This window comes from Budorcas taxicolor, chromosome 8 (genome assembly GCF_023091745.1).
Source record: "Budorcas taxicolor isolate Tak-1 chromosome 8, Takin1.1, whole genome shotgun sequence".
In the NCBI taxonomy this organism is placed as follows: domain Eukaryota; kingdom Metazoa; phylum Chordata; class Mammalia; order Artiodactyla; family Bovidae; genus Budorcas; species Budorcas taxicolor.
In genome coordinates, this window is record NC_068917.1 from 65,890,503 (window position 1) to 66,033,229 (window position 142,727).

Below are 142,727 nucleotides of genomic sequence, written 5' to 3' on the forward strand. Positions count from 1 at the left end.
CCCTGTCCTGCCACTGACCCACTGTTATTCATATCAGCTACTCTCCACAGGGTTTCTAGTTGAACATTAACCTCTCCCATTTTTGCTCTTTCTTCATCCCTTGGAGTTTTAGCTACTCTGGCATAGAATATGTACTAGTACCTAACACGACGCTTTCATCTTTTAAAAAATATTTTTTCATAATTTAAAAATATTAATTAACTTGGCTGTGCTGGGTCTTCATTGAGGCGGGCAGGGGCTATTCTCTAGTTGCAGTGCGTGGGCTTCTCATTGCAATGGCTTCTCTTGTTGTGGAGTACAAGTTCTAGGTGCACAGCTTCAGTAGTTGCAGCATGCAGTCTCAGTAGCTATGGTACATGATCTTGGTTGTCCCGCCTGAGGCATGTGGGATCTTCCTGTATCAGGGATCAAACCCATGTCCCCTGCATTAGCAGGCAGATTCCTAACCACTAGACCACCAGGGAAGCCCCACATTAGTCTTCTTTATTTGGAAACTTCACCTCCCTGCTTCCAGCAGATTACATCCCCTGGGCTTGATGTTTAGACTTAGAATAACCTAGACGAGTCCTTGAACTTGGCTGATGAATTGCAACCTTCCAAATGGTTCAGACCCAGTGCCTGCTGAGGGCCCAGCCCAAGGTATACATTCAAGTAAACGGTCATCACCTGAACCAGTTGAGGTAGAGGGGACTCTAGCTAGAACTGCTGCCACTAGATGGACATAAAAGGCAATTGCACCATTCTCACCTGTCAACTAGGCTCTGGCATTTCCCCTTAGAGGCAGCCGACCTTGCTCCCTTATTCTCTTGACACTTTCTGTTCCCCCTCCCTACAAGTCCTCTTCTGAATGAATTAGCAGCAAGGATGTTTGCATACTGAACACTAAGCTAACTGATATTCTGCCACAATCTGTCCAACAAATGTTAGGCTTTTTTGTATTTGTGTGTGTGTGTGTGTGTGTGTGTGTGTTAGTGACACTTTGGTTGTATTTTTAGCCAGGTTGGAGAGGGAAGAGAGGGAATTACTTGGGCAGGCAGAAAACATATTTCCAGGTCTTTCCTCGTTGGTATTCTCCTAAGCGGCTCTGAACACTCTCAACAGATGGAGCTCAAGATGTAATCAGATCTGATTTTATCAGCATGTATCCTGGGCAAGTTCAACGTGAGGATGAAGACTTCCTTTGTACTTCTTTATGTTCTGTATTGTCACCCTCTATTGTTAATACTCTCATCTCATTTTAGGAGAGCCAGCCTTTCTCAGCTGTGATAGACACCAGTGTGGGAGTCATGTAGCAAAGTCTGATATTCCACTGGAAGAGAAAAGCAAGCAGTTCTGGCCCAGCGCTTTGTAAAGATTTTTTTACTATTATTAATTTTAAATTTTCTCATATTTATTTTTTTATATATGGTTGCACTGGGTCTTTGTTACTGTGAGCAGGCTTTCTCTAGTGTGGTGAGAGGGGGCTACTGTTTGCTGTGGTGCAAGGGCCTTTCACTGAGGTGGCTTCTCTTGCTATGGAGCATGGACTCTAGGTGCCCGGGCTTCAGTGGCTGCACCACGAGAGCTCAGTAGTTGTGGCGCATGGGCTTAGTTGCTCCAAGACATGTGGAATCTTTCCGAATCGAACCCATATCCCCTACATTGGCAGGCAGATTCTTATCCATTGCGCCACCAGGGAAGTCCTGGCCCCGTGCTTTGTGACGAGCCCTCCCCTCCCCATCAGCAACAAGAACATCTTATTTTTAGGTGTCAGAATGTCCTTGGTAGTCAAGAGAGAAATTAAAACAAACCCCCACAGGATAGCCATCTTCAGAGATATCCAGCAATATACCCAAAATTACCCATAGTTCTTCTATCTGATGGACTTGGTTTTCTTGATGAAAATAAAATAAGCTGTTACATGTTATTATTGCTATAGCCTTCATTACTGAAATTGGATACCATACTTCACTCCTCAGGAAACACTAACTAATGGGAGTAATTATCACCCTGAAGAGTATGTGGTGCAGCAGATAGAGCCTGGACTCTTGGATTAGAAGATAAGCAGGGTATCTATTTCCACAGAGCTGCTATTAACTTCTGTTTTTATCCAGTTCAGATGGGTGTACAATACTTTGTTCTCAAGCAAGGAGACTGGACAGAATTATCAGGCAGAATTTAAATAACTTGGTTCATCCAACCAAGACAGACTTCCCTTTCTAGAAAAATCCTACTCCTACCCTGATCTATGTAAAACCCCATTCCTGTATCCCTCTACCAAATATGGCACCCACAAGGATTCAGACATCTCTCTGAGGAGGAATGAGTACCACAGAAAGTGAAAGAAAGTGCAGTTGCTCAGTCGCGTCTGACTCTTTGCGACCCCATGGACTATAGCCTACCAGGCTCCTCTGTCCATGGGATTTTCCAGGCAAGGGTACTGGAGTAGGTTGCCATTTCCCCCTTCAGGGGATCTTCCCAACCCAGGGGTCGAACCTGGGTCTCCTGCATTGCAGGCAGATGCTTTACCGTCTGAGCCACCGGTGAAGCCAATGAGTACCATGAACCTTCACTAATCTAGTCACTTCAATTCCCCTTTAGTGGAAATTAAATTAAGATCTCAATAATACATGGTGACAGTTCTGCTTTCTAGTCTTACATAGAAATTATACCTTTAGCTCTATATTCCAGTTATCTCTGACAGAGGAAGTGAACAACTGGCCAAGTAATAGAGTTGCCACAGAGTAGGGAGTTACAGTGGAAAGAATAGATTGATGACTAGGTGATACACTAAGTAAGAAATGGGCTTGAGACTTTTTGGTAAGTCAGACAGGGATGCTTAAATGGGCAGGAGAGCTATTTGTTTTGGAAATTACTTGCAAACTTATAATTGTACTATATGTAGTTATATGAACCTGGGACAGAGTAAAAAACAGTTCATAGAATTTCAGAGCTGGAAGAAATCTTTCATGTCATCTAGCCAAATTTCCCAAGAGATGTCTGAAAACCCTGTACAGACTCAATTTACTAGAAAATGTTTCTCATTTCAAAAATTTTCTCAAAGAAAACTCCACAGAGACTTTTACAAATAACCCCATGAATTATAGTTCTGATTATTACTTCACAATCAACCTTGGGAAAGTCGCTTCATTTTTGTGGGTCTTTGCTCAAAACATGCCCTTGGGCAAGTCACTTCACCTCTCTGGATATTAGTTTCCTTATCTATAAACAACAACCCAGTTCTGTCTTGCCTGCCCCTCAGGGTGGATAATGGGCTCAAGAAGATGATAGAAGTGCAAAGTCTTGGTAACCACTGGATAAGCTGTATTTTCTAAAACATAAGAAGCCTTGCTCCCAGCACCTTCACTCCCCTGCCAGTGACCTCCCCTTGCTAAGCAAGAGTAGCAATGTGTCATCCCTCTCCATTCTATTAAGATGTTTCTCCCCCTTGCCCATAATTCTTCCCCATAGAGTTTACCCACAGATATGTCCCTTCAAGAACATTCTCTAAGGGGCCCTGTGTCTTTTTCGTGAAAGACAATGATTGGACTTGTGCAGGTCACGGAGTCTGCGAGGGAACAAGTCGCATGCATACAGGGAGGCTTTCAGTGGGAGCAACTGCAGGCCTCCTGCTTTTCCATCCATCCTCAACTACCAGTGCCTCCTGGCCCTCAGCCTCTATGAGTGTGGGTGAACCCTGAGGAGCGAGGCAGCAAACCACACAGAGGATCCTCATAGCAGAACCTCATAATGGCACAGATGGTTGTTCTTTCTAGCAGGCATTTAGTGTTTGTTATGAGTCAGGTCCTGTGCTTGCCGCCAGGGGTAAAAGATGAGTCAGACATGCTGCCCGCCCTTGAGACCTCACAGTTTAGCAGGAGAAACAGACTCAGGAGGGTTATGTACAGGCTATGTTATGACCAATGCCCCCACAGTGTTTGGGAACAACTGATGGGTCCCTTGAGTCTGTCTGAGGGCAGGGTGGGCTTCTCAGAGGCGGTAAGATTAAAATCTAAATAAGGGTGTAGACATTCTCCAGGGGGATTAAAGGTGGTAGTGGTGAGGGCAGCATTTCAGACAGGAAGAGCTGCAAGGGTACAAAGGCAAAGGGGTGTGAGAGGGCAACTTGGTTCTGGGTGCAGTAACAGAGGAGCCGGCATGTGTGCTACACATCAGAGATTGAAAGGACCTGAAACCCAAGGGCTAGCTGGGGGCCCAAGGAGGAGCTTTATGACATTGTGGGGTTTCAGGAAGGAGAATGTCATGGTCAGCTAAAGTTCTTAGAGCATTATGGGGGCTGGGTGAGAAAAGACAGAGAAGATAAATTTACTGAGGGTATTAGAGGAAGGGAGGATTCTAGACAGATTTAGAGGGTAGAATCGATAGATCTTATGAGAAATTCCAAGAGCAACAGCACAGGAAATTAAAAGAGAAAGAAGGCAGACTGAAAATTTTGTGAGGGCCCACAGGTAAGATGACAAGATATCTTGGATCAAGCAAATAACACTCCCTGATTTCCATTTCTTGACTGCCTGGCTGAGATGGCCTATGTAATGTTTATGGACAGGAGGTCAAAAGCTTTCATCACAAATTATTTTTAAAGCTACAGTGGTGGAGTCAGCAGTTCTGGCTGGCTACGTCAGAGTTCCTCATCCTTCCCTTCCTGTCCCATGAGTCTTAGCCCCAAAGCTAATTGTTTTGTCCAGGAGAATGCCTTCCGCAGATAGAGAAAGGCCACGTTTTGGTTGCGCTGTGCTGTGCTTAGTCGGTCAGTCATGCCCGACTCTTTGCGACCCCATGGACTGTAGCCCACCAGGCTCCTTTGTCCATGGGGATTTTGCAGGCAAGAACACTGGAGTGGGTTGCCATGCCCTCCTCCAGGGGATCTTCCCAACCCAGGGATTGAATCCAGGTCTCCTGCATTGCAGGCGGATTCTTTACCATCTGAGCCACCAGAGAAGCCCATGAATACTGGAGTGGGTAGCCTATCCCTTCTCCAGGGAATCTTCCCAACCCAGGAATCAAATCAAGGTCTCCTGCATGGCTGGATTCTTTGCCAGCTGAGCTACCAGGGAAGACACACGTTTTGGTTAAGGATTGACAAAAAACTGTGCCAGGATCACCATACTAAGTACTGCCTAGACCTATGCATGACCTCTAACTGTGTAACTCAGAATGCTTGGCAGTCTATAGCATACACTCACAGATCATACATGTGGTGAATTCCCAGAAGAAGTGATGTTTGAGCTGGGTTATGAAGGGGAAAGCAAAGAGAATATAAGTACATTACAATGATATCCTACCTGTCTTGGCCCTTATTTATTTATTTATTGGCCACATCATGAAGCATGTAGATTCTTTGTTCTCCAGTCAGGGATCAAACCAGCACCGTCTGCATTAGAAGCACAGAGTCTTAACCTCTGAACCACCAGGGAAGTCCCTAGCCCTTTTTAAGAAGTATATCTAGAATGTTCTACACCGGAACTGTCCAATAGGAATTTCTACAATGTTGGGAATCTTCTTCTGTATGATCCAATATGGTAGCCATGAGTCACATGTGGCTTTTGAACACTCGAAATATGGCTAACGTGACTAGAGAACTGATATTTTAAATTTAATTTTTATGAATGGTAATTTAAATAGCCACCTGTAGCTAGTGGCTATTAAGTTGGACGGCACAGCTCTGGAGCCCACTTAGCAAGCTGAGATTCTGTTTCATGTGGTCTTTCTTTGCTTCACTCCTTATGCTCGTCTCTGTTCTCTTCTGCCTAGTCCCTCCAGTTTGATGTACTAATTGACTAACTCCTAACTTCTAACTTTGGTCCTGTTTCCTGGTTATTGATTTCCTCTCATCACAGCAGAGCCCTGGACTATCTTCCATGTGACTCATACCTTAATACCCACCCCAGCCTGTGTTGGTGTGTTGGCCCAGAGAAAATAGCTTCAGAGAACCTATTTTCCCATGCTGGGCCCTTCACCAGGCCTTATCCACTCCCTCCTGTCTTTTTCTGTTTCTTTTCTAGGTCGCTTTAATCGGCCAGCTAGTAACCTGGAATATCCTTCAGTGTTTTCCCTCCCTGCCAGCTTGAGTTAGAGTTGAATTGAGGTGTGCATATTTGGATGGGAAGGGAGAGAGACATAACTGGTTGAATGAATACTATGATTTCAGGTCTCTGAAAATAGGTGAAGAGCTCCATCCTGAGACCACTCCTGTCAGGCATTTTAAGCTTTCATTTATAAACAGATAGCAATATTGATAGGTTGATTGCACATGTTGATGGAAAGGATTGATTCAGGACACAAAAAAGGTTCTTGATAAACCAAAGCACTGGGCCAAATTTAACAAGATGTAACGTAATGGTGATAAATCGCAGATCCTGTTCTGGGGTCTAAATGGATAATTGCCTAAGTACCAATATATGGCTTAAAAGATTTGGTAGTTTTAACTAATCAGGAATCAGTGATGGATAATGAGAGAGATAATATACTCTGGGAAGCACTAATGGAATCATATCCAACAAGAGCATTCACATCCAACAGAGACCTACTGATTTCTACCCTGACCAGACCACGCCGGGATCGTTGCTTCAGGTTCTGAGCGCCTCACCGTTTTTATTTCAAGAGGGGACACTGACAAGTTGAATCACCACAGTGGTAAAGGGGCTGGTAACCTGTCCCATAAGGACCTGGGGCAATTGAGCCTTACAAGAGCAGAGCGTGGGGACAGTGTCACCGTCCTAAGTCTCTACAGGATAGTCACAGGACAGAAAGCAGACATGTTTTACATTGCTCCAGAGGGCAGAGCAAAAACAGATGCGTGAAAACTCGAGCAGGTTTCAGCTCAGAATGAGGAAAATGTTTCCAATTGACAAAACTGTGATTCGGGTGGTTTAACCTCTGCAGACGCGAAGTTTGCTACAGACCCTGGAGAAACGATGTTAAACAGGCCCCAAAGCCAGTCTGCTCAAATATTGATCATCTCCACAGTGATGGATAACTAATTCAAAATGTGTAGGCCCTGTATGTGCTAACCCATTTAGCTTTCAGGTTCTATATTAAGTGTCACTTCTCTCATTCTAGCTCAGCATTCTCAGTAAATAACCTTGGCTCCTTGTATGTGGGAAACAGGTTTCAAGCACGGAGTCTCTAGCACCAAGCAAAATGGCAACATAATTTTAGCTCCTGAGCAAAATGGGTCTCACAATAGCATCAGTTTGGTGTGCACATTAACATTTGAATATGCTGTATAATAAGCGTGCTAATTACTCTGAGAAGAACACTTGAAGAATAAAATAAGCTTTGATCATTAGGGGAGAAAGGGGCTAGCAATTTACGGCATGGCTGCTGCTTGATATTCAAAAGTACATGACAGCTCTCATCGCAGGTAACAGGTAATTACTGTGATTATAAAATGTAATGACAGTGGCAGGAAGTGATCAGAAGTTTATTGGAAATCAGTTTGTGGTATAGTTTTTAAAAATCACATTTAGATTTATTACTCATAAAAATGTGTCCTCATTTGATGGTTTGGTTCCTTCAAGCAGTTTGAACATGAATCCACTGCTGTTACTAATCTCAGCTTTGCAGGAAGTAGCCAAGTTTTCATTGTGAAGCTGAGGTGGGGAGGCCTCAGGTTGGATATGGAGACATGACCATCACTTTGTGCTGGGACAGAAGCTGTCATGGGGAGCTGGCTGACACCCCACACCCTGGATGACCTAGACCAGCAGTTCTCAGAGTCTGCTCTGCAGACCTCTGGGGAATCCCGATACTCTTTCAGGGGGTCCATAAGGTCAAAATTATTTTCATAATAATCTTAAGATGTTAGTTGGCTTTTTCACCATATTGAAAGACTTCAAATTATATGACTCAACTTATATAAAATCTGTGTGTGTGTGTGTGTGTGTGTGTGTGTGTGTTAGTCGCTCAGTCGTGTCCGACTCTTTGCGACCCCATGGACTGTAGCCCGCCAGGCTCTCATGGGACAAGCCCATGGGACTGTCCATGGGATTCTCCAGGCAAGAATACTGGAGTGGGTTGCCATTTCCTGAGAGGCATCTATAGAGACTGCTCTGTTACTAGTCTCAGCTTTGTAGGAAGTGGCCGAGTTTTCATTGGAAATGAGAAGCTGAGGTGGGAGGCCTCAAGTTGGATATGGAGACATGACCATCACTTTGTCCTGGTAAGGAGTTTCCAGGGGTTAGGGGAGGCCAGAAGGGGGAGTGACTGCTTAATGGGTATGGGGTTTCCTTCAGGGGGGAATGAAAATGTTCTGGAACTGAGTAGTGGTGGCGGTTGCACAACTAAATGCTACTAAATTGTCTCTTTTTATACGGTTAAAATGGTGAATTTTGTTATATTTTACAACAATTAAAAAAGAAAAAAAAAGGAAAGGTTGCACATTAAAGGAAACATGAGGGGAGTTCCCTGGCAGTCCAGTGGTTAAGGCCTCTGGAGCTTCCACTGCAGGAGGAATGGGTTTGATCCCTGGTCAGGGAACTAAAATCCCACATGCCACATGGCACAGCCCCCCAAAATAAAATTTAAAAAAATAAAAGAATCATGAGAGCTTCTTTCCATCCAGAATATTAAAGCTGCTGGAGGGTTTTCTAACCCTGGAAATTCTCTTTGCTAGGTCTTTCAATAGCTGTAACTCTGAAAGTATGAAACATTTGTCCTTATTTCCCTAACATGCTAAGCCCTTCAAAACTACTTCTTTGAACTTTGCCTAATGCTAGTCTATACTTGAAATATCCTTTCTCTCAACCTAGAAGGCTACTACCTGTTGTTTGAAGTCCATTTAAAATGACATTCCCTTCAACTGCTGAAGCCTGCATGCCCTAAAGCCCATGTTCCACAACAAGAGAATCCACTGCAGTGAGAAGCCTTCACAGTGCAGCAGAGTAACTACCCCCAAACCCCACGCAGCAGCAAAGACCAAGCAAAGCCATAAATACATAAAATTATTATTTTTTAAATGCCATTCCCTTGATGAAATCTTCCTGGGCCTCCACCCCTAACCCCAATCACCCCAGAAAATTTGGTCCCTTCCCCCTGTCTAGGTTCTTACAGAGCTTTGGTCTGTAAGTGTTCCTTATGTGGTACTCCTGACATAAGATCTTTTCACCTTGTATCACAGTTATAATACATAACATCACTTTTTGTCTCTCTTAAAAGGTATTTCTTAACAGTATCTTCTTCTTATCTCTGAAGCCCAGTACACACACACACACACACACACACACACACACACACACACACAGAGCGCTCTCCAAATGTACTAATTAATAACTTTATGTTAAGTACTTTTCAAAAGGCTTTATAAACATTGACTAATTTAATTCTTATAACTTTATATACATTTTATAGATGGTTAAACTGAGGAAAGAAATACTTTTGGACATGAAGAGATGTTAAAACAGCAAAACAGTGTGATAGCAAAACCACATGCTGGCATTTGGTGTCACACGTGGCTCTTGGTTGGTGCTCAGTAAATGGCTGTTTCATTTGACTGTGAGTAAAAAAGTGTTGCCTGCCACATCAGTAAACAAAGGATGTTGCAGCCATCAAGTTAGCACCTTACAGCACCCCAGTGGTGAGCCCTGAGGGAGCTCAGGATACAAACCAGATGCCAGCTATCAAGCCAGCAGCCTCTGCAGCCGCTCACAACCGTCTGCCCTGAGGAGACTCAGGATAGGAAACCCCAGGGCACTGGTCGCAGGAAAGCTGGGGTGCCTATCAAAGGAATTATTTCACTGAGCCCAGACTTCTGCATCTTCCCACACACAGAGAAGTATTAAATTCATTAACTTGAGTTGTCTGGTTTTCTTTAATTAACAATAATATTTTGGACTTCCCTGGAGGTCCCGTGGTTAAGACTCTGTGATTCCACTGCAGAGGGCATGGGTTCCATCCCTGAATATGAGTTTGAGCAAATTCTGGGAGATAGTGAAGGACAGGGAATCCTGGCATGCTGCAGCTCATGGGGTTGCAAAGAGTTGGTCACGACTTAGTGACTGCACAACAAATCTTTTGAAGTTCCGACTACCTGCCCTTTGTTGCAAATACTCCTATATATCCTAGCTCCTCCTCCCTTACCTCCTCAGAGCAATCTCAGTGATATCTGAGAGGCTGTGTCTTGGGCTTAAAGCTCTGTTTTGAAATAAAGCATAATTCTTTTCTTTTTTTTTTTTAGTTGCTCAGTTGTATCCAACTCTTTTACGACCCCCATGGACTGTAGCCCGCCAGGCTCCTCTGTTCATGGGATTTCCCAGGCAAGAATACTGGAGTGAGTTGCCATTTCCTTCTCCATAAAACATAATTCTTGACTTTTAAGTTGTGTATATTTTTCAGTTGACATGACAAAAGAAAAAATGGCTAATAATATTAAGTAAATGAAAGAGATTCATTCTTGTGACTTGTTAAATATTTCCATATATATTTTAGACCTCATAGCATGTGAGACCTGGGAGAGAACTTGGTTGTCTCCTCATGCAAGTTGGAGATGGGGCAGGGGGAACTCCAAGGTGATCCGGTGGAAGAAATATAGATCTGTAATATAGATCTGGAGCCTAAGAGGAATAATTAATAAGTGGGGAAAAGGGAGTCAGAGGGGTACCTATATTTGGGATGTGGATCCATTTTATCTTGTCTCTATTTCTTGAATTCTGATTAGTCAGATATTGGACCTTCTAGACTGATCCTTTGGTTTTATTTGTCCTTTAGTATATTTCATTATCTTTTCGTTCAGTTTCTGGGAAAATTTTCCCAACTTTATCTTTAAAGCCTTTTGAGAATTTGGGAGAGTGTGGTGATAAGCGTATGAGTTAAATTCAATACTGTTTTTGTTCACTAAGTTGTGTCTCTTTGCAACCCCAGGGACTGTAGCACTCCAGGAATCCACCATGACTAACCAGAAATCCTTCTGATACCATTTTACATCTTGTCTGATTATCCAGTTGACTCTTGAACAACACAGGGGTTAGGGTTGCCTATCCTTCCTAAAGTTGAAAATCCGTGTAAAACTTTAGAGTCAGCCCGCCATATCCAATTTGTATCCATGGATTCAGTGAAGCTTATATTGTATACAAATGTAATTCATATTTATTGAAAAAAATTCACATATAAGTGGTCCCACACAGTACAAACCTGCACTGTTCAAGGGTCAAGTGTGTATTCTTTGGGGGACGAATGATAAGAAATAGGAAGGGAGAAATATGATGGGAGCATAGGACTAGTGGTGTCACTGTGCGTTCTGAAAGGTGTGTTCTTCATCTTTTACATGGTTAGTGGAGATGCACTCTCACCTGGGCCTGATGTCCCCAAGTCCAGGGCCACTCCAAGCCCACGTCTCCAGAGAATAAATTTCTGGTCTTCTGCCATTTGTCCACTGGCTTCCCATTTGCTAAACTGTCCCAGAGGGTATAGACAGAAAAATAAGTGAATAGAGAAGGAGGTCCAGAAATAGACTTAAGAATATGAAGAATTTAGTATGTGGTACAGGTTACATTTCATATTCATTGAGGGAAAGATGGTTATTTAACACATAGCTAATCATTAAAAATAAAGAAAATTAGACCTTTACTTCAAGCCATACATTAAAATATTAATCAATATAGATTTCACATAAAAATGAAACCAGAAGTATCAGATGAAAATATATGTGAATACTGATATAATCTTGGGATGGGAAAAGCTCTTATGACATGAGAGCAATAAATACATAAATTAATTTTATCTTAAATAAAAATTAAAAATTTTTCATCACCCTTACTAGTGTGTGTATGTGTATGTTTATTAATACATACATACATAAAATTTTAAAAGCAAACAACAAGTGGGGGAAAATAGCTTGAAGATGAATATCAGGCTAAGTGTTAATATTCTTAACATATATGGAGCACTTGTTAATAATTTTAAAATACCAACAGGACATAAACATGTAACTTACAAAAGAAAGCAAACAGCCTTAAATACTTGAAAAAAAATTCAGCCCCATTAGTTATACACATAAGTACAAATTAAAGTAAAAATGATATATCATTGTCAACTTGCCTAATTGATTAAAATTTTTTACAGTTTTATTGAGATATAATTCAGATACCATAAAGTTCACTTCTAAAGATGACAATTTAGTAGTTTTTAGTGTATGTTCAGAGTAGTCCAACCATCAGTATCAAATTTCAGAGCATTCCTGGGGACTTATCTGGTGGTCCAGTGGCTAAGACTCTGCACTCCCAATGAGGGAGCCTAAGTTGGATCCCTGTGGGAACTAGATCTCACATGCATGCAGCAACTAAGACCCAGCACAGCCAAATAAATAAATACATTTTTTTCCCTAAATTCCAGAGCATTCCTGTTACACCAAAAGAAATCCCACACTCAGTTCTGTCTGACTTTGCGCGAAGCTATGGACTGTAGCCCACCAGACTCCTGTCTCTAGGCAAGAATACTGGAGTAAGTTGCCATGTCTTCCTCCAGGGGATATTCCTGACCCAGGAATCGAACCTGCATCTCTTCCATCTCCTGCATTGGCAGGCAGGGTCTTTACTGGGAAGCCCTCTTTGTACATGGGTGCCAAATCAAATCTTGCAGACAGTTTTGGGTGAAGTAGCAAAGGATAGCTTTAGTGCTTTGCCAGACAAAGGTAGACACACCAGTTTTCTCCCTCAAAAACTGTGTCCCACTCATTCTTGCTTTTTTGTAACCGTGGGTCAAAGGTGGGGTCTCTGACAAGATTAGGGTGTAAGCTGGTCTTGCACTCCCTGTCTCAGTCTCCTCTCAGGTGGTGGATCTCCTAGTCCTAAAGAGCTTCTCCGGTCCCTTTAATCTTGCCTCAGGTGATTCCTTGGCTACTCCTCCCTTGATTAGCAACTGTTCAAATCTGCCCTTTGGAACTCATGGAAGGTCACTCAGACTCATGCCTGGAGTCTTGACTATAAGAAATGGGAGACAGAAAGGCCTTTGTGCTTGGGAGCCCCACAAGGCCCCACTCAGATTCATTAGCAATCACTCCCGATTACTCCCAGCCCTTGCTGACCACTAATCTATTTTCTGCCTCTATGAAAAAGTGAAAGTGTTATTTGCTCAGTCGTGTAGGATTCTTTGGGATTCTGTGGACTGTAACCCACCAGGCTTGTTTGTCCTCACGTAACCCATGCATGCTCCTCTTGCATGGAATTCTCCAGGCAAGAATACTGGAGTGGGTAGCCATTCCCTTCTCCAGGGGATCTTCTTGACCCAGGGATCGAACATGGGTCTCCGGTATCGTAGGTAGATTCTTTACCGTCTGAGCCACCAGGGAAGTCTGTATGGATTTTCCTATTTTAGATACTCCATATAAGTGGAATCACACAGTCATCTTGTCAAAGTTCTTTCAGTTAGGATAATATTTTTACAGTTCATCCATGTTGTAGCACATATCAGTACTTCATTCCTTCTAATAACTGAAAAAATAATCCCATTGTATGTATATACTGCATTTTGTTTATCCATTCATCAGCTTATGGACATTCGCGTTGTTTCCAGTTTATGACAATTATGAATAATGCTGTTATGATGAACATTCATGCACAAATTCTGTAAGGACATATATTTTTATTCTGTTGGGTATATACCTAGAGGTGATATTGCTGCCTCTATGTTTAACTTTATGAGGCACCTCCAAGCTATTTTCCATAGCAGCTGCATCATTTTACATTCTCCCCAGCAATGCACAAGGGTTCCAATTTTTCTACATCCTCACCAACACTTTGTCCATCATTTTAATTACAGCCATCTTAGTGGGTGTGAAGTGGTATCTCATTGTAGTTTTGACTTTCATTTCCCAAATGCCTAATGATGTTAAGCTTCTTTTTGTGCTTATTGGCCATTTGTATATTTTCTTTGGAGAAATGTCTATTCAAACTTTTCTGTCCATTTTTAATTGGGTTTTCATTTTGTCATTGAGTTCTAATAGTTCTTTATTCTGGATACAAATCCCTTATTAGATGTATGATTTACAAATATTTTCCCTCATTCTATGCATAGTCTTTTCATTTTCTTGATGGTGTCATTTGAAGCACAAAAGTTTCAAATTTTGATTAAGTCAAAATTATTTCTTGTTTCCTTTGGTTTGTTGTGCTTTTACTGTCCTATCTAAGAAAGCTTTGCCTAATCCAAGGTCATGAAGATTTACTTGGTTTCCTCTGAGTCTTATAGTTTATATCTGTGTGTGTGCTCAGTTGCTCAGTTATGTCTGACTCTTTTCAACCCCTTGGACTGTAGCCCACAAGGCTCCTCTGTCCATGGAATTTTCCAGGCAAGAATTCTGGAGCATGTTGCCATTTCCTACTCCAGGGGATTTTTCTGACCCACGGAGTAAACCCTCACTTCTTGCGTCTCCTGCATTGGCAGGCGGATTCTTTACCACTACACCACCTGAGAAGCCTCTTATAGTTTTACCTTTCGTATTTAAATCTATGGTCCATTTTGAGTTAATTTTTGTATTTGCTCAACTTCATTCTTTTGCATGTGGATATAAGAGAATTGATGCTTTTGAACTGTGGTGTTGGAGAAGACTCTTCAGAGTCTCTTGGACTGCAAGGAGATCCAACCAGTCCATACTAAAGGAAATCAGTCCTGAATATTCAATGGGAAGATTGATGCTGAAGCTGAAACTTCAATACTTTGGGCACCTGATGCGAAGAACTGACTCATTGGAAAAGACTCTGATGCTGGGAAAGATTGAAGGCAGGAGGAGAAGGGGACGACAGAGGATGAGATGGTTGGAGGGTGTCACTGACTCGGTGGACATGAGTTTAAGCAAGCTCCAGGAGTTGGTGATGGACAGGGAAGCCTGTCGTGCTGCAGCCCATGGGATTGCAGAGTAGGGCACGACTGAGCGGCTGAACTGATATCAGTCCAGGCACATTTTGTTAAAAGACTATTCTTTCATGTTGAATTGTCTTGGTACCCTTAGGTCTTCCACCTTGTCATTAGGTGAAAAATGATAAAGATTTTTAAAGATAATATCCAATTTAGGCAAGAATGAGGGGAAGCATTACACACTGTTGAGGAACAGCTTCTGAAGGGTGATTTGCCATGTATATCTGATTTGAAAAATATATACTGATTCAGGAGTTGTACTTCTAGGAATTTATTTCGAGGAGATAACTGTAAAAGGATGTATGAATCAACTGTTGCTCAGTTGTGTCTGACTTTGTGACCTCATGGACTGTAGCCTGCCAGGCTCCTCTGTTCATGGGATTCTTCAAGCAAGAATACTGTTTTGGGTAGCCATTCCCTTCTCCAGGGTATCCAATGGTGAACAACTGAAGTAACATAAATGTCTATCAGCAGATGAGGTGAATAAATTGTGTTACAGCTGTACAATGAAATATGATGCAGACTTTAAAATGAAAAAATGATTTATTGACTTGGAGCAATAACTGTGAGTTACTGCTAAGTGAAAAATAAAAGCATGTTACAAAGCACCCTTTCTAGTAGTATTCCACTTATCTATTTTACATATGCATCTACATTCATAGAAACAGCTCACTGTTAACAAGAAATGTTAACAGTGGTTGCTGCTAGGTAATGGGATTTTAGCTAGCTTGTATTTTCTTCTTTATACTTTTGGTGCTTTTTATGCATTTGCACCATGAATATGTATTGTCTTTATATTCAGAAAGAGAAAAGCTATTTTCATTTTGCAGAAGAATGTCCTCAAGGAATATATATTGTAGAAGATTATTCAGTGGCATGGAAATATGTCCATAATATGTTAACTGAAAAAAGCAGGTTATAGTATCATCCCACTTAAATTTTTAAAATGTAATATACACAGTATTTCCTAGGTACTATGATATCTTTTTTCACCACTATTTCTGAAATAAAAATGTCTCTTGCAATCAATATGAATATTTAATGTAGTGGTTTCCCCCCTCCCTGCCTGTCTGCAAAGCTGTTATTAATGAGATGATCCTTCTGGCAATCTGAGACCTGAGAAAGTGCCATATGTGTGTAGAGAAAAGACTGGAGGAATAGACACCAAAACGTGAGCAACGCTTAGCCCTGAACTGAGATTTTAATTTTTTGTTCAGCATACTTTCCAAGTTTTCTGTAGTATGTGCATAAACAAACATAAAAGAAATCAGGAAACTGGCTGCTCCACTTTTCAAAGAAGCAGAGTGTGAGGGTATTTGGGACTTTGGGCCTTTATGAAATAAGAGACTAGCAAATTAGGGTCACACGCACCACCTCAGTAGTGTCAGAGTCTGAAGTAAGGGAGGACTACCTTGCGCCCATCAAGGGGCCCGGGCTGGGCAGGAGCTGGTAAAGCAAGCTTTAGAACAGATGTTAGAGCTCAGTGAGCAAGAGCAGGGCTCTTGGGTCAATCTTAGTTCTGTGTGGACAAGGAAATCCCTCAGAGGTAGGAGAGAGTCCAGATGGTGGGGACGCTGGCTAATTATGGATGAGGATGCCCAGCACTATGAAGCCACACAGATATTTTCCAAGAGTATGTTCCCAGTCACTCAAGAGAGACCAAGGCTGCATGAAAGAGAACATGAGTCCATCCATCTTAAAAGTCAAAACTTACACTGGTTAGGGAATTCCCTTGGTGGCCCAGTGGTTAGGACTCGTCATTTTAACTATGGTGGCTCAGGTTCAATTCCTGATGGAGGAACTAAGATTCCACAAGCTCTGCAGCACAGCCCCCTAAAAACAAAACAAAACAAAAAATACCTTATATTGTTTTGAGGTGAGCCCTTCCCTCAGCCAAAGGGGCAGAGTAAATACAGGAGATGAAGGGCATGGAGCAGAAGTGGAAGATTAATGGCCAGAGTAGAACTTCAATAGCCCCTCAGGAGGCCAGCAAACTCTGGGCCTCTGCTAAGGAGAAGGGAGGGGTGAGTATTAACTCATTGCTGCTGCTGCTGCTAAGTCGCTTCAGTCGTGTCCGACTCTGTGCGACCCCATAGATGGCAGCCCACCAGCCTCCTCCGTCCCTGGGATTCTCCAGGCAAGAACACTGGAGTGGGTTGCCATTTCCTTCCCCAATGGCTCAGCTGGTAAAGAATCCTCTTTCAATGCAGGAGACACAGAAGACATGGGTTCGATCCCTGGGTTAGAAAGATCCCCTGGAGAAAGAAATGGCAACTCATTCCAGAATTTGTGCCTGGGAAATCCCATAGACAAAGGACCCTGGTGGGCTACAATCCATGCAGTTGCAAAGAGTCAGACACGACTGGGCACATAAAGTCATCACTTATCACAGTAGGTGAAAAAACAAGTATCTAATGTCAATATTGTTTTAAAAATATGTATAATAATAGAAAAAAGTTACAAGGATATACATCTTAATGGTGGATATGTCTCAATAGCAGGAATCTAATTTTAAAATTTTTTCTTTAGTTTTTTTTTAACTTCCTCTCCACCTCCTCCTTGAGCATGTAAATCTTCTTAAAATAGAGAAAACAAAAAGGATTTTCTAAAGCAGTTGTAAAGACTAGTGGATCAAAGTAGTGAGAATGAATACAGTGAGATTTTAATTACATAGAAATCCAGGTTCTTACTAGCTATGTGAGCTCTACTTGGCTTTGCTAAGCCTGTTTCCTAAACAATGAAATGGGATTATAAAGTCTTGTCCCAGCGAGCCGTTGCCAGGATGAACTGAGATGCAATGTACACGAAAAGTCCCAAGCACAGTACTTGGCATAAAGATAGTGCTTAATAAATATTAAACTCGACTCTTGGTGGTCAAAGCTCTCCCTTGCTGCCCCCGGAAGGCCAAGCACCTACAGCTGTTTCAGAGAGCAAAACGGAATCTGGCTCTCTTGGCAGGGCCCCTTACTGGACCTGCAGCTGCCTGCACACCTGACACTCTCCCATCTTCTTTTTCTTGCCATCTGGAGATGAACAGGATCTCATTCCTTAACCCATTTTCACCCATTTGCCTTCCTTCTCTGTCTCAGTGTCTCAGCTGTCTTTCGATAGTATTTTTGAGTACACATGACATTATTTCAACGTAACACACAATTGCAGGGCACCTATGTTCTAAAGATGGCCCCAGGCTCCTGCTCTCCATTCATATCGTCCAGAAATATTTGTATGAGCTCATAGTCTCGCTGAGAATTTGGATCCTTCAACAGCTCCCACGTGTTGCCTAACTGCTATAAAAGGCACACACACCATGCTGTAGAGACTCAGAGGGTAGACTTACCAGTACATGCACATGTGTATGGGAGAGGAGGGAAAGATTGGAAGTATTTAGGATTTAAGGAGTAATGATCTCTTCACCCACATCTGTTTCATATACTGTCTTTCCTAAAGAGAAAAGGTGTCCCTTCTGCTAAACTAGTTTCAAGGCCAGTTAGGCCAATGCCTATGTGGGGCTCTTTCCTCTCATCTTCAGATTTGTTGAAGTCTGTACATATACTTAAAGTTTGTGGAAGGCTCTGGTCATGTGATGACGTTGCTGGAATGGAGAGCAGGTCCAAGTAGTTACAAACTAGCTCAGAGTGTTCTCAGACATTTTGGAGATAGTTGGAATACATACATTCTGATTAACAAGCAGTTTTAAGACTCAACGGAGTGCCAAAACAAGGTGTTGTTTGATATCTGTATTACTTATTGGACAAACATTAACATCAATAGAAATAAAAAGAGATTTACCCATAGTTCAGATTCCCTCACAAACTAAGATTTTTTTCTCTTTTCCTTATTCCCTTCTAGTCGTTCCAAATCACAAATTCATGGTCATGATAATTGGGCCTTAGATGCAGTTTAACATTCTACTTCTTTCTCACAGCCAGATGCATACGCAGAATGATGTTAAGTACAGCAATATCCAAAACCAGGGCAGTGTGACAACAGCCCCTTCAGGCCCGTGGACGGACAGTCCAGTGGAAGATGTTGGCAGGGCAGTGAGACACACCCTGTTCTGCCTGTGTTATTTATGCCTCTGGCAGTGAAGCCCCTGACAAAGAAGCATGTCACTGGAACACATGCTCTTTGTTCACAGAGGTGCATGCCAGCACCGGCTGTGTTGGAAGGGACAGTACTGGGTCTGTAGTCTCTCCTTTGGCTCATTTGCTTTCTTTTTATTTGCTGCACATTGTGGCTATGTTTATTAATTACTTTGTAGCTTAATCTCATAAAACACACATTTATCTTTTGAGTCCTCATACCCTTCAGTTGGGCTTCCCTTGTGGCTCAGCTGGTAAAGAATCTGCCTTCAATGCAGGAGACCTAGGTTCAATTCCTGGGTTGGGAAGATCCCCTGGAGTAGGGAATGGCTACCCAATCCAGTACTCTGGCCTGGAGAATTCTATGGGCTGTGTAGTCCATGAGGTTGCAAAGAGTCAGACGTGACTGAGTGACTTTCACTCACTTCACTTCACCCTTGAGCTGCCCATAAGGAGAGGATAAGGACCCCAAGATTTTGCCCTCTTTCTGTAAGGATTGATATCACCTCCCCCATGAGCTACCCAGGTTCTACTCTAGCACAGAGCTGCCACTTCTCCTTCAGCATCTCCCCTTTACCTACAAGATGGCACCTGCGGCCTCTGTTTGATATTAAAGGCTCTCTACAGATTGTACCCAACCTACTATTCCAAAGCAGACTCCCACGCTATATGACTTCACTCCAGACTGATGGTGTACCAGAAGAGATGAGGCCTTGGAGTCAGGCCCATCCAAGTTCAAACCCTGGCTCCGCCTCTTGTTGGCCACTTCTGCATCTGTAAAAATGAATAAAATACAATCTACTCGACAGGGTAATCTGAGGATTAAATTAGAAAGAACAGTATTAAGCCCTAAAAGTGGATGCTCAACCATTGCTTGTCAACACATGTAACTAATTTGCCAGCTTCATCTCACCAGCCCTGTGGTTCTCATAAGCTTACAGTTACAGACTTCCTGTGACATCCTGAAGAGCACTTCCCTCATTTCCCTCACTCATAGAGATGTCTCTAAGGCTAACATTTTAAAGACTTAGGAAACAACATACTGGAATTTTTTTTTTTTTTTTGCTTTTTTCCATAATCCTTCTAAAATTTTTTTGCTTTGGCACTTTAATGCATCTGATGTTTTTAAAATTGATACAGTTTTGTTTGCCACTAAATGAATTTAGGTTAAATGGAAGAGCGCAGTCTTTCCTAACATTAAGAAAAACTGAGGTTAACGCACACAATTATACTTTTCTCTATTCATAAGTTGTTCTCAATCTTGGAGGCCCTCGTCTATACTAGAATTAAGACGGTATCTGATCTGACATGTGACGTATTTACTTATTTTAAGCGGAATGTAACCTTACATTACTTCCTGGAGGTCTGCAAAGCCGGCCTAGGGCTCTAACCCTGTCTCTCAGGGAGCTCTCAGAGGCAGCCCATTACAAAGGCTACCTGCCAAGCTTCCCCGAAATGGAGCCCATCAAGAATTCACACATCACAGGGGTGCCCTTAAAGATAAAAGTATTCGGGGAAACTCTGTAACTCCGAGGCCCCATTAGAAATGCTAATTGCTGCCTTCGTTAGCCTATATTTATTTTTTTTTACAAATAATACAAATATTTATTAGAGAATTATCTAGCTTACTTTCAATATACTAACATTAAAAGAAAAGAGAAATAGAAAGCAGAGAAAACATCACCAAATTGGGTTTTGACCAACATCCTGACTTAAATAGTACTGAGAAGTCTCATGTCGCAGTACATCTGGAATCCCAACTGGGAAAAGGTCCCAGGCAGCAAGTCTGCTCTATGGGTAAAACTTTAAAGATTGCAGTTCAGGGTTCCCATTTATAATCCCAGGAGGGCTGCAAACTGATATTATCATCAATCTGTGACCAAATCTGGTTTCATGTTAATACTGTTGGTTTTGTCATGTAAAACTTGGAATGTTGCTAAGCCTGGGGCTTGGCTGGCCAGGCCCCCTCCAGGGGCTCAACAATCTCAAGATCCCTCCCCCATCTTATCTATGGTGCTGCAAGTCTTGCTTTCATAGCAGGCAGTCACTCATAGTCACTCACTGTCAGGACAGTGTCCAGGAAGGTTGGAAGCAATGTCAGAGGCCTGCTTTGTCTCTGAAGCCTAAACAAGACTATTTATTTAATTTCCCAGCAGATGCAAAGATTGCTCAGACTCATCAACTGATCCTATTCATCTCAAACTTGAAATATGATTATAATGATGATGATGACTTTCACCATTTCCATTATATTCACAAACATCTGCTCTGTTGATTTCTTTCAGATTGAATGATGAAATTGTCACGCGAGTGTATGTTCCTCGGTTCTTTGTCTCGTCACAACAAAGATTTGGAGCGACGGACGTTAAAGCCCTCGGCGCGTCACAACTCTCGGGTCTTGGACAAACTGTGTTATAGCTCTTAGGCAAATCAGTGTTACAGCTCTATTTTATTTAGAAGATAGCAGGAGAGGCCATCCTCGAAGCGTGAGGGCATGCGAACCCAAAGACTTGAAGAGAAGACAGGGGAGGAGTGTGTGGGGGAAGAGAGGGAGAGGAAGGGAGGGAGGGAGGGAGAGAAAGTTGGCTTCTCCTTTTATGTTTTTGCCTCCACCTGGGCCTGCGCTATGCAAATTGCGCTTAGCCAGGAGAGCTGTTCTACCTGAAGTCTTCACTCTGGTCCTCAGACCTTCCTTGTTTTTTTAGCCACTGCCATTTTGGACTCCTTTTCCCTATTCTACCTACCTAACAGTCCCCCCTCAAGAGATGGGAGGCCCAATTCTTTGGGAATAGGGGCATCGAGGTCTTTCTGGCTACTTCCTGCTGAAATGGGATGGCGAGGGGTATTGGGCCTCCCCCTCTTGCTAGTCTCAAGCCTCAGAGTCCTTATAGCAGTGTCCATCTAAGGGTGTGTGATATTTTCCGTGGTCGGCTGTAGTTTTATATCTTTGTTGAACTGGCACTGCATGTTGTAGCTTGTTGACCTTAACTGGAGGTCTTCTGGGATCTGAGACTGGGCCACGTGAGCTTTCTGCTGAGTTTGTTTTTCACTGTCCCGGTTTCCAGTACGATGGGCCTTCCCCTGCACTGGATTTTCTTCACCTTCCGCCTCTACCATGGAAGCTTCGCTGAATTGGGCTCCTGCTGTGCCTGGCCTCTTCCGCGTGGAGGTTGTTTCAGCCAGGTTATATCCGAGTCACAGCACCATAGATGTCTCGCGAGTGTATGTTCCCTGGTTCTTCGTCTCATCACAACGAAGATTTGGAGCGACAGACATTAAAGCCCTCGGCGCATCACAACTCATGGGTCTTGGACAAACAGTGTTAGAGCTTTTAGGCAAATCAGTGTTACAGCTCTATTTTATTTAGAAGATAGCAGGAGAGTCCATACTCCAAGCGTGAGGGCATGCGAACCCAAAGACTTGAAGAGAAGACAGTGGAGGAGCGTGTGGGGGAGGGGGGGGGGTAGAGAGAAAGACCGCACGCACGCGGGAGAGAAAGAGAGAAGCCTATATTTAAATGTTAGAAAACCCAGGGAGATCCTCCAGGACTGGGGGACTCTCGGCTCCTCTGTGGTTTGGGCAAGCGACCCGGGCTACCCAGTCCCGCCAGCTGCGAAGGTCGACTCCGCCCGGTGCCACGCGGTGCAGCACCAGACCGCAGCGCTCCAGCCGCCGACTGGGGTCTTCGCAGCACTTTCAGACCCATCCGCCCAAACAGACGCGGGGCTCGGGAGGCTGGCCGCACACGGTGCGGAGGCGCGGAAGGTGAACCCGAAAGCCCTTGTCCCACGCTCTCTACACCTTTCTCGCCTTCGCGGGTGTCGGGCTGGCCTGGTCGAGTCTTCGAGGAAGAACTTGGTCTTAGGGACCCCCAAAGCCGGGCAGTAATTTACTGCCCCCAACCCTCCCAGCAAACGTCCAAGCGAGGGGGTGGAGACCCGCCTCCGGACGCGTGGAGGAGGGACCCCCACGGTCTCAACTCGGCGGCAGGCGGGGAAGCCCCCAGGCGGGTCTTACATCAGCCACCCCACGTACGATCGGAGGGCGGGAGTAAGTCGCTCCAGTCCCCGGGGCTGCGCCTTTCTCCCTCTCCCACCCCCAGCCTCCGCCCCTCCCGCCGCGCCTCTTCCCCGCCCCGTCCTTGGTGCACAGCGGCTGCCGAGCCGAGCGGCGCCGCGCGGGGCCGAGTCGAGCCGAGCAGCCACCCGCGCCGCGTCGCCGGTTTAAGCGCAGTGCGGGGCCGCGGCCGGGGGCGGCGGTAGTGAGACCAGAGCTGCGCTCCAGCCCCCTTTTCCCTCCATGGTTTCTCTCCGCTCCCGCGAGTAACTTGGCTCCGGGGGCTCCGCTCGCCTGCCCGCACGCCGCCCGCCACCCAGGACCGCGCCGTCGGCCTGTGCCTCGAGCAGACCCCTTCCGACGGCCCTCGCTGCGCAGGCTGGGACGCCTCTCCCCCCTCCGCCCCCGCCGCGGAAAGTTAAGTTTGAAGAGGGGGGAAGAGAGAGAAACATGGACATGAAGAGGAGGATCCACCTGGAGCTGAGGAACCGGACCCCGGCAGCTGTAAGCAGACCCCTTCGGGCGCCCTCTTCCCCCGATGACTTGCATGTAATGGTGGCCACCTGCGGGGCCCGGACCGCGGGTCTGCCGGCCCCGGCGCGGGGAAGAGCGCAGCTCGCGGGCTCGGACGGGGAAGGCGGGCGGGCGATGAGGGGGGAGCCAGCGCGCGGGGATTAACTCTTTGGCGCCCGCGGGTGCCCGCGGCCGTCCGGGGAAGGCAGTGGGGTAGGGGAAAGCAAACTTTGAGCTCCTCGCCCGCCGGGGTCCTTTCCCTGAGGAGCGCGTGTGCGTGTGGCCGGCAGCGAGGGAGGGAGGAGGGGATTGTGTAACGCTGGGAGCCATGTTTGCAGCCTCCCGGGATGCGCGGCCGGGCGGAGGTCGGGCCTGCCGAGGAGCCGCGCGGCCAGCCGGAGCCGGGCCCGCTGCGGGCCAGGTTGGGCTCCGCGGGCCCCAGGCCGGCGGGGGAAGGGGCTCGGGGTGGGGTGGGGAGGGAGGGTCTCCTCAGGCCAGGCCTCGCGGTTGGCGCCGGCCGGACTCGGGCAGGGGCCGAAGAGCAAGTAGGGGGCTCCTCGCCTCTACGGGGGACGGGAAGCCCCCTCGGGCGCCAGGGGGCTTGAGCGGGTGCGGCTGGGCGCGCGCGGAGCGGGGGAGGGGCGAGTCCGGGCGGCGTAGGTGGCGCAACCGCCGCCCCTCCCCGGGCTAAGTTTGAAAAAAGGACGCGGTTCCCGCCATTTTTCAAGCCTAAAAATAAAACTTTCTCCCCCATTTCTCTCGCTCCCTTTTCGCCCCCCGGCCTTCCGCGGTCCCAGCCTCCCAAGGCGGGCGTCGCTCGGCCGAGCCGGCTGTTGTGGCGTAGACGGCTTCTCCCTCCCCCCCGCGCCGCGGCGGCGGAGTCCGGGGGCCCCTGCCCGGGAGGCTGGCCCCTCGGTGTGGGCGGGCGGCGGCTCCTCGCGTCAGCCCGGGCGCGCCACGAGCCGACACAGCGCCATGTTGGCTAGCACTCGTCTCCCTCCGCCGCGTGAGCCAACATGCTGGCTCGGCCTGCCAGGCCCCGCTCGTCTGTCCCGGCGGTGGCTGTGGGCCGCCGCTCGCCGGGCCGAGCTTGCGGCTTGTTTGGCGCCCGCCTCGCCAGGGCTCTGCTCGTTCTGGCGGCAGCTGCGCGCTCCGGCCGCCGCCGACTCATCTCTTGGGCGCACTGCCGTCCCCTCCCCCCTTCTTAAAAGGGCAACGCCAGGCGGCCGCCTCCGCCCGAGTCGGGCGTCTAGGGGGTACTGACGGGTTTCGGCTGGGCTCGCGGGCCGGGAGGCCTCTGCCCCCGCACGTGCTACAGGCCGTCGACCGAGGCCAGCACTCGCCTGCCGCGGCGGGTGGGCCTTTTAAGAACCGTCTTTCTTCTCTTCCCCGGGCCCTCCTCGCGAACTAGAGCAGCTTCCTGCGGCGCTCGCCGGGGGGCCGCGCCTCTGCCAAACCCCCTTTTCGGGTGAGTGGCGTCCTCTGTTCCTAGGGCAGCCCAAGGGAAGTCCTTCCATCTCCGCTCGGGCTGACGATGGGCTCGCTTCGTGCAACCGGAGAGTTGTGGGTAACAAGTTGCCCACTTGTGGAGATTTGTCAACCCGACCTTCCCTTGTGCGCACGAGGTTTTGAATCCGAGGTCCCCACAAATGAAGTGTGGGGTTGTGGCACCTCGTGGCCTCCCCACTCGACCCTGGAGGACCTCGAGGGGTGAGCGTCTCGACTCGGTCCTCCGAGTTTCAAGGTTGAGGTTTGACCACGGTCGTCCCCTCCGTCCATCAGTCAGACATTTTGTTTCGGCCACGTGCTAGTATCCTGAACTGTTAAGCTTCTTCACATCGTAAAACTTGCAGAATTGTGATCTCATTTTGAGGCGTTGTTAATTTAAGATGTTTGAATTATTACTGCGTAGTTCCAAGTCAGTAGAATATGGAGGTATTTGATTTAGCCAAATTTCCAAAAGAAAATACACAAGAACCTTCACAGTGCCTTAAAACGTGAAAAAAAAAAAAAAGAAAACCATTTGAATTCTTCAAGTGTGCATAAAGCACTGTTAAAATACTCAGCTAAGAGCACCGTTGTTCCTTCTGGGAAACACAATTGGGCTGGTCGTATATGGATTTTTTTGAATTTGAAATAACTAATTACTGCTTTTGAAAATACATATACATGTGCATGTGTTAATTTCTCAAGAAATCAACTTAAGCCTTGCCCTTTTGCCAAAAACAGCTTAAAGTGGTGTGGCTATTTAACTTTAAAGGTTAATTTGTCAGTTGCACTGCTCACATATCAGGTACTCAAGCCACAAGTGACTGTTGGCTACCTTATTGGACTTCACTCTCCTACTGTAATCCACTGGTTTTATTAAATAAATACTTGTGTACCAACAGTGTGGCAGGGCCTGGAAAAGCAGTGTGAACAAGGCAGAGAGCAGCCTCTTCCCTCCTGAAGCCTCAGAACCCGTTGGGGCCCGTTGCATTGTGCAAGTTAGGGGCCTTGGGAGAGTGTCATGGGAGCCAATCAGGATTGTGGGGTAAGAATGGCTCCCCTAGGGACTTAAGGGAGACTGAGTAAGCCTTAGATTTTTTAAAACATCAATTTAAAAATGTTTTTTGCACAAAAGCATCACCCTTAAGGTAAGTGAGAAGTTACAAAATGATTCTGTCAGCTAGTCACGTGGCTCCATGTCTTGTGGAGCCAGCTGTTAGAGTAGGCTTGACCTCTGGGATCCTGTAGACTCTTTTCATCTGGAAAAAGAGGAAGAATTCTGTCTCTTGTAAACCTATTGGCTTAGGACAAGAGGCTCTTAAATGCACATCAGTATATTCCTTGGTTGACCTTGATGTCATCGAGTGAGATAAAAGACTGTGGAGGGTAAGTGGAGTTTGATCTGCAGTGTTTTTGTTTGAAGATCAGATGAGCTTTTTTTTCCTATGAGTACGGCTTCTTTGTTTTAATTTTTTTATTTGGAAGTTTGAAGATGACCCTGGTAACACTTTACTGTCTTGTGTTCTTTAACTAAAATACATAAGACAGACCAAGAGAATAGGTTCCATTTCACCTGTTACTAACAGGTGTGCTGTTTACCTAAGGGAGTGACTCATAAAGAAGTACATAATTGAGTTTTATCTGAGTCCAAAACACCTCTTTATATCAGAAGTTTGTTCTCATAGTGCAAAAATGGCTTAAAATGGCATTATAAAGTAATCTTCAAAAAGAATAGTGATCAGTATTTTAAAATACAGGCAAAGGGTAAGAATTATTTTATATAAAATATTGGTGTCGTCAGTTGTTTCATTGAGAGCAAATTGTATAGCACTAGAACATACCAGGTACACCACAGAAATTGATTGGTACTGTCAGAAGTGGAAGGAGACACATGCAGTAATGAGATATTGATACAGTCTGTATCTAGATCTGGAATTTAGATATATTCCAGAATTGGAGGAAAAATGTCTTTATGTGAGGCTATCATTTTCCTATTATGCCAGACATGCACCTCATTAACAATGAATCTAGGGACATCTGTCCTTGATCTTCCAGTCTGTTCAGAGTTAGAAAGTCATGCAGTTACTGTGGTTTACAGTCTGTGCGCCTGGTGGGAACACTGGTAGCCTGTATGCTAAACTGAGACATTTCATATTCCACAAATAAGCATACTTTTTCCTTAGTCCCAAGATACTGACAAAAATATTTTTTTAATACATAATGTGAGGGAACTTCCCTGATGGTCCAGTGGTTAATACTCCATGCTTCCAATGCAGGGAGCATGGGTTTGAACCCTGGTCAGGGAACTAGATCCTGCATGCCACATGGCAGTGGCCTTTTAAAGAAAAAAAAATCTATAACATGGGAAAAACCTTTCCCCCAACTTTTGGCATTTATTGTGTCTGTCGTGATTTTAAACTCAAGGGCTTATTCAGATTTGCTGCATAGCAGCCAATTGGATTCTTTTTCTTGTATTATATAGAATATATATTTCTTGTATTCTTTAGTTTACAGCTTCATTGAATGAAAAATTAGATACAGATAAGCTAAAAAAAATAGATATAGGTTAAAAACCTAAAAAAAAAAAAAAAAAAACCAACAGGAATCTCACACACACGCATTCTACCAACAAGATATTCTGGTACAGTCCACAGGAAAAGTTTTTTCCGAACTTGGATCTTGCTATTAGTGAATATAATATCTTGTTAAAGTATAGTAAACATTTATCTTGCATTGTTAATGTCTACACAGATCATAATTTAACCATCCTCATTAGGTGGTTAGAAAGTTTTTTGCTGTTTTAATTAGTATTGTAATAAACATTTTGTAATGTGAATCTCTGCCAAATTGCTTTTTAGAATGATTCTCTTTTTTACCTACCCAGTAGTAGGATGAGTGTTTCCTTCCTTCATATAGGCAGTTTTGCCACTCAAACATATTTCAGTACTACTAATGTTCTATTGTCATTTTGCAGACATTCTTTTTAAAATAGTAGCAGGGTGGAAGGTCTGAAGGTTGTTTAACTCAGAAGGATGGGAATTGTCCAGGGTGGCAAGAGTTACTTTCCATGTGTTTGGATTATTTCACTCACTAAATAATTGATAACTTAATGATCTTTAATTCTCCAGATTGTCTTTCCCCCTCTTAATAACTGTTGTAACTGATAATTGGGGAAGGTCACTCCAAGAGTAGCTAGGTAGCTCGTTCAGTAAAGAACCTGCCTGCAGTGCCGGAGACGCGGGTTTGATCCCTTGGTCAGGAAGATCCCCTGGAGAAGGAATCGGCAACCCACTCCAGTATTCTTGCTTGGGAAATCCCATGGACAGAGGAGCCTGGTGGGTTACAATCCATGGGCTCCCAAGAGTCAGACACAACTTATCGACTAAACCACCACCAGCCAAGGAAATAGGAAATGAGACTAAGTGGGGAGGATGAAAGGAAAATTCCTTGATCTCCTCTGTGGCTCCTAGCCCCAATCTCTGTAATTTGGCTACCATGTATTTCAAATTTTTCATGGGAAAACTAGAGTATTAGCTTTGCTGATAGCTATAGAAAACTTAACAAGTTGCATAGGAAATAGTGTGGATTTTTGTTTTTAATTCTTAAGTGTTTACCTTAAATTCGTGTTTGAGGAAAAAGAACTAATTTAGTTGGAAAATAAGGGATGAGGAAGAGTGAATTTGGCCCCCAAAGTTGTCATGTATCTTCGAGCAGAAGACCAAATAACTGTGCCTTGGATCAGATAGTGGTAAGTGGTACACACAGATGTACAAGTGCCTGCCAACATTCCCTCCTGGGAGGGTTTGGGACATAAGGAAAACTAGGGCTGTTTATCCTTGATTCGAACCTCTCTTATTCTCAGTCTGTATCAGGAGGCAGTGACGACATATGTCCCCCATCCTCTACAGCCTCCCTTGAAAGGTATTCTCGATCCTGTCACACTCAGGAAGGACTTCAGGGAGAGGGAAGGCCTAATCTCATATGCTGGTGACATAATGCCTGAGAACAGACACCTTTTCCCCAAAGTCCTGTTTAGAACTTCAGGCTGGCTAGAAGGGTGCTTATGGCAGGCTTTCCAGGCCTGTCATCCTTGGGCACAGCCCTAAGTGAACCCTCCTTTGGTCTCTGCTTTCTGCAGTAATTTCCACTCTGCTGTGTGCTTTTTTGTGGCTCATCTTCTTGCTGTGACTCTGGACTTTGTTCTGGGGTTAACACATTTTTTTTTACTACATCCTTAGCCTTGCTGGAAAAGTTCAGAGACATGACTTAACTGCTGAGCCATACAGCCCTTCCCTGTAACTCACCCCAATAAATTGTTTCCTCCTACTCATGGAGGAAATTAAAGGTCTCAGGTATGTATTCCCTGACTTCTTTTCACTCCCCACTTGTAAACTTACCAGCTCCTTTTCTTAATCCTATCTCTTCTCCATCCTCAAGAGAGTGGAATGACATCTCATTTTTAATCTGTCTCTTTTATGATTTGTTGTAAACAAATGAGTTTGTTTACTGATTACCTTTTTATGACTTGTCTGCTTTTTTGTCAGTATTTCTTTTGGGGTATTTGTTTTTTTTCCTCAGGGTAAAACCAATATGCTCAAGAGAAAGGTAACTATATGCATATACCTAGAATTTCCATATATCAAGAAAGGTAGCAGAAAAATCTTGAGAGAGGTTGATTGTCATTTTAAGGTAAAGAACTTGTAACTCAAAAGATTCTGATATTTGTTTTTTCACCTAGCAATAGATTGTGAGGAGATAATTCTTATTACAAAAGAAATTTCATATAAAAAGATAGCATTGCACTATTTATAATAGGGGAAGTTGGGAAACATGTTCAGTAGGGAGTATGGTAATGTATTTTACATCATACCTTTTAATTTCTTTAGCCATTAAAAAGTATAGTTGTTAATTAAGTAATATTGTTCATGTTACTGTATTTAAAATATACAAAGATTGAAAAAAAACCCACAATATTAAGTGACAAATAGCAACATGCTTTGCGTGTGATCATGCCTATCATCAGAAAGTAGTTTCTATATCCAGGTTTCCTGTTTCATCATTTCCTCAGTCCCCTACAATCCTGACACAAGCTCCTATGCCAGTTTTTCTGTGTTTGACTGTTGTAAATACTCTTTCATATTGGAATATCCAGTTCAGTTGCTCAGTTGTGTCCAACTCTGCGATTCCATGAACCGCAGCACGCCAGGCCTCCCTGACCATCACCAACTCCCAGAATATTATGGTAACTAAAATAGGCATGACCCTGCCATCGTGATGCTTGATGAAATTTAAAATCTAGCACTGACTCTTTTTAACCTTAATTTTTTTTAATAGATCAATAATCTCATTGTAAAAGCGTTAGATAAGATTATGGAAAAGTTCTCAGGACAGTCACTTTTACTCCCTGAGAAGAATATAAGAAAGTGAATGTGTGACAGGTTACATAAATGAAAACATTTTATGTATTCATCCCCCAGTGTCTCCTGGAGATGTCTCTCCTTGATGGACAAATTACCTAATTTTTTAAATCTCCCCCTTGCCCCAGTAACTTCTTATGCCTAATTTCATAAGCCTTTCTACGTGTTTGAAACTAATGCTTCACCTTTGGGTACTACCACTACTAATTCTTCTCAAGTTTCCTTTGCAGGATCCCCAGGATTCCATCCTTGGTTCTCTTTGTAGGAATTCCATCCTTCCGCTACTCTCTGCTCTGATTACTTCCAAATACAGAACTTAAACCTTGAACTCCAAATTCTCTTGTCCAACTCCTTGGGGTGATACTTTGACCTGGACTTTTCATGAGAACCTTAAACTTGATATCCTTTGTAGTATTCATTACATACCTGCTCCCCTCTCTGTGCCCGAAGCTGTTCCTTCTTATTTCCATCCAGTTGCATAGTTCCCATTTCTTTAAACCAGAACCTTAATTCCTCTCCATCTTCTTTCAGACCCAACAATTCAGTTTGCAGATTTGGACCACTTTAACATCTTTTTTCCCCTACCAGTTTCTCTTTCTTGATTCCTATTCTGCTGTTTGCTTCAGCAGACTTGTTCTCTTTGACTCTAATTAAAGTGGAATTTTACCAGTTGAGAAAAACGTCCAAGAGGTGATTTCACCCATGAGCTGGGAGGCAAAATGGCCATCTAAATTGCTCCTTATTTGGCTTTTGGCATATTGGTGTCATTCTGTATAACATTTTTGGATTCTTTGTCAGATATAGTCATAGAAAACCCCCAAATCAAATGGAAACATTTAGTTATATTGCAATATACCGCTTAGGTTGGTGGGTAGTTACAGTTGGCTTTTTTTTTTTTAATGATTTGTTGGTTTTCCTTTTTTTTAATGCAAAAGAGATACATGTTTGTAGAAGATTTAGCACAGGCAGGAATAAAATAAGTCACAAAGGTCCTTGTCATTCTGCTACACCTTTTCTCAGAGGTTATTTTCTCAGCTTTCACTGTGTCTAAAGCACTACTTTCTACAACAGTTCTACTTCACCTTGAGGAAACTGAGGCACAGATAGGTTAAGTGACTTGCCTAAGGTCACAGAGGTTGTAAATGGCAGGGCTAGAAATTGACCCTAAGCATCTGTCTCTGGTGCCCAGCTCTCCTCAGTTTACCTTAAGTTTTCAGATAGGCTAATTTTTATCAGAAGAGGGGAAGACTGTCCATAAAGAGAAAAGTGGAAGGAAGAGAAGAAAGAAACAAAAAGGTGTAATGGGCCTGTGTGCATCTTGAGAGCAAGGCTTCTGAAGAGGAAGTAGAGTAATAGCGAGTGAGAAGTTGTGGCGTTGTGGGTATCCCTGACTCTCTTAAATCTGTTTCCTTCTCTTTAATTGGGGGCAGGGGGGTATGGTGGTAAAAAGAATAATGAGTTAATTCTCCATAAATGTTAGCAATTACTAGAGTAGTATCTTTGAATTTTGTATGGGAGGATAAAGATACTCCTATTTTCATTTTAGAGCTATCAGCATCTCATACATGTTTGATTGCTCATTAATGCCATTAAATGTGTTAGATTCACTGCAAGAATGCCTTTGGCAGTTAAAACTTATTTGCATCCGTGTAAATTTATCAAAACGTGTTTAAAACTGGGAAGTGTCAGAGTCAACCACAGAGCAAGAATGGCAATAGAGATTAGCATGGTAGATATTTACACAGTAGACTTTATTAAATAATCAGTATTCAGAATTTTCACATGTGATACTCTTGGATGGGTTTGAATTCTGAATTTCAGGACCTCTAAAGGAGGAGATTTTGTGGCCTGAAAAAGGAATCTAATAGCTAACTGTTCTCTTCCCTAGAAATATCTTTTTTACATAAATAAAACAAAATGATCTTGGTTTTGAATTAAAGAGTTCTTGCATCTTGGTCTTTTCTTAGTGTCAAGATAATCTTAGTAAGGATTAATAAGACCAGAGGTAGAAGTGTTAGTCCAGAAACCTGTAACCACAATCTTTTAGTGACCTTGCTGGAAAAGTGAAGTTTTCGTTCTCTTGTGTCAGTCTCCTGGGCCTTGTGGGCTAAAGGAGTTTATGGGTGGGATGGACCAAGAAGGGGGTGGGTATTTTCTCCTGTACTTGTAGTTAAAGCGCCTCTTGGAACAGACTTGGGAAAAGGGCTAAGGGGTGGGGGGGTATTGTTTCTTCACTTAACATCTTAAGAGCTGTAGTTTCTGTCTGGAAAGTAGAGTTAAAATCTTTATTTGTAACCATGGTGTGACATTTCACCCTTGATATCTATTAGATTATTGTTATTAAAGGCTTAATCATTTTTTTCATTTATTTATAACTGATCTGGGTCTAAGTAGAGGCTGCCCCTATATGTGAGTGATTTGTTGGGTATTTATGGTTGGAGGTTTTGCATTGTTCTTTGTTTTCTGTATGTTTTTTAAAGCTTTTCTTCCCTGCTTTGTCACCCACAGGTTCGAGAACTTGTCCTGGACAATTGCAAATCAAATGATGGGAAAATTGAGGGCTTAACAGCTGAATTTGTGAACTTAGAGTTCCTCAGTTTAATAAATGTAGGCTTGATTTCAGTTTCAAATCTTCCCAAACTACCTAAATTGAAAAAGGTAAGTGCTTTTTCTTTTAACAATAGAAGAGAACCATTCTGGGGAAGGGAAAAATAAACAATTCTATCTGTAAGGAAGCATTTAGTGTAGGAGAGACCACATGGCCTTTGTAACTGGGCAGATCTGGAACTCACCATTCCATCCAGCTCTATCATTTCCCTGATGATGAATCTTCTAAGACTCAGTTTCCTCACCCGTAAACTGGTAATACCACCTGATCTTGCAGAATTGCTATGATGTTTGGAAATAATACATGTTGGATGCTCAATAAATAGTTATGATGAATAATTTAGTACTCAATAATTGTTATGGATTTGTTGCTATAATGTAACTACATTTTGTTTTTAGTATGCTCTGGTTTAGGAACCATGGGTTCCTCCTGCTTTTCATGTTTAATGTTGATTAAGGGAAGATTTAAGTAAAGACCTTTCAGATTTGTAGCCTATGATATTTCAGATCCATTATGTAATTCTTAATGACTAGGGAATTTAAAATGTGTTGTGACTGACTGAGAATCCATTTAAACAAAACTGCTATATTTCCCTTGCCTAGTTAATGGTCCATTGTTAGGGCTTTATTGGTCTAATTATAAACCAGTCACTATCCTGTCTAACACTGTCCACCCACCCCCCTGCCCACAAATAGCCACACACACCCATCCCTGCCACGCACCAAGAAAAAAAAATTCTCAAGAAAAATGTTTTTTTGTGTCTTTGCACGTTAACCTGTCACATAGCCTCTGCCAGAACTGAAAGAAACTAAAGATCTTCTAGCCTTGTTTATAGGCACAGACCCAGCAGTAGACCCAGACAGGTACAGTAATTTCCCTAAAGCCACCCACAGAAGCGGTTTAGTACTAGAGCCAAAACTAGAACCATCTCTCTTATTTGCTAACCCACTACCTTTTCCATTACATATGAAAATGTGTGTGGTCTTGGCGGTGTTGCAGAATTCTCCACTGTTTACCTAATCTCTTTATTAGGGAGTTTAAGTTGAAGCTTCATCTAAGAAAGATACACATAGAAAACCGAAATGAAATTTAGGCAACAGATAGGTAGGCTGTTCCTATATGCTTGCTTGAATCTTGAGAGGGACTTGTTTTTTGGTTAAATACATGAATTAAAATCCAGAAGTGCTATGTGTTTTAAATGCTTAGGCAGTCCTCATGAGTTTCAGGGCAAGTCTGCTATTAAAAAGAATTCTGTTAAATTTGTAAATTCCTTTTCTTTTTTCTGATAGGTATCTGCTTTTAGAGGTTCAAGTGTAATCCATTTTTGTTTATGTAGATTGTCATGACATTGGAAACTCTGTTGGCATTTTACCCTGTATCTCCATAAACTTGATACTAGCAGATCCCTACAAGGTGTTCTGTGTTCTCTTCTGCTTTTCTAGCACCCTGGTACATTGTCCTGAATTACCGTGGTCTCTGTACTGTCATACTTAATTCAGAAAGCCACAAGAAGCAGGTTCTGAAAGAAATGTCACGAGTTTCCTAAATTACACATTGATTTCATTTCAAAACAAATATGCCACTAAATGTTTTGGCAGATTGCCTTGTTATCTCTCCTCCCTAAGATACTCATGTTGAAAGGTTGTGAATATTATATATGTCGATATTCCAACCACCCAAGAGAAATTTTAGGTATTTTACTGGACTGCCCATCAGAACGGGAAAAAAAAAGTATTGAAATGTTGTATTTTTCTCTTCTGAAATGCTTAAAAACACCTAAACAGACTTCTTGTCTTTAAAAGTCTTCCTTTCAGTGAATATTTAAGATTTTAAGAGTTCTGCTCTGCATCGTATACTCATTTCATTGCATGCCAGACTAAATTACAGAAGTTTTCATTCTATTCTAGGTACCTAGTATAGGGAGGAGCACACTGAAGCTAGGCTCCCAGCTGCAAAGCATAGGCTCACCACTGTAACAGCTGTGTAATCTTGGGCATGTTGCATGGTCTGTTCTTAGTTCATTTTCCTCATCTGTAAATGGGGGTAATAATTCTACTTACCCATAGGGTGATTGTGAGATCAAATGAGTTCATGGATTTCTAGTTCTTCGAGCAATGCTGTAAGTACTTGGGTACTTAACACTGAAGTACTATGTAAGGATTAGATACAGTTACCATTGTTGTTGGCAGTTAAAGTAGAAATTGAAACCAGCTGTCTGGCCTTAGTTCTCTCATCTGCGAAATAGAGTTTGAAGTAGATGCTCTCAACGGGCTTTACTTTTCCAGGCTCCAATTTCTTTCCCTGTAATATTCGATGGTGAAGGCTCATTCCTTTGTTGGCATACCACTTACCACTCAACTTGACCTGCAGCAAAGAAATTAGAATTCTTGTAAAGGCTAGTGATAGATCTGTAAGAAGTGTCCTCTGGGGAACTGGTTTCCCCAGCCCTGAAGCTATTGCCCCATTCCCTTTCTTGAAGTCACGGAACTTCTTTAAAGGCTTGTACCATTCCTGTAGCCTTCAGGGCAGCATTCCGTGGTGGCTTCCAGATGTAGAACCCCATGGCAAGTCAGCACTGTATAGAAACAGATGAGGTTTCAAGTGGGCATCACGAGTTTTGCTTGACACAGAGAATAGCTGCTTAGAATGCATTTACCTTTCCTGGCACATATAGCCTATGGCAACTTCACAAAGAATTCTAATTTGTTTTGACCCACTTCTTAGGTTACAAAATGTATTCATTGATGTTAGGGGCCAAACTGTTAAAATTGGCAGCTGATTAAGAGAATGCAACTCTCTCATCCTTACGTGTCTCTCCTTCTCTGAAGTGTTCCTAGGATCTGTAATTTGGGCTTAATCAAACAAAATGAACATACGTGCCCTAATAAAAAAGAGGTCATTTGATCTTGGTAAGTGTTTTGAGAACTGTCTTTGTTATTTCTAACACTTTAGTGATACTTGTTTCTCTGTGTGTTTGTGTGCTGTGTGGGTTTTCTCTTAACAGCTTGAGCTCAGTGACAATAGAATCTGTGGAGGTCTGGATATGTTAGCAGAAAAACTTCCAAATCTTACACATCTAAACTTAAGTGGAAATAAACTGAAAGATATCAGCACCCTGGAACCTTTGGTAAGTAATTGAGAATTTGGAAACCAGGACTTATTGGTCATTTTCATTTTCATATTTTTTTATTGTGAGGGAAATAACTGGAAATAATAATTGAGAAGGTGGTGGTTTTTTAATAATACTTTTTATAGAAGGAGTCCAGAGTAAAAGATCAGAACCTTTAGTTACATGTGTTCCTGTGACTTTCTCCCTCCCTGTTAATTGTGGCCGCTAACTTCAAAGGGGAATTCTTTTCTTTTTTGTTCTTTTTAAATGTCATATATTGACTATAGCCTTAAACATTTATCTTAAAAAATTTTCCCCAGACTGGCCGGGCTATTCTATACTTTTATAGAAAAGGCTGTCTATATTGGGTTGGGCATCTGATCTGCTGGAACAGGCCAAAGGCAGCTCCAGTGAGTTTTAGGTCTTCTGATTCACAATTTTGAGCTCCAGCTGGCTCTCTTTGCATGGGAACCCCCAAATTCTCCTCCTCTTACATGCTGGGATAAATTATGGAAAGTTACATTTAAGTGCCAGTTGGGTTATAGACTTTGTTGTGTGACCTTGGGCAAGTTGCTTCTTCTCTCTGGGCCTCAGTTTCCTCCCTTAAGAAGCAGGAAGGATAGTGATCCCTGCCTTACTTACCTCACTTTAGGAGTTCTGAGAATAAGGTAATGTACTTACTTTGTGAAGCTGTGCTGATGGGGGTCTAGTTAAGTGGAAGTTATAGTGACCAGAAAAGAGCTTACGAAGCAATGCTGGGGGCCTGTTGCTCTCCTTTGCTCCAGGAATTTTGCCTCCCCCTTTTTTCCCCCTGTTATAGGTACACTCAGATACTTGGGCTCCTTCCTTTCTCACTAGTTCTGTTTTCTTCCCAGTTAATGGCGGGTGGGGGGATGGCCCCACAGACTCTTTCCTTTTGATGCCACCTGGAAATTCCTATGATTTCAAGATTGTTAACTGACTTTTTCCCCTAAACACAACATTCTATTCACAGACATAGAATTCAATTTTAATGAGGCTGATGAAACTCAGACTTGTTTCATATCACCCAAAGAAGCCTGTGGCAGCTCTCTTTTTTTTCTGTTTTACGTAAAGTCAGTATTTCCATTGGAGTTAACTTGTGGACCTTAATTGGGAGAGGGGCTAGTCAGGAGATAGGAGCTGTCTTTCAGGATCCAGCAGAGCAGAACTCAAGAGGAGACGGCATCCTTCTGCTGTCTCTTATCTTTTCTGACATCACAATATATTAAGATATTTGAACTTCTTATCATTTGCATAGAATATTGATATTTCAAGGGAAGATAAGAGTTAAATTATGACTTCCTTTAATGAAGATTTCCTGATGGAACTAATAGAGTTTTTTTCTCTCCTAATCAGTAATCGAGGCTGTATTCCAGTGTAAATTTAATCACTGTTTACCAAGACCCTTTGTTTTTATGTTTCGTTAAGTGGACCGCATTTAGCTCATTTCTCATAAATGTTGGGAGCTTGTTGCTCACCTTTACTCCATTTTTTGCCCCTTTTTTTCTATTAGGTACACTCAGACACCTGGGCTTCTTCCTTTTTCACTGTTGTTTTCCTCCGAGTCAATTCCCATTTCTTGTGTATAAGCAGACTTTTATTGCAGTTTTCCTTATTCAGAGATGTTAACATTTGCCCTTTGTATCCTCATGTAATGCAGAGCAGAGAGAATGTCATTTTAGAAATGAGGAGACTGCATTTAATTACACAGCAGCTTTAGAATAAATGGTGAGCAGGAATTCAAGTCCAAGGCCATTCTTTCCACTGCCCTTGGAACCTGTTCTCTTTTTAACCTGTAAATTTACTCCATACCCCAAAAGATCTAAACTGGAATTTCCAGTGTTAAATTAAGCCCTGATGGTCTCCCTTCGGTCCCATGGGCTATACTAAACCTTTGTTGTGTGTTTAATGACAGCCCTGTCAATTCACAGTAACTGTAAGCATAGGAACCCCTTTTCCCTAGAACAGAGTACCAGGCCATACCTTTCCATGCTAGATCACTGGCCATGGCCTAATTCTCATGGCAACCTTAGTCTTCTTTGATGTTTCATCAGAAGCTTTTATCAGTGTCCTAGCATTCAGAGGCAGAGCAGAAGCAAACATTGTGTAGGAATCGTTTGCATGAGTGTTCCTGACCTGATAAGTGATTTATATAGTAGGACCCTTTGGCAGTGAAAGTCTTAATCCCCTGAAACAGTGAAATATGAGAAATAATCATTATATAATATTTACCATTTTTGGAGGATCTACTGTGTGCCATACATGATGGTGGATGCTTTATGTACGTTATCCATTAATAATCTTCAACATTTCTACAAAACGGATAGAAATAACATGGCCCTTATTTCACACATGAGGAAGCTGAGGCTTAGGAGAGGCTGAATCCCTTGTCCAGAGTCACATACTTGGCCTGCCAGTGACAGAGCCATGGCACCGCACACCCAGGACTGTCTGGGGAAGGCAGAGCTCCTGCTATTCTCCTGAACGTGCTGTTCCAATTCCTGGGGGTGCTAGGTGGGTCTCCTGAAGTTATAACTTCAGGATAAATAAAACTGTAGGAGGAGGTGAAGGGGGGAAGTGTTGGGTCCATTTTAACTTCTGAAAGTGTTCTTCAGTGGGGAAAACACCATCTCATCCTCATCAACCACATGCATTTTGAACACCGTCTACGTTGAGCCCAGTTCTTACAGTCAATGCAATGATTGTAAATGCCTCTGCTTACTACAGGGACATTAATCGAGAGACAAAGAAGGCATCAATTCAAACTTCCTTGGACACCTTTTTTAAGAGACCTGGGCCATCCAAACCATCCCCCAAAGCCCTTCTAAATTCTAAGAAGGCAAGCAAAATTATTGTTAATAAAATGTTTACTGTTTATTATGGCTAGCCTATTAGTTTTAGGCCAAATTTCTGAAGTGGTAGAGTTGTGATTTTTTTTTTAAAGCAGTATTTACATATTACATTGGGATCCTGAGTAATCTGTGTGTAGTGTATTTGGGGTCTTAAAGCACAATTTTAGAGCTTTAAAGTTCTAGAGTACTCCAGTTATTTGGGGTTTTGTTGTTTATTTGGTTTCACTTCATTTCTAGCATACTGTTCGACACGTCCAGGTTATTCATAATGGTTCTGTTCTGTAGAAGTAGCAAAAAGTGTTATAGATTCAGAGTTTCAGAAACTGGAAAACCTTGGAGGCCCTGTGTGCTAGGCTAGTCAAAGGAGTTAGAAAACGGGCTTGGAACACTGTTGAGCATGATCAGGAGTTGTATGTATTTTTGCACGTCCATTCCTAGGAAATAGTGTTGACCAGTAAATGGCTTGTTCCTTTGAGTGAAGAATTTTATACTGAGCCTCTGTGGGAAAGCTACCAGATTTACTCATGGTTCTATCTTAAGGGGTATAGTGGCAACATATTTGTGAAGAGAAAAGTTTCCCCAGTTACCTGGTGTGCTATTTCAGCATTTTTTTCCTCTTTGGCAAGAAGTCATACCTGGACTTCTGGGGCTCAGGCTGTCCAGTAGGGAGCCTATTCTGAAAGCTACATGTTTCTAAAAGTCATTCTCCCTACAATTAGGACTGGGGACAACTTTCTTAAGACTTCAGGTACTAACTTAATAAGCACATTATTGGATCCACAAACTCTTGGATAACTGCACATTGGTGTTTTGAGGAATACATTTTCCTGCTGCTATAACCCTGTTCTGTGTTCCCTGCCTGGCTCTGTGTTCCCAAGGGCTGTTCAGTGAGAAGAAAGCCAGTGTGGGAACCTTTTTGATAAGGAATATGAAGGTTTGTGAGTGCAGGGGTCAGCAACCCTTGCCACTACAGGACCAGGTAGTAGGTCTTCTAGGCTTTGTAGGCCGTATGGTGTCACAACTTCTCCACTTTGCCGTTTTAAACATAAGAAGCCGTACGTAATACATAAACAAGTGAGCGTGCTGTGTTCCAGTAAGACTTAGTTTACAAACACAAGAGGCAGGCCAGAGTGGGTCAGCCAACTGTCATTTGCCAAGGTCGGCTTTAGAGCAAAGATTTTTAAGTCATTTTGTAACTCCCAGCAATTACACAGATACTTCAAGTCCTGAAGACAGAGTTTTGTTTGATTTCTGTGTCTTCCCAGGTGCTTGTGAACGTTGAAGTAGATTTCCCAATAAAGCATCAGTCTTTCAATAACATTTATTTTTTGCAATTTACTTCATAAAGAGATCCTCTTAGTAATATTTAGAGAATGCCAACCTTTTTGTATTGACTCGGAGCCATTAAAAAATTAAGTTTATGAATCCATATATCTGTGTTCCCCACCCCCACTCCCTATTTTAAAAGGCACCAAGCCATATAGTTGTCCCCATTTTGTGTTTACTGTATCAGTTTGCTCCTTTGTTTCCTCCCTGTGAGGGTCTGTTGTCACTTTCTGTTGCTATCTGCTTACTTGCCTGTGATACTACCTCTGCCCTCCTGATCTCTTAATTCACCCTTAATCAAAACTTAATAGACCTGGTATTGAAATACTATATACTGAGGTAATAACAAATGATCTGAGTAGAATACACAGATATTTTCCTATCAGTCTGGCTGCTCAGAAAACTTCCTGGGCCAAGTTTTTAGATCTTAACTATTTTAGATAATGAAACAGGTTTCAAACAAATGAAGTATTGCAACAAAACTTTAAGGTATGGTAAAATCAGAAGAATTTTGTATCAGGAAGGTCTGGTAATAGTATCAGTCTTTGCCCCCAAAACAAAAAAAAAAGACAAGAGTGTAAAGTTTCTCTACTTTCTAAGTTTCAACTCTGAGTTCCCCTTGTTTTCCCCCAGCTTGCATTAACTCCTGTCTTCCCGGAAAATACTTACATCCCCACACCTTGTGCTTTATTTTGTTCCGTTCTCGAGTGTTTTGCATCTGTGTCCCCAAGTAGAAATGTCAGGGACCTTGATGCTGACTGAATTGGTATGACTGAGAAAAATGTTTCCCCTATTATCCTACCACCCCAAAAGTACTGATTACTTGATAACCCAGCATGGTCTTATTGGTCATTTGATTACTCAAGTCTCTGATTTGCCTCATACTGTATTAATTCATAATGCCAAAAGGAAACAGTTCTCTGAGAGGATAGAGGTAGAAGGGAAGACTAGTTAAAAATCTAGTGACCAGTCATAAAGGTTGCGATGGACTTGAGATGTTTTCCTATGTACAAGGCTGAATAGGTAGTAGCTTATTGAATTCAGAGCCTAGAATTTTACCTCTTTAGGAGATGGTTTTTGTTGCTTATGTTCCTTTGGTTTAGGAGGTATGTTTCTTGATCCTTTTCTTCAGAAAAAGTTGGAATGTCTAAAGAGCCTGGATCTGTTTAACTGTGAGGTTACTAACCTGAATGACTACCGAGAGAGTGTCTTCAAGCTCCTGCCCCAGCTGACCTATCTGGATGGCTATGACCGAGAGGATCGTGAAGCCCCAGATTCAGATGCCGAGGTGGATGGTGTGGATGAAGAAGAGGATGATGAAGGTGAGTCAGGGCACTGAACGCTCTTGCTAGCAAGAAAAATAATCCATGCACATAGGCCTTCTGTTAAATTTGGGGTTCTTAGGACGTTGAATCTGCCTGCAATGCAGGAGATCCAGGTTCAGTCCCTGGGTCGGGAAGATCCACTGGAGAAGGAAATGGCAACCCACTCCAGTATTCTTGCCTGGAGTTTCCTATGGACAGAGGAGCCTGGCAGGCTACAGTCCATGGTATTGCAAGAGTCGGACATGACTTAGTGACTAAACTACCAGGACTTTGAAGTCTTCAAATGATTCAAAATAGACAATGGTTTGTTAGCTAATTAGTTTTGAATTTGGATCCTAGAGATCATAAACTGTGCTCCAACCCATTGAAGTGGTTTATGGTTTACTAGAAGGACCATTGCCTCAAGCCTCTTGCCTTTCTCCTAGCAGTTCCCCTTTCTTGACTACTGCCTATTTATCCTTGCCATCTCACCTTTGTCAGCACTTCCGGGAAGCATTTTGTGACGCTGGAGTTCCTGTGTATGCCCGAGCATTCCCTCGCTTACCTTTCTCATACACTTGTTGCTCTGCTATTCTTGTCTGTTCTGACTTTGCTGTGATTATCTTCTTATCTGTTTATTCACAGGCCCTTGCACTTAGTGGGTACTTCATACATGATTTTTATATTCAAATATAAATATCTTTCCTACTTTGGATATATAGCTAGAGTTTTAAAAGGTAATGATTTGAAAGCACTGTATGTTGAATTCCATTTTCTCTTTGATAAAGGAGATAATCTCTGGCTATAAAATGGAATTAGAATGTACTTTTTACTTTTGACATTTGATCAAGGTTTTTCATCCTGTTACCTTTAAGAATCTTAATATATTTTGTACCCAAACTAATCCTCCTGCTTAGCTTGTGCTTTCCTTACACAGTGACTTATTTAGTAAGAGTCACTCTTAGGATAAAGGTTTTTCACCTGAGAGGCTTAGAGGAAGCAGAACTATTAGTTATGACATCAGTCAGCATGAAGAAAATTTACTTTCCTAGTATTCCTCATGTTGCTGGAATTCTCAGTATTACTATATTTGAAGTATTAGTTTTGATATCTCTTTAAAGATAGAAGTTTATAAGGCAGAAATAATCAAGAAAAATGAAGAACACCATCAGGAACCTTGGTTACAATCAGTGGCATAGTACTCAGGAAACATTTTACAGTTTTGTTTTGCAGCAGATTTGAGACAAGGCAAAAAGACATGGGATGTTAGATGGTAAAGTGAACAGGACACTGAATAGGATGCTTCAGCTTGTTCCAAATGTTCATTTCACTTAGTGCCTTCACTGCTGGTTCTCTGTTTCTCTTACAAATCAGTCTGGTATCTATTTAAGTTCACCATAAATGGGTAGAGCAGCCACTTGTATGCAGAAACCTGAAGGGTGAAAGGCAATTCTTAAGAGCAGGATCAGTCAGGTGAGTATTTGAGAGTTTCCTGCATGCCAGGCTGTAGGAAATAGTTTTAAGAAGAAACAAACATGGTTCCTGTCCCCTTGGAGCTTACTGTTTATGCTGCTGCTGCTGCTAAGTCGCTTCAGTCGTGTCCGACTCTGTGCGACCCCGTAGACGGCAGCCCACCAGGCTCCCCCGTCCCTGGGATTCTCCAGGCAAGATCACTGGAGTGGGTTGCCATTTCCTTCTCCAATGCATGAAAGTGAAGTCGCTTAGTTGTGTCCTGACTCTGTGCGACCCCATGGACTGCAGCCTACCAGGCTCCTCTGTCCATGGGATTTTCCAGGCAAGAGTACTGGAGTGGGGTGCCATTGCCTTCTCCAGAAATGTTAAGCAATCATAATAAATAATCATAAGTGAGCAAAGTGTGTGGTAATGGAGAAGGACCCAGGTACTTGTATGAGAGCATATGAGTTGAGATTGTGGATCTGGCATGAGGAAGTGATGTTTAACTGAGACTTGAAGGCTGAGCCAGTGTTAGTCATACAGGAACGAAAGGGAAGAGGCAGGAGAAAGCACAGTGAGCTCCAGGACCTGGAGAGGTAAGAACTGCTTGACTAGGGGCCTGCACCAAATGCAGTAAAGATACAGGACACGGGTGCCTGGCCACCACCACTATCCCCATCGTGGAGTTGTTATGGGTGTTCTCCAGGTTCCTGATTTGCACAGCTGGTTTGTGGTGGAATGGGTTAACGTCAGAGAAGGAGGTTGGTGAGGGTTTTTTGGTTGTTTGGGGTTTTTGTGACTTTGTACTATGGAGAATTCGAGACACAGACAAAGGTAGAAATAACAGTAAAACTATTATGTTCCCATTACTGAGTTTCAGCTGTGATTGCTTCATGCCTGATCTTATTTTATACACATACACTCCTACCCACTTCTCCCCTCCCTTATTTTGAAGCAAATTCTAGACACTGTATCATTTCATCAGTAAGTATTATAATGTACATAGGACTCCTGGCCTCTGGATTTTATGGATCTCAGGTCAGAAGAACTGAGCCTCAGCAGCTTTTGAGGAAAGAGGTGACTGTGGTTCATGGTTTTTGCTGGTACTGGTGTGGCCCAGCATTTGTCCATGGGCCAACCCACAGCTCTCTGCCACCTCAGTAGGTATACCTTGTGAGACACACAGGGTGTTTGATGTGTTCCTTTTGGACTGTTTTCAGAAGGAGAAGATGAGGATAAGGAGGAGGATGAAGATGGTGAGGAAGAAGAGTTTGATGATGAAGAGGATGATGATGAAGACGAAGATGTAGAAGGGGAAGAGGATGAAGATGAAGTCAGTGGGGAGGTCAGTGCACCTCTTGGCTGCCCTGCTTCTCTCTCGTAATTAAAATGTGGGTTGTTTAAAAAAGAAAAGTCTTCTGAAGAAATTAGTATACTTGTAAATAGACTAATAGTGGTCTGACTAATTTAGCTTTTGTCCCCCTTTTAGTAAATATTAATAATAAATGGAATACTTACTGAGTGCTAAACTAGACAGTGCTTGGCTCTGCAGAGTAAGTTTTGACCCTTTAACTTTGGGAGGCAGTAACAAGTTGAGTATTCATTCATTAGGGTGAGAAAGCTGGGAACATTGAGAACTGATGAGATGTCCTTCCTTTTGTTGTATTGAAATGAAAGGTATCTTTACCAAGTCTAAACTTCTTGTATATCCAGCTTAATGAAATAAATACATTAGGTACCTTCTGTGATAAACAGTTAAGGATGCAAAGTTGAATAAAAATGTGGTCATACTCTGAAGGAGCAGGGAAAGGGGTCTAATTTATGGGATACGTAGTAATAACAGAATCTCTGAGGAGCTGAAGAAGAAGCCATAGCTATCCTTCTAACCATAGCAGGATAGGAGAAAGGAGTGACTTTGATCCTAATGGGGATTTGTAAAAACAGGCCAAGAAAATTAGATGTCATAAAAAAAAAATGTTCTTTTATAGTACAAATATAAGACTGAGCATTTGTGTAGTCTTGCAGGTGGCTAATGAAATTAAGTTTCTGAAAGAGCATTTTATTTAAAAAAGGTGGGGGGTGGATATAGAAATATTTGTCCAGGGACTCCTGGTGGTCCAGTGGTTAAGAATCCACCTGCCAGTGCAGAGAACATGGGTTCAGTTCCTGGTCTGGGAAGATCCCACATGCCTGGGAGCAACTAAGCCTCTGCACCATAACTACTGAAGCCCACAAGCTCTGGAGCTCATGCCCCAACAAGAGAAGCCACTCAGTGAGAAACCCGGTGTGCCGCAACTGGAGAAGAAAAGGAAGCTCTATCCAAACCTGCTTTGAAGTTGAAGGTTTTAAACTTAATTCTAGAGTTATCCATTGTAAGTTGTATACTAATGAAAAACGTCTGGCAAATAAAATGCTTTTGAAAAGCAGTTTAAGAAATTTTTTAAAGAAAAACCAGCAGCTCTCAGTATCTTAAATAGATAAAAGTAACATTACAGTTTTCTCCTTGAATGAACTAAGTTTACTGACAATTCTTATTTTTCTTTGTACTTCTCAGCTGGGCAGAATTAATCTAATGGTATGCTGTTTACCATTCTTTAGGAAGAAGAATTTGGACATGATGGAGAAGTTGATGAAGATGATGAAGATGAGGATGAGGACGAAGATGAAGATGAAGGTGGGTTAAGGCATGCTGTTTGGTCCCCCTCAGTTAAAGATCAAGGGAAGTGTTCATTAATACAGAATTTGAAATCATGGAGAAGAAAATAAAATACCTTTGGCCCTGGTGGTCTTCAGAGGCACGGATAAAAGGCCTGTTTGTGTGTGTGTGGCTCATCCCCTGCTCTACAGCAGTTAGTAATGCCTGTGAGGGAAGGAGGCCCTGGCCTCACTCCCTGCATGTTGTGTTTTTAGACCCCATCATTTGTGTTACTGTTAGGCATGAGATTCCTATGTTCAGAATTTATTCATTAAAGAAAAAAATTTTTTTAATTGAAATGTAATCTTTGTAGGATAGATAAATAGCATCGTTCCAGTTTTCCTTTCCCCGCCACAATTAAAACCAAAGAAACCCTTGTTTATTAAAAAGTAGATTTTAACACTTGTGTAAGTTTCAGAGCGCTGGATTGTTTGTTGCACTTGAGTTTATACTTTCCAGCAGCATCTTTGTTCTGTGCTCATCTCAAAACTAAATTTACTTTGGATACAGCAGTGATCCGGGCCTGGTCTCTGCCTTCAGGGAGATTTTAAAAACACAGTTTAGTGCAGATTTAGTTAACTTCATAAAAATAATCATATGAGTTTACTAGTTAAAAAGAACGATATGAAAGTCTCTGTGTCTCAAATACCTAAAGTCTAAGAAATCTCTTAAGTTAATATGAACTATAGTTTGAGGCTTGCCATATTCTAGGCTAAGTACTTTGCACTGGTTCACTTAATCCTCAGAATAACGCTATGGAGTCAATGCCGTTGTCCCCATTTTACTAGTGAGAAAATAGGCTTAAGGAGCTCATCTCCTAACCATTAAATTCATTGTTGTTGCTTCCATTTGCAACAATTAGGCAAACTATATATGCCTTTCCAATTGTCTCAAAGTGAATTTTTGTTCTCGTACAGAAGAGGAAGAAAGCGGGAAAGGTGAAAAGAGGAAGAGAGAAACAGATGATGAAGGAGAAGATGATTAATAAGACCCCAATAACCTGCAAAAAAAAAAGAACTGTTCAGTATTGGTTGGACTGCTGACATGGATTTGGTAGCTTTTTTTTTTTTTTTTAAGAAAAATAAAAGGGTAGCTGTGATACAAACCCCAGGACACCCACCCACCCAAAGAGCCAAAGAATAGTTCCTGTGACATTCCACCTTCCTCCATTTAGTCCCTCTTGGAAATCCACCACCAAGCTTGGGGACTTCACCCCAACAAAATTGTAAGCGTTGTTAGGTTTTTGTGTAAGACTTGCTGTAGCGTGTATAGCTGTGATTGGTGAGTCAACTGTCCGTGGCTACCAGTTACACCAAGATTGTAACAGCATTTTTACTTTCTGTACAACAAAGAAGCTTTGTAAATAAAATCTTAACATTTTGGGTCTGTTTTTTCATGCTTTTCTTTTCAAAGACTTTTTTTTTTTACATTAGGACATTGTGACAACTGGCAAAAAAATATTTTTAAGAATTTAAGTGAAATAAACACATTCCTCTTTGATAAAGCCTAGTTGTATGCTTACATTTGTAAATTAAGACTTTGTAAGCCTATGTTTAAACACACTAAAGAACTGGTTTCTTTGGTGTTTTTTTTTATTGGTGGTTGTTGAGAAATACACAGGTGTGTAGGATCTGTGAGCATTTAAACCTAATCCTCATTCTTGATGACTCTGGGAGTGAATGAGGTAGACTTCTGCAAATGATGTTTGAACTTCAGTGCTGTGGAACCCCCAAAAGGCAGTGAAAAATCACGTTAGGTTCAGATAATAAATGAGTTAAGGAAAGGAGGGCCGTATAACGGAGGAGGGTCCCAGGCGATCTGAATTGTAGCTCTGGCTCTGCTGCTGGTTTCCTGTGGGACCTTACGTTGCCCTCTGGATTACCTCCCAGTCTATAAAAGCGAGGGGGTGTGACCAAGTGGCTTCTGAAAGTCTTTTGCAGCACTGATGGTCTCTGACCCTCACTGACAGGAAGGTCTGAAGGAAAAAATGAGCTTTGTGCTAAGGCTGAAACACGTAGGGGTTGACTGACAGGTGAACAGAGTACGGTTTGTTATCAAGACAGGCGTGCTAAGGAGGAATGACATGTGAAAAGCTCGGCTGGGAGTGGGTAGGCACTGCCTGAGGTCAGCTCAGCTTTTTTTTTTTTTTTTTCCTTCTTTGCAGAAAGAATTTGCTCTCTCACAGATCTTAAAAGGATTTGGAGGAGGAGTAAAATACTCTGCAGTCTGTGTGCAGTGGTTCAATACACGAGTGACTGTGTTGTCAGTAATTTTTGTAAGTGCAAGATCTGAGGATTGTTTTGGTAACTCTTAGCTGTAAGCTCCTGGATGAGTGGGTTTTTACACATGTAAAAGCAATGTTAAAGATTGGAACCTAATCTGAATTTAGTTCTAGCAGAAGTTACATAGTGTCAGTGGAGCCCCCTGATACTGGGAAAGATTGAAGGCAGGAGGAGAAGGGGGCGACAGAGGACGAGATGGTTGAATGGCATCACTGACTCAATGGACATGAGTTTGAGCAAGCTCCCAGGGATGGTGAAGGACAGGGAAGCCTGGCATGCTGTAGTCCATGGGATCACAAAGAGCTGGACATGACTGAGCGACTGAGCAACAACTAGGCTTTAGAGTGGAAGTTGCTTTTTACAAAGGAATATCAGGAAAATCAATTTCTGGTTTGACATTTTCCCCAAACACAAGGTCTTAATCCGTGCCCTATGGCACACCTTCAATACATTATGAAGTGATTTGTACCACCTAAGAGTCCTTAGGTTTTGCGTATATTGTCAAATAACGAACAGTAACTTCGGATGACTTTGTTTTCCTGCTTTTTCAAGTTTATGGAACTTTTTGATATCTTTCAAGCTCCTGGGATATGCCAGGCTCTCCTTGGCTGGGCAAGAGGGAGGGGATTGGGATAGAGACAAGCCAGCCCTTGGATGCTCACCAGAAATGTAAGGAAGAGAAGACACGTGGGAGTGATGCTTACCAAGACTTAGAACAAGTGGTCCAGTAAGAGGGTCAGTCAGAGATAGGAAGGGTAGCTTTCAACTGGGAGGATTAGGGAAGTTCCCTAGAGAGGGAAGTACTTGAGCCACACATGCGGATATGAGTGACTAGAAATACGAATGGAGAAAGGAGGGAAGAACGTGATGGACAGAGGTCACAGGTAGGGAGTTGTGTACGCTTGGCTTCAAATAGGCAAGTTGGACTAGAGAATGAAGAGAGGAGTGGCGGGTGAGACAGGAGCAGTGATTTGGGACCTTATCCCAGGGGGGCTTGAATGGCAGAGCTTTTCTGTGCGTTCACTTTACAAAATGTCATTTTGACCTATGACCTGTGGCCAGTGAGGATTTCTAGGGAACTATCAGACCTGCTTTTCCTTGTCTTAAAATGAAATTTTCCAGAAGCTTGTAACGTGCAGACCTCTGATAGGGCCTTGAGGCCCAGGTACTCTCAAATAAAGACTTAAACTTCTTGAGAAACAGGCTTTTTGGTGATGAGGTCACAGAGCAAACCCTGTTACTGGAGTTCTCTCCTCTGAAGGAGACGTTCATGGAGTGGACTTGCTCCCAGCTTTTGTAGTGAATGTTTTAAACATCTGAGCTGGGTGGGAGCTGTGATGGGCTGGATAACTGGTCCTTAACCTGTTCCTGCAGGGTAGGGAGAGGGGTCTCTCCCACACACAGCTGCCCTCCAACCAGAGTAACGACCCTGTTCTGTGTGACATGGAATGTCCTGATTGCATTTGTCTTTTAAAAATAAAGGAAGGGTTAGAGACTTCCCTGGTGGTCCAGTGGTTAAGGATCAGCTTTGCAATGCAGGGGGCGCGGATTCAATCTCTGGTCAGGGAACTAAGATCCAACATGCTGCAGAGCAGCTAAGCCCACATGCCACAGCTACTGAGTGAGCCTGTGTGTTCTGGAGGCTGTGTCCCGCCAGTGGGAGATCTCACATGATGCAACTAAGACCTGAAGCCAAATAAGTATTTGGAAAACAAAGTATTGCTCCTTGCACATATGGGGAAACCGGCGTAGGAAAGCATCAAGGCCTGGCCCAAGGTTTCCTGATGAAGTAGTGAAAGAACCTGGCCCAGTTCTCAACTCTGTTCTTCCATTTAGTTTACTCCTGCTGTAGGGATCCAGGCCCTAAAGAGTGAATGACACTTCTGAGGGAAATGCAGAGCAGTGTGTGTAAAATGCTAGCCCACGCTCCTCATCACCACCGCTGGGGCCTCCACCCAGTATTCATGCGAGCAGAGTTAGAGTCATTTTCATTTCTGGCATCCTATTTGGGCTGCATCACCCTCCCATCAGAGAAAGATGAGACAGAATCACGTGGCTCTGTCCCTAGGCTATGACCTTCCCTTTTCTCCAGTCCTGTCGAGTTGTGCTGACATCAATTTTAATGAGACTGGTGATACCACTGTGTTGACAGTTTATAAAGGGAGTCAAGTTACCAACTGACTTAAGCTTCACCTGCCAAACAGTTGCTCTGCAGGAAAACCACCAAGATTGAAGCAAGTGTAGAAGTTCTTTCTAGAGCCAATTAGGTCAGCCTCGTAGTCTCCAAGTATATTACAACTTGTTCCAGAGGTGTCAGAAGGGCATTACAAAGAAAATGACCCTTACTCTGTCTTGTTAAGGGGACTTGACCCAGACCAGCTTGTGTATGTTCGCTAGAACACTGCTTCAGCCCAGCCCTGGAGAAGAGAAGTGGAGATGTGAGGGAAGCCTCAAAGAGAACCCAGAGATCTGTTCTAGCCCCAGCCTGGCCACTAGCTGGTATTTGACTCTCCTGAGTCATTTCCCTTCTGGGAACCTTCAGTTCCTTGACTGGAAATATGGAGCCCAAGCTTAAGTGAGTTTGCAGCCCTGATATAGCTATGTACATCAGAACGAGGTATATATATATATATATATATATATATATATATATATACTCCAAGTTCTAACCAGCAATAGACATGATAGTAGTTACTCAAGCTGTTACTCCCACTTACCCTGCCTTCCTGAGGAGCAGGTAAGGATTTGGGCTGGTGGAAAATAAGAAAGCTGTGCCTTAGGCTGATGGAGTAGAAGGGGATAGACCTGTAGCAAGAGGTCAGTGAGGAGGTGGTTACAGTTATCTGGACAAGTGTGCATGAGGGCTGCACTGCTAAGACTGATGGTGAATGAGGTGTCTTCCAAAAACTGCAATAGGGATACTAGTAAATCCATTTTACTACTGAGGTGTTGGAGAAGACTCTTGAGTCCCTTTGGACTGCAAGGAAATCAATCCAGTCAATCCTGAAGGAAATCAACCCTGAATATTCCTTAAAAGAACTGATGCTGAAGCTCCAATACTTTGGCCACCGGATGCGAAGAGCCAACTCATTAGAAAAACACCCTGATGCTGGAAAAGATTGAAGGCAGGAGAAGGGGATGACAGAGGCCAAAATGGTTGGATGGCATCACTGACTCGATGGACTTGAGTTTGAGCAAGCTCCAGGAGATGGTGAAGGACAGGGAAGCCTGGTGTGGTGCAGTCCATGGGGTCGCAATGAGTCTGACATGACTGAGCGACTGAACAAGTCAGACTAGTCGGTCTGGGGAGTATCTGGCATTATAGACTCACCTTAGCATGTGCAGGATGTGTATCTGCCCCTGGGGGGCACTAATGTTCTGAGTTGGAGGGAGGGAAACTGTTTTCACAGGTGTGGAAACTCCAGGATTTAGAGGTGAAGAGCCTCCAAAGTCAAGTAGCCAGTAAATAGCCAGCCTGGCTGGAGTTCCAACCCAGCTCTGCCCAAATACACAGCTTCTGCTGATGGCTACATGCTCCTCCTTAGGGCTGTCTGGCTCCTGACTCTGTTCTAATGAGAAAGTTAGTGGACCTATTTCTTCTCAATCTGGAGCAAAGTAGATGCAGGCTAACATGAGGTTCAGGGCAGAGTAAGAACAGAGCTAGTTTTCAGAATTGGGACCATGAAATGCTTTAGGGGTGCGGGCAAACTGAACATTCTACAAATACAACTACCACTCTCAATCATAATACTTCCACACTGAGAGAGTCAGCCCTGCCATATACCAACTCAGTGAGCCAGCCAAAGACGCTCTGCTTCTGGGAACTCAGTTTTCCATTCCTAAATTGGGGCTGCCCTGCACACTCTCTGCGTTAAGTTAATGAGTGTGAAAGTGCTGGACACCAGGAGGGGTAATGTGGAGAACTGCTGGGAACAGCCTACACCGTGGGCTTCTCTCAGTGGCAGACTAGGCTGGCCTACACACAGCCTAGGGTTCTGCACAGCAGTGCACCAAGGAGCTGCTGCAGCAGCAGCAAGTGGGTGAGATGTGGGCATCTGAGCAGTGGGTGCTCGGGCACTGGAGGAGTCGGAGTGGGTGACAGGACCCTGGGGAAGCAAGTAGTCCTCAGGATCCCAGCCAGCCCCCAAGGAAGGGAATTCCTTGACTTTGCCCATTCCAGTGCTAGGTCAGGACCCTGCCTTGTCCCTGACCTGTCATTTCGTTCCCTGCCTGCTGGGACACCAATCCACTGTTACCCTGTTTCTGTAGCCACCTGGTGCTCCCTGCCTGTCGACATCCTATTCTACACCCTCTCTGCCAAGCTCAGGCCTGACTTGTCCTAAGCCCCACTTCTGACACAAGGATGATGGTCCCAGGTTTTCCATAGTATGCTGCCGTTTGCTGAGCTCACATCCATTATCTTGTTCCAGAGAGGCAGTGGGAGGATTCCCACCCCATCTTTCAACTGAGGAAACAGTCAGGGTGACTGTTGCAAGGCCCCCAAGTGCAGAGCACTTGTACTTCTTTCCTTGCCTTGGACTAATCGAGAGGAAAAGGCCAAGGGTGAGCCAGTAACTAGACTACAGGACCCAGTCCACTGAGCTTGGGTGAGCTCATCTCAGAGGATCCCTTACGTGGATGGGAACTTCTGAAACTCCGAGCGCTCCACAATACAGGTGCTTCAGCAGGAGGGAGATAGAGGGAGATGGAAGAAATGAGGCTGAGGGAATCCAAGTTCCCACATCACAGGCCACTTGAGGTCTCTCAGTGTCCCACCCAGGACCCATCCTCTCCAGGCTGCTCAAGGGACCTCAGCACAGTTGTGCTCTCCTGACGCCACTTGGGAACTTTCAGTGACTTTCTGGCACCACACCCCAGTTCTCCTTCCCAGCCTTCCTTTCCCTGGTCCCCACACACCCTGCTAGCCAGCTGAACACTCCTGTGTGCTTCGCCTTGCTTGTGCCGCCTCCTCTGTCTGCACTCTTCCTCCATCTGCGTAAGCAAACTGATCCCAGGAGCTTCCCTGGTGGTCCAGCGGTTACAGTCTGCCTACCAGTGCAGGGGACACAGGTTCCATCTCTGGTCCTGTAACTAAGATCCCCCATGCCGTGGGACAACTAAGACCACGCACAGCAACCACTGAGTCCTTGTGCCTCAACTAGAGGGAAGCCCACGTGCCCCAGCAAAGATCCTGCATACTGCAACTAAGACCCCATGCGGCCAAAAATAAATATTAAGCAGACAACACAAGCCAAAAAAGACCCATCCCAGTTTCAAGAGCCAGTGCAAAGGCATTAGCCTCCCCAGTGACCTCCCTGCGTTCGTTGTTCAGTGACTCTGATGGCCTCGTTCTCACTGCCCTGACTCCCTCCTCTGCCAGGAAGTGAGAGCTCTGGGCTGTAGGCCTGAGTCCCTTTGCTGTGCCTCCTACACCGGCACTCAGTGCACATCTCCTCAGTGATTTTTACCCACGTGTATTAGCTTCCTGGGCCCGCCGTAACCACATACCAGAGCCTGGGTGATATAAACAGCGGACATGTGTCATCTCACAGTTCTGGAGGCTGGAAGTCCAAGGTCAAGGTGTCAGCACGGTTGGTTCCTCCTGAGGGCTGTCAGGGAAGGAAGGATCTGTTCTAGGCCTCTCTCCCTGGCTGGTAGATGGCCATCTTCTCCCTGTGTCTCTTCAAGTGGCGTTCTTGTGTATGCGTTTGTGCACAAATTTCCCCTTTCTATAAGGACATTTATCTTGGATTACAGCCCACTCCAATGAACTCAACTTAATTCATCTGCAATGACCCTTTTTCCATGTAAAAGGTCACATTCTGAGGGACTGGGCGTGAGGCCTTCAACATATGCTTTTAGGGAAGGGATCATAATTCAACTCAGAACACCAAACACAAGAACTGTGAAAACCTCTGGGCAGAGAATGGCAGTCACGTGCTGAAAAGCCCCCACTTGGGTATTTGGACTTATAAGCAATGCGATTAAAAGGTGGACCTGGGTGCTCAGGTTTGGAGAGGAGAGTCAAATACAAATTTTTTGTGGACACATTTTTTTTATTTCTCTTGGGAATATATTTAGGAGTAGACTTGCTGGGTCATATGGTAATGAGATGATTAACCTTTTGAAGAACCACCAGACTGTTTCCCAAAGTGGCTGCACCATTGTACATTCCATCAGCAGTGTATGAAAGTTCCAGTCTCTCCACACCTTTATTTGTCTTTCTGATTCTAGACATGCTACTGAGTCTGAGGTGGTATTTCACTGTGCCTTTGATTTGCATTTTCCTAATAGTTAATGACATTGAGCAACTTTTCATGTGCTTGAAATATTGGAATATTATCTTTTAACACATTAGGATCAATCTGGTTGGGCTTGAGTTGACAGTATCACATAGTTGAAACCGGGTTCCTATAGGGTGTTCTGGCGTACTGGGGCTGTTTCTAGAGATGGTTGTGAATTGAGCAGGCAACCACGTAAGCAGTCAGACTGGGGTTGGTGATGAATATCTGGGAGTTACCCATGAGGGTGTACATCCTGAAGCCCTGTAAATGGATGATATTCTCAAGGACAGCATGAGGGAGAAGGAGTGAAAGTTGTTAAAGTTTTGGGGACTCTTGGAAGTTAAGAGTGAGAGGATGAAAGGGAGACAACAGATTCACTGTTTTTTGTGGTTTTTTTGGCTGCTCCGCACAGCTTGCAGGATCTTAGTTCCCCGACCAAGGATTGAAACTGGGCCACCACAGTAAGAGTACCTAGTTTAATCACTGGACTGCCAGGGATTTCCCTAGACCCACTGCCCTTAACTGGGGTGGTAGGGGGGTAGGACCTTCCAGACAGTGGGGTATGGTGGAGGGTGAGGAGGAGAGGAGGCTGGTGAAAGGCACAGACTGTCAAGATGAGATATGAGGACGAGGATGGTCCTCCAGGCCACAGGCAGTGGAAGCAGGCCAGGGGGCAGGAGCTCAGGACGAGACTTCTTTCTCTCAAAGTCTCTGGGGCGAGAACTCTGGGCAAGCAGGTCTCACATGGTTCTCACCACTGCTCTCTGGTGGTGGTGGTTTTCATTCAGCAGGAAGTTGAGAAGGAACAGGGCTGGGAGTAGAACCCTGGCTTCGCTTAATCCAAACACTGTGATTTTTTTTCCAGGACACTATACTGTTTCAACCTCCTGTGGGGGCCAAGCTTGCAAATAGATTATTATCATGTGGGAGGAATTTGGGGTGGGGTCTGAGCTTCAGTGTTGATCCTTGACAGACCCTTCCTGACAACCTGTGTGAAAAGTGTCCCCCTGTTAGTCACATACAGCACTCAACGGCTTTCCTTCATGCCCTCCTTATGACAGTTCATGATTTTATAGCAATGTGTGAATATAGTTTACTTTTATCATAAACTACATTTACTGTAAAATGCAGTTTATAGGAAGAGGCCCCACGCTCTTTGTTCCCCATTCTATTCCTGGTTCTTGGCATGGTGCCTGGCATGCAGCAATCCAAGAATCATTTGTTGGATGGGTGAGTGAGGTAGCATTTGGAAAGTGGAGGCAGGTATGGTGTGTAACCCAGGTCAAAATCCTTCCAACAGAGATAGTGTGAAGTGACTTCCACCTCCCATACTGCCCCAGGTGTGACAGTGGGCTTGTTTGCTCACGGACAGTATAAAAATGATGCTTCTGTTCCAGGTATAAGGACCAAGGTTGAGGAAGCAGGAACTGGGTGTAAGTCAGGGGGTGTCCATCAATGGAGCCTATAAATGGAGCACCTGAGAGAACCTTGGGAGAAGCAGACTCTTTGGCCATTTGACACCAGGGTGGCTGGGGGTTGGGGAGCTTGGGTGGATTAATCCTTCACGTCTTCCTCAGAAGAACTTTCCAGAAAGCTGACTTCAGGGAATGGTCGTGTTCACCTAAGAGGCTGAATGCAGCTTGAAGAGTAAATATGTGAAGTCAATTATGCCTCAGTCTTCACTGTCATATTTCCTTCCCTGTGCTTAGCCATTCAGAAAATGTTTATCAGCACCTATGAATTGTTAAGTTCTGTGTTTGGTGCTACGGATATAAGAGGAAACAGCTGAGGCCCTGCTCTCAAGGAGCTCTTTGTCCTGGAGGACTCAGTTATAATACAAGGCTCCAAGCCACATAAGGGCAGAGGCCTGGTCTGTCTTGTTTGTTCACCGTAGCGTCCGTAGAACTTTGCCCTTTGTTTAGCACTGACTAGGCACTCCAGATAGTTCCAACCCGAAGGAGCTCACACTCTACAGAGAGAAAGACAGACAAGAGGCAGCTCTATAAAGGAGGGAATAAAGAGGGCCTTGCAGGAGCGTAGAGGAGGCTGCTGGGGAGATCAGAGAAGGTCCTGAGGGGAAGTGCCTTCTACCCTGAAGGACCTGCAGAAGGACCTGCAGAAAGCAGGGGCTCAGCATGGTGGGTGCGGGGAAAGAGGGAGTGTGCAGGTTCAGGAAACCACCTGTGTCAAGGGCTGGAGGAGAGAACACGATCCTTTAGAGGAACTCAGAATAGTCCACTGTAACGAGAACATGGAGCGGTGACAAAAAATTAATCAGAGTTCTAGGTTGGAGGAGGCTTTGCAGGAATCAACTTCAGGAGGGGCCAAGCACAGCTGAACTAGCTACTGAGGTCCCAGGCCCCAGCATCTCAGTTCTAGGAACTATAGCCAATCCTTGACCTTGACCCTTATGACCCAGCACTCTGGGTGCCCTAGTTTCTCCAAAGCTAAGTTCTTCCTTGCCCTTTCCTGCAAAAAAAATAAAAAATAAAAAATAAAAAATAAATCCTTCATTGGTTTTGTTTCTAAGACCTTCCTACATGTCCTCATCCATTTCGACAGACTGAACACTGACTCATTACCCAAGCATGGAAACTGGCTTTAAAAACAAGAACAAGAGTAGAATAAAGATTGCATCTTTTCCTCCTTATTTGTGGTAGGTACTAAGTAAGTGTGTATTTTAATGTATTGAAAGTTTTTATTTAACCACAAGTAACATTAGCCCAACTTCCTTTCATGGTATCATATTTCTAAATGTGACATCACCTTTTTTTCTTTAAACTTAACTTCCACTTATATATGAATTATGCAAAACCATAATGGTTTTCCAAGTCAAGTGACTGAGTTACTTTAGTGCTGGGTTTAATTTTCTCTGTAACCAAGGCCTGTTGCTCAACCTCACCCAGCTGTGAAAGGCCATTTAAACTTGAGAGACCTAAAGCACGTGGCCTCTAGTCTAGACATATTGCAGATGAATGAACCCCGCTGCAATCTCCTTGTTCCTTGGTTACTTTCTTGCTGTCCATCCAAGCTCCTCAACCCCAGCCACTGAAGACCTGCTCTGGTGTCAAGTGGCCGAAGAGCCTGCTTCTCTCAAGGTTCTCAGTTACTCCATTTATAGGCACCCTTGATGGTCACACTCTGACCCACACCCACTTCCTGCTTCCAAATGTGCACTTCTTTGGAACCCCTCAACTTTAGGACAGCTGCCCCCACCCCCAGCCCATTTTCCAGCTGTTTTTTAAAAAATATAAAATTGTATTTATTTATGTGTGGCTGTGCTGGGTCTTCACTGCTGTGCAGGCTTTTCTCTAATTGCAACAAGTGGGCTTCTCATTGCAGTGGCTTCTCTTGTTGCAGAACACAGCATCTAGGGTGCATGGACTTCAGTAGCTTTGGATCATGGGCTCAGGAGCTGTGGTTCCTGGGCTGTAGAGCATAGGCTCAGGAGTTGCGGCCTATGGGCTTAGTTGCTCCGAGGAATGTGGGATCTTCCCAGACCAGGGATGGAACCTGTGTCTCCTGCACTGGCAAGCAGATTCTTTACCACTGAGCTCCCAGGGAAGCCCCTTCCATCTCTTTCAACAACTGACCTTTTTCAAGAAAAGATCCATTTTGCCTCCTCTGTTTTTCCATCACCCCTTGGCCACCAAATCTGTTTTCTCCAGCATTCCCCCTGCTCCCATGTTCCCCACCGAGTTCTTGCTGCTCGTTCTCATGCACTGCTCTGGGCCTTCAGCTCTGTGGGCCTCTCCTCCTCAGGACACACCCTGCTTCTCTGTCCTTCCAGGGCAGCTGCACAAGGCTCAGTCCTCCACTGCTCAGTCCTCTGCACACTCTCTCCTTCAGGAGTCTACCTGGTCAGTCTTTCCTCACTCAGACTGGCTGCTGGATTTCTATCTCCAGCCCAGACCCACACTGAGCCTCAGAACTGCCTCTCCTCCTACCCAATGAACAGTTTCACCTGTATATTTATTTTTTAATATTTATTTACTTTGTCTATGCCTCGTGGGACCTTCAATCTTCTGTTGAAGCATGTGGGATCTTCAGTTGCGGTGTGGGGTATCTAGTTCCCTAACCAGGAATTGAACCTGGGGCCCCTGCATTAGAAGCCTGGTCTTAGCCACTGGACCACCAGGGAAGTCCCTCACCTGCATATTTATACCAAGTGTCCCAAACCTACCCTTCTCCCTTCCATCCAGAAGTGCCTCTTCCTCTCCCTTCCGTTGTTGTTACTTTGCTCATTAGTTCTGGAAGTCAAGCGGAGAATCAAGTTTGCTTTTTCCTTCAAACTTATTTCTCAGTTTTGTTTGCAACTCAGTATAGGGTATTGCAATATGTGAACCATGAACTTCCAGATGTTCAAGCTGGTTTTAGAAAAGGCAGAGGAACCGGAGATCAAATTGCCAACATCCGCTGGATCATTGAAAAAGCTAGAGAGTTCCAGAAAAACATCTGTTTCTGCTTTATTGACTATGCCAAAGCCTTTGACTATGTGGATCACAATAAACTGGAAAATTCTGAAAGAGATGGGAATACCAGACCACCTGACCTGCCTCTTGAGAAACCTATATGCAGGTCAGAAAGCAACAGTTAGAACTGGACATGGAACAACAGACTGGTTCCAAATAGGAAAAGGAGTAGGTCAAGGCTGTATATTGTCACCCTGCTTATTTAACTTATATGCAGGGTACATCATGAGAAATGCTGGGCTGGAAGAAAGACAAGCTGGAATCAAGATTGCCGGGAGAAATATCAATAACCTCAGATACGCAGATGACACCACCCTTATGGCAGAAAGTGAAGAGGAACTCAAAAGCCTCTTGATGAAAGTGAAAGAGGAGAGTGAATAAGTTGGCTTAAAGCTCAACATTCGGAAAACTAAGATCATGGCATCTGGTCCCATCACTTCATGGGAAATAGATGGGGAAACAGTGGAAACAGTGTCAGACTTTATTTTGGGGGGGCTCCAAAATCACTGCAGATGGTGACTGTAGCCATGAAATTAAAAGACGCTTACTCCTTGGAAGGAAAGTTATGACCAACCTAGATAGCATATTCAAAGCAGAGACGTTACTTTGCCAACAAAGGTCTGTCTAGTCAAGGCTATGGTTTTTCCAGTGATCATGTATGGATGTGAGAGTCGGACTGTGAAGAAAGCTGGGCGCCAAAGAATTGATGCTTTGGAAGTGTGGTGTTGGAGAAGACTCTTGAGAGTCCCTTGGACTGCAAGGAGATCCAACCAGTCCATTCTAAAGGAGATCAGCCCTGGGTGTTCATTGGAAAGACTGATGCTAAAGCTGAAACTTCAATACTTTGACTCATTGGAAAAGACCCTGATGCTGGGAGGGATTGGGGGCAGGAGGAGAAGGGGACAACAGAGGATGTGATGGCTGGATGGCATCACCGACTCAATGGACATGAGTTTGGGTAGACTCCTGGAGTTGGTGATGGACAGGGAGGCCTGCGATTCATGGGGTTGCAAGGAGTCGGACACGACTGAGCGACTGAACTGATAGAGTATTGCAAGAGCCCTAGTCTGGAAGGCAATCCAGGGTCCTAGTCCCAGCTCCACCGCGGCTTTCTGGATAGCTTGTGGACAAGTCAGTGAACTTTTTGAACTTGTTGCCTCTCATATAATAGGACCAGCAACCACTTATCGAAAGCTTACAGGCCAAGTACTGTGATCACGGTGATCTATACGCTATGTCACGAACCTTAGGATGTAGAGTCTATAATTTTTCCAGTTCAGAGAAAGAGGAAAATAAAGCTCAGAAGGGTAAGGTATTCATGATCAAGAGCAGGGGTGGGCGCCAACCAGCTCTGTAATTATAACTCCAGAATTCATTCTTTCCATCACACCGTAGGGCGCATTCCCTTCACGCCCAAGGAAGCCAGCCTTCAGCCTCCTTAGGGAAATGTTTGCTCACCGATGCACGCACCCTACGACCGTCAGAGGTTACGCTCCCGGCTGTAAGCCATACTCCAAGCTCCAGGCAAGCCTGCTGGACTTCCTCTTTCCGCCGCACCGCTCTCCTAGAGGGTGGCTCCGCCCCCTAATCTGATTGGCTGTCGGGAGCGAGGCCGTGCTTGGGGGTTGGCTGCCCGGTGGCCAAGGACTGACGTGGCGGGGCCGGTGTGTGGGTCCCGCTGGGCTGCGGACCTAACCCACCGAGGAGGTGGCGGGCCCCTGACTGCTGGTGCAGCAGGGAAGCGTGAGCCGCCACCATGCCGCTGGAGCTGGAGCTGTGTCCTGGGCGCTGGGTGGGCGGGCAGCATCCATGTTTTATCATTGCCGAGATCGGCCAGAACCACCAGGGCGATCTGGACGTGGCCAAGCGCATGATCCGCATGGCTAAGGTGAGGGGGACAGTCTAGACAACTCGGGCACTAGCCCGGGGCCGGGGGGCGGGGTAGGGAAGGGCCTGGAGGAAGAGCGGCCTGGGCAGGGGTGGGGCGGGGCTGCTCAGAGCCCGAATCATCCTCGCTCTGCCTCTCGGTGCCCTGCATCCGGCCTGGCGTCCAGCTCTCCAGGTTCACTTCCAAATGTTTCGAATCCTGTTCTTCATCTCTTTGCCACCCTCCTGATTTGTTTGCATTACTACAATTGCCCCCTAACCCGACCTCTCTCCCCCCTTTCTGGTGGCAGAATGATCTTTCTGAAACACAGATTTGATGAGCCTTCAGTGGCTATGCACTGCCACTGTAGAGTCGAAACCCTTTAATAAAGTCTTCAAGACTTTAATGACCTGACCTCTTTCAGCCTATCATTTTTTAAATCTCTGACATTTTCTGCGACAGTGAATTACTTCAAGGAAGTTCCTGAAAGTTGCCCTTGTCCCTCTCATTCCTTGTAATTACTTCATAGAATTTTGAGAATAAAATAAAGATGTAAAGCTCTTAGTACAGTACTTGGCAAATAGGACTCAATGCATGTTACCTACTAGAGATACGATGTTAATGAACGCTCATGCCCCCTCTTCTCTTGGATGCTCTCTCCAACTCCTCCTTTCAGAGTTGGGTTCCCGTAATTTTTCCCATGGGATTGCATTGTCAGTGTCTGTTTAAACTCTCTTTGTTAAACTGTGAGTGCTCTGAAGGGGGGACCTGTCACATTCTTCATTGTAAACCCAGTCCCCAGCATAAGATCTGCACTGATTCCTTGGTTTAGAGGTAGTTCACTAAATCTTTTTTTTCCTTTCACTTCTCTTCAGCCAGAGCTGTTCTGTCATTCGTAATTAGGTTTTCTTTTACTCTTTCAGGACTAACTCTGCTTTTATGGAACCCTACAGAATCATAAAGATACTTTATTTTGGGACTTCACTGGCAGTCCAGTGGTTAAGACTCTGCTTCTATTGTAGGGGATGTGGATTTGATCCCTGGTTGGAAAACTAAGATCCTCGGTGCCACGTGGCCAAAAAAAGAAATACTTTTCTATTTTAAATTTTTATTTATCTTTTCATTGAAGTATAATTGATTTGCAGTAATATTAGTTTCAGGTATAGAACATAGTGATTCAATATTTTTATAGATTATACTCCTCCATTTAAAGTTATTGTAAAACAATAGTTGTATTTCCCTCTGCTGTACAGTATATCCTCATTGCTCATTTATTTTATACATAGTAGATGGTACTTCTCAATCCCACACCCCTTTCTTGCCCATCACTCCTTCCTTCTCCCCACTGGTATCCATTTGTTTGTTCTCTAGATCTGTGAGTCTGTTTGAAACCTAAGTGTCCATCAACAAATGAATGGATAAAGATATAGTATGTATGCACAATGGAATATTATTCAGCCATAAAAAAGAATGATATTTTGTCATTTACAACGATGTGAATGGACCTGGAGGATATTATGCTTAGTGAAACAAGTCAGAGAAAAACAAATACTGTATATTATCACTTATGGGTGAAATCTAAAAAGTAAAATATACTTTTAAAGAGTAACAATTGCTAACATTTTTTAATGCTTACTGGGTCAAGTGCCTTAAATGCATCACCTAACTTTCAAATCTGATGCAAAGGGTGTGTTACACCTTGACTTATTTGGCAGTTTGCTTTTTTGCCAGTAGAGAAGTAATAAAAGCTTGAACAAAGAAACAAAAAGGTCACTTTCAGTCTAATGTTCTTTGAATTTCTTTCTAGCGGTCAAGTTCTGACTGTGCCATTTTGTGGCTTTTCCAGGAGTGAAAGTGACACTCTGAGCACAGACATTTCTGGAGCCCAGGTTTCCAGCAACGTGAAGACCTGGGTGTCTACAGCAGGGTCAGTGAGCTGAGACTTGAGAGAGTTTTCCTTATCTTTCTACTGAGTGGCTTTACAAAAAACAATTTTGAGAGCTTGGAGGCTAACTGGCAATAAAATTATAGCTTTTATAGTCAGACAATCCAGCTTTTATATTACAGCTTCTGTTCAGTAAAGCTGGGGCATTTTAAAATTTTTTTGCTTGCCGTTGCCCCAGAACCTCTTGTTCAAACAAGATGCCATACAGAAACCACATGGGCAAAACAGCTAACGCCACCCCCATCAGGGGCTCCTCAGAAAGTTACAGGCCTTGGAGCTGTTCCACACAGCCATTTGTACAGACAGAGAAACTGAGGCCAGAGATAGGGAGTGACTTATCCAGGAGAGTCAGAGTTAAGGCAGATTCTTTTCCCCCTAAATTCTGGTCCAGTGCTCCTATCCTCTGCTGAGTTATACAACTTAAAATCTTGATTGTTTAATTAATTATTTTAAATATTATAATGTAAAGCAAAGTCCCCCCTGCTTTTTTTTTTTTAATTGCGTTTTAAGAGGAAAAAACAGAGGGGAACCCCTCTCCGCAGCCTTTATTCTTCTTTTGAGACTTCCTTGCTTCTGTTTCTCTTCTTTGGGAGTTCTTAAGAACTCTGTCATTCGATGTTGGCATTTGTTTGTTAAATATTTGTTTATTTACTTATTTGTTTGGCTGCATCAGGTCGTAGTTGCTGAGCCTGAGTGAGAGAGTGAGTGGTCTTAGTTGTGGCATGCAGGATCTTTTAGTTTTGAGGTATGCGGAATCTTTAGTTGCGGTATGTGGGATCTGGTTCCCTGACCGGGGATTGAACCCTGGTTCCCTGCATCTGGAGCATGAAGTCTTAGCCACTGGACCGGCAGGGAAGTCCCCTTGATGTTATTTTTAAAGATAATGGTTCAATAGCAGTTGCCCCAACATTTCTCTTCTCTCTGAGAGCCCGTGACCGAAAATTAAAGGAATCCTAATATGTGTTGCAGGAGTGTGGGGCCGACTGTGCCAAGTTCCAGAAGAGTGAGCTGGAGTATAAGTTTAATCGGAAAGCCTTGGAGAGGCCGTACACCTCGAAGCATTCCTGGGGGAAGACATACGGGGAGCACAAACGCCACCTGGAGTTCAGCCACGCCCAGTACAAGGAGCTGCAGAAATATGCCGAGGAGGTTGGCATCTTCTTCACTGCCTCTGGAATGGATGAGGTGAGCCCTCTGCCATTTTAGCAGACCTAGGGGACAACAGGTGGCCTGGTGTCTTGGTGTCTTTGACTTCAAGCCAGCTGCAGGCCTTGCTCACTTTACACTGTTTTGTGTTTTCTGAGCTAGAGTTCCCCATAACGTTGACCAGGTAAATGTCCAACTAAACAGGAGGCCGGGGGGATTGGAGGCCCAGTGAGATTTGGAGGAAAGAGAACTATGGTTTTCAAAACAGGCTGTCTCTGGGAGTAGGGGGCAACCACCCTGGCAACCCAGAGTCCCTCAAGCCCCTGGGAGATCCTATGGGCCAGTTTGCTCCCCGTGGCCTAGATTCAGAATCAGGAAACTGCAGTCCTAACAGTGTCCTCCTGCTGGGGCGACACTGGATCTTGCAGAAGGGAGGGGCTCCCAGGATGGCCGTGCCCACATCCTGGAAGAGTCCAGCTGGTGCCAGGTCTCAGGTTCCATCTGCTCTGTGACCTGCCTCAAGACTCCTTCATGGGCTCTTTTTTCAAATATAAAAAAATTTAGTTATGATGTCACAGAAAGTTTAGAAAACATGAAAAAAAGATGAAAAACTGACTCATAATCTCTACACGGCAGCTCCTTGTACATATTTCCTCCTGAACTTGTTTTATATACCTGGTTGTTATATTTGTGAATGTTTAGTTCTGTGTTTGCTTCTTCCGGTTAATATTATACCACAGCTTTTACCCATATCCTGGTTTTCTTTCTCAGCTTTATTGAGCTATAATTGACATGTAACTCTCCATATCTTTTGCTGAAAGTTATTAATGGTGGTGTAGTATTTCTTTTGAGGATTTATAATATATGTGACCATTTCTTTATGTTTGAACATGAGGTTACTTTCAGCTTTTTGTGCTTTTAAATGATGCTGAGATGACCATCTTTCCGTGTTTTGAGTTTCCTTAGGATAACTTTGCAGAAACGGATCAGTAGACGAAACTTAACATTTTTAAGGCTTTTGGCTTGTGATTCTTTTAGTCAGCTAGGGTATTTGAAGAGACTCCAGTTCCTTCTGTAGGCCTCTGACCTCTTGTGTTACTGTTCCAACCCTAGGCTGTGTCTGTACATTAAGTCAAAAGAAGCATCACTCTAGTCTAGACCATTAGTAGATTAAAAAAGGAGGGGAAGCAAAGAACCTAGATGTCTGGGAAACTTGACAAGTTCAGGGATCAGTTCCGTAGCCCAGATTCATTCTTTAATTGACAGCATTCATAAGCATGACATTCTTCAGATCTAGTTGTTCATCTAATAATCATAATTTCCTACATCTGAATTCGATGTTATAGTTTATGAAGCATCTTCACTTACAGTAACATATTTTATCCCTGCTATGTCCCATTTTACAGATGAAGAAACGGAGGCTCTAGGGGCTAGAAAGTCTATGTGATGTCGCACAGTTGGGAAATGGGTCTTGAGGGCAGATCTGACACCTTTCTGGGGTTCCCCAGCAGCCAACCAGGTGCCGGTCCAGGCAGGTACAGCTTCCCAGAGCTCAGCAGAGCCTTTGGGCTTCCCCCTGTTCTTCACCGCCCTCCATGTTGGTGGCTGGAGAGTCTTGGACCCAAGTCGCCCCCAGGACAAGGGGACTGATTTTTTCTTTTTTCTTTTTGGCCTCATCATGTGGCTTGCAGGATCTCATTTCCCACCAGGGACTGAACCCAAGCCAAGGCAGTGAAAGCACCAAATTCTAATCACTAGACTACCAGGGAATTCCCAGGGATAGATTTTTTTTTAAATAACAGCTTTATTGACACATCATACAATTCACTCAATTAATTTTAGAGCATTTTTATCACCCCAGAAGGAAGCCCTATGCCCGTTAGCAGTCATTCCTCAATTCCTTCAATTCTCCCAGCCCCAGGCAACTTCTAATCTGCTGTCTGTCTCTATAGATTTGCCTTTTCTGGGCATTGTATATAAAAAGAATCAGACAGTATGTGGTCCTTTGGGTATATATATATTTTTATGGAAACTCAGTGTTTAACTTCTTTGAGGAACTGCCAGACATTTTGAAAGTGGCTGCCCCATTTTACGTTCCACCAGCAATGTATGAGGTTTTTGCCTCTCATTCCTGGTAAGTCCGGGTGGAGGTTATATACCTTCTTTGTGCTTCTGTGTCTTCAGCTGAACTCACCTTGCAGGGTTGTCGTGAGGATTAAATGTGATCACCCGCAGAAGGCGCAGCACACAGCCAGCGCTCAGCGACATTAGTTACAGTTGAGGAAGCAGCCCAGGCTGAGGGTCAGGAAATCCAGGTCCTTGCCCTGCTCTGCTGAGTTCATCTCCATGTGAGCTTTTCAAGTCGCTTCCCCGCTCTGGGGCCTCCATTTCCCTTCGCGTGTGAAGACGCTGCCCTCCAAAGGCTCTCCCTGCTCCTTTGTCCCGAGTCAGCATAGACTCTGGCAGGGTCACTAAGGTGACTTGGACCTGGAATGAGGACTTTCCTGTTCAGACTGTTTCCAGACACCTGAGCTCCCGGATGTGGGCTCTGAAGGGAGTGCCTGGCGTCTGCTTGCAGCTGGGCAGCCGCTGCTCAGGAAGTCACTTCTTTAGGTCTTTCGCTGCCAGGTGGCTTTGAGGTTAAGAGTCAGGAGCACACAGGGGAAGGAGAGGAGTCTGGGTGTTGGTGGCTGGGGCTGCCTGGTTTCCCAGGAAGCAGTTTGGTGTGTAAATTTGAGCTCTGCAGCCACACTCAGGTGCTGACACTGTCACTTGCTCTGTGAGCTTGGACTGGTCACATAACCTTTGAGCCGCAGGTGTCCATCTGTGACAATGAGGTAATCAAGATGCCCACCCCACAGCTACAGTGAGGACCTGGTGAGATGAACCTGGGGGCTTGCAAGATTTGTATCCACTGACTGACAGCTGTTCTGTTGCTTAGAATCCTTTTCTCTGCTTCACACTTAACGGGGCAGGGAGTCTTCTCTGTCTTAGGAATGCCATTTGCTCCCCACTGGTGTCCTGACAGACCAAGGCACAGGCAGCGAGGAGAAATGTATTCTCTTTTTTTTTTTAGATTTATTTATTTTTGCTGTGCTGGGTCTTTGTTGATGTGCACGGGCTTTCTCTAGTTGCGGAAAGCAGGGGCTACTCTTCAAGGGCTTCCCATTGCGGCATTCTTAAGAGCCTTCGCAAGAGTGCCATTTGCTTTGCCTGCCAGGTCCCTTTTTGCTGAACCAGCAAGTCCCGTCTACCCGGCTGTTCGAGGTGGGTTGGTCGCTTGTTCCGTGTTTGTCTAGCAAGCAGCTCTGAGAACTCACCCCCCTGACTTCCTCTGGGCAGTAGGCATGTACTCAGTGCCAGCTTTCTCCTCTGTGTGTGCTCTCCTAGGGCGTTCTTTATGTGCTGAGGAAAGGTTAAGGCATGGTGGAACTTTATGAAGACCAATAAAATACCAGGGCACCTGGTCAGAAGCTGCACAGAGGCCTGTGGAACTCGAGTGAAATGAGCAGAGTGCCTTTGGTTGAAATGGAGTTTTGTTGAGAAAGCAAATGGGAGCCATGACGTAGAGGCGGCCTTTGGAGGACCCATTCCAGCAGAGCCACCCTTCCCTCCTCGTGCCTGCCTCCACAGTGCCTGCCCTCGTTCCTCCAACACCCCTGCTCCAGAGCACCCCTGCCTGTGTTGTGGTATACTCTGACTGGGCTGAGGGCAGGCCAGGCCTTTTTGGCTCCATGCATCCCCGCCCTCCATCCTTTCCTCAGCCTGAGCAAGCCCTCCGACACCTGTTCTCCCAGCTCATTGTCATAGATCCGGAAATCAAGGGGAGTGGAAGCAGCTTTAGAAAAACCCCATCCCCACTGCTGTCTTTTCTGTTACCCCTTAGATTAGCAGGCTCCCAGATTTCTCATGGGATACATTGTGGAAAGGGGGTTCCTCATTAATTCATTAATTTAGAGTCAAAGTCCCTTCCCCAAATAAACAAGGGTTCTGTGCTGAATACGTGTGGGAAACACTAGGAGTAAAACAGCTAGAGGAGTGTATTCACTAGGACCCTCCAAGGTGAGGTCTTACAGTGCAGTGTTTCACCCAAACCAGTTTGCTGGTAGGACCCTTTGCTCTGTGTGTAACCCCTGGATGCCTAGGGAGGGCCATACTCGACTGAGTTCCTTTCAGACAGGCTCAGAAAGCCTTTGTGATGTGGGGCAGAGGAGAGGAGAAGTTATGAGGCTGCCTGGCTACGTTGTATCGATATCCCGTAGATGGAAGGGGGACTGAAAGCAGCATAGAGAGAGGAAGCCAGGAAGTCCACAGAGAGAAAAGCAGCCACTGGCGCTGACCCAGCCTGACGAGGCCTGGGCCCAGTAATACTGCCTCGGCATGGAAGGCGAGCATCTTCCAGATGACTACTGAAACTGGCACCCTTTGCAGAAATTAATCCAAAATGGCAGTTTTCTAAGTGGCCACTAGGTGGGGCTGGCTCCCTAGGAAGGTTGCAAGAAACCAGTTGCACCTTTCTCTACCAACAGGAATTTACCCCTTTGCTCGCTTCAAAATTATAGAGCTCCATGCATATTTTCCTGGAGAAGGAAATGGCAACCCACTCCAGTATTTTTGCCTGGAAAGTCCCATGGACAGAGGAGCCTGGCAGGCTACAGCCTACGGGGTTGGAAAGAGTCGGACACAACTGAGTGACTTCACTTCATGTAGATTTTACAATCAGCATAGGTAAGCTTTTGCAAAGCATTTTCCCTACATTTGGCCCCTCCTTGCCCTTACGTGCCCTGCGCCTCTCCTGATTGGGCTCATTCATCTCTTTATGCCCCTGGGGACTCTGATCATGCTCTCACGAAGTGGAGCATTAGAGATGAAATTTTGCATAGGATTTTCCCTCTTAAAATAGAAAACACTCTCTTCATCTGCCAGATAGAGTGGGGAGGGTGGAGACACTAGACTTTATTCAATAAATATGTTTAAAACAAATGCTTTTCAGTTTCATCTTAGGGCTGGTTAATAGTATGAGAGACACATACACAGGAGAGAATGACATAGAAAACTGTGGAAGGGAAGAGAGAGACAAGGAAGACATAAAGCAGAGGGGAGGAGGAGGCGGCGGCTTAGCACCTTGGAGGTGAGTGGTGCTTTGGCCATCCTGAAAGGTGTCTCCTAGACTGAGGAGAGTGCCATCTGCCTTTGGCCTGTTCACTGGCTGGTTAGTCACTGTATGTCTCTCCAGCAGCTCTGCTGCTGCTAAGTCACTTCAGTCGTGTCCGACTCTGTGCGACCCCATAGATGGCAGCCCACCAGGCTCCCCCGTCCCTGGGATTCTCCAGGCAAGAACGCTGGAGTGGGTTTCCATTTCCTTCTCCAGTGTATGAAAGTGAAAAGTGAAAGTGAAGTCACTCAGTCATGTCCAATTCTTTGTGACCCCATGGACTGCAGCCTACCAGGCTCCTCCGTCCATGGGATTCCCCAGGCAAGAGTACTGGAGTGGGTTGCCATTGCTAGCAGCTCTAACCCCTACTACTTACTAGAGGAAAGTGATTCTCTGAGTGAGGAAAGTGATTCTCTGAGTGAGGCCAGTGATTAGAGTAGCTCATCATCTGCTGGGAAGATGGGAGAAAGCTCAGGCAGTACTGGTTTGATTCAAAGAATCTGCTGGCAAGAACTTCCCTGCTGGTCCAGTGGTTAAGACTCACCACTTCCAATGTAGGGAGCACCAGTTTGATTCAATCCCTTGCTTGGGAACTAAGATCCCACGTGCTGCATGGTAAGGCCAAAAAAAGAAAAGAAGTAAAAAAATAAAGAACCTGCTGGCAGAATGACCTCATACTATTCCTTACCACCCCCGAACCCTTTGGATTTCCATGCCAGTAACCTTGCTCCTTGCTAATCTAAATATGTTTCACAGAGCAGTAACAGTGGTATTACTGAGGAGCTTACAAGAAATGCAGACTCTTAGGCCCCACTCTAGATCAACAGAATCAGAACTTGTATTTCATTCGTCCAAGATCCATGGCGGGTTCGTGTGCCTGTATTAAAGTGTGAGAAGCACCGACCTAGCTAACTTCCAAACTTACCTCTGAGACTTGGCCAGCATTTTAAGATAGATGGAACTTAGATACTGGGAAATATTCCAAGGCATTGACTCTCCCTACTTCTGATTTTCAACTTCAATTAAAAAAAAATTGTAATGAAAAGTAATTTGGGAAGTTTTGGTAATTGTACAGCAAATTGAGATTTTACTCTTAAAATTTGTGGTCCACTAATTCCTTCAGCAGGCATTTGCTGACATTTGCCAGTTTCCTGAGGGTTATTGATGAATCCCAGATAAGGATGGTGAAGGGCCCTAGAGAGGTAGCCTCAAACAGTCAGATTGGTTTTTTCTGTGGGCAGCATAATTTGAGGTCTGAAAGGGCTTGGGTTTGATGAGCCCTGCCAGCTGTGGATCAATGTGTCAGGGCTGGGCCTTGAAACACTTCATTTCTTCTACTTTTGGCAAGGATTGAAATGGCCTCTTTTCCTGGCTGTTTGGTCCTGAGGCAAGGATAAGGCCTTTGAGGGACGCTAACTTTCTCAGTGCCTACTTGTCTGAGTCAAGATTAGGTCATGACCCTTTCTTGTGTGTTCACTGGGCCGCAGGCCACCAGGGAAGGACGGTCTGGCCAGGGGTCTGATTCTTTCCCAGATTCTCATAGACAGTGTGCGCCAGGGCGCAGTCTTTGTTGGATGAGTGGATGGGTGGCTATGAGTGAAGGAATGTCTGAATTTGAATGAAATGACTGCTAACGAATCTGTGTCTGCTTTCAAGTTTCTGGGCAAGAGAAGGGGTGTTTCTGTTTGTAGGTGGCTCCTCGCCTGTCTTAAGGACGGTGATTTTGAACCGTGGTGAATGTCAGCTCCCCCTTTGATTTTTGTAGATGGCAGTTGAGTTTCTGCATGAACTGAATGTTCCCTTTTTCAAAGTTGGATCTGGGGACACCAACAATTTCCCGTATCTGGAAAAGACAGCCAAAAAAGGTGAGTGTTTAATTTTCATCATACAGTCTGAGTCCAGACTTTTTGTGTTTTTACACCATTGGTAATAACCCACTAAAGGAGTCTCCTGAAGACAGATTTTCCAATCAGCATATACTCCCACTTTTTCATGTGCTGAGTTGAAAGAAATTAAAGATATACAGTTTCTATAGGAATTTTTAAAGATTTCTTTTTTTGATATGGACCATTAAAAAAAAATCTTTATTGAATTTGTTGCAGCACTGTTTCTTTTTTATGTTTCAGTTTTTGGGCCTTGAGGCATGTGGGATCTTATCTCCCTGACCAGAGATTGAACCCATACCCCCTGCATAGGAAGGCCAAATCTTAAGTCCTGGACCACTAGGGAAGTCCTCATAAGAATTTTAAAATGAAAATTATTTGTAATTTCTAATAAAATATTTATATAAAATGAAGGATATGACAGTATAAATAAAACTCCTTAGAGGCAGCTCTGACTTTGAGAAGTACTCTCTAGGTATATTAGAACATCCAGCCTCTGCACATCAGAGCTTGTACAGTGGTTCTACAACATGAGTGATCTCATATGGTCCTCATGTCAGTACCGGGACTGAAGCAGGTCATATGATGCTGATGCTTTCTACTTAGCTCATAGCCAAGAATTTGAGACCATACAGGTAGGACTTGGCAGCTCAAGGCCTCACCCTCTTATATCTGGGGGATGCTCACCCTACCACGCTGTGCAACCTCTTAATACAATGAGATGCTCATCTTTCTCTAAAGAGTGTCAGATTCCTCTTAATTTGGTTTACTTTGCCGCACAATAATGTTGTGGGGTTAAGGGAGTCTATGTTTCCTGTGGTTGAGGACAGAAACCCACCAACCTCACCTGTGCTCCCGCACCGTGTAAGAGTTGTTTGAATGATGAGACCAACAGCAGGGGCGTGTTTCAGGGAGAGTTAGAACCCCTGAAAATGAAGTGGTGATGGTACTGGTGTTGGGTCCTTCAGGCCGCCCAATGGTGATCTCCAGTGGGATGCAGTCCATGGATACCATGAAGCAAGTCTATCAGATTGTGAAGCCCCTCAACCCCAACTTCTGCTTCCTCCAGTGCACCAGTGCCTACCCGCTCCAGCCTGAGGACGTCAACCTGCGTGTCATCTCGGTGAGCACAAGGGAGGGCCCTTGTCTGACTGGGTCATTGGCTGTGGGAAAGATGCAGCCAAAATTTTAACCAGCCTTGACATGCTTTGTAATTGGGACATCCTTCCAGTGTCCTGGCCTGGAGAATGCCATGGACTGTATAGTCCATGGGGTCGCAAAGAGTTGGACATGACTGAGCGACTTACCCTTCCACTTGATAGTCTTGCTGTTCCAGAATCAAATTAGAACCAACTATGGAGTTAAGCAGTCAGATACATTCTAAAGATTATAAATTAAATTTTCTTAACACCAATCTTAATTTCTCTCATAAAATTTAAGGTGGAGTCTTTCGGGGTTTTGTTTGTTTTTTTAATTTGTTTTTTGTCATTTTAAGGTGGTCTTTGTAATTGGCCATATACATTTTCTTTACCTGTGTGTTTTGGTCATTAGGGGTCCCTTTTCTGTGAATTGCTGGCTTTTATCTTTTCTTAATGAGTTATGGATTTGTTTTTGTAAAATATACATAAAATTTGCCATCTTAGCCATTTTTTGGTGTCTAGTTCAGTGGCACTAAGTACGTTCACATTGTTATGCTACCATTGCTATGTCCATCTGAAGAACTTTTTCTCATCTCAGAGTCATATCATATTCTATACTCATTAACACTGAGTGCCATCCCCCCCACCCTGCCAGCCCCTGGCAGCTGTCATTTTATTTTCTGTCTCTATGAACATGACTACCCTAGGTTTCTCAAATAAATGGAATCATACAGTATTTGTCCTTCTGTGTCCATCTGCTTTCACTTAGCATAACGTCGTCAAGGCTCATCCATGTTGTAGCATGTATTAGCATCTCATTCCCTTTTAAGGCTGAATATTTCATTGTATGTGTATACCACTTATGGTTTTTCTGTTCATCTGTTGAGGGGCATCTGGGATGGTTCCACCTTTTGGCTAGTGTGAATAATGCTGATATGAATGTTGGTGAGCAAATATTCATTTTTCTTCATATTGAATTGTAGGAGACCTTCTTGAAACTTCTCGTTTTTCCTGTTCTGTTATTTACCAGCTCTCTGATATTTTAAGTACAGTATTTGACATTCTGAGGTTTTCTCCCCCTGATTATATAAGCTCTAATACATTTTTCTAGAAAGTCTTTCCTATTTAACTTTTTAAAAAGTAATCTTCTTTCGAAATGACATGGCTGTCTTTTTAACTAAAGCTTTAGTCCCTCCCAGTTTTGTAGTCTTTTCTCCATTGCTCGCTCATCTCGAAATCATATTATTTTTAAAATTAAAACATGATTTAAGAAAAAAACCTCAGCCTTGACGTATATAACATAGAAAGTGAACATCGTCTATAATCCCATCCCACAGAGATTACCATAATTGACAATTTAGTGTGTATGATGCCAAATATTTTCCTCAGTTTTCTTCCTTTGTAAAGCGTGGTCCTGTTTCCCTTCCACCGTCCCCGCCCCAACCCCTCACCTCCCTGGTATGCTCATGTCCTTTATCCTGAGAGCAGGCCATGATCAGAGTTAAACTGCCAGCCTGCCCCCAACCCCTACCAGCCCAGCCCACCCCATCACGGCAGGGTGAGTACTCTGACCCACAACCTGCACTTCCTTGCCCATCACACACCCTTAAGCCTGGTTTCTGAGGCCTTTGCCACTTAGCCGTCCTAACCTTCTGTTAACTCCCATCTGGGTCTTTCTGCTGTACTTAAGCCTTCTGGTCGCCCTCCCTGACAAGGCTCACTCGACTTAGCATGTCTTTTGTTGCATCCAGTGAATTATAGATAACCAATTAATTAATTATTTAACATTTCCACCGAAGGATTGAGATTGGGCTGTTTGTATTATTGATGGTGATCTTTGTGCATATAGCACGTTTGCTTTCAGTAGCTCAGCCTAATTAAATGCGACAGATGCTTTCTGAGTGAGTTTGGGCATTCGGTTATAATTCTGGTGTTATTCCTGGTGGTTTGCACAGTGTGACACATTCTTCAGACGTGTTCCTGATAAGAGCAGCCATTAGTTTTGAGCCTTCACAGTGTGCTGAGTGCCCTCCACATGCTCACAGCAGCTCCCACCAGCTACCGTCATCCCCAGAAGGAGAGGCTCCAAGAGCCTCAGAGACTTCCTGGAGCATCACAGATAGTGAGCGGCTCAATGGGGCCTCAGATCCATCAGCCTGACTCTGGACTGTATGTGGAAAGCACCACACTATTTAACTTTCTTTTCCTTTTTCTATTTTAAAGGAATACCAGAAGCTCTTTCCTGACATCCCCATAGGGTATTCTGGGCATGAAACTGGCATAGCGATATCTGTGGCTGCAGTGGCTCTGGGGGCCAAGGTCTTGGAGCGTCATATAACTCTGGACAAGACCTGGAAAGGGAGTGACCACTCGGCCTCGCTGGAGCCTGGAGAGCTGGCCGAGCTGGTGCGGTCTGTGCGCCTCGTGGAGAGGGCGCTGGGCTCCCCGACCAAGCAGCTGCTGCCCTGTGAGATGGCCTGCAACGAGAAGGTGGGTTCTCCTGGCCTGCCAGGTGCCAGTGTTGAGAGGAGCCATGTGGGCTTTCCTGAGAGGTAGTGGGAACCAGCCCTACCTGAGCCCAGAACAGTGGGGTGATGCAGGGATGTTGCTGTGAGCCCCTGAGGTTTTTGGAGTTCATGTTAGCAGCGGGAGGAACTTTTTGAAGGAACTTTAGCTGTTCCTCTGGTTCGCTGGCATCATATTATGGTTTTCCGTTAAGCCTGTGGCCCCAGCACTGAAGACCCCGCTGGGGTCTGGGGCCTTATGAGGCATGCGGAGAGGCAGAGTCTGGGGTCCCATGTTGTAGGTAATCCTAGAGGCATGTTCAGGTGGAGGGATTCCATGAGGCGGGGGGAGGAGGGCTGTGAGAAGTCAAGGAATCCCTAAGCACGGGGAGACACTGGAAGCATGGGGCAAGGGTTCTCATGGGCTTGCTGGAGGATGATGCACACATTCCCTTGGGAGCCCTTGGAGCGAGCTGTGCAGCATTAACGTTCAGAGTGGACGGGGGGAGGCCAGCAAACTCTGCCTGGCACAGGGGCCATCAGGCCTTCCTGGAAGCCATGGCCTAGACCTGGCTCAGCCTCTGTGTTGGGGCTGCCAGGGAAGCAGGCACTCACTCCTCTGATGCTGCAGGCTGTTTGGGCCGAAGCCAAGATGCACACCAGGCCTGCTCCAGGAGGGTTGTCTTTTATTCCAGTGGGGCCTACTTGCTGCTCTCAAACATGTATATACACTGGAAAATTAAAATAACAGTGAAAAGAAATTAACTGCATTATAGAAGAGAGGAGAAAGCTGGCTCAGAAACTGGAATAAGAGTTTCAGCAGCTGAGCACTGAATTTGGTTTTGAGCATCCTGGCTCTGTGGGTAGACAGTGAGACACCACAGACGCAACATCTGACAATCATCTGCCAACAAGACCTTGTGTCCTGACATAAATTCCAGAATGGATTCCTTGGCCCTCACCTGGAAGATGCAGAGTTAGATAATTTGTGGAACAGCATTTATAGACCAGACCTTAGAAATGCTGGTTCTGAGCTCCAGGTCTCCTTCATTCCCCTCGTTGCCCAGCCTGTCTGCCCCTTCCATGCTTGTGAGCCCTCCGTATTCCTGTTGTACTGAACGAGGAGGCCATAAGGTTTGTGCCTGTTGAGCCACGGGCCAGGGGTCAGGGATCCCAGGTTCTCCTCCTGGCTCCTTGCGACCTTGGCTAGCTTACCTGCCCTCCATACACCTTCATTTCCATGTGTTTAAAATGTGATACTGAACTGGATGATGACAAAAGTAATCACCATTTTTATTTACCAAGTCTGTGTTCCAGGTAGATTACGGGCATTATCATCACTAATCCTTATAGTCCTCCGACAGGATAGAGGCACTGATACTTCCCATTTTAGAGACTCTCAGCCTCGCCTTGTCCCCAGCTGCCTGGGATTCGGGTCTTGCTCTCTTTGGCTACATAACCTGAGTCCTTTATTGTAAAGGCCACCCCTCTGAGTCTGAGTCCACCCCACACTGGCCAAGACCCTGCTGTGTGTGAGCTATTGTTCTAGGCACCGAAGGGGAAAACAGACTCCCTGCCTTCCCAGTACCTTGTGTGAGAAAACTGATCAGGGACCCAGGGGCTAAAACAACATGTGCTAGTTATTTGTGTGGCTGGCACTGAATCTTAAATTTTATCCACAGCTGGGCAAGTCTGTGGTGGCCAAAGTGAGAATTCCAGAAGGCAGCATTCTGACACTGGACATGCTGACTGTGAAGGTGGGTGAGCCCAAAGGTTACCCTCCTGAAGACATCTTTAGCCTGGTGGGCAAGAAGGTCCTGGTCACTGTGGAAGAAGACGACACCATCATGGAAGAATTGGTAGAGAATCATGGGAAAAAAATCAGATCTTAAAATAAAGTGCCATTCTCTGAATTCTGAATTGCCTTGCTGGTACCATCATGTGCATTTGGGTGAGGTGGGGCAGGATTGCTGGTTTCTGGGGATCCCAAGACACCAGACATTTTGGGGCTAGGCCTGGGGTCAAGCCCGTTGGAGGGATACAAAGAGCAAATATAGGCAGCCTCTGCCTCAGGTTGGAGAAGGCAATGGCACCCCACTCCAGTACTCTTACCTGGAAAAGCCCATACAGGGGAGCCTGGTAGCCTGCAGTCCATGGGGTCGCTAAGAGTCGGACACGACTGAGTGACTTCACTTTCTCTTTTCACTTTCATGCACTGGAGAAGGAAATGCCGACCCACCCCATTGTTCTTGCCTGGAGAATCCCAGGGACAGCGGAGCCTGATGGGCTGCTGTCTATGGGGTCGCACAGAGTCGGACACGACTGAAGCGACTTAGCAGCAGCAGCAGCAGCCTCAGGTTGGCTGGCTCAGAAGGGGCAGTGGGCTCAGAAGCTTCTCATCATTGCCCATTGCAGAGGGGTGAACGCTAGCTGTATGGGCCCTTCCTTTCAGCCTGCCTTCTTCTGGCCTGCAAAGCCAACCCTAATGACCCCAAATGTCCCTTCCTTCCGGCTCTCTCCCCTTATCTCCTGCCTGCCCCGGGGTTGAATCCAATTAGCTGTATAGTGATCACCTGGCATTAGAGAAGAGGGGGTTGGTCAGTGTCTTACAGGCAGAGGAATGAGCAAAGAGAGGGAAACGGCATTTATTCCTTCTTTCAACAAGTGTGGAGGGCTTGCCACGTGCCAGGCCCTGCTCTGTGGCCTGAGGAGGTAGGACTTCCGTTCTGATGGGGATGAATGCCTCATAAACCAGGAGTACGGGAAGTAAACCACAGTGTGTTAGAAGGTGACATGTGCAGTGAGGCATGTGAGGGAGATGGGGAACATGGGGCTTGGCCTGTTTGCAGCTTCTGGTGACTTTTACGTATGCCAGTGATGCTAAAATCAGCCTTCCCATGCTCTGCAGTGAAATTACACCCAGCTAACAAAATAGCCTCACTGCCGGACTTCCTTGAACTACAGCATGAACCTTTCACAGACATTCCGTATCATATTCCTCTTTGTTCTTTTGAACCAATACTGAGATTATTTTCAGATTCTTAATCTTTGTATTTATTTGACCTGGTTACTGTAACTCGTGTTTCAGAGTGTGTCTTGGAGTCTCTCTTCAAATGTGTGAATTTGCCTTCTGAAGATTCTTTACTTGTGAAGATAGGGCCTCCCTCTCCTGTGGGTCCCAAAACAGTTTCTGGAAAGGCACCTACCTGCGTTTGTATGTGTGGGTGGGGCGGGGTGGGACTCTGGGGTCATACGAGAATCCATAAATTGACATGCTAAGAGCTACAGTGTGACAGCATCCATTTCTGGCTGCTGTTTACTCCTTTCACTTCTCCCTATAAACTATCATGAGTAGATAATCAAATTTTCTGATTCCATAACCTTTTCTTCTACAAGAGTAGAGATGACATTAAACTAAATATCTGAGACTTCCTAGTAAGAGACTTGATATGGCAGCAGACGGATGTGTTCCAGGGCCTGGAAACAGGATATGGGTCTGAAAGGAAAGGAGGGAAGAGCCTCGCTGGGGCTCCAGCTGAGAATGTGCAGCAGGCAGTCTCTGGGCAGCTACCTCCAGGTCCTGTCAGACTGGAATGTTAGCTCCCAGGCTGCTCTGCAGACCTCAGAGGCCAGAAGCCAGGGAGCCTCACACTTTGAAGAGCAACTGAGGGCATAGGTCTTTGGGTAACATGCTGGAGAGGAGGAGGGCCATTACCTAGAACATGCTTCCCACTGGCACATAGAGAAAATGACAGCCTGTGTAGGATGTGTGTGGGTAAAGTATGGGGCTGCCTGCATACTCTGCCAGGAGGGCTGGCCGCCTCACGCTGTGCCAGGCCCTGAGGTCAGGAGGATGGGTATCTGGGCACAGCTCTGGTCCATTTGCACGTCCTCAAGTTCCTGCCAGGTGGGAAGATTCAGTGCTGGGCATACAGTGTGGCAGCAGAGTCCCTGTCTGCTGGTACTTCCACAAGCAGGCCCTGCATGTGTGAACTGCTGAATGTTTTCCAAGTCACGGGAGCTGTAAGAGTGGGCCTAGGAGACGAGGCGTTGGCCAGGGAAGCTCTCCTGGAGTTTGTGGCACTCTTAGATCAGTCTTGCAGGTTCACAACTGACTGAGGGAGGAACTGTGGGATCTGAGGCATGGGAGGCGCTGTGGGTGTCCAGGTGATAGTTGGGCAGGGATGGCCACATGGAGAGGAAGGAAAATATTTGGAAGGTGGTCAGGAAGCAAGCAAGGGCTTAAAGCCTGCTGACTTGGAACTGCATTCTATAAGCAATGGGAAGCCACGGAAGGCATCAGAGCAGGACATGGGAACTCAACCTTGGGCCTCTCACTCTTAATGCTCATCCACCCCACCTCGTATGCAGCTTGGCTTCTTGGGCAGGCGGTCTCCTCCTCATGGTTTGGGCTCCTGTCCACCAGGCCTGGCTGTGCCCTCTGCTAGGCTGCCTCCCGCAGGCTATCATCACTGTCCCCTTCTCCCTGAGAAAGAAGAACTGCAGAAACACAAGAGATGAGGGAGGGTCCCTGAAATCTCTAAATATTAGTAAGTGACCACAGATGGCTTCAGTGTCAATCAAAAATTACAAATATTATCTTGGATAGGAACAGCTGGAAGGCAAGATTTATTTCCACATGAGCAAGAACTCAGTGAACTACCTTTAGAAATAGTGACCTCCTCCTGCTATTAGAGATACTCCATCAGGGACCAACTGACTGCAACAAGGAATTTGTGGAGGGGGTAGATGAGAAAGGCCCCGTCCAGGCCTAGGTGCCGGGTACTTGAAGCAACACAAACTGCCAATGAAGAACATGGTTAAAAAGGATGGTATTCGTGTTTTATTAAAACAAACCACATCTGCAAGCCATTTGCTCTTATTAAGAAAAAAAAATTTCTACACATTAAAAGTCTGCAAAGAGAGTAAGTGATGGGTGCCGTTTCAGACCTGGATCCCAAGAAAGCTCAGTCCTGTGTTGAATGCTGCCGGAGGCGCCTGCTCCTGTCAGATGGCAGTTAGAAGTATCGGCTGTCTTAGCACTGCCATGCCCAACAGGAACCCACTGGCATGCCAACAGGTCCTGGCATGGCACAGCACTGTAGTTTTCAGGATAGTTCACATCCTCTGGGCTCATTTGAGCCTCACAGCACTGCTAGGTAGGGTCATTAACCCCACTTTACAGATGATCTCCCATCAAGTACAGCATCTAGCCTGAGGTCACAAATGATTGCGGACAAAAACTGCAGTTTTTGTCCCTTATAGTTCAGCTCTGACTCTTGCTACAATACATGATTCCCAAAACCTCATATCTCCCTCGGGGTGTAAGACTTCCTCTAAGAGCCCACGGAAGGTAATCCAAAAGTAGACTCAATCCCACAGAGTAACCAGGCAAAAACAGGGCATCACAGGCCTCGTAAGAGAGGGGCAAGAGCAAGTAGGCACTGGCTAGACTGGCTGCATTAACCTAAGCACGGTGGAAGAGCACAGACCCCAGCCCCACCACTAGCTGTGAGGTATTGGGCATGTTATTCATTCTCTAAGTTTTGCCGTGTGTACAACTGTCAAACTTATCTTTCTCCTAGGGGTGATGTAAGGATCAAATGAGTTAATAGTTGTAAAGCATTAGAACAGTGCCTGGCAAAATAGCAAGGATTTTTACTTGGACCCTGTGGCTGTGAGTCTGGGAATAAGTCATGCAGAGATGAACAGAGATATGGGGTCAAGCGTACCCATCTCCCTCTGTCAGGAATGCCCTCTGCCTGTCAGAATTCAGCTCTGGGCCATCCCCGGTAGAATTAATTTCCCTTTTCCTGGAGTGTAGTGTTTAAAACATCTAGCCAAGCTAGAGTTTTAAACGAATTGATTAGGACTAAAGAAGTTCCTTCTGCCTTGTATTCTACTTGTATTACACTGCCTCATATGAAATTACTGTTTTTAGGTAAAAAAAAAAAAAAAACTGGATATGGGCAGTTTTATATGGTTCAAACTAATTAATGCACTGAGAGTCTGTTTAAACCACGAGGGAGATTCAGCCTTCCGTTTTCCTCATCCTACCACTGCCCTCCTGCCAAGCACCTAAGAAGATAACTTAAGACAGTATAACTTCAAAACCACATAAGGAATTTGACAAACAGAATGGTGAACGTTCAGAACCGAGGCACAGACCCTAGAAAGAGGCCTATCCCTCCCTCCTGGAGGAGCTGACTTTCCCAGAAGTCCTGCTGATTCAACCTTCTCTATTGACAACATCACTACTTTCTGGAAAGCAGGGGCTCTGCGCATTTCCTTGGCAACATTTTGGACCTGAGAAAAACAGGGATGCCTGAGCTGCCCAAACCCCACTCATGCTAAGTTCCTCTCCTTTTGATTCCAAGACAGTTGGGAAAACTGCCTGTGGTTGCTTAGCAAGTCATCTGCTGATTTCTTCCCAACATCCCCTAAGAAATGAATAAGCAGTAAAATCTTCCAGGCTGAAAGCTAGGCCGGAAGGGCTGGGCCAGAGACACATGGCTGGGTGCTGCCGGGTGGCCCAGTCCTTAATCTCTGTGGGTGACTTGAGGCAACTTTCTTTCACGACCTTATTCTCCCCAAATGTACAATGAGATCAGGCTGGGTGATCTGTGAGGCTCTCCCAACTCAGCTGTTCTGATTCACTAGAAGTCAGCTAGTGGTCATCGACTCACTGCCTTGGAGGGAAGGGACTTTTTGAATTTTTCAGGGTGAGGAGGGCGTAGGACATGGCTGCCCTTAGAAATCTTCCAATCTAATTGGAAAGACAGGTCCCAGACTGTGGATTTCTTGTAGTTTGGGGAGACTTCCTGGGGCAGTTAAGCCTGGGGAAGACAGACAGGCAAAAAGAAGAAAGGGCTTTCCTGTATAAATGTGTGTGTATGGGAAATGGCAAAGGCAAGGGTATACAGGTGGAACTATGTGACCCAGTTCTGATTGAAGGGTCTCTGAAAAGAGCAGTAGGAGCTAGATGAGGGTATGTACTTTGGGGCAGACTAGAAAAGCCTTGAATGCTAGGGTAAAGTGATTCCCCCGCCCCGCTCCCCACTGTAGTCCTTGGGAAGCTTTGATAGTTCTAAGAAATTAAGTGAGGTTACAGGCAGATCACTCTGGCTGTAAGGTAGAAAATGAGCTTGGGAAAGTGTTCAGGCCAGGAGGTGACAGGCCAAGAACCTCTTGCAGCTGCTCGTAAGGGAGGTGACATGGACAAGCTGAAGTAGAGTGAAGAGGAGGAAGCAGATCCAAGGGACATTAAGGCATAAAAGAGTCCTAGGGACTCTCACTCAGTCACATATTTATCTTGCGCCTACTCTGTGCCAGGCAGTTCTGGGTGCTATGTGAGCTGAAGCTGGGGATCATGTTCACTGACATGGTCAGGGTGCTTAAGGCTCACCTGTGGGCGTGTGCTTTCAGGAACCTGAACTAAAAGGCAGTGTAGTATGAGTGTCCTGGTGGCGGTGGCGGGGCCGCACGAGAGAGCTGCAGGAGAGGACCTGCAGGTTTAGGGCTCGTTTGAAACTCGCCTACTAGGAGAGGAACTATACGAACCACAGGGCAGGACTGGTCGGGGAGACGATGGGAATGCTTACAGAGGAGGTCGTAGACCAGCTCCGTCTGGATGCGGCAGAGTAGAGCCGTGGAGAGCCTAAGGCGGTCACTAGGGTCTCGGCCACTAGGGCAGCCGGGAGATGCTGATGGCCCCTTCCCAGAGCCGCAGGGCCGGGTAGAGCGGCTCCTGGAAGGCGGCCCGGAAGGTGTGTAGGTGGCTCATGCCGTCCGTCACGTCGTAGAAGGCCAGGACGCCGGCCTCGTAATCCAGGAAGACACCGAGCCGGTCAGGGTCGTGGCGGGGCCGCAGGCGGCTGCGCTGGCAGTCGTGGAAGGCCCAGTACTCGAGGTCATAGCGCTTGAGGCACCACGACTGGCGGTTGCAGCCCAGGCGGGCGGCGTCCGAGGCCCCGTGGCGTCGCAGGGAGCCGTAGGCCGCGCCCACCCACCAGCCGACGCCCGCCTCCTGCACATCCACTTCCCAGTAGTGGCGGCCGGCGGCGAAGCAGTCGCGGCCCAGCACCTGCCACAGCGCGTCGAAACGCAGCGCGGCAGTGGGTCCCAGGCGTCCGAGGAGGCCGCAGCGTACCGTCAGGAGGTCAGCAGAAAGGCGCAAGCGCGCGTGCATCGTGTCGGGCTCCAGACAGGGCGTGCGCGCGTCTGTAGAGGGCGGGGACACCGGGCCAAGCCTCAGGGGCGGGGCCAGCGACCCGGGCGCGCCCCGCCCCGCCCCGGCCCCGGGAGAACGACCGAGCGTGCGCAGGCTGTCCTGCGCTTGTTTACGGTAGAAAACTGGAAACACGCAAATCACCAGTGGGGAGGTGATCGGGCAACACGGAGAGGAGACAGCATTTTAATGCACATCCGTTGTACACCTTGAATTTTGTACAGTAGAATTTGTTGCCAATTTCTAAAAATTTAAAAATAACGCTATTCACTATTTTAACACTTGGGTGTCCTTCTAAATTTTTTTACTTGCCCCTTTATGGTTTTTTTCTTAACATTGGTGTCATACCATACAGACTCTTGGTAATTTGTTTTTTAAATGTATTGATGTATTTATGAACATTTTACCACGTTGTATAATATTCTTTTATAAGAGCATTTTAATGGCAACGTTAAGATTTGATGTATAGATGAATTCGAATTTAACCTATACCTTCCCCCTGCTTTAAAAAAAATTTAAGCTTTTAAGAAGACTTTTAAAAACACTAATGAATACATCTTTATATATCTGATTATTTAGGCTATATGCCTAAAAGAATTGCTGGGTCCATGGGGATGATTGCATTTTTAAGGCTTTTGCCAAATTGTCCTCCAGAAAAGTGGTGGTGATTTGAAATCTTAGTTACAGTTCTTGTTGCATTATACACATTTGGAGACATGAAGTTAGAGAAAAATCTAGGTCTTAGGGCATATGCATGTTCAACTTTAGTAGATACTACCAGATAATTTTCTTGGTAATATTTTAGAGTTTTCTGGAGAGTGGTTTTATGTATCTTTGTTAGATTTATTCCTAAGTTTTCAGAAAGTGTTACTAAAAATAAAGTTTTTAACATTTCATTTTCTAATTGTTTATTACCAGTACATGACCTAAATCAAATCCCTTATGATTATACAGTGGAAGTGAGAAATAGATTTAAGGGACTAGATCTGATAGAGTGCCTGATGAACTATGGACGGAGGTTCGTGACATTGTATAGGAGACTGGGATCAAGACCATCCCCATGGAAAAGAAATGCAAAAAAGCAAAATGGCTGTCTGGGGAGGCCTTACAAATAGCTGTGAAAAGAAGAGAGGCGAAAAGCAAAGGAGAAAAGGAAAGATATAAGCATCTGAATGCAGAGTTCCAAAGAATAGCAAGAAGAGATAAGAAAGCCTTCCTCAGCAATCAATGCAAAGAAATAGAGGAAAACAACAGAATAGGAAAGACTAGAGATCGCTTCAAGAAAATTAGAGATACCAAGGAAACGTTTCATGCAAAGATGGGCTCGATAAAGGACAGAAATGGTATGGATCTAACAGAAGCAGAAGATATTAAGAAGAGGTGGCAAGAATACACAGAAGAACTGTACAAAAAAGATCTTCAAGACCAAGATAATCACGATGGTGTGATCACTCACCTAGAGCCAGACATCCTGCAATGTGAAGTCAAGTGGGCCTTCGAAAGCATCATTATGAACAAAGCTAGTGGAGGTGATGGAATTCCAGTGGAGCTTTTTCAAATCCTGAAAGATGATGCTGTGAAAGTGCTGCACTCAATATGCCAGCAACTTTGGAAAACTCAGCAGTGGCCACAGGACTGGAAAAGGTCAGTTTTCATTCCAGTCCCAAAGAAAGGCAATGCCAAAGAATGCTCAAACTACCGCACAATTGCACTCATCTCACACGCTAGTCAAGTAATGCTCAAAATTCTCCAAGGCAGGCTTCAGCGATACGTGAACCATGAACTTCCGGATGTTCAAGCTAGTTCTAGAAAAGGCAGAGGAATCAGAGCTCAAATTGCCAACATCCACTGGATCATGGAAAAAGCAAGAGAGTTCCAGAAAAACATCTATTTATTTCTGCTTTATTGACTATGCCAAAGCCTTTGACTGTGTGGATCACAATAAACTGGAAAATTCTGAAAGAGATAGGAATACCAGCCTACCTGACCTGCCTCTTGAGAAACCTATATGCAGGTCAAGAAGCAACAGTTAGAACTGGACATGGAACAACAGACTTGTTCCAAATAGGAAAAGGAGTACGTCAAGGCTGTATATTGTCACCCTGCTTATTTAACTTATATGCAGGGTACATCATGAGAAACACTGGGCTGGAAGAAGCACAAGCTGGAATCAAGATTGCCGGGAGAAATATCAATAACCTCAGATATGCAGACGACACCACCCTTATGGCAGAAAGTGAAGAACTAAAAAGCCTCTTGATGAAAGTGAGAGAGTGAAAAAGTTGGCTTAAAGCTCAACATTCAGAAAACTAAGATCATGACATCGGGTCTCATCACTTCATGGGAAATAGATGGGGAAACAGTGGAAACAGTGTCAGATTTTATTTTGGGGAGCTCCAAAATCACTGCAGATGGTGACTGCAGCCATGAAATTAAAAGATGCTTACTCCCTGGAAGGAAAGTTATGACCAACCTAGATAGCATATTAAAAAGCAGAGACATTACTTTGCCAACAAAGGTCTGTCTAGTCAAGGCTATGGTTTTTCCAGTGGTCATGTATGGATGTGAGAGTTGGACTGTGAAGAAAGCTGAGCGCCGAAGAATTGATGCTTTTGGACTGTGGTGTTGGAGAAGACTCTTGAGAGTCCCTTGGACTGCAAGGAGATCCAACCAGTCCATTCTGAAGTAGATCAGCCCTGGGATTTCTTTGGAAGGAATGATGCTAAAGCTGAAACTCCAGTACTTTGGCCACCTCCTGCAAAGAGTTGACTCATTGGAAAAGACTCTGATGCTGGGAGGGATTGGGGGCAGGAGGAGAAGGGGACGACAGAGGATGAGATGGCTGGATGGCATCACTGACTCAATGGACGTGAGTTTGAGTGAACTCCAGGAGTTGGTGGACAGGGAGGCCTGAAGTGAAGTGAAGTCACTCAGTCGTGTCTGACTCTTTGTGACCCCATGGACACCAGGCTCCTCCGCCCATGGGATTTTCTAGGCAAGAGTACTGGAGTGGGTTGCCATTTCCTTCTCCAGGGAACTTCCCAACCCAGGAATCGAACCCAGGTCTCCCACATTGTAGACAGACACTTTACCATCTGAGCCACCAGGGAAGTCACTTGACGTGCTGCAATTCATGGGGTTGCAAAGAGCTGGACATGACTGAGCGACTGAACTGAACTGAACTGAACAATTGATTTCTGTATGCTGACATTACATCTGGCAGCTTTTCTAAGTCATTCGTTAACTCTAATTTGTAGCTTAATTTGGATTTCTGTAAAGAATCATGTCACCTTTGCATAAGGATCTCTTTTTACTCTTTTCCTGTCCTTAGAGCTTACATTTCTTTTTCTTGCCTCAAGGCACTCTCTAGGACATCTAGAACGATATTGCATAGTAGTGGTTATACTGGACATCCTTTTCTCCTATTCCTGGGTAAATATCCAACAGAAATGCATATAGTTGCATCAAAAGATATGTACCAGGATGTCATAGCAATGTTATTCAGTATAGGCCAAAGCTGAAACAGTCCATAATGTCCATCAATAGGCACTAGGTGTGCTATGTTCAAACGATGGAATACTACACCACAGTGAAAATCAACAAGCTACTGCTACACACGATCATAACAGATGTTATGTTGTTCTGTCGAAGAAGATACAAGAGTACAGCCTGAGTGATTTAAGTATATGAAAGTCAAGGACAGGCAAAAGTAATCTAAATTGTGAGAAGTTAAGAGAGTAGTTACCCTTTGGGGATAGTGAACTGGCATGAAGAAGGGTTCTAGGGAGCTGGAAATTTCCATTTCATGGTCTGAAGGAAGTTATTAAACGTGTTCACTTTTTAAAATCATTGAGCTGTAACCTTTGATTTGTATTCTTTTATGTATTTTATATCTGTTAACGATTAGTTTAAAAAAATACATGCCCAGTAATTCTACTTTGAGAAATTACTCTTAAAAAAAAATTCAAAAATGAGTTAAGGTGTATTCAATCACTTATTAATTCAACAAATAAGTACAGGAATGGATCTTTATTGCAGCATTGTTTACAGAAATGAAAGTGTAAAGCTGCCTAAATGTCCAAAATGTATGAGATTGATTTAAATATGGCATTTTCAATGGAATGCCATGTATCCTGTAAAAAAAATGATATCTGTATTTATTGAAATAGGAAATTGTTCAACCTATACTATTAAATTTTTTAAATTACACAAGAATATCTGTAATATGATTGCATTTTTAAAAATCTGTACACACATATACTTTTAAAATGTCTGGAAGAACATATGCCAAAATATTAACATTTATCTCTGGGGGAGGCAATTGTTTTGTTTTCATATAAGTAATTTGTAATTCTCTACAAGAAGCATGCATTACTTGTATAATTTTTTAAAAACAAAGATATCCATAATATATCAGTAAATGATAACACAAATTGCAAAACAGAATGTATAGTATGACATCATGTTTGTAAAATATATATATATTAAATATTTATCATTGTATGTATATATAGATATGCCAAAGAAAGTTAAAAGGGCAAATAGTAGTAGTTATCTACTACTACTTGTCTGCTTGGTAGGTAAGCAGAAAAATTTCCGAAGCTCTTCAGTGATTTATGAGTTATTTTCTTTTAAAAAATTTTGTTTTCTACAGTGAACATGTATTATTTCTGAATTAAAAAAAAAAAAAACTGATAATAAGGGTTGGAAAAAACCAAAGGTGCGTCTCTCAGGAAAAAAGGGAGGCCCCTCTACTTCAGTGACCCTCCTTCCCCACCATTATACCCCGCCCTCTTCCCCCTCTCCCCACACCTGGGGTCTTACATTTTAAGAAGAGTGATCGCTCTGGTGAGGGGCTTGTTTTCAACAAGGAACCAGGCTGGACGCAGGAGGAGCCCGAGAGCTGACAGTTCCTACCTGTAATGAATTGTGAGAAATCAGTGCCTGGCGTCTAGGCAAGCAGCACAAACTACAAAACATTACTAAAAATGTTACAGAACTGGAGATTCACATAATCTCTCCCCCAAGAATGGCATGCAAATTTAAGTAGCAAATGCAAATTCACAGTAACAGGAAAACTCCAGGACAAGTCTCAGATCTACAGAGAAAAACACACTTTCTAAGATTGGAAGCAAATTAAGCACTGGCAGGGCAGTGTGAGTGAGCCCTGGACATGGGGAGGAAACTGCAGGCTCCAGGACCATGCAGAGAATCAACCATGTATTCAATGGTCAAGGAAGGGGCAATTTCATGGCAGACATGCAAATTCTAGGATAAAGATAGAAACAGGAACTTAAAGCTAAGCCCTCAGCAAGGTCATATTCATCCAGGTCAAAGGGAGTTCAGGTAAAAGGTCCTACTCCTTTCATATTCATCCAGGTAAAAGGTCATACTCATCCAGGTAAAAGAGAATTCAGGGGAAACCCAGGTCACAATCCCTGTCTCTAACAATTCAGTCAGGTAAATGAGAGAAATGGGCATGCTTGAACTATATCGCAAGGCAGAAAGTGCTCTGGATCCAAGAAGTGACATGAAAGGGCTCCAGGGCTTCCTGGAGGAGGAAGCACCTCAGCTGGCCCTTAAAGATTTGGGGAAGGTTTGGACACCCAGAAAAAGGATGGGAGGCTTTCCCAAGAATATAGCAGGAGCAAAGACAGGTGCTTGGAGTATTATATAAAGTGAGGAGCCAAGGAAGGTGTTTGAAGGAGCGTAGACATGAGCAGAAGAATTTCTAAGGCTCCCTCTGATGGGGAGTGGACAGGGGAGGGTGAGAGTAGAGACATCCTGTGGGTAGGCTCAGGGCTGACCTGGGGCAGCAGGAATGGAAAAGGAGCCAGGTTCAGGACATACTGCAGTGGTACAAGTCCCAAGGCTTGACTCTACTGGGAGCGGGGAATGAAGAGTAGATTGGAGGCAAGCAGCAGCGGTTTGGGGGTTAGTGGGTGGAAGATGCTGGATTCCATTTCAGCCTGTTGAACCTGCAGTGTCTGTGGAACTCACAGGGAGGGGGGTGAGGTGGGATGCTGGAAGGGCAGTGGGGGCTGCAAGACCCCATCTCCTTGGAGCCTTCCTGGGAGGCAGTACCTCTCAGTATTACCTGTGACAGTGAGAATGATGGCCTCATCTGGAGGTGGATGAGGGTGATGGCCTGGGAGGAAACAGACTCCAGGGGAAGGGAACACAATCGCTGGGACCAGAGTCTGTCTTAATTCTGCCTCGACTCCTATCAGCTGTGTGACCTAGGGCAAGTCAATTAGCCTCTCTGACTCTCAGCTTCCTCATCTGTAAAACGGGGGAGAACGAAGGCATCTACCACATACATGGGGTGGTGCTGCTTGTTGTGCTTTTTTAGCAAAGCGCAGAGAATACATGAAGCAAATGACCGTTGGTAATCTTGCCATCAACGTGAGCTTCAATCGTGGTCTGCCATTTTTTGATCATGGAGCGTATTTTGACATGGATAAGATCCAAACCATGAAAGGCAGTTTTTGCCCTTAACATCTTTGGGAATTAGCTTTAATTCTCTAAATGCAGCTTCATCATTCTACAGATCAGCAAGACTCACTTCAAAAGGTGACCTTCAGGGCCATCAGATGCAATTTGGGTTGCTACAGTTCTTGTGACTAGGGTTTTCCCAGAATTTCTTATTTGGAACATAGCTGCTGGTTTCACAACCTTTCTTAGAAAACGGATCAACCACTCACGGATCAACCCAACCACTGGGTTTCTTCTTGGCTTCCTTTTTGCTGCCTTTTGTCAAGCACTTGCTCTTGCAAATCTCTATAGTGCCACTCAGACAGCCAAAAGGGCTGTTCCTTCCAATTCTAAGTGCTCTTTTTTCATCTCAGAATATGACAACTTCTTTCTAGTTGTTCAGTTCAAAATCTTTGGAGTTTCCTTGGTATCTCTCTCTCTTCTTCCCTTCTTGTGCCCACATCTACTCTAATTGACTGCTTCCACCCCCTGCCCTTTGCTCTTCCTCCAGCAAGTCAAACTCACAATTGCCTTGTGTCTCAAGACCTTTGCACTTGCTTTCCTCTCTACCTAGAAGACATTTTCCCCCAGATGTAACAGCAGCAGTAACAATAACAGCTAGTGCTCACAGGTGGTTATTACGCCTGAGCACTATTCTGAGCACGTTACATGTAAGAACCCACTTAATCCTTACAACAACTCTATGAGACGGGACTATGTTATCTTCATTCTATGGATGCAGAAACTGCTGGTGCTGCTGCTACTGCTAAGTCACTTCAGTCGTGTCAGACTCTGTGCAACCCCATAGACCGCAGCCCACCAGGCTCCCCCATCCCTGGGTTCTCCAGGCAAGAACACTGGAGTGGGTTGCCATTTCCTTCTCCAATGCATGAAAGTGAAAAGTGAAAGTGGAGTCGCTCAGTTGTGCCTGACTCTTAGCGACCCCATAGACTGCAGCCTACCAGGCTCCTCTGCCCATGGGATTTTCCAGGCAAGAGTACTGGAGTGGGATGCCATTGCCTTCTCCAATGGATGCAGAAGCAGAAGCATAGAAAAGTTAGGTGCCCTGTTCCAGATGGCAGGGTTAGGAAGTGGTGGGCCTGGGATAGGAGCCCAGGCAGTGTGGCTCCAGAGTCCATGCCTGTGACCATGCTTCAAGCCACCTCCCCTTCTCAGAGAAGCCTTCCCCACTTCCCCATAGAAAATAGCTCTTTCTCCTGGTCACCCTCTATTCTCCTTACTCAGCATTATTTTTTCAAGGCACTTCTTACTGCTGATACGTATTCATTAGTTGACTGTCTTCCCCTTAAAAGACTGAGCACCACAAAGGCAGGGTCACTGTTTTGTGCCCTTCCATGCCCAGCACATACAGGGGCTCAATAGCTGTTTTGAACGAATCCTAATAACAGAGATGAAGGGATGGATATTTCTGAGCACCTGCGTTGTGTCAGGCCCTATGGTGACCTCAGAGATGGACCCAAAGTGGTTCTTGCCCTCCAGGCATTTAAGAGAGGCAGAGAAGGGCCCATATATCCAACTCACAAACACCCCCAGGCAGGAGATGGAGCAGGCCCAGGGCAGAGGGGCGGATGGCTGAGAGAGCAAGGGAGCCCGTGGAAGCGCTTCCCAAGTAAGTGCAGCTGTGGGCCTTGACCTGGCAGAGGAGGTTGGGGGAGTTGGTCTGTCCAGCTGGGAGCTGAGTGCAGGCAAAGCTGAGGTGAGGCAGGACCCCAGGAGTGACTGAGGGGCAGGAGTAGAGCAGAGAGGCTGTGAGAGACAGGACCTATCTCGGGATGAGTAGGAGGTGAGGTTGGCAGGGAGGGCTGGGCCCAGCCTTGGGCCTCTGTGCAGGAGAGACATGATTCAGACATGACTGCACCATCTCTAACGACGGCACTAGGGAGTGAAGGACCCAAGGTTGGTCACACAGTGACTTACTTTCCTTAAGGCGGACATCCAGTGGCGTCTGCAGCAGGCTCTGCATGGCTTCCACGAGGTCCTTAAAGAAGCTCTTGACGGGCTCGAATGAGTGGGGCACAGGGTGGCACAGCTCCCCCAGCCTCATCTGCTGCTGTATCTGCTGCTCAGCGGCTGTGTACTCCTGCGAGGGCACGCGGGGCTCAGGGTAGCTTGGGGCCATGTTCTAGTCTCCACCATCATGCCCAGGAACAAACCCAGCCAGCGAGCATAGGCTCCACCTGGCCCTGACACCTGCTGCCAGCCCGGACCCCCACCCCCAGTGCTGGGGGGCTGTTGGGTCTTCTCTCCCTCCCTGCAGTGTGCACTGAGGTCCACTCTGTGCATTAGGGGCCGAGGGAGGAGGCAGGCTGATTCCCTCGCCTTTAGCTCACCGCCTTGAAAGGGACCCCAAAGCTTTACAGACACTGTGACAGGGATTGGTCTGAGGTACAGGGGAACAAAAAGAGTGAGGGGCCAGCTTTCCTGGGGGGGAGGTGCTCCTGGGGCATGTCCAAAATGGGCAACAGAAAACCACATCCCCAAAAATGAAAGCCAACGACTCTGGAAGCTCAACTGGAAAGCTGACCGAGGGGGCGTGCCCACCAGAGTGGCGGGCTGTCCTGTTTTCTATCTGGACAGTACCTTTTATTAAACCCTTCCTGTGTTAAGTGTGGCTTTGCTAAGTAGAAGCTTGAACACGGTCCTGGTCCCCCTTGCACCCACAGCATCTTCACTCCAAGTTCTGGATGTGGAAGTGAGGGTGGGTGGTGACAGTGGCGTGTGGCTGTCAGGGACACCAGTGGTGAGGTTCCGGGGGGCGGCCTTGGGTTGGTGGTGTGAGCCGCGACATCTTGCCCAGAGGAGAAGCAGTAGGGTCTACACTGGAGCAAGCCTGTGCCACAGCCTTGGCTTCACTCCTGTGGCTGGCCTGGTCTTTATCCCGACTTTCTGGCCCTCCTACAGATCCTGTGTGATACCGAATACTTTCATAAACTGCTTTCTTGCTTAAAACAGTTACAGAAAATTCTCTTGTTCGCACCTAAGATTCCCTGTCCGCACTTTCTGGAGAGTTGTCCCAGGCAAGGATTTAGAAGACAGCAGATTGCCTTAGGCGAGCAGGCCCTGGCTGGTTGGCAGAGCTGCCCAAGATGGGAGGGGCAGATGGATTCCTCAGGAAGGAAGGAAGGTGGCTGAGCACTTGGCAGGAGGGACGCTGGGCCTTGGGAGGGGTTGTGGGTACTCTCTAAGCCCTGTCTACCTAGGAAGCTACAAGTCTAGAGCCCGTCTTCATCTGGGTGGGGAGAAGGGAATTTGTGGGGAAAGAGGGCTAAGGTCATACACAGAGGGCTGGACAGGGAGTCAGAGCACTAGCAGAGAGGGCAGGGAGCAGCTCGGGGTAGCAAGAGGGTGACCAAGAGGGTAGATGGGTGGGGTGCGGCTGGGAAGGGGAATGAGGGACAAATGGGACCACCTGGTAACACCAAACTGCAGCATTTAGCATAGGGCCTGACACATAGAAGGTTCTTGCTAAACGTTCATAATGGAATAAATGAATGAAACCAAGCATATCTACTTCTTGCCTTTGCAAACTCAAAGAACAGCCACATAGCCACGTATCTCTCTGCCAGAAACCAGCTGTCATCTTGGATTCCCCTAATCACCAAGCCTGTCACATCTCTCAAACCTGCTTGCTTCTCCGCATCCCCACTACCCCTTCACTGGTCCAGCCCCTCATCATCTCTCTCCTGGATACCTGTGGTCTCCTCCCCACTTCCCTTCCATCCTCCAACCTGTCACAGTGATCTTTCTAAACCATTGATCCGACCATGTCATCCCTCAGTCCCAAACATTCCCCTGACCCCTTTTCTCTTTACAAGACAAAGTCTAAACTCCATGACTAGGCATATAAGATCCTGCATCAACTAACCCTGGCCTCCTTATCCAGTTGCATCTCCTAACAACCCCTCCCCTCTCGTAACCCTGCCCTGCCTCCAGCAAGGCTGAACCTAAATGCTTCCCCAGCCTGCCAAGCTCTCGCAGGCACATGGTTCCTTCTGCCTGGTATGTCCTCTCTGCTCCATCCCTCTGTATATACCCAGTGAGCTCCTCCTTATCCCCTCACACCAGCTCCACCGTCACCTCCTCCTGGAAGCCTTCCCTGATTCCCCATACAGAACCGGACTTTTTTGGACACACTTTACTTGCTAATTTGAAATGGCCAAGGCCACATAAAGGTACAAGAGTGGAAATATCCTCCAGGGACTGGCTTGACTAGTTTTGTACTGACTTATTTGCCTGCCTTATTTTGCAGCCAGAGCCCATGCTCATCTGTGGTTATTCTCAGTGCCATCTTCACTTAGTTGTACTCTGTCTCATCCTACAAACCTTTAAAGCATCTTACAGAAGTTATCCAATGCTGCACAATTTGCCTTTACTGAGAAAAGTGAAGCCAAGAGAGAACCAGGGTAAGAATGTAAGCTAAAAGCCAGTGAGATGAGGCACAAACCATATGAACAAAGTCTATCCCAGCTATATGAAACATATTTGGCTCTGAGCTTCCCAGAAGCCATGCCAAAGAGAAAAAGGAAGAGTCAGATGAGTAGAAAAGCAATCCAAGAGCACAGGTGACTGCACAGGAGCCTGGTGGATCAGATGGTAAAGAATCTGTCTGCAGTGCAGGAAACCCGGGTGTGCTCCCTGGGTTGGGAAGATCCCCTGGAGGCGGGCATGGCAGCTCACTCTTGGAGAATCCCATGGACAGAGGAGCCTGGTGGGCTGCAGTCCGTGGGATCTCAAAGAGTCGGACACTGAGCGACTACACTTTCACTTTCACTGACAGAAGAGTTTCTCCCCTGGCTCCCCAAAGACAGGAACTCCACCCTCAACAGCAGGCTTTCACTCAGTGTAGCAGTGAATGTCACAGGACTAGTTTTTAGATTCTCCTTCAGTATAACAGCCTCCAACAGAGCCCAGTGGCCAAGGAGTCCCGTCCTTCTCTCCCCTTTAAGCAAACTGTGACTCAGCTCTTGAAGCCTGCTTAGTAGATTTTGCAAGGACACCTGATTTTCCAAGAGTGATGTTTCCATTAAGACTCTATAGTCAGAGGACCGGGCAGAGATGTCTTGTGGCTTTAGATTCAGACAGACCTGATCCCTGATCTACCACCTACCAGCTGCATAATCTTGGATGAGTTCCTGCATCTCCTGGAGCCTCAATTTCTCCTTAGTAAAATGACATGAGAATATCTAATTTGCAGAGTTCTTAGTAAATATTAGAGCTAAGATAACTAAAGTGCTTGAAACACAGAGGCCCTCAAAAATGGTGATTGATAATATCATTTAACTAGTCCAAGATGTATATTATCTTCCTAACAATGTATATTTTCTGACTTGTGTAGGGGCAAGGAAGTCTACATGCTGGCAAAGAAATTCTCTGTGTATTTACTCAATGTATGAACACTGTGTTCAGTGCCGCATTAGCCAAGATGAAAAACGATGGCCAGTGTCCACTGTGGAGCAGAAACCCAGCATTACCTGCAGCAGCTGTACAGGATTGGTTTCTTGGCTGATAGTCCAGACCCTGTTGGACAGAGTGTTCACGACATCAATTTGTTCCCCACAAGACTTGATTTGCTCTGTGTACGCCTGCAGGGCAAGCTGTGTGTTTTTATCAATGAATTTCTTGGCCAGAGCTTCCTCTTCTTCAAGTAGTAATCTGAGTTCAGTAAATTTTCCGGTCAGCCAGGTTTTACTTGACTCTGCATGAACCTAAAAAAACGAATAATACGAAACCAGTTGTAGATGATATAATTGCCAACCAGGAAATCTAAAATAATCAACATGAAAAGAAACTATTACAACTTCTAAAAAGAGAGTTCAGCACTTTAGCTTTTTTATAAAAAGCTTTCCTAAGTACTAGCTATAACCAATTGGAAAATGTATGGAGAAATAAAGATCATTTATAAAGCAGCAGAAAAAAACAGCAAAATATTTAAAATTAAACCCAACAAAAACTGTAAAGGCCTAGATAAATAAAAGCATAACATTGTATGGAAAGACAAAATCTGAATGCATGGAAGAAAAACCATGTATTGTCTGGGAAGATTGATTACTATAAAAATGTCATTTGTCTCCAAATTGGTGTATAAATTGGATACAATCCCAGTCAAAGTCTTAACATGCATATTAACCAAATGTTAAATTATTGTGAGAGAGAATAAGTATAGGAAAAGTCAAAAACTGTTTTTTAAAGGATCAATGAAGGGGAATTCTCTGGCAGTCCAATGGTTAGGATGCCATGTTTTCACTATTAAGGGCCGCATTTGATTCCTGGTCAGGGAACTAAGATCCCGCAAGCCTCATGGCATAGACAAAAAATAAAGATCTATGAAGGATGAGCTGCCTTGTTGGTGTTTAATCGCTAAGTCGTGTCTGACTCTTTGCGACCCCACGGACTTGTAGCCCAATCAGGCTCCTCTATCCATGGGATTTCCCAGACAAGAATACTGGAGTGGGTTGTTATTTCCTTCTACAGGGGATCTTCCCGACCCAGGGATGGAACTCGGGTCTCCTGCTTTGCAGGCAGACTCTTTACTGTCTGAGCCACCAGGGAAGTCAAAACGAACTGTAAAGATACAGGATTTAAAACTATGTGGTTTAGGCATAGGCAAAGAGATCAAGAGAAAGAATAGCTTAGAAAAGTATCAGTTCAGTTCAGTTCAGTCGCTCAGTCGTGTCTGACTCTTTGCGACCCCATGAATCGCAGCACGCCAGGCCTCCCTGTCCATCACCAACTCCCGGAGTTCACTCAGACTTGCGTCCATCCAGTCAGTGATGCCATCCAGCCATCTCATCCTCTGTCGTCCCCTTCTCCTCCTGCCCCCAATCCCTCCCAGCATCAGAGTCTTTTCCAATGAGTCAACTCTTCACATGAGGTGGCCAGAGTACTGGAGTTTCAGCTTTAGCATCATTCCTTCCAAAGAAATCCCAGGGCTGATCTCCTTCAGAATGGACTGGTTGGATCTCCTTGCAGTCCAAGGGACTCTCAAGAGTCTTCTCCAATACCACAGTTCAAAAGCATCGATTTTTCGGCGCTCAGCCTTCTTCACAGTCCAACTCTCACATCCATACATGACTACTGGAAAAACCATAGCCTTGACTAGACGGACCTTAGTCGGCAAAGCAATGTCTCTGCTTTCGAATATACTATCTAGGTTGCTTATAACTTTTCTTCCAAGGAATAAGCATCTTTTAATTTCATGGCTGCAGTCACCATCTGCAGTGATTTTGGACCTCCCAAAAATAAAGTCTGACTCTGTTTCCACTGTTTCCCCATCTATTTCCCATGAAGTGATGGGACCAGATGCCATGATCTTCGTTTCCTGAATGTTGAGCTTTAAGCCAACTTTTTCACTCTCCTCTTTCACTTTCATCAAGAGGCTTTTTAGTTCTTCTTCGCATATCTGAGGTTATTGATATTTCTCCTGGCAATCTTGATTCCAGCTTGTGTTTCTTCCAGCCCAGCGTTTTCTCATGATGTACTCTGCATATAAGTTAAATAAGCAGGGTGACAATATATAGCCTTGATGTACTCCTTTCCCTATTTGGAACCAGTCTATTGTTCCATGTCCAGTTCTAACTGTTGCTTCCTGACCTGCATACAGATTTCTCAAGAGGCAGGTCAGGTGGTCTGGTATTCCCATCTCTTTCAGAATTTTCCACAGTTTATTGTGATCCACACAGTCAAAGGCTAGAAAAGTATAAATAAATATATTTGTTGAATTATATATAATTATATATTTATATTTATAATTGTTTATATAATTATATATTAATATTTAATTATATATAATTCAAGGGATGGTGTTGGTACAGCATGCAAGTAATCATGTTTGATAAAACTGTTAGATACTTACTTTATTCTGTATACAAACATAAAGTCAGACAGAATCCCACCTGTGAAGTACTCTTGTGAAAAATGTAAATCTGAATCTGATTAAGCCTCTAGCTCTAACTTAAAGATATAATTTAGAAGACATGTAGAGGACAGAGGAGCATGTTTACCATCAACTTAAGAAATACATCAATCAACTGCATTTTGAAAAACCTTATTTCACTCGTAATTCAAACAAATAAAATATGACATTTATAAAACAACTGGGAATGTGACTACTGGTTGGATAGTTGATGATATTAAGGAGCCATTGTTAATATGGTGACATTAATATGATATTATGATGATGATACCTGATTTAACATACTTTTTTATGTATTTAAAATTGATACTTGATTTTAAAAATGAGTCCTTATCTTATAGATACAATATGCTCAGAGTTTTACCAATGAAATTATATGTCTAGATGACATGTATGTACGCTTGAGGTTTTCCACAATAAAAGCCAAACAGACAATTCTAAATAAATTAAAGCACTATACATTAAAAAATAATAAACCTATCAAAATGAAATATAGAACAATTTTATTTTTAAAAACTTGGGAAGGGAGGACCTCCATAAGACTCAGATAGCAAAAAGGGGGTTATGACAAGTTGGATCACATGAAAAAAGAAACTCTTCACGAGAGGTAAGGCACTATAAACAAAGCTACATGACAGGTGACAAACTACACAGCTTACTGTCCATAACATATCGTGCAAAATAAATCATTCCATTTAAAAATGGACCAGAGGTATACAAGTGTCAATAGACATAGGAAGAGGTGCCTCAGCATCCCAAAAAATCAAGATCAAGGAAGTGAGCAGCACTATATATATATACTGGCCATCAGTCTGGAAAAAATGCTAACTGATAGATAACACCAAGAATCCCTAAGGGTGTGTGGAATAGGCATTTACCTACATCGTGAGTGGCAGTGTCTATTAATAGCTATTACAATTTGTAGAGGGTGATACAACATCAAAATTTTAAATGTTAAATCCTTTGATGCAGTAACTCCTCTTGCAGGAATTGATCCTAGAAAATGTTTTCACATGTGCATAGAGATTTGTGTAACAAGACACTCACTATAGCACTGTTGGTGACAGAGAAAAGTTGGATAAAAGTTTCAATATGAGAAGTATATGTATGTTCATTGTACAAATTATGCCGCATTCACACGCTGAAATAACATACAGTGATTAAAACGAATTCAGTGTTTTGATATGTGCTATAATTCGGATGAGTCTTGAAGATATGATGTTAAATGAAATAAGCCAGACACAGAAGAACAAATGTTGTATGATTCCACTGATATGAAATATCTAGAATAGTCAAATTCATAGAGACAGGAGGTAGACTAGAGGTTACCAGGAGCTAGTGGGAGGGGAATCAGAGAAGGCCATGGCACGCCACTCCAGTACTCTTGCCTGGAAAACCCCATGGACGGAGGAGCCTGGTAGGCTGCAGTCCATGGGGTCGCTAAGAGTTGGACACGACTGAGCGACTTCGCTTTCACTTTTCACTTTCATGCACTGGAGAAGAAAATGGCAACACACTCCAGTGTTCTTGCCTGGAAAATCCCAGGGACGGGAGACCCTGGTGGGCTGCCATCTATGGGGTTGCACAGAGTTGGACATGACTGAAGCGACTTAGCAGCAGCAGGAGCAATGGGAGGGGAATGGGAAATACTTGCTTAGTGATTACAGAGTTATGTTTAGGGTAATGAAAAAGTTTTGAAAACAGTGCTGATGGTTGCACAATACTGTGAATGTAATTAATGCCACTGACTTATACACTTAAAAATGGTTAAAATGGTAATTTTTATGTGTATTTTGCCACACACACACAAAGAATGCAGTGGACCTATATATCCTGTCGTGGAAAGCTCTTTAAGACATCGTGTCAAAAGGGGCAAGCTGCAGAATAATACATACAGGATGGTCTCATTTATGTAAAAAATCACAAAATAAAAACCGTATATGGATATCTGCATCTGTATGTCTGCACGTGCATTTAAAATATCTGTCTGGTCATGTTTGGGGAGAGGTGTAGGGTTGGGGAAGATGGTCAAGAGGGATTCTTACTTTGTATTTTCCAAAGATCTACACTATATTCTAATACACTATTTAAATTTTAAAAACTGAAATATGTTTATGCATTATTAGTGCAATTAAAAACTAAAATCATTAAAAAAAATAGGCTAGTATCTTTCCTCAGACCAAACATTTATACAACCCACAAGCAGGAAGATCCTTGGTATCCAGGCAGGCGTGGGGGTGAGCAGGCTCCCCTGTGGTGCCAAGCAGCGTCCCCTGTGGTGCCATGTTCTCTTAGTTTGGCAAGAATGTATGGTTTGTCAGGATCTAGGGGATGAGTTCCCAAAGTCTGTGTTTCCCATACAATGTTCTACGCAGTGGTCAGGCTCTGAGTCTAACTTATACCACCACATGCCGTAGAGGTAGTAAACAGTTTTTGGCTACCTTGGGAATTAGTCTACAATATGGTTTCTATGAGTCACCAAGCCTGGAAAGTACATCTTTGTTGAATGACTAAGTGAAGGAAAGAAAATGTATTCTAAACCTTTGATTTATCAACACATTTTGGAGGCAACGTATGTACATGGAGAACCTTTTTCTAGAAACTGAGAGCAAATATCTTCTCCCAACAAACCTGTACTCCAAGCAGTTTCTACAGATCCACTTTTTAAAGAAGAATATACAAAATAAACTTAATGACACTGCACGATGTTATAAATCTCAACATAGAAAACTTAAGGTATAAGCAACCTGAGACTGATTATGCAATATGGTTTAAAAAAAAAATTGAGAGAATTCTGCCAATGAAACAAAGAAATACACTGGTTTGGGCCACATCAGTTCAAAGCGAACCAATATACTATATATATATTATATATATTGTTGTTTAGTTGCTAAGTCATGTCCGACTCTTTGCAACCCCGTGGACTATAGCCCGCCAGGCTTCTCTGTCCATGGATTTCCCAGGCAAGAACACTGGAGTGGGTTGCCATCTCTTTTTCCAGGGGATATTCCCAACCCAGGTGTCAAATACAAGTCTCCGGCTTGGCAGGAAGATTCTATACACTGTGTATTTATATACTTTGTTTGTTGTCATTTACAAAAGTATCAAAAGCCCGCAGTAGAAAATTTGGAAGATTTGAAAGAAGACTATAACCACTCTGATATATGGTCATCTTATCCCAGTTTGAGTAAAAAGTTAGGGCAGCAGGTAAGTGCTGATTTTCCCTACGCCTGGATGTATCAGCCCCCACAGAGCCATGATGGGGAAGCTAAGAGCCTATTAATGAAAAATCATTCACAGGGTATTGGGTGGGGACTCAAGATCAAGCCCTTCTTGATTGCTCTCTGGAAAGGTGTGGTTGGGTAGGCCTGGTTGTTGGCTTCTGATCAGGAGACTTTGGTCAATTATGAACTTTATTGGTTTTAATTTGTTTACCAAGCTGTTTCATGGGTTAATTTCCAAGCAGATGATCTTTGCCTTAGTACTGCCTCTGAGAAAGCAAGGATGGAGAAGCATGGTTGCCCCAGACCTCTCTGCCACAACTAGGCCTGCTGCAGTTCGGTACAATGCACCAGAGTCCCCACAAACATCTGCACCTGTTGAGCCAGGTGACTCACTCTAGGAACGTATTCCAAAGGAAATAAATCAAGGTGCCAAATATCACTGCAGTGTTGTTTCACCTGAGTGAAAAACTGGAAGGGATCTAAATGTTCAGCATTAGGAAAATGGCTTCACGACTCATGGTCGAGCCATATAATGGCACATACAGGCCCTAATACCAACACTGATAAGCAACTTTTAATGACATAGGAAAGGGTTAGCGTCTTAAAAAACAACCACAACACCCTGCCCCAGTAACGACATATGTGCTGTGCTTAGTCACTCAGTGGTGCCTGACTCTTTGTGACCCCATGGACTGTAGCCCTCCTGTCTAAGCCACCAGGGAAGCCCAAGAATACTGGAGTGGGTAGCCTATCCCTTTCTCCAGGATCTTCCCGACTCAGGAGTCGAACCAGGGTCTCCTGAATTGCAGGTGGATTCTTTACCAGCTGAGCTAACAGGGAAGCCCAAAATGACGTGTGTGTGTGTGTGTGTGTGTGTGTGTGTGTGTTAGTCGCCCAGTCGTGTCCGATTCTTTGTGACCCCATGGACTGTAGCCCACCAGGCTCCTTTGTCTATGGGATTCTCCAGGCAAGAATACTGGAGTGGGTTGCCATTTCCTTCTCCAAAATGACATAGTTTAGTCAAAAAAGGGAGAAGGAGCAGACATGGGAAATCTTCCTTCCTACTACTTTCAAACACACGGAAATGCAGAGCAAATTTTAAAGTTACATGACCAGATTAAAAAAAAAAAAAGAAAACCCAAGCTATAATCAAACAAACAACAAAAAGGAAATCCCCAGGTCCCCAAAACAAAGAAGGAACTTGGTGTCAGAAGGACAGTAAGTGACCTGGGTGGCATGGAGGGGGAGGGGCGTGAGAGAGCCACACCATGCTGGAGCCTGGGTCATCTAGGAGGGTGCTCTGGGCACCTGGCATCATTCCATTTGGGAGTGGGAACAGGGCCATCTGACCTGAATCGAACCAGATTCACAGAGGGCCGCTCCATCCATGAGCCAGGCACCAGTAAAAGTCTATCCCACTGGCCTGGGGAAGGGGCAAGGAGTCTTGTCATCTACCCAGGGTCATGCACTATTTTTCCAACTTCCCATAAATCTGGTAATTACTTCAAAATAAAGTTTAAGTTGGGTGAGTGAGTGTGTTAGTCATTCAGTTGTGTCCAACTCTTTGTGACCCAATGGATTGGGGCTCACCAGGCTCCTGCATCCACGGGATTTTCCAGGCAAGAAGACTGGAGTGGGTTGCCATTCCCTTCTCCAGGGGATCTTCCCGACCCAGGGATCAAATCCAGGTCTCCTACATCGCTGGCACTCTTTACTGTCTGAGCCACTAGGGAAAACTAAAGTTGGGGAAACCTTCAAAGAAAACCATTCTTTAGATTAAGCTGAAACCTGCCCCCCCCACTTAAGACTTTCCACACGGATCCTAACTTTTTCCTCGGGAGCCTCCAGACCATGTCTGCTCAGAGATTTAGCCTCAGACAGTCAGCCTATTCTCGGGGCTAAACGTCCCCAAGCACCTCCGCTATCCCTTTGGGTGTGCCGACTTTTAGTTCCCATATTGTCTTAGTTGCCAGTTGCCTGAGTCCAGAGCCGTGCTCTTGAAGACGACATGATTATTAAGCCAGGGCCACAGGTGTAAGACATCTGTCCTCAGTAAACTGGGGCAGGCTGTCACTCAAAAGATAATGGACGCTAGACAAACAGGGAGCCAATTCTGTGACCTAGTCTGGGTGCTAACTATTCTCACGGTCAGAGCCAGTCTCACTGCCTGACTTGAGGTAGCCAGTCCGGGTTCACGGAGCCCTCAGTGAGACAGGCCTTGGGAGGGCATCCCACCCCAGCCCTCACTTTGAGGAGGCAGCAGCAGTGGCTGAGAAGGGAAGGGACTAGCCAAGTTCACCTGCTGCTGCTACTGCTGCTGCTAAGTCGCTTCAGTCGTGTCCAACTCTGTGCGACCCCATAGACGGCAGCCCACCAGGCTCCCCCGTCCCTGGGATTCTCCAGGCAAGAACACTGGAGTGGGTTGCCATTTCCTTCTCCAATGCATGAAAGTGAAAGTGAAGTCGCTCAGTCGTGTCCGACCCTCAGCGACCCCATGGACTGCAGCCTTCCAGGCTCCTTCATCCATGGGATTTTCCAGGCAAGAGTACTGGAGTGGGGTGCCATTGCCTTCTCCAGCCAAGTTCACCTAAAAGGCTCCTAAAGAGCAATAATACCATTCTCACAGTTAAAACAGCAGCTAGGATCATGTCAGTCCCAACTTCCTACTTAAAACTCACAGAAGAATCCACTTAAGTAAACATTGTTATGATAGGATAAGCCTGAAGAACATGTCATGAAATATATTTAAACCTATTTGCTTTGTTTCAGCAGTGAAACTGAAAGTGTGATTTGCATGTTCCTTACCTTATATTTTCTTTGCTTAAGGCAACTCGGGGTGCAGCGGGTGGAGGACTAGTCTGTCTAAGAATATGGCCTTGGTGATGGAGGGAGAAAAGACCATTCCTCCACTGTGTCAGGTGTTTCGGGACAAGGCTAGGGCTCCGGGTAGAGGCAGATTCAGTGCAAAGCCAATGACAGAGAAGCCCCAGGCCACTCTCTAGCATGACCCCTTCATGGTCTTGCAACTAATTTTGTGCTCTTTTTCTTCAAAAGGGTCCCCTAAATTACAGAAACTCCAGGCCCCATCAAACCCCCCTTTGAGGTTGGTTTTCATTTTCCCTGGCTCCATATTGGGGAGAACCCTGTGTCGGAGCGGAGAAGTGGATATCTCGACTCGGATCAGGAAGAATCCCCCACTTGCCTTGAGTTTCTCAGCAGCATCTTCTATCTGGGTTATGTTGCCAACTTCCTGCTGCTTCTTGGTTGCCAAATGCTTTAAACATTCTTGGGTGAATTTCTGTATGTGAAAAAGTTAGGACAAAAATCTTAATGTTGTCACTTTTGAGATAACAAGTCACTCCAGGGGTCATCTCCTCTCACCCCTGTATATTTTTCAGTGGAGGTATCTGGAACTCAGAAGGTATGGCGACTTGCCCAAAGTCATGAGGCAAGTTGGAAGCTGAGCTGGGACTAGGGCCCCTCTGATCCTCAGAGGCCCACATCAGGTATTCCCCTAACCTTGAGGCACTCCCTTCTTTCTAGAACAGTCCTACTTGTGACCTGCTTTTCCAGGCCCTCTAACAGGATTTTAGGGAAGCAGCTTGGGGTTAGTGGAAGAACATTCACTTCTAGAGTGAATCCTGAGTACTATTAGTGCTGGGCCTATTCTAGGAGCTGCCTTCATGGAACCTCCCTCCAGGGTTGGTCTGTGGTCCTCTGGCCTGGATTGGTGTTCAGAGGACCTGCATGTGGAAGAGGTCCCCTCTCCCACCTACATGGCACCCAACTCCCTTCCATATCTCTGCTTTTTGCAAATGCCGTTTCTTCAAACACCTGCTCTGTGGTCTCCCCTACAGCTGTGACCTTACCTCCACCTTACCTTCTTACGGCTCACACTACATTCATCTGCTGGACCAACTATGCACTTTCTGAGGGCAGATCTGCTCCATTCTTGGCTCCTGCTCCCCCACAGAGACAAGAGGGTGTCCCTAAAGTGTTTGCTGAATTGAACAGAACTACCAGGGGCTGCCAGCTTCAGGTGGAGAGCTGGAGCAAGCTCTGTATGAGCCCAAGTCCCAGAATCGGACAGGACCTGTTAGGTCTGAGTCCTAGCTCTCCTTCCATATGACCTAGGCAAGTGGCCTCACCTTTCTAAGCCTCGGTTTCCTCAGCTGCAAAAAAAAAAAGGTGTGTGTTGGGGGGACAACCCCAGAGAGTTGCTGTAAAGAATGAGGACACAAAATGCTTGGTGTAGTGCCTGGCACACAAAATGCTCAGTAGGTGTAGCTTATATGGGGGATTGGGAGTGAGCAGTGGGCGTGGGAACACAATAGTAACTCAAGGATAAGCCATAGCCTCACCTTCCACCTTCCAGGAGCACATCCTCCATCCCACCCCCCCCACCCCCACCACTGCCTTGAATCTTGTGGTCAAGCTCCTGTCTGTCAGCCAAGGATAACGTGGCAGCCCTCCAGTCACAGGGTGCCTCTCCTGTCTAGGTGCTTGGTGAAGCCCCACTTACTCTTCATGGCCAGTTTCAATGGCACCCCCTCACCCAGGAACTCTTCCTGGGCTTCCTGTCCCTGGTTCATATATCTTCTCTTTGGCTCCCACTGACTACTGCCTCAGGCTCCCCAATTACAATGCTTATCATACTGTGTTGCCACTTGTTTGTTCTTCCCCTACTAGCCAAGGAACGCCTCCCGGTCGGGGAAGAACTGCTCTGTTCCTTGATCTTCCCTGGTGGTTCAGAAGTTAAAGCGTCTGCCTCCAATGCGGGAGACCCGGGTTTGATCCCTGGGTTGGGAAGATCCCCTGGAGAAGGAAATGGCAATCCACTCCAGTAGTCTTGCCTGGAGAATCCCATGGACGGAGAAGCCTAGAAGGTTACAGTCCACGGGGTCGCGAAGAGTCGGACACGACTGAGCGACTTCACCTCACCTCACCTTGACTCATGGCACAGGTATAAGCTGAATGGATGTCTAATGAATGAATGGGTGTGTGGATACAAGAGGTAGGTGGACCTACCTATTAGAAGATGTTATCTCTGAAAGCAGCCTTGTTAACTCTGAAAACAGCATTTTGAGGAACTACTGTTATTATTAACTATTTTATAGATAAGAAAAAGAAGATCTTGGAGGCAGAGGAAAGCCTTGAATCCTGGGCTCCACCTGCTAGATTAGCCCAAGGTGGCCCATTCTCACCTTGGAGCTTCAAAGTCACAATGGCTAAGTCAAGCGCAGGGAATGGCTGTAGGGCTGGATTAATCACAGGAGGCTTCCTGAAGGTAGAGTGGTAGAATCAAATCTGTCAGGGGAGCATCTGTCTAGCCCAAAAAGGGCTTTGCAGGGATTTGGCCAGTCACTGGACAAGCTGGCCACTAGGCTGGAACAGGAGTCCAGAGCCCCCTTTCACTATTAGGATTAAGCATGGATGAGAGCTCCAAGTTGAGACTGGGCCCGTGGGGAGGAGTCCTGGGTTCAAGGCCCAGCCTCTGCCTCCAGAAGCCTCTTTTTGTCGGCGAAGCGGTTGACCTAGCTCCCACTGGCTGTGTGCCTGTGTGCGCGCGCGCGCGCGCGTGTGTGTGTGTGTGTGTGTGTGTGTGTGTGTGTGGCTTTCCTGAAACACAGTTGTTTTCTAAGCGGGAGGGATTTTTTCATCTTTGTTAACGGCAGCTTTTCTTTAGGTCCAAAGGCCGTGGGGTGGACCCACCGTGGTGGATGAGGTCCAGGATACCCGGCCAACTGGATGCCCAAGTTCTTACTCCCAAACCCACCTCTTCTGATGCTTAAATGATGGCCTTGGCTCGCCGGTGCCCTTCCTCAGTCTCTCTTTCTGAACAACAGGTCGGCCTCCGAGATGGTCTCCGGGCCGCCTTGCCGGTCCTGGTCCCAACCGGGAACTGCCAGTGGGACCCGGCACGCCCCTCCCCGCCCGTTGCTGAGGGGCTCGCGCCCCAGCGTCCCCACCTGCACGCGCGCCGCCTCCTCCAGGGCCAAACCGATCGGGTGGCCGCGGTGCGAGCCCAGCACCGGGCAAAGCGCGCACACGCAGCGGCGGCAGCGGCGACAGAAGAGCTCAACCACGCGGTCGCTGTGCTCTGAGCAGCGCCAACCGCGCGCGTCTTCGGGCTCCGCGGGGCCCAACCCCCCAGGAGTCCCCTTGAGCACCGCCGAGCCCGCCATTCACCCTCCAAGTGTCTGGGCCGCAGCCGAGCAGCAGCGAGAGGCCGGTGGGGAATCGAAAGCTGGGCGCTGGGGCGGGGCGCGCCCAGTTCCGGCGGGGAAAGGCGGGTAGCAGGGCGCCGCACGCAGGCCGGCTGGAGGCGTGGGATGGTGGGGGCGGTGGCGGTACGGCCGCAGCATTAGCACCCTGAGGACTGCGCAGTGCTGTCCAGCCCGGCTGCCCCGCAGTGAATGAATGCTCAGGCCTGGGCTCCCGGCTCAGTGTCTGGCCCAGAGGCAGCCACAGCAGAAACGGGGGTCACATCGAATGGGCTACCCGGAAGGAGGTGGGCTTCCCCGCTAAGTGACCCTTGTCTTGATCAGGAAAACGGCAGCCCTTGTGGGTGGGACCAAAGTTGGCTGTGGCCTTCTGGGATGTTGTGCATTACCTACACTTTTCATTTTCCCATAATTCTCTCTTGCCCTTTCCCCAATAGAATTAACCATTCCTGCAATTGTGAGAAACCGTTCTGGAAACTCCAATTGCCCCCAGCTAAAGTCTCAGCTTCTATGGAATGTCAGTTGGCATTATGGAAGTTCCTCAAAAAATTAAAAATAGGACTATGGTATGATCCAGCAATCCCACTTCTGGGTGTGTATCCAAAGAATATGAAGTCAGAATCTCTGAGGTATCTGCACTCCCACGGTCACAGCAGCACTATTTACAATAGCCAAAATATGGAAACAACCCAGGTGTCCATCAATGGATCACTGGAGAAAGAAGATGTGGTATATGTATGTATGCTGCTGCTGCTGCTGCTGCGTCACTTCAGTCGTGTCTGACTCTGTGCGACCCCACAGAGGGCAGCCCACCAGGCTCCCGTCCCTGGGATTCTCCAGGCAAGAACACTGGAGTGGGTTGCCATTTCCTTCTCCAATGCATGAAAGTAAAGTGAAAGTGAAGTCGCTCAGTGGTGCCCGACTCTTAGCGACCCCATGGACTGCAGCCCACCAGGCTCCTTCATCCATGGGATTTTCCAGGCAAGAGTACTGGAGTGGGGTGCCATTGCCTTCTCCATATGTATGTATAGTGAAATGTTATTCAGACTTAGAAAGGGAAATCTTACCATTTTCTAAATAAATGAGCCTAGAAGACATTATGCTAAGTGAAATAAGCCAGATGGAGAAAGACAAATACTGTACCATATCTAAATATGTGGAATCTAAGGGAAAAAAAAGTCAAACCCATAGGAGCAGAAAGTAGAAAAGTGGTTGCCAGGGGCTGACAGAAAAAGGTAGGGTGGGGGAAAAGGGTACAAACTTTAAGTTACAGAACCCATAAGTTCTGGGGACTTAATGTACAGCATGGTGACTGCCATTAATAACACTATATTGTATACTTGAAATGTGTTGAGATTGGCTCTCACATGTTCTTCAGTTCAGCTCAGTTCAGTTGCTCAGTTGTGTCCCACTCTTTGTGATCCCATGAATTGTAGCATGCCAGGCCTCTCTGTCCATCACCAACTCCCAGAGTTCACTCAAACTCACATCCATCGAGTTGGTGATGTCATCCAGCCATCTCATCCTCTGTCGTCCCCTTCTCCTCCTGCCCCCAGTCCCTCCCAGCATCAGAGTCTTTTCCAGTAAGTCAACTCTTCGCATGAGGTAGCCAAAGTATTGGAGTTTCAGCTTTAAGCATCAGTCCTTTCAAAGAACACCCAGGACTGATCTCCTTTAGAATGGACTGGTTGGATCTCTTTGCAGTCCAAGGGACTCTCCAGAATCTTCTCCAACAGCACACTTCAAAAGCATCAATTCTTTGGCACTCAGCTTTCTTCACAGTCCAACCCTCACATCCATACATGACCACTGGAAAAACCATAGCCTTGATTAGATGGACCTTTGTTGGCAAAGTAATGTCTCTGCTTTTTAATATGCTATCTAGGTTGGTCATAACTTTCCTTCCAAGGAGTAAGTGTCTTTTAATTTCATGGCTACAATCACCATCTATAGTGATTTTGGAGCCCCCCAAAATAAAGTCTGACACTCTTTCCCCATCTATTTGCCATGAAGTGATGGAACAAGATGCCATGATCTTAGTTTTCTAAATGTTGAGCTTTAAGCCAACTTTTTCACGTTTCTCTTTCACTTTCATCAAGAGGCTTTTGAGTTCCTCCTAACTTTCTGCCATAAGGATGGTGTCATCTGCATATCTGAGGTTATTGATGTTTCTCCCGGCAATCTTGATTCCCGCTTGTGTTTCTTCCAGTCCAGCGTTTCTCATGAGGTACTCTGCATATAAGTTAAATAAGCAGGGTGACAATATGCAGCCTTGATGTACTCCTTTTCCTATTTGGAACCAGTCTGTTGTTCCATGTCCAGTTTTAACTGTTGCTTTCTGACCTGCATATAGGTTTCTCAAGAGTCAGGTCAGGTGGTCTGGTATTCCCATCTCTTTCAGAATTTTCCAGTTTATTGTTCTTACCATGCACAAAAACGGTAATGTGAGGTGTTAATTAACTTGGATGTGTTAATTAACTTGATAGTGATGACCATTTCACAGTATATTTATATATTAAGTCATTACCTTGTTCACCTCAAGAAATCACAAGCAACATAAATATATACAATTTTTGTCAATCACACCTCAATAAAGCTACAGGGAAAAAGTCTCAGCTCCTGCCTACAAGGTCCTTGCCTCTTTAAAATTTTTATTATTTATTTGGTTGTTCTGGGTCCTCGTTGCTGCACGTAGGCTTCTCTTGCTGTGGAGCACAGGCTCTAGGGCACATGGGCTCAGCAGTTGTGGCACGTCGGCTTAGTTGCCCCATGGCATGTGAGAATCTTCCAGGAACAGGACTGAACCTATGCCAGGCAGATTCTTACCCTCTGGACCACTAGGGAAGTCCCCCCTTGGCTCTTAATACCCATGAACTCCGCCCTGTCTATGCTACCCTTTGCTTGTTTCCAGACCAGGGAGTAGGTAGTTTTCTCTGTGTGGAACACTGTTTTCCTCAAATGCCCTTTGCCTTGTTTACTCCTATTTATCCTTCAGGTTTCTCCCTAAATATCGTTTCCTCCAGGAAGCCTTCCTTGCTTCCCCTCCAAGAGCAGCCTGCGATGTCCCCTACCTTGGCCTCCCTTTCCTTCCAACCACAACAGAGGACTCTTTGGAGGCCAGGAACCAAATCTGTCTTGCCTGTTTCCCAGGCTGGTTTCTGGCCCAAAAGTGTAGGTATTGTTGTTGTTGTTGTTTAGTTGTTAAGTCGGGTCTGACTCTTTGCAAATCCCATGGACTATAGTCCACCAGCCTCCCCTGTCCAGGGGATTTCCCAAGCAAGAATGCTGGAGTGGATTGCCACTTCCTCCTCCAGGGGGATCTTCCTGACCCAGGGATTGAACCTACGTACTTCCCTGGTGGCTCAGACGGTAAAGTGTCTGCCTACAGTGTGGGAGACCTGAGTTCGATCCCTGGGTTGGGAAGATCCTCTGGAGAAGGAAATGGCAACCCACTCCAGTACTCTTGCCTGGAAAATTCCGTGGACGGAGGAGCCTGGTAGTCTACAATCCATGGGGTCAGAAAGAGTCGGACACGACTGAGGGACTAAACTTTCCAAACTTTCTCCTGCATTAGCAGACGGATTCTTTACCTCTGAGCCACCAGGGAAGTCCCACCTGTCCTCTAGTCTCCCATAATTCCTCATCTACCAGTCTCAATTAGACAACATGGTCAACACACAAGGATTCTCTACATAACCTTGCACTTGGTTCCTGGAAGGCCAAGATCACATTTCTTCATTTCTGCACCTCTAAGTCTTGTGCATGCAGATGGCTCTCAACAAAAGTTGGTTGTTTGAAAGAATGAAAGGATTTATTTTGGCTGAATGAAACAGCTCAGTTTCTGAGGCTGTTGGCTTAGCTGATTCTAAACTCTGAGAAAGCAGTGACTGTCTTGCTTACCTGATATTATTCCCAGCACTTTGCCTGGAACCTGGTACTTGTGGGTAAGTACAAGGGCAGATGAGAATTCCAGGGAGAGCCCATTCAGAATAAGGAGAAGCACTTCAAGTTGCTAGAAGTGGGTGAACCTCACTGGTCGTCTTTCCCCTGGACTGTGGGGGGCAACTGGTACTACTCATCACATCTCCCTGAAACACACTTTTCTCTGACCTTCCAAGATCCCACATCCCCTGGATTTCCTTGTACCCATAGTCACTCTTCTGGTGTCATCTCATCCTCCTCGATCTCAAACTGTCCAAAGAGCTCTTAACCATCTCTGCAGGACACTCCCTAGGCCCTGCACCTCTCCATCCAACTGCTTTCCTGGCTTTTCAAAACAGATCTCTCCTGCATCTGTCCCTACAAAATATCCTCCTCTCCCAAGCTCCCTCCAAAAGTTCACTGTATGCCATCTTGCTTTCACAAAAGACCTACATTAGTATTTGTTTTCACTAACAGAAAACTGAAGCGGATTTTCGCTTTTATTAAAAAAAAAAAAAGGTAAAAAAGCAATAAAAAGAAATTCAGCATTTGTTTTGTGGAGTTATTATAGAGGCATCAGGCACCTCCTAGCACCCCAGGCAGTTAGAGTGGCACTGTCAAACTCCTTCTGCAGGAATGACACTCAGCATTCTTAACATTAAGCTGTCTTAGCTTTGAACAGTGTCTGTGAGCATCTTGCTTCACCTTGACTTATTTTGCATTAAGATAATTGCTTCTTCACTTTTTAGCCACTTTGGCTTATGAAAGGTTTCATGAGCACCTTCTACTTTCAGATAGCGAGGGAAACTTGTATTTGTGAAACAAATCAAGGAAAACTCCATGTATTAAAATGTCTAGGCAGATGTTTATTATTTTGTTACCTTCTTTTCATTGCACAATTCCACATCTATTTATTTTCACTTTTAGTTATTTTTTTTAATAAAGATACAAGGAATTTCAGAAACAATATTAAAACAATCAAAGGATTTCAGGCACGGTTTTGTATTAAAAGTATAGCTCGATTTCTGACTTCCTGCTTCCCTCTATGATACAATCTCAAATGATTGTAGATACACCCCAGAGCTCATCTCCCAGTGCTGTCTTCACTCTCAGAAAGTTCCTGAGTCAATAGTCAGGGGATTCTTAGGGTATGGAGTAAGGAGATGAGTACATAGTCTGCTTGTCCTGAACCTGAGGGCCCTGCAAATGCTGGGCAAGTCGTACTTTATCAGCCAAGAACAAAAACAATTTTTTAAAAATGGCTTAAAAAAATATCTGATAAAAATTACCTATCCCTCTCCCTTGCTGTGAAATAATTTAAATAATTTATTGTAGATGTAAAAAAAAAAGGAAAAGAAGTTTGTTCATGGATGCCTTCGTATTGTTTTTAAGCATGAGGTACGGGTCCCTTAGGGGTGGGGAGAGCTTGAGCAGGAAGACTCCGTGTGGAGGAGGCATGTGGACAGCTCCCCAGATAGGACCTCACCTTCCTGCCTTTCAGCTTGTGCCTTTGGGCTTGATGATTCTTCGTTCTCTTGAGGCTAGGTATTCCCTTTGAACTTGGGGATAACAGAGCCTAGCTCACCTGTTTAGAGTAGGACGGGTCAGTGAGTGGGGCTGAGAGGGCTTTGTAAACTGTGAAGAGCTGGTCACAGATGAGGTGGGGGGAGATAACCCCATTCAGTGGAGCTCTGCTTCCCCAACAATGCCTGAGATTCGGCCTTTGGCAAGCTTGGCAGGACCCAGCAACTTAGTAAACATGACAGGGAACGTGGGCATCTGGTGTGTGTGTGGGCAAATGAGGTGACTCAGCCATGGCAAGGGGAGGGGGCCATCAGGAGCACAGAGCCTTCATCATGCTGCAGTCAGGGGTCCCAGAGACCCCCAGAATGTGTTTCCTACTTTACAGGAGCTTTCAGCCTGGACTTAGAAGATGGGGTTGGAGTCCCAGATCCTGTCTGGCGCTCACTATCCTCATCTTCACTGAAAATAGGTACAGATGAACCAGTCCACTGGGTCTCTGTCCTGACTGTGTTGCAGAATCATCTGGGAACTTAAAAAACATATACCAGGCCAGGCCCTACTTTGGAGATTCTGCATCAATGGTCTGGGGTTGGGCCTGTACATCTGTGGTTCCTGAAGGCTCCCAAAGGAATTCAAAGGTACAGCCTGGGTTGAAACATACCAGGCCTGAGTGGCCTCTGAAGTTCCCATCTTAGTTCCAGGATCACCCTGTGCTTTGGGCAAAACTCATGGCTGGCGCAGCCTTGGTAAGGAGGGGCACATTTAACTTCCAGCATTCCCTGCCTCTAGCTGGGCTGTTGTACTGACCACTGTGAGAGACAGCACCTTAGAGAAAGGGCTTAGAATATACAATAGAGAGACACAGAAAAACAGTCAGGGTCATCTGGTCCCATTTCCTTGCCCACTACAATCATCCTTCTCCAGAAGCCCTCCTGGGTGGGTGCCCATGGGGCTCTGCTGCCACACTTCCAGAGCTGGGACTCCCCACCTCCTGGGGACCTCTCCTGTTACCTTGGGCTGAAATCTACCTACGTCATCCTGGAAGAGGCAGGCTCTATGACCTCGGGGCTTTGGTGGTGGCAGTCAGTGGTCGCGGGCACCACTCTGCTGTCCGCATCCCCACCTAAGGGACAGTGTTTACACATATTTGGCTGATTCTGGCTGAAGGGAGAGAGGATGGCCTTCTGTCTGTGTTCCACCATTAGGCGGAACCTTGACTTACTTCTTGGAAGTTAAACTTCCTCTGCCCCTTTGTCAATGTCTTTTGAGTTCCTGCAGCAAACCCAGATCATCACCCTGCAAAGCAGCTTTCCTCAGGTCAAGGCCAATGTTTTTTCATCTCAGGTGGCAGATCCTCTAAAGGACAGCACATTCCAGGGGCCTCCTTGCTCAGATGGAGAAAGTGAGACCAGAGAGTGAATGACTTCCGAGAGGTCACAGAGCAAGTCAGGGACACAGATGAGGCCAGAACCAATGGATTCCTGCCCTGTGGGCTGAGAACCGCACACGTGCTGCCTCACAAACAGCAGATAGACCCAGGAGACCAGGAGCTCAGCCCAGCCCAGCCATAGACTCTCTGGAGACCTTGATTACTTGCCCTTCTCTCTGGGCCTCAGTTTCCCCACCTATGAAATAAAGAAGCTGGACCATGCCACTTCTTCGCAAACTTCTAATTTTTAGTAGGAGAATTATGTATTCCATAGAAGCCAATATTAGAATACAAAACAGCCCTCCTGGCTTAATCTTCCCCACCCTGCCTTGCTATGAACCCCAGCTTGAAAACCAGAGGCAGCTTCACTTCCTAGGTCCTTCCAGCTCTAACTTTGTACAGCATTGTTTTCCCCTTGAGAAATTATCGTGGACCCTTCAAAACAAGTAAACCGAAGGCAAGATATCATCTAGAAAGAGTCAGTTCAGACACCATTGTTTTAAGAAGGCAAATGGAAAATCGGCAGCAGGTCCCACTGGAATCTTTCAGCGACCAAGAGTTTCATTTCTGGTAAAAAATATAGAAACAGTAGCTATTCTTGGAGGACCTGTGGTTTGGTTCTGGACCTCCTCATGGAGCTGACTGGTGTCCCTGAGGGCGAGGAGGACAGAGGACTCTGCTCAGAGCCTCGGTGAGCTCATACGCAAGTTTCTGATCTCCAGTTCCAACTGTTTGGCCTGGACCTCGCGCTGGGTCACCAGCTCCCGGAGCCTTCGGATCTCATCTTGTTGCCGATAGAACATCTGCAGCAGCTGGGAGAGCATAGAGCAGAGCGGAGGGTCACTGGGCTGTCCTGGGATGCAAGGGGGCAGGACACCAGCAGAAAGCACTGACATTGCCCTTTGTCACTCAGAAAGGGGGGTGATGATATTAACATGGATGAGAATTGAGGGGGCAGCCACGGTAGATTTTTTTACAAAAATCTTGTTTTCTTCACCCAATAAATGAAATTCAAAAAAGAACTGACATCTCAGATATTTCTTGTCTCCTTAGATTTCCCCGCGGGTGGAGAAAAGGATACTTGACCCTGAAGTCCTGGAGACTGGAGTTTTCACCACCACTAAACTGTGTGACCTTGGACAGGTTACTTACCCCTTCTGAATTTCAGTTTCTTCCCCTAGAAACTGGGGGTCAGAAAACTAACCTCAGCATTATTACAATTGCTGCCAGTATACATGATGGCACTAGATGTTAGGTATTTCCCCTAAGGATCTCCGTTATTCCGCTGAATGCTACAACACCCCATGAGGGCAGGAAGTAGTATTAATGCTCCCATGTCACCACTGTGGAAACTGAGGCTGGGGGAGATTCAGCCCCTGAGTCCCAGAATTAGTGCTCAGGAGAGCCAGACTCAGAATCCCTCCGTGAGACACCAGCCCTTGTATCTGTTAGCTGCTACTTACTCCCCGGGCTGTTGAGAAAATACAATCAGATGATATGAGTGCCTATCTAACTGGGGCCTGGCACACAGTAGGCACTTAACAAAAGTTGACTCTGAGAGCACAGAAAATCCTAGAGAGTCAGAACCGGAAGGGACTTAAATACCCAAGTCAGACCCTTGTCTTTTTACAGATGGTTCTTCACCATCTGTAAGTAAACCCACCATATCTTGGCATGCAGATAGCGCTCATGACCTGCTTGTTAAGTGAACCAGCAAGGTGAGTTAAGTGGCCAGGCCAGGCCACACCGCGGGTCATTATTCTCACCCTTTCTCCCCCTCCCCACCCCAGCTGCTCCCCTCCCCTGGTGGACCCAGCCCCGCCACGTTCGCACCTCATTCTCTGTCTTTGGTGGGGGGCATTCGAAGATGTCAAAGCCATCTGAAAGCCAGGTTTTCTTCTCTTCCTGTCTGTATTCTGCCGCCCACCTGGGCGCCTTCTCCTCTAGCAGGGAGAAGGGCCTCCGGCCATCCTCTGCAACCAGCCTTTCTGTCTGGTTGAAGAGATGAGGCGAGGTGGGGGCCGTGGGCACGGAGAGGGTTCTCTCTGAGGGCAGAGGCTGCGGGCTCAGAGGCTCGGCACCAGGCCTAAGGGACATCAGGACGGGCTCTGGGAGGGAAGCAGAGGGCTGTGAGAGGCTGGAGAGCCCCTGAACAGACGGGCCCGAGGGGCGCTGACACACATGGAGCCACACACAGACATGCCACACGTGCGGCCCCATGCAGACAGGCACAAGCCCACAGGCTAGAGCAGAGTGCAAATGCACACTCATGTGATTAAGCGAGGCTTGAGTTGCAGGGGCTGCCCCAGAACACCATGAGCTCCTCCCGCCTGTGCTGCACTCTGCCATCTACCAGTTCACGAATTCTCCCAACACCCGCCTCCCACTGTGCAGGCCCTTGTATTGACAGACCCAGGAGGGAGGGTCAGGGCAGGGGCCACTGCCTACAGGGTCTCTGGGGTCAAAAAGTAATTGCAGAAGTGGTGGCAGGATGGGCAGGGGATCCAGCTAAGACTGTCCAGTCACTCTGCACAGCCCAGAGTTTAAAGACATTTTTCATGGAGCAAAATTCCTTGAACTGGGGGGAATTTCCTGAGCCACTTGGCGCAAGCCCGAATCTACGTGTATACATCCTAATGGCTGGAGTCTCACCCACTTGACCCCCAGGAAAGGCCCCAGCTGCTTTTAACCAACTGTCAACCACCAATCCTCTGGGGTCATGGGTTACGGGAAGGCACAAATATCAGCCAGACCCTCTCAGTCACTTGGGCCCACTGGACACTCCAGTGTCCCTCACATTCACCTGAGCCTTTTCTCTGCCTTCCTCACCTTTATTCATCCCACTGAGCCACTCCTGGGCTGTCAGAGAGGGCTGGGCACTGGCCGTGGGCGGGTAGATGTCCTCTTGGTAGGATTCTGACTGCGGGAGCAATCAGGACAGTGAGAGTGGGGATGGTTGGGGGAACCTCTTAGAGAGCCTGGGGTGCAGACTCTCCCCCAACCCCTGTGAGTGGAGGAAACTGAGGCCCAGAGCAAAGGGACGTGCCCCAGGTCATGGAGTAACTCAAGAGCAGCAGTGGGAGGGAGCACACTGACCATGAGAAAGGCTTCCCTTTGAGGAGGGGCCATCAGCCTCCCGGTGGCTCCCCCAGGGGCCTGGGCTCCAGGCTCCAGGTCCCAGGCTCCTTCTCCAGGAGGGGTTCCTCCCTCCCTTGGAGATGGCTCCCACCACCCTTACCCGTCGGGGTACAATCATAGATACGGGCTCGATGAGGCTTTTGGTTGTGATCAACTTGTAGAAACGGAAGATCTCACAGGAGGACACGTCGAGACCTCTCTTTGGCATAACACCTGTGGGTAGATGACAGAGGAGGGCCAAGAGATTCCTCAGCTGGGGCCTGGGGCAGCAGGGCCCCAGGGTGAGTGGCAAAGCCAGGCTGCACACCTGGATGTGAACAGAGACCACCCTCCTCCCACTGTTCTTCCCTCAACAAAGAGTCCTACATTGGGTCAGGCCCTGTGCTGGGGAGATGGGGTTGGAACCATCAGACTTTGCCTCCCATCTTCAAGGATTTTAGCCAGACTTTTACAGGAAGTGTGCTCTGTTCAAGGCCCTCCATCACTATGCCCACAGCTCCCAACCCAGATGGTCTTTAAAAAAAAAAATTATTTATTTAGGTTTTGCCACTTAAAAAAAAAAAATTTAGGTTGCACTGAATCTCAGTTGCAGCATGTGGACACTTAGTTGCAGCATGTGGGGATCTAGTTCCCCGACCAAGGATTGAACCCAGGCCCCCTGCATTGGGAGTGTGGAGCGTGACCTGCTGGACCACCAGGGAATTCCCCCAGATGCCCTTAATACAGTGACTCCAGCTTCCCTCTGATTAATGTCAGCACGCTATCTTATCTTTCTCCATTTACTTTTAATCTAGCTGTGTCTTTATGTGTAAGTGGGTTTCTTGCAGAGGGCACAGAATTGCATCCTGTCTTGTTTTGTTTCTTACCCCTAAAGATACTTAAAAACTAGCGATCTAGGTCAGTGTCCCCCATCTTCTTGCTACTGTTGTAACTGCTCAACTTTCAGCTACAACACCTTCATACTCTCCCCATGCCTTGCTCTGCTCCCCTTTTGGCTCCTCAGGTCTTGCCTCCTCCAGGAAGCCCTCCCTGGCTTCTTCCCTGTGTGCTCCCAGAGAACCTCCCACATAACTCAAGTAGAGCTCCCATTGACTCAGAGTGTTGACCTGCCCTGCTTTTAGGGCAGGGCCTGCAGCTGACTCATCCCTGTCTCCCCAGGCCCCATGTGGCCTCCGTGTCCCACACTCACCGATCCCCTTCTGTGGATTATAGGAGTGGTACTCCGTCAGGTAGTTCAGGTGAGGTTTGTTGGCACTGATCTCATAGTAGTGGATGTTCCTGTCTCCCTGTGGAAGAGAGGGCACCATTCAGAGCCGGGTGCCCCAAACCCCGCTCCTGGCCCCACTGCCACACAGCAGAAACCTGATGCTCACTATGAGTGACGAGTTGGCAGAGCCACCTCACACAAGGGCACACCAGGGAATGGTCACCAAGGCAGCAGGGGGTCCTTACTTTAACACTCAGTCGCTTCAACCATGACCCAGAGTCCACCCATGTGCCTCTAAGGCAGAGGCTTGGGGAGCACAGACCTGAACCCCACTCCATCCAAGAGCTGCACACGAAGGTCAAAAGTGCAGTGTCCTGAGACCATCCAGTGGGTCTTACCCCCGGGGCGCTTCAGGTTGTCATTGTCATAATGACTGGGTGGGGAGGTGGCTGCTGTCCCTGACACTGGGGGGAGGGGCCAGGGATGTGGAGTACAGGACAGTCCTACCTGGTGAAGACCCCCCTCTGCCCCAAATTCGAAGGTGCCCCTGCCAAGAAACACCAACTGGTCCCTCCTCATCTGGACCCAGAACTGGCGGGGGGTCAACTAGCTCAGGGCGTCCGGCCAAAGCCCTGGCCCCAGGTGTTCCAGTGGAGCCAGGAAGGTGGGAGAGGGCTGGGGGCTCCCCACAGGGGTAGAGGACCCAGCCACTCTTGCCTGGGCCTGCCCCTGCCTTGCAATCCAAGGGCCCCAGGCCAGCGGGACCAGGCAGCGCCTCCCTCCTGTGCCAGACTGACCTTCCCCACCACGTAGAGCATGTTGGTGTCCACATCATAGAAGGGAAACAGCACACCTGAGGAGCCATCGAGGTCCACCTCTGTGACAGGCACAGAGAGGTCATCCTGCAAAGGAAGGAAGACCAGGAAGGCCTGTGGGTCACTCACGGAGGCCCTTGGTGGTGCTAAGATAAGAATTCCTGCTCCAGGGCTCTGTGTGTGTGTATGTGTGTATGTGTGTGTGAGAGACAGACCACCTCCTTTTGCCTTGCTGGCATTTTGCCTTTAACAAATCACTTCTCGTACGCATGACGTCACTCCAGCCTTCCTCCTCCTGTATTATATCTACTATGAAGCAAGGAGATTCAGAGATAGAGAAGAAGCAGTCTGTTCAACTCTGGACAAGAGCTCCTTGAAATCAATACTACTTGGCCCGGTCCTCACCCTCTTCCTCACCCCCACCCACGTTGAACTGGCAGCTCTTCTTGCTCACATGCCTCTCTATTTCATCCTAAGTCCTTGCTCCATCCTAAGTCCTGGCATCCTAAGTCTGGATGGCAACCCCCCATCCAGAAGGCCATTTCCTTCTCCCACCCCACCCCGAGTCCTGGTCCCAGGCCCAGCCACCTCCCCTCTCTGACATTGAGGCTTCTTCTAAGTCCTAACCCCTCCCCCTCCTTGAATGACAAGATGCACAAGGTCTGGGTGAGTGCCATCAGGCTGCTGGCACCTCCCTGGTTGTCATCAATCAGTTTGGTCAGTGAGTGAATGCATGAATGAACAGATGAAGCCAGCACTCAGCTAAAGGGTGCTGGCGGCGGGGCGGGGGGGTGCAGAGAGGGGCGCTGGTAGGGCTGCTCTGGTGACTCACCTGGTCCCAGAGGGCCATCTGACGGTTGTTCCACCGGGATGTGCCTGTGGACAGCAGCTTCTTCAGGTTCCCCAGGAATAGCACTTTGTTGGCCCGGTGCCCTTTATAGTTGGCTTCCTGGAGTGACATGTGTGGTCAGGGACTCCTTGTCTTCCACTCAAAATGCCTTCTTTTCTCATCCCAGCTCTGCCTGGGGAATCCTTCCAGAGGCACCACCTCCAGGAAGCCTTCCTGGTTCTTTCCTATCCACACAAAGTCTCTCCCACTATTTTTGTTGCGGGTTCTTTTTAAAATTAAGACAGAGGCAGACTTCAGCCTAGCTCCACGTTTTTGCTAAGATTATTATTGAACATCCATTACATGCAAGCAAGTACTGTCACCTGGGTTATTTCATTTAAACTTCCCAGAGGAAGGACTAATGTCCTACTGTTGCAGATGAGAAAAAGGCTCAGAGAGCAGCAAGCGCTTGTCTAAGGTCACACAGTGGATAACAGTGGTACCTTATGGTCTCCTGACTCCATGTCATGCCTCTTGACAGAGCCGAGGCATATTGACAGCTTTGGAGTTAGACCAGGTTCAAGTCTCAGCTTTCAGTGTGGGCAAGTCCCTTAGCCTTTCTTAAGTCTCACTTTTCTCATCTGAAAAATGGGTATGATATATTCAACACCTCCCAACAGATGGGGATAGCATGCATAAAGACTTTGGCTAGAACACTGACAGCATCACTGCTCTGTTCTCAGAAGCCCCGATGCTCCCCCCATGCCCACTCCACTCCTTGCTCCTCCGACCCCAAGCCAGACCGCAGCCAAGCACTAACCTGGAGGACGGTCCCTGCTCGGGGGTCTAGAATCCGAATCTTGCGGTCTTTACACGAGGTGGCCAACAGGCTGCCATTGGTGTTGAAGGACATGGAGAGGATCACGTCTTGGTGACAGTTAATTGTCTTCACGGGGCTCATGATTACAGACTCCTTTGAATCCAGGTTCCAGACCATCACCTGCACAGCAGAGAGCCAGCTCTGAACCCAGCCCCACCCCCAGCCCCGTCCCAGTCCCCACAGTCACACGCCAGCCAGGCTGCAGTGAAACATGGTATCCCCGGAGGGAAGCCACAGATGGCAGTCTGGCCAAAAGGCCTCGGGTGAGAGGATGGATCTGCCCACTGAAGTGGCCACGTGGTAGGAGGGGGAAGTCAGCAGTCAGGCTGTCTAGCAGTGAAAAGAAAACACCATCTGCTTGGAGCAATGAAACATCCATGCTGGGAGGACCCCAGGGAACCAGCTAATCCAGGGGGTTTCAAAAAGTCATTAGCAACAGTTTCCACCACATAGTTAATAAGGGATGCCATGTTTAGCTGCACAGGCTGTGCAGTGCACAGCTCCAGGGCAACCCATTCCCAAAGTCCAAGATGTGAACAGAGCCCCCTGGAGTCGTGTACAGATAAAACTGTACAGCCATAAGCAGTGAAGTGAAAGTCGCTCAGTCATGTCTGACTCTTTACACCCTATGGACTATAAGTCCATGGAATTCTTCAGGCCAGGATACTGGAGTGGGTAGCCTTTCCCTTCTCCAAGGGATCTTCCCAACCCAGGTCTCTCGCATTGCAGGCAGATTCTTTACCAGCTGAGCCACAAGGGAAGCACATAAGCAGCAGCACACCCTACCTAAACAGATAACAGAGCACTTCTGATCAGAATGGGGTAGAGGACCTTTCAACCACTCCCATCCCACCCTCTTATCCATCACAGAGGCTTCTGAGGTGCCTCTGTAAAGCCTTATAGAGTTATGAAAGGAAGAGTTTAGAAGTTACGATGGCATCAACCCCATTTGTGTACAGACTGAGGCCCAGAGGAGAACAGGGACTTTCCCAGGTCACGCTGCAGGTCAGAGACTGAGTGGAGACAGAAACAAGATAGCCTGTGCTGTGAGCTTTCCCATTCCATGGGGCCCACAGCTTGCTAACATGGCAGTCAATGAAGGAGGCTGAGGCATCTCTGAGCAGGGGCCAGCTCACCCCCTCCAGCAAGACTAATGGACTGAACAGTGTCCCACACCAAAACTTATGTCTACCTGAAACCTCAGAATATGACCTTATTTGGATATAGGGTTTTCACAGATGTAATGAGGTCTTGAGAAATCTGTATGCAGGTCAGGAAGCAACAGTTAGAACTGGACATGGAACAACAGACTGGTTCCAAATAGGAAAAGGAGTACGTCAAGGCTGTATATTGTCACCCTGCTTATTTAACTTATATGCAGAGTACATCATGAGAAATGCTGGACTGGAAGAAACACAAGCGGGAATCAAGATTGCCGGGAGAAATATCAATAACCTCAGATATGCAGATGACACCACCCGTATGGCAGAAAGTGAAGAGGAACTAAAAAGCCTCTTGATGAAAGTGAAAGAGGAACGTGAAAAAGTTGGCTTAAAGCTCAACATTCAGAAAACTAAGATCATGGCATCTTGTCCCATCACTTCATGGGAAATAGATGGGGAAACAGTGGAAACAGTATCAGACTTTATTTTGGGGAGCTCCAAAATCACTGCAGATGGTGACTGCAGCCACAAAATTATAAGATGCTTACTCCTTGGAAGGAAAGTTATGACCAAACTAGACAGCATATTAAAAAGCAGAGACATTACTTTGCCAACAAAGGTCCATCTAGTCAAGGCTATGGTTTTTCCAGTAGTCATGTATGGATGTGAGAGTTGGACTGTGAAGAAAGCTGAGCGCCGAAGAATTGATGCTTTTGAACTGTGGTGTTGGAGAAGACTCTTGAGAGTCCCTTGGACTGCAGGGAGATCCAACCAGTCCATTCTAAAGGAGATCAGTCCTGGGTGTTCTTTGGAAGGAATGATGCTAAAGCTGAAGCTCCAGTACTTTGGCCACCTCATACGAAGAGTTGACTCATTGGAAAAGACTCTGATGCTGGGAGGGATTGGGGGCAGGAGGAGAAGGGGATGACAGAGGATGAGATGGCTGGATGGCATCACCGACTCGATGGACGTGAGTTTGAGTGAACTCCGGGAGTTGGTGATGGACAGGGAGGCCTGGCATGCTGCGATTCATGGGGTCACAAAGAGTTGGACACGACTGAGTGACTGAACTGAACTGAACTGAATGAGGTATCAATACAATGAGGCTATACTGGATTTGGGTGGACCCTACAATGACCGATGTCCTTATAAGAAGAGAAGACACATAGATACACAGAGAAGAAGGCAGAAGATGGAGGCAGAATGCAGTGATGCAGCTATAAACCAAGGAATGCTTGGAGCCCCTAGAAGCTAGAAGAAGCACAGAAGGACTCTTCCCTATAGCTTTTGGAGAAAGCATGGCGCTCCTAACATCTTGACTTTGGATTTCTGGCCTTCAGAACTGTGGTAATGCATTTCTGTTGTCTTAACCCACCCAGTGTGCTTTTATGTCAGGGGAGCCCCAGGAGATTAAATAGACAAACTCACCTTGTAGTCATAGCCGGAGCTGAAGAGGATGTTGGCAGCTGTGGGGTGCCACTCCACCAGGCCCACTTTGCGGGCATGGCCCACCAGCTCTTTCCTGAAGGCTGTGAGGTTCTTGGTCAGCAGCTGCTTGGGGATGTCCCAGATTTTAATCTGTCAGGAGAGACACGGCCCAAGGGGAGTGTTAGCTGGCGTCCCCTTGCAACCCTGAGTAACAAAACTGGCAGTGCCCCGCAGAAGGGCCAGGGCAAGTCTCTCTGTATCTACCTGTCATTCAGTGGAGAGGCAGCTGGGGCTCCTCAGAGGGACAGGGGCTTTCCCAAGGTCTTCCAGCCCAAGCAGGGGCTGGAGATGAGCCCAGGCTTCTGGGAATCTGTGCCATCCTAACCTGTAGGTGAGTGGATGGGCCATAGGCCTGATTCCCAGGCTGGAGATCACAGCAAGTCCACCTCTTAGCCTATCCCTCAGAGTACTGTGGTCCCAAAGGCTCAGGGGAGAGCTCCGAATGCCAAGAAGAAGGGTTTATACTATATCCTCAGGGTACTGGGAAGCCAGCGCAGTCTCTGGAGCAGGACAGGGCAGGGACAACCCCCAACCCCTTCTGTGAGAGGGGCCCCCTTGGATGGCCCAGAAGAGGAAGACTAAAGGTGAGAAGGTAGGCATTTAATGCTCCCAGTCTTATCCTTTTAAATCTTCCCTCTAAGCAAGATCTTCCCTCTCCACTGTCCATGAGATTATATGGCATAATATTTTCAAGCCACAGTAAAAATGTCCTTCACAGCATTTTTTTCCCCCTTCACAGCATTTTATAGTTTCCCTGGAAGATGTGCATTCCCATCAGGAAATGACACCTATCCACATTGGATGGTTGGGAGCTATTAGGCCCATTTTATAGATGGGGAGACTGAGGCCCATAGAGAGGAGGGACGGCACCCCAAGTTCCAAGGAGCCCAGAACTTCTATCTAACTCATGCCCTCCTCACACAGTGACGTCACCTTGTCAAGGATGGAGAAGTCAGGAGCGTCAGAGCTGCGTCCAGATTTCATTCTGTCTCCCTCCACCCCAGCCCCACTCCTCTCGGGAAAGGGGCACTCACCGTGGCATCTTCAGAACAGGAGGCGATCTCAAAATCATTGAAAGGGTTCCATTTGACATCTAAGACATTCCCTCTGTGCCCGCAGACCTTCGGGTAGTGGGGGTCCAACTTTCCTGTCTGTAAAACAGTACCCAGGGAGGTTGAGGACAGGATGCACCCAATTCCACTTTAGCATCTGGAGGAGGGTCACTCGGGCAGCCAGCAGTCACTGAGTGGACAGGAAGACATAGAGGGCAGAGCTAGTAGTGAATCCAGGACTTACCACTAATCCCTGTGTGATCCTGGGGGAGTCTCGACACCTCTCGGAGCCTCAGGAAAATGGAGGCAGTAATAGATATTTCAGAGAGTTCGAGTGAGGGTCATAGGAGGTGAGGTATGGGGAGGGTCTAGCTCAAGTGTCTAGCACATGCTAGGTGTTTAATAAAAGGACGTTTCTCTTCATATACTGCTAGCAGGAATGCAGAAATGGTGCAGCCACGGAGGAAAACAGGCTGGCAGCTCCTCAAAAGGTTAGACAGAGTTACTGTATGACCCCATAATTCTACTCCTAGGTACAGCCCCGAGAAAAATAAAAACATAGGTCTACAAAAAAATGGTACACCAATGTTCACAGCAGCATTATTCAAAATAGCCAAAAGGTGGAAACAACCCAAATGTCCATAAATGGATATCTAAAACCATATTCATACATAGTGTATTCATACAATGCAATATTTTCCAAAAAGGGAATGAAGTCATGTCCAACTCTTTCCAACCCCGTGGACTATAGCCCACCAGGCTCCTCTGTCCATGGGAGTGGGTTGCCATTTCCTCCTCCAGGGGAGCTTCCCGACCCAGGGATAAGAACCCGTGTCTCCTGCATTGCAGGCAGATTCTTTTATCGCTGAGCCACCCAGGAAGCCCCAGTATATTCATAAAATGAAACACGTTTAGAAAAGGGAAGGAAGTACGGACACATGCTACAATGTGGGTGAACACTGAAAACATCGTGCTAGCTGAAACACACCAGACATAAAAAGCCACATACTGCATGATCTGCTTAGATGATCTACCAGATGTGGTTCTGCTGCTTGAGCAAAGGAGCACACCCCCTGGTACCTAGAATTCTGAACCCTGACTGATGCATGTGAGAAGTCCAGGACAGGGGTAATTCCCTGGCTGTCCAGTGGGCAGGACTCTGTGCTTTCACTGCTGGGGGCCTGGACATGTCTCAAGTTGGGGAACTAAGATCCCAGAAGCTTCTAGGTGTGGCAACAACAACAAAAATCCAAAATAGTTACATCCATAGAGACTGAAAGCAGACTAGTGGTTGCCTAGGGCTGGGGGGAGAGGGGCATGGGGAGTGACTGCTAACGGGTATGCGGTTCCTGGGGGTGATGAAGTTACTTTCAAATTAGTGGTGATGGTTACCCAACATGTGAATATCTAAAACCCACTGAATTACACTCTTAAATGGTGAATTTTACAGTATGTGAGTTATAAAAGTGAAAGTCTCTCAGTCATGTGCAACTCTTTGTGACCCCATGGACTATACAGTCCACGGAGTTCTCTAGGCCAGAATACTGGAGTGGGTACCCTTTCCCCTCTACAGGGGATCTTCCCAACCCAGGGATGGAACCCAGGTCTCCCAGATTGCAGGTGGATTCTTTACCAGCTGAGCCACAGGGAAAGCATGTGAGTTATACTTCAATTAAAAAGAAAGGGTGGGTTTTTCCTGGGGCACAATGGATAAGAATCCACCTGCCAGTGAAGGAGACACAGGTTCAATCCCTGATCCAGGAAGATCCCACATGCCATGGAGCAACTGAGCCCGTGCACGGCAACTACTGAGCCAGTGCGCTAGGGCCAGGGAGCTCCAGCTACTGAAGCCTGTGCACCCTTAGAGCCTGTCTCCGCAGCCAGAGAAGCCACCACAATGAGATGCCTGTGTACCGCAACTAGAGAGTAGCCCCCATTCACTGCAGAACAGCCTGCGCAGCAATGAAGGCCCTGCACGGCCGAAAATAAATAAATCAAAAAAGAAAAAGGAAAGGGCATTTCCTCCCTTCCCCTCTTTCCTGCTGAGAATTCCTCTCTAGGGGCTGGGAGGACATACAGGTTTCACAGCCCTGCAGCTGAGAACTCCTGGGTCATAAGAAAACTACACCAGTTCAAGCACAGAAGCTGGCAGCTGGCAGGGACCAACACACTGATTTTACACATCACACTGCATGGCCCTGGCAGTACAGGGCCCAGAACGCCCTCTGCCTGCCAATGCAGACACCGCCCACATCCGCTACCCAGCCTCAGGTTCTAGAGCCCACCCACCGGCAGGCTCCACCCTTATATCTAAGTGAAGGAGACAGGGGAGAAGAAAACTGGCTGACACTCACCCATCTGGCAGATCATTTCAAGGAGCCTGGAGGACAAGCCCAATGCAATGTGCTGGGTGAACATCAGACGCAGTACTTGACCTCACATAACTAATGGTCTCAGGGATATTTAAAACCATATTTTCAAGGACAGAGTGAACTCAGGGAACACCCACAGGCTCTTCTTCCCTCACCTGCCCAACTCTGCAGAGCCCCCTGCACTCTTGTGGAAGGTCCTGAGACCATGCCCAAGGGAGAGCAAGCAAAGACCAGGGACGCTCTACGGCCTTGCCTCCTAGGGCTACAGAGAGGGCAGCTGCCATGATTACAGGCATAGGACATCCCATTACCTCTGGCAAACTAGGAGACAGACACCTGAGCCTCTGGTTCATGCATCTTAGCTCTGAAAACAGGCCATGGTCCCAGGCTCCCCTTCAGAAATCCTCTGCCCAAATCTGATCTCATTCCTTGGGAAAGGGTCTTAGACATCTCTCCCTAGACTGGATCCCTTCCAGGAGGGGGAACCCTATAAAGCACATTATTTGACAAATTGGGATGTGAATGGTAGATAAAAGTATTGTAAAGCTCAGCTGAGTGAATTTGACAATGTACTGTGGGTATGTAAGAAAAAAATTCCTATTTTTAGGAAACATACTAGTATTTAGGGATAACTGAAAAGCAGAGACATTACTTTGCCAACAAAGGTCTGTCTAGTTAAGGCTATGGTTTTTCCAGTGGTCATGTATGGATGTGAGAGTTGGACTGTGAAAGAAGCTGAGCGCCGAAGAATTGATGCTTTTGAACTGTGGTGTTGGAGAAGACTCTTGAGAGTCCCTTGGACTGCAGGGAGATCCAACCAGTCCATTCTAAAGGAGATCAGTCCTGGGTGTTCTTTGGAAGGAATGATGCTAAAGCTGAAACTCCAGTACTTTGGCCACCTCATGCGAAGAATTGACTCATTGGAAAAGACTCTGATGCTGGGAGGGATTGGGGGCAGGAGGAGAAGGGGATGACAGAGGATGAGATGGCTGGATGGCATCACCGACTCGATGGACGTGAGTTTGGGTGAACTCCGGGAGTTGGTGATGGACAGGGAGGCCTGGCGTGCTGCGATTCATGGGGTTGCAAAGAGTCGGACATGACTGAGCGACTGAACTGAACTGAACTAATCATCAAAGCGTTTAGAAAATAAAAAAGTACTTTCACATACATTGGAAAAGACCCTGAGGCTGGGAAAGATTGAAGGCAATAGGAGAAAGGTGGCAGAGGATGAGATGGTTGGATAGCATCACCAACTCAGTGGACGTTAATCTGAGCAAACTCTGGGAGATAGTAAAAGAGAGAGGAGCCTGGCATGCTGCAGTCCATGGGGCTGCAAAGAAGTGGACATCGCTGAGCGACTAAGCAGCAGCAGACATTCAGAGAGAGAGACAAAATAAAGACTTTGGATGTGTCATCTGATAGTGCTGTGTGAGGAGGCGAACAAAAGATCAATTTCTTTCAGATGGTTTAGCCTTCTTCATGGATGAGGAAAACGGGCCCCCGAGCAGAGGGCAGCAAGGCAGCACCTGGAGTGAGGGCCCTGCAAAGAGATCACTGCACCCACAGGCCCAGCTCAGGTCTCCATGGGACCATCGCTCCAGCCACCAGGCCATTCTCTACTGTTCTAAAACATGACCGATAATCTCTCCCTTGCAGGGTGATGAGAGTAAAATGACGTACTGTAGTTGAAAAGTCCAACAGTGATCTCCTATAGTAAGTGCTCAAATAAGAGCTTTTATTATACGTACATTTGTGTGCACACACATGTGCATGCATGCTAAGTTGCTTCAGTCGTGTCCAATTCTTTGTGACCCTAGGCACTGTAGCCTGCCAGGCTACTCTGTCCATGGGATTCTCCAGGCAAGAATACTGGAGTGGGTTGCCAACATACACAAACATCTACATATGTGTATATATACATATATATATATATTTTTTTTTTTAATAAAAGCTTTTGGTTGTGCTTTTTGGAATGAGAGATCTTAGTTCCTCCCTGACTAGGGATGGAACCCACATCCCCTGCATTGGAAACACAGAGTCCTAACCATTGGACGGCCAGGGAAGTCCCACACATGTACCCTAAAGGTGAGGGAAAAAAGACTGGAAGGAAATGCATCAAAATGTTATTCATAGTGATCTCTACATGGTGAGTTAAATGGGTGTGGCTTTTAAAAAATCATCCTCTGTATCTTAAAAAATTTTTTTTCTAAACTATAAAAACTGTGTAAAATTTTGCAATAAAAAAGGTATTTAAGAGGGAGGTTCGAGAGGGAGGGGACATGTATACCTATGGCTGATTCATGGTGATATATGGCAGAAACCAACACAACATTGTAAAGCAATTATCCTTCAATTAAAAATAAATATTTAAAAAAAAAAAAAAGTATTTAAGACAAGACTTTCTGAAAAGATCGGGTCCTTGCAGGATTAGCTAAAAATTTCTGATAAAGCTGCAGAGCCTGAGGGGCTCTGCGATCAGGAATGGTAAAAAACACAGCAAAGCTCAACTAGCCTGCACTTGTGGCAGGCATTACTAATGGATCACTGACCACCCCCACCCCTCACCCCCCAGACTGGCGGAAGAACTTGTCCAGGGTCATGGGGAAGGTGAAGGGCAGAGTTGGGCTAGAGCCCAGGGTGAGCCTGTGGCATACTCACTGTGGTCTGAGGGAACACCAGCCCTGTCTGAGTCAGTGTCCTGACCCCCTTCCTGCACACAGCCTTTCCCTTCTCTTGGATCATTTCCTGGGCCAAAGGGCCAAAGCAGTCAGCAGCACTGTCTTTGGCTGTGGCGTACTCAGGTGCTTTCAAGGCCTTGATCTCTGCACTCTGGCCCAGGGCCAAGCCCCAGTTTCTGCCCTAAGAAGGTTTCTCGAGAGAGTCGATTGTCCCTGGCCTTGGCTGACTGGAAGCAGTGTGCCCAGGAGCCCCATTCAGACTCCAGCCTCCAGCTCTGTGAGCTTCAGACTCAGAGGTACCTGAGAGCCAGGCCTGGCTCTGGTGGGCACTCCTCCCAGGACTCCAAGAGCAGAGGCCCCATCCCCACACAGCTTCTCTTACTTCTTAATGAACAAAGGATGGCAGGTGGTCCCCAGAGGCTGGTAGGCCCTGTGCCTAAGAGGGTTTCTGTGGGAGGACCCACATTAATAGACATTAGCCAGTCTGATGGGCTATTGACCGGGTTGCTAAAAGCCCTGTCAAGACAGGGATATTTATAATCCAGAGGCCACTGCTGCCTTTCAGCCCATTAGGCCAGCAGTCAGCCAAGGACAGGACTCTGATTTATGGATATGTGTGTGTGTGGGGGGGGGGGGTGCTCTAAATGGGGGCTTCCCAGGTGGTGCTAGGGGTAAAGAACCTACCTGCCAATGCAGGAGATGTAAGAGATTGGGTTCAATTCCTCAGGAAGATCCCCTGGATGAGGGCATGGCAACCCACTCCAGTATTCTTGCCTAGAGAACCCCCATGGACAGAGGACCCTGGAGGGCTATGGTCCATAGGGTTGCAAAGAGTCGGACACGACTGAAGTGACTTAGCGCACACAGCACAGACTCTAAACCAGAGGAGACACACCTGTCCTCCTCCTAGACGCCAGGGAGCTGCTCAGCCTGGAGAGACAGCACCTCCAAGTCTCTGAGGAGCGGCTGTCCTGGGGCAGATGGAGTGGACGGGACTGTAGGACCCAGAAGGCAGCAGCCTGGTGGGGTGGGACAGGAGAGGCTGTGGGGTTACCGTCGTGACCTTAGGGCTCACAGGGAACCTGCCTCTCTGTCAGTTTCCTCATCTACAAAATGGCAACAGTAGTAGAATCTCAGGGTGGATGTGAGGATTAAATGAGTTCATACACATACAGTGCTTAAGACTGTCTCGGGAATTCCCTGGTGGTCCAGTGGTTAGGACTCAGAGCTTTCATGGCCAAGGCCTGGGTTTGTTTCCTGGTCGGGAAACTAAGATCCCACAAGCTGTGTGGCATGACCAAATGAAAAAAAAAAAAAAAAAGACTCTACTCGGTACATGGTGAGCTTTCAGGAAATTCACTAATATAAGTTCATCAGAACTAATCACAGTTACCCAGCTTTATTGTTGCTCAGTACTTTACAGGGGCCAGGATGTACTTAGTGAGGCCAAGGTGTCCTCAGTGAATGCACTCAAGCACATTATTACATCTATAAGGAACATGTTTGCAAGTATTTTTCTTTAGGAACCATAATTTCAGGAGTCATTCATGTGCCAGGCTGTGTGCTAGGGGCTCTGCTCAATTATTTAATTAGTTAATTATTCCAGCCACCCCAGGAAGCAGTGCAAGAATCCCCATTGAGAATGTAGAAGCTGGGGATAGCAAGGATTTATAATCAGAGCCACTTCAACCACGGCAGAGCCGTGAGAACTGGGAATGCTTTCTCTCACTCATGGTCTGCCTCTTGCTATCCCCACACCATAGTTGTCATCAGTGTCATGCAGGCCTTTCAGTGAGGACCTCCTATGTGCCAGATCTTATGTCCCATGCAAGTGGCGGCAGAAGATGGATTACTCATGATCTGTGCCCTCCAGGAGACGCCAACCTGTGGAGGAGGCAGGATATAGTGTACTCAGGGCTCAGAGGCAGAAGAAATGCCCTGGGGGATCAATCAAAGAAGGTTTCCTGGAGGAGGATGCCTTTGAATTGGGCCTTAAAGAAAGACTTTGACCAGACTAGGATGAAGGGGAGGCACTGCAAGCCATAAGGGTTGGGCCATACACAGATAGGTTTGAAGTAGAGAGATCCTAAAGCAAGCAGGCAAAACGGTAGACTGATGGGTAGGAAGGTAGAGAAGTGCAGACAAGAGGGGACAGGTCACCTTGCATAGAGCTAGATGCAAATGGAGAGATGGACAAGTGGACAGGTGAGACATGTCCTAACTAGAGTCGGTGAGACTTAGCCAGAGGGCTGCCCAGAGGAAATAGCTGAGCAGGGAAAAGACAGGAGTGTTCCCTAATCTTGCAAATACACGTGCTGCTAAAATGCAAATCATGTTCCCAGGAGGATTTAGGGAACGCATCATTCATCAGCCCTCCTCTCACATGCTCAGATGAGCCTGGGGAAGGTCCACTGTAGAACCGCACATCCAGGGCTGGAAGTGGTGAACAGTGGAGGCTATCTGGTAACCTAGCTTGGTCACCTCCAGAGGTGGGGAGCCCATGTCCCCACTAGGTGGCTTATTTCACTTTCAGACCTTGTTACAAACTGTGAGCAAACACTTCTTACTCGGAACCTAGTATAGCCTCCCTGTGGCCCTCCCCGCTCCCTTTACTCTCCACTTCTGGTTCCAGCTCTGTCCTTTGGACCCCAAAGGACACCTCCACCCCACGCCACCTCCCTGGTCCCAGGCCAGCTCCCTTCCAGGCTGAACAGACCCTTAGAACTGGAAGAGACTTTCTCCCCCAAAGAAAAACAGTAAAACAGTCTAGCACACACCCTGCATCTCTACATTTCTAGAAGGGGAACCTGAGTATGGAGGGAACAGGTGTATGCTGTGGAGGGCTCTGAGGTTTACAGCGTCAGCTGGGATGTGGATGAAGAGTTCTGGTGAGAAAGGCAGGACTTTGTGTGCAGGCAATGGGAAGGGGGTGGGTCCTAGGAGTGATGTGGCATGACACAGGCTTAGGCAGGGTCTGGCTGGCCTCCAAGAGCACAGCAGTGAAGTGCTCCCCTCCCCCTGCTCCCAGGCACCTGTTCACCATGTGTCCCTTTGGCCCCCCAAGCCCATGCCCTCCTCTGGCTGGTCTACTCCCAGCGATGCTGCAGGGCTTGACCCCAGAGCTCTGCCTGTTCTTGCTGGCATTCCTCCCGACCTCCACACCTCACAGCAAAGTCCACCTCCCACCTGATCAGGTGGGTCTGCCATAGGCCTGGTGCCAGGGGCCAAAGCCCAACCTGGCGTGTCCCCCAGGCTCAGGGCGGGCGTGTCCCCAGACCTCCCCACTGAGCCTTTGTTCCCTGAGTGCAGCCCTTGGTTGCCTAGGCTGCCAGCGCCACCCTGCAGTGGGTTCACCCTGGGTCACAGGGTGGAAGAGAAAAAGACTGTGGAGTCACTCCCTTTGGGACACCTGACACCACATGGGGCAGCCTGGCCCTTCTGAGAATAAATCCCATACACGGTGGTAGAGCCAGGAATCTTCCAATCCTGCGCTAAAATAAAGAATTTGCTAGCTTGTCCCTTCCTTTCTTCCTTTACTGACATTCTCTGTGCCTGGATGGGACTTACACCCTGGTAACTGACAAGGAACCGATGTCAGCCAGAGCCAAAACTCAGAAGTGCAGGTCGGCTGAATGAGAGTGGGGCCCCAAGACCATGTCCAGGTCTGGGCCCACACCCTTCCTGCTCAGGGTCCTTCAGACAGTCAGCTCGGCATCCTTATCCATATAATGGGGCAATACCTCCCATAAAATGGTCTAATAAAGGTGCAGCGTAAGCCCTGGCCCTGCTGACCACATGGAAAAGGGCCTGCAGGCCTGTCTGCCCAGGTAAGCACTGCACCATGGGACCAGCAAGGGTCCTTTCCCTCTCTCCGCCTCTCCCTCCTGCTTCGTCACACTGGATGTGGTTACTTAAGAAAATGTCAACCAGATGCAATGTGTGGACCTTCTCGATGCTGTCTCAAACAAACCAGGAGCAAAGAGGCATTTATGAGGCAATCAAGGGCTTTTTCACATAATAGGAAATTGCTGTGATCCTGGCATTATGGTTATGTCAGAATAAACACATTTGTTATGTCACATTCTGTTATGTCAATAACAGAAAATGTTATTATTTTATAGAATTGCAAACTGAACTCTGTGGGGGTAAAATGACAAACAGTCTGGGCTTTGCTTTAAAATATTTCAGGAAAAAAAAAGGGATGGATGAAGCAAGCATGGCAAAGTCTTCAAAATTCTTGAATCTGGGTGTGAAGAGGTCACGATATTGTTTTCACCTACCTTTGTGTTTGAAAATTCTTTTTGTAATGATAAAAAAAAAAGAACTAGAATAGAGCCTAGCTGCTGAAAAACAGCAGCATTGGCATCACCTGGGACGCCAGATTTAACAAATAAAAAGAGGATACCTGGTAAAATTTGAATTTCAGATAAACAGCAAAGGACTTTTTAGAAGTTATGTTCCATGTAATACTTTACTTATGCTATAAAACTATTTGTGAAAATAGCTTGGCAGTTTCCTATAAAATGGAACATGTAACTACTTTATGATCCAGAGATTGCACTCCTAGGCATTTATCCCAGAAAAATGGAATTTACTTATGTGCACACAGAAACCTGTACACAAATGTTTATAGCAGTTTCATTCCTAACAGCTCCTTCAACAGCCCTTCAACAGCCAAGGGTTCAACAAACTGTGCAACCACACCACAGAATACTACTCGGCAATAAAAAAGAATAAGCAATTGATACAGACAACAACCTGGATGGATCTCCAGAGAATTCACTGAACGAAAAAAGTTAAGCCCGAAAGGCTACACACTGTATGGTTCCATTTGTGTGATATTCTTCAAAAGCAAATGTATAGGAACAGAGAACAGATTTGTTCAATCAATGAAAATTTATAAGTATCAACTGTGTCTGCCCACGTGATATGTGGGTAAGCAAAGTACTGGTTCTCCCCAACTCCTCCCACATTGCAAGTACATTAAGAAGTACTACCAGAAGAACACAAGTGACTCTAATTCAAAGCACTCAGGGCATGGTATCCTAAGAAAGCAATGTACTATGGAATATATAATGAAAAGGAGAATGCTCTGGACATTTGGAGGAGGGGGAAAAAGTGACTAATCATGAACATGGCACACATTTCCATTTACTTAGGTCATCTTCATTATTAGCCTGTCAACGATGCTCTGTAATTTTCTCCTATTCAGTTTTGCTTATTAATTCCTGGGTATTTACTCTTTTCATTCTACTGGAAATAGTTACATTTTCTAAGCACTCTTGTTATGTAAAAATGCAATTCTGACTTGGATTCTGATTTTTCATCCAGTCACCTTCCAAACACTGATTATTTTTTCTAGTAATTTGACTCTAGTTCTTCTGGTTTTCTATGTAGACAATCACATCAGTAAATAATATGGTTTTATCTCTTCCTTTTCAATCCTTATACCCTTAACTTATTTTTCTAGTCTTACTGTGCAGGCCAGCACCTTTTATATTCTTTTTTTGGGGGGTGGGGGTGTCAGTTCCCTGACCATGGGTCAAACCTGGGCCACGGTAGTGAGAACTCAGAGTCCTAACCACTGGACAGCCAGGGAATTCCCTAAAGGGATGTTTCTTTTTCATAAGTGATGTTTGCACCATATTAACAAAGAGATTAAATACCACCAATATCAGCAATAATGGGACAAACTGACCTCATGTGTCATACGACATAATGAACTGAGGATACAACATCACTTATTTAATATTCTTGCCAAAAACATACAACATGAATCTAATCACAAGAAAGCAATGGGTCAAATTCAATTTTAGCAACATCCTTCAAAACAGCTGGGCTTTACAGCTTTAAAATGTCAATATTATGAAATGAAGTAGACTAAGTAGTCTAATGAATAAAGTGACAACTAAATATAATGCATGATCCTGGGTTAGACTTGACCAGAGATAAAATTTTTTTATACACACATTGTGAAAGATATGTAAAAAAAGACAAAAGGTAAATTTGGCAGAATCTTAACAACCAGTGAATCTTGGTGAAGGATAATCATTTATTCAACTATTTTTGCAACTTTTCTGTAGGGTTGAGAGTCTTTCAAAACAAGAAGTTTAAAAAAGTCTGTTTCCTAGCAGACAGGAGCCAGGTGGGGTGGGACAGGAGAGGCTGTGGCGCTACTTCCCTAGTGGCTTAGCGGTAAAGAATCCACCTGCCAGTGCAGGAGATATGGGTTCAATCCCTGGTCTGGGAAGATCCCACATGCTGCAGAGCAACTAAGCCCCTGCACCACAACCACTGAGCCTGTGCGCCTTAGAGCCCATGCTCTGTAACAAGAGAAGCCACCGCAATGAGAAGTCCGAGCACCGCGACTAGAGAAAAGCCCCTGCGCGGCAACCCAGCACAGCAGAAAATAAATATATTTTAAAAAATTCTGTTTCCTATGTTAGTGAAGATCCCTTTTCCTAGTTTGCAAAGAATTTTTATTTTGATCATGAATGGATCCTGAATTCTGTGTGTGTGCGTGCTCAGTTACTTTAGTCGTGTCTGACTCTTTGCGACCCCAAGGACTATAGCCCGCCAGGCTCCTCTGTCCGTGGGATTCTCCAGGCAAGAATACTGGAGTGGATTTCCATTTCCTCCTCCTGGGGAACTTCCCAACTCGGGGATCAAGCCCACGTCTCCTGCGACTCCTGCACTGGCAGGCAGATTCTTTACCACTGAACTACCTGGGAAGCCCCACATAAGCATTAGTGCTGCAAATTTCCCTTGAAGCACCACTTCCCTGCATCCCCATAATTTTACTGATATATTTCATTTTCATTCATGTGCAAGTATTTTTAAATTTCCATTTTGATTTCTTCTTGGATCTAGAAGTTATTTAGAAAGGTATTTTTATTTATTATTATTATTTTTTTTTTTGGCCAGGCTGATCGGCATGTGGAATCTTAGTTCCCTGACCAGTGATTGAACCTGTGCCCTCTGCAGCAGAAACATGGAGTCTTAACCCATGGACCACAAGGGAAGTCCCTAGAAAGGTGTTTTTAAACTTCTAAATGAATGAGAATTTAAAATTTCTCTCTTGTTATAAACTTCTAACTCAATTGCATTGGGATCAGAAAACCTGATCTGTGAATCTGTTTTGTGTGCGGTTTTAACTTCTAAAGGCCTCTAGGGCTCTAAGTCTGTTGTTGGTTTCTTCAGCTGATGCTTACTCAGGGGGGCTTACATGCTTGGTAGCTCTGTTTATGAACTTCCCTAGTCTTAATCTGTGGGAGTCCTGTTCACACTGAGATACTTTTCTCTGGAGAAACTTTCTACCTGCCTCCACCACAAACCAGAGGTACTACCAAGCCCTCCAGTCCCTTCGGAGATGCTGCCTCAAGGCAGAGACTCAGGATCCTGAAAAGATCCGCTGTTAAATTAATCTATATGAAACTGCCATTTTGGGAATTCAAGTCTGTTAAATATCAGCAACTGCATATGTCCCAACTTCTGCTGTCAACGATTGCCACAAGACAAGCCTATTCTTCCTGTTCACTTGCTGCTTACCTCTCCTACTTAGATTTTGCCTCAAGGTCCTTTTCTCTCTTGGAGAGAGGAGCTGGCTTTGGAGACTTCCCCAATGCCTTGTGAGCCTGGCAATGCATTTAATGTTATTCAGGAATGAATTACTTTGCAGTGGGGTCCTAAACATAGGACCTCATGAGAGTCCTAAACAACTGCAAGAAGCTGAAATCCCAGGAGAGGCATACTTTTCCAACGAACAAACCAAGACGGAAAGGGGTGAAATGACTTATTCACAGTCACACAGCAGGACTAGGACGTGAACCCATGTGTGGAATCCAAACTGAGGCTCTTTCTACTTCCCCTCTGTCCTGTGCTGCCTCCAGAGAGCTGTTTGGGTCTGGGCCTAGCAGGCGTCCTTACCTGGTGCAAGGGGATGACGAGGAAGGCACCCCCACCAGTACACTCAGTCACGACTGCAATGAAGTGGGGGTTCACAGCGCAGAAATGATTGTCTTGGACGCTGTGGGTGATGGGCACAGAGTCGTAGCAGTTCTCCTTGCTGGCTGGTTTGCCAAAGACGTGGCGGAACTTGGAGCTCCGGTACTGGGGGTTCCATGACATCTGTGAGAGACAAGTGGGACAGAAGAGACATGAGGTTCACCAGCTGAGAACGGGACACACGGAGTCTCACCTCTTCTCAAGGTGAGGGTGTGCGCAAAACAGTGGTCAGTTCTATGAGGACAGTGGCGTGCTAGGAAATGTACCCAGGTGAAAAGGCTAGAATTGTGGCTATTTGGAAGGGCCTGGTGAGATGGTGTACAAGTACTTCTGAACCGTTTGCTTTTCATTCCTTCGAGTGCAAACACAAAAAAGCAGAAAAACTGGAGAGAACTCACCCCACCCCTTTCGTTATTCAGCACCTCACCAGACAGCCCAGCCTCCCAGCCCAGCCCAGCCCAGCCAAGTGGGTTAACATTGCATCCTCTGGGGCCAGCCTGCCTGGGGTTCTAATTCCAGTTCTGCACTTACCAGTTGGGTGGGCAAATAACAATTTCTGAAGGCTTGGTTTGCTTATTTATAAAATGGGGATAAAGAAAGTATCTGTCTCAGATGCATCAAGAGATTAAATGAGATGACACACTAAGATCCCTTGCTCAATAGTAATAATTACTACCACTATTATCATCCAGGCATCTTGACCTTCCCTCACTCCTCATCCAGCCTTCTATTTGTTCACTCAATATGTACTGAGCACCACAGTGCAACTAGGCCCTGTGCCAGACACTGGGGGTTTGGAGAAAGCAAGCCTGAGCCCAGCCTTACAGGAGAGAAGAGTCCCATGAGTGAGGCCCCTAGGGGAGTCTGAGCCACTGGGACCCAGTGTGTCATAGGTAATAATGGAGGTTTGTACATGGCAGCCAGGGAGGACTTGCTGCCCTCAGAGGAAGTGACATGTGAGCTGTGATTTGAAGGATGAGTAGGAATTGGCCATGTAAGCTAGACCAGGGTAAGCTGGGGAAAAGGTGTCCTAGGCAGATGGAACAGCCTGGGCAAAGGTCCTGAAACAGAGGCCAACATGGAATGTTTGGAGAACGATATATGTTATATATGTAAGATTAGCAAGATGCTAAAAAGAAAAATAAATACACACACACACAGGTATCCATGTAAACTGGATGATGTGAATGAGAACAGAAGCTGGAGGGGTAAGCAGGGCTATATCGTGAATGGCCTGTAAGAGGACCCAGGGCTCATTAGTGGCCAAATCTACGGTGCCATGTGGCCTCCTCTTGCCCCTGCTGCTGCTCAGTTCAAACCCCTTCCTCTTGGTCTTGTTGACCCACTGGGCCCTCTCACCCTCTCTCCCCATGCAGCCAGAAGGACTGTTCTGCACAGCAAGCCTGGCTGTATTCCTCCCACCTACGCCCCTACCTCGAGCTCCCTCTGATGCTCCTCATTCACTGCTGCTTTATAGGATCAAGGCCAAACTCAGCTTGGGTCCCACCCCATATTCCAAGATTCCCTTTTTCTTGCTCATCTTCTAAATGGCACCTTCCAGATAAAGAACACCACCCAGTCTCCCTGGTACCTACTCCTGCATTTTCAGTCCTCTGGGCCTTCACCCTTGTCTTTCCCTCTGCTTGGCTTGCTCTTCCCAGGCCCTGGTTGTCTGTACTTGTCTCTCCTCTCCCCCAGCTCCCAGGTGGCCTCCACCAAAGCCAAACCGAGTAGCAGAGATCTCATTCTTCTGTCTCTCCTCCCTGCTCTGAACTGGAGTTTGGTGTCAGGGCTCCTCTACCAGCTTGCAGGTTCCTCAACAGAAGGGCTGGGGCTGCCCCAGGAATGCCCAGCACAGTGCTTTGCCCACCCCATGCTCCCAGGCACTTCTCAGGGGAAGGCATGTTTGACTGAGAGGTCAAGACAGGGCTGGCTCTGGCCCAGTTTGGGTGGTCGCCCCTGAGGCTCTTCTCTGTGCTTAGTCCAAAGGCACAAAAATAGGCTGTTGACCTCAGGAGGTCACAGTGATCAGGGGCCTGACACATGAGCCAAGCCCCTTATACAGCACCAGGTAGCCCATCAGCCTCATGGTGGCAGGTCTGTCCTGTGAAGCTCAGACATTTCAACCCTCTTTTTGGGAGCTTTGCCCAAAACCCTGGGGGCATTTGCCAGAGCTATAGGAAGCAACACAGAATGCAGGGACTGCTTAATTAATGCCCATTTGATCTCAGAAAGGATTTGAGAAGCCTTACAGAAATAGAACACAGATAGAAGGAAATAAAAGGAAAAAGCCATGGTGAGGAAAGAGGGACAGAGGGAAAATGCAGGAAAAAAGAGATCACTAGGAATGTAGGGGAGCAAAGCTATGAATGTGGGCTGCCCAATCCTGTACACAGAGGAGGTGGGCCTGGGGGATCTGTGTCTGAGCTTCCTAGCTGTCAATTCGACATGGGAAACAGAATCAAAACGGGATTTATTTACTCAGTGCCTGTAAGACAAACGCCACCATTTGCTAAGGAGCCAAACGGCTCTTCTCTGCACTGAGTCCTGAGAGAAATAAGTCCTATAGATTGTCTTAGGAAAGAAGAGCAAAAATAATGGTCTCCCTTCAGTTCAGTTCAGTAGCTCAGTCATGTCCAACTCTTTGCGACCCCATGGACTGCAGCATGCCAGGCTTCCCTGTCCATCACCAACTCCCGGAGCTTGCACAAACTCATGTCCATCAAGCTGGTGATGCCATCCAACCATCTCATCCTCTGTCATCCCCTTTTCCTCCCATCTTCAATTTTTCCCAGCATCAGGGTCTTTTCCAATGAGTCAGTTCTTCGCATCAGGTGGCCAAAGTATTGGAGTTTCAGCTTCAGCATCAGTCCTTCCAATGAATATTCAGGACTGATTTCTTTTAGGACGGACTGGTTGGATCTCCTTGCTGCCCAAGGGAGTCTCAAGAGTCTTCTCCAACACCACAGTTCAAAAGCATCAATGGATTCAAGGGATTAGATCTGATAGAGCGCCTGAAGAACTATGGACGGAGTTTCGTGACATTGTACAGGACGCAGGGATCAAGACCATCTCCAAGAAAAAGAAATGCAAAAAAGCAAAATGGTTGTCTGAGGAGGCCTTACAGATAGTTGTGAAAAGAAGAGAAGCGAAAAGCAAAGGAGAAAAGGAAAGATATACCCATTTGAATGCAGAGTTCCAAAGAATAGCAAGGAGAGATAAGAAAACCTTCCTTAGTGATCAGTGCAAAGAAATAGAGTTCTCTTCAAGAAAATCAGAGATACCAAGGGGACATTTCATGCAAAGATGGGCTCAATAAAGGACAGAGATGATATGGACCTAACAGAAGCAGAAGATATTAAAAAGAGGTGGCAAGAATACAAAGAAGAACTATACAAAAAAGATCTTTAAGATCCAGATAATCATGATGGTGTGATCACTCACCTAGAGCCAGACATCCTGGAATGCAAAGTCAAGTGGGTCTTAGGAAGCATCACTATGAACAAAGCTAGTGGAGGTGATGGAATTCCAGTTGAGTTATTTAAAATCCTAACAGATGATGCTGTGAAAGTGCTGCACTCAATATGCCAGCAAATTTGGAAAACTCAGCAGTAGTCACAGGACTGGAAAAGGTCAGTTTTCATTCCAGTCCCAAAGAAAGGCAATGCCAAGGAATGCTCAAACTACTGCACAATTGCACTCATCTCATACATCAGTAAAGTAATGCTCAAAATTCTCCAAGCCAGGCTTCAACAGTACATGAACCATGAACTTCCAAATGCTCAAGCTGGATTTAGAAAAGGCAGAGGAACCACAGATCAAATTGCCAACATTCGTTGGCTCATCAAAAAAGCAAAAGACTTCCAGAAAAACATCTATTTCTGCTTTATTGACTATGCCAAAGCTTTTGACTGTGTGGATCACCACAAGCTGTGGAAAACTCTTAAAGAGATGGGAATACCAGACCACCTGACCTACTTCTTGAGAAATCTGTATGCAGGTCAGGAAGCAACAGTTAGAACTGGACATAGAACAACAGACTGGTTCCAAATAGGAAAAGGAGTACGTCAGGGCTGTATATTGTCACCCTGCTTATTTAACTTATATGCAGAGTGCATCATGAGAAACGCTGGACTGGAAGAAGCACAAGCTGGAATCAAGATTTCTGAGAGAAATATCAATAACCTCAGATATGCAGACAACACCACCCTTATGGCAGAAAGTGAAGAGGAACTAAAGAGCCTCTTGATGAAAGTGAAAGAGGAGAGTGAAAAAGTTAGCTTAAAGCTCAACATTCAAAAAACTAAGATCATGGCATCTGGTTCCATCAGTTCATGGCAAATAGATGGGGAAACAATGGAAACAGTGACAGACTTTATTTGGGGGGGCTCCAAAATCAGTGCAGATGGTGACTGCAACCATGAAATTAAAAGACGCTTGCTCCTTGGAAGAAAAGTTATGACCAACCTAGATAGCATATTAAAAAGCAGAGATATTACTTTGCCAACAAAGGTTCATCTAGTCAAAGCTATGGGTTTTCCAGTAGTCATGTATGGATGTGAGAGTTGGACTATAAAGAAAGCTGAGTGCTGAAGAATGATGCTTTTGAACTGTGGTGTTGGAGAAGACTCTTGAAAGTCTCTTGGACAGCAAGGAGATCCAACCAGTCCATCCTAAAAGAAATCAGTCCTGAATATTCATTGGAAGGACTGATGCTGAAGCTCAAACTCCAATACTTTGGCCACCTGATGCGAATAACTGGCTCATTGGAAAAGACCCTGATGCCAGGAAAAACTGAAGGTGGGAGGAGAAGGGGATGACAGAGGATGAGATGGTTGGATGGCATCACCAACTTGATGGACATGAGTTTGTGCAAGCTCCGGGAGTTGGTGATGGACAGGGAAGCCTGGCATGCTGCAGTCCGTGGGGTCACAAAGAGTCGGACACGACTAAGGGACTGAAATGAACTGAACTGAACTGATGAAACATTGCTCTTCACAGCATCGGACTTTACTTCCATCACCAGTCACATCTACAACTGGGTGTTGTTTTTGTTTTGGCTCTGTCTCTTCATTCTTTCTGGAGTTATTTCTCCACTGATCTCCAGTAGCATATAGGCCACCTACCGACCTGGGGAGTTCATCTTTCAGTGTCCTATCTTTTTGCCCTTTCATACCGTTCATGGGGTTCTCAAGCCAAGAATACTGAAATAGTTTGCCATTCCTTTCTCCAGTGGACCACGTTTTGTCAGAACTCTTCACCATGACCCTCTATTTTGGGTGGCCCTACATGGCATGGCTCATAGTTTCATTGAGTTAGATAAGGCTGTGGTCCATGTGATCAGATTGGTTAGTTTTCTGTGATTGTGGTTTTCATTCTGTCTACCCTCTGATGGAGAAGGATAAGAGGCTTATGGAAACTTTCTGATAGGAGAGACTGACTCAAGGGGAAACTGGGTCTTGTTCTGATGGGCGGGGTCATTCTCAGTAAATCTTTAATCCAATTTTCTGTTGATTGGCTGGGCTGTGTTCCCTCCCTGTTATTTGGCCTGAGGCCAAACTATGGTGGAGGTAATGACGATGATGGTGACCTCCTTCAAAAGGTCCCAGGCATGCACTGCTGTCCTCTGTACCCCCAACCCTGCGGCAGGCCACACCTCCACCAGGGACTCCTGGACACTCATGGGCAAGTCTGG

At 45.9% G+C, this 142,727-nt stretch overlaps 4 protein-coding genes across 4 annotated transcripts; 2 read left to right on the forward strand and 2 right to left on the reverse strand.

The window, feature by feature from the left end:
* Nucleotides 1-23,119: 23,119 nt before the first annotated feature.
* On the forward strand, nt 23,120-47,150 carry ANP32B (acidic nuclear phosphoprotein 32 family member B). Its single transcript, XM_052644783.1, has 7 exons — nt 23,120-23,486; nt 32,909-33,058; nt 36,013-36,135; nt 41,449-41,638; nt 44,296-44,420; nt 45,674-45,749; nt 46,688-47,150. Exons 1-7 carry the CDS (start codon nt 23,433-23,435, stop codon nt 46,753-46,755), a joined length of 786 nt encoding a protein of 261 aa, XP_052500743.1. The 5' UTR covers nt 23,120-23,432; the 3' UTR covers nt 46,756-47,150.
* A 13,330-nt stretch (nt 47,151-60,480) lies between these two features.
* Nucleotides 60,481-76,367, forward strand: NANS (N-acetylneuraminate synthase). Its single transcript, XM_052644781.1, has 6 exons — nt 60,481-60,696; nt 63,590-63,805; nt 70,687-70,786; nt 71,773-71,927; nt 74,167-74,433; nt 76,130-76,367. Exons 1-6 carry the CDS (start codon nt 60,565-60,567, stop codon nt 76,337-76,339), a joined length of 1,080 nt encoding a protein of 359 aa, XP_052500741.1. The 5' UTR covers nt 60,481-60,564; the 3' UTR covers nt 76,340-76,367.
* Nucleotides 76,368-82,131: 5,764 nt separating this feature from the next.
* Nucleotides 82,132-106,490, reverse strand: TRIM14 (tripartite motif containing 14). Its single transcript, XM_052644779.1, has 6 exons — nt 106,275-106,490; nt 103,508-103,603; nt 94,641-94,874; nt 91,087-91,249; nt 87,499-87,591; nt 82,132-82,667 (listed from the first exon to the last, which is right to left on the reverse strand). Exons 1-6 carry the CDS (start codon nt 106,488-106,490, stop codon nt 82,132-82,134), a joined length of 1,338 nt encoding a protein of 445 aa, XP_052500739.1.
* A 7,593-nt stretch (nt 106,491-114,083) lies between these two features.
* Nucleotides 114,084-137,155, reverse strand: CORO2A (coronin 2A). The gene is made up of 11 exons (XM_052644774.1): nt 136,955-137,155; nt 123,958-124,074; nt 122,864-123,013; nt 120,213-120,392; nt 119,396-119,512; nt 118,546-118,650; nt 117,731-117,827; nt 116,642-116,754; nt 116,233-116,323; nt 115,237-115,511; nt 114,084-114,215 (listed from the first exon to the last, which is right to left on the reverse strand). Exons 1-11 carry the CDS (start codon nt 137,153-137,155, stop codon nt 114,084-114,086), a joined length of 1,578 nt encoding a protein of 525 aa, XP_052500734.1.
* Nucleotides 137,156-142,727: the final 5,572 nt, after the last annotated feature.

Bases quoted from the DNA above. Each gene is read 5' to 3' on its own strand.
- ANP32B (XM_052644783.1), top strand. From the start codon at position 23,433: ATGGACATGAAGAGGAGGATCCACCTGGAGCTGAGGAACCGGACCCCG. The intron at 33,059-36,012 runs GTAAGTGCTTTT...TTCTCTTAACAG, and splicing joins AACTACCTAAATTGAAAAAG to CTTGAGCTCAGTGACAATAG. The intron at 41,639-44,295 runs GTGAGTCAGGGC...GACTGTTTTCAG, and splicing joins TGAAGAAGAGGATGATGAAG to AAGGAGAAGATGAGGATAAG.
- NANS (XM_052644781.1), top strand. From the start codon at position 60,565: ATGCCGCTGGAGCTGGAGCTGTGTCCTGGGCGCTGGGTGGGCGGGCAG. The intron at 60,697-63,589 runs GTGAGGGGGACA...TATGTGTTGCAG, and splicing joins GCATGATCCGCATGGCTAAG to GAGTGTGGGGCCGACTGTGC. The intron at 63,806-70,686 runs GTGAGCCCTCTG...TGATTTTTGTAG, and splicing joins CTGCCTCTGGAATGGATGAG to ATGGCAGTTGAGTTTCTGCA.
- TRIM14 (XM_052644779.1), bottom strand. From the start codon at position 106,490: ATGGCGGGCTCGGCGGTGCTCAAGGGGACTCCTGGGGGGTTGGGCCCC. The intron at 94,875-103,507 runs GCAAGTGGGGGA...TCGTTTTTTTAG, and splicing joins ATGCTGCTGAGAAACTCAAG to GTTCATGCAGAGTCAAGTAA. The intron at 87,592-91,086 runs GTAAGTCACTGT...AATTCATTACAG, and splicing joins GGATGTCCGCCTTAAGGAAA to GTAGGAACTGTCAGCTCTCG.
- CORO2A (XM_052644774.1), bottom strand. From the start codon at position 137,155: ATGTCATGGAACCCCCAGTACCGGAGCTCCAAGTTCCGCCACGTCTTT. The intron at 118,651-119,395 runs GTGAGTCACCAG...CTTCCTTTGCAG, and splicing joins AGATGGCCCTCTGGGACCAG to GATGACCTCTCTGTGCCTGT. The intron at 117,828-118,545 runs GTCAGTCTGGCA...TCTCTTCCACAG, and splicing joins TGCTCTACGTGGTGGGGAAG to GGAGACAGGAACATCCACTA.